This window comes from Girardinichthys multiradiatus, chromosome 4, assembly GCF_021462225.1.
Source record: "Girardinichthys multiradiatus isolate DD_20200921_A chromosome 4, DD_fGirMul_XY1, whole genome shotgun sequence".
In the NCBI taxonomy this organism is placed as follows: domain Eukaryota; kingdom Metazoa; phylum Chordata; class Actinopteri; order Cyprinodontiformes; family Goodeidae; genus Girardinichthys; species Girardinichthys multiradiatus.
The window spans coordinates 7,879,378-8,023,556 of record NC_061797.1 but is presented as its reverse complement, the minus strand read 5'-3'; the positions used below and the strand labels follow the sequence as shown (position 1 = coordinate 8,023,556).

The 144,179-nt window shown below is 40.7% G+C and overlaps 6 protein-coding genes and 1 long non-coding RNA gene across 9 annotated transcripts; 4 read left to right on the top strand and 3 right to left on the bottom strand.

Annotated features, from left to right (window-relative positions):
* Positions 1 to 16,782: 16,782 nt before the first annotated feature.
* phospho2 (phosphatase, orphan 2) lies at positions 16,783 to 21,805 on the bottom strand. Its single transcript, XM_047362215.1, has 4 exons — positions 21,734 to 21,805; positions 21,222 to 21,316; positions 21,020 to 21,114; positions 16,783 to 19,978 (listed from the first exon to the last, which is right to left on the bottom strand). The coding sequence occupies exons 2-4, from the start codon at positions 21,290 to 21,292 to the stop codon at positions 19,413 to 19,415; spliced, it is 732 nt and encodes a 243-aa protein (XP_047218171.1). The 5' UTR covers positions 21,293 to 21,316; positions 21,734 to 21,805; the 3' UTR covers positions 16,783 to 19,412.
* A 347-nt stretch (positions 21,806 to 22,152) lies between these two features.
* On the top strand, positions 22,153 to 32,528 carry syap1 (synapse associated protein 1). Its single transcript, XM_047362266.1, has 9 exons — positions 22,153 to 22,488; positions 24,651 to 24,769; positions 24,970 to 25,036; positions 29,114 to 29,187; positions 29,296 to 29,435; positions 30,244 to 30,401; positions 31,325 to 31,371; positions 31,472 to 31,628; positions 31,748 to 32,528. Exons 1-9 carry the CDS (start codon positions 22,299 to 22,301, stop codon positions 31,876 to 31,878), a joined length of 1,083 nt encoding a protein of 360 aa, XP_047218222.1. The 5' UTR covers positions 22,153 to 22,298; the 3' UTR covers positions 31,879 to 32,528.
* Positions 32,529 to 48,676: 16,148 nt separating this feature from the next.
* Positions 48,677 to 85,388, top strand: LOC124867421 (adhesion G-protein coupled receptor G5-like). The gene is made up of 15 exons (XM_047363854.1): positions 48,677 to 48,989; positions 70,145 to 70,217; positions 73,327 to 73,592; positions 73,781 to 73,967; positions 74,122 to 74,161; positions 74,384 to 74,468; positions 76,145 to 76,243; positions 76,429 to 76,545; positions 77,672 to 77,714; positions 77,808 to 77,914; positions 78,054 to 78,169; positions 80,590 to 80,852; positions 80,943 to 81,042; positions 81,232 to 81,509; positions 82,402 to 85,388. The coding sequence occupies exons 2-15, from the start codon at positions 70,154 to 70,156 to the stop codon at positions 82,527 to 82,529; spliced, it is 1,893 nt and encodes a 630-aa protein (XP_047219810.1). The 5' UTR covers positions 48,677 to 48,989; positions 70,145 to 70,153; the 3' UTR covers positions 82,530 to 85,388.
* A 3,263-nt stretch (positions 85,389 to 88,651) lies between these two features.
* slc7a6 (solute carrier family 7 member 6) lies at positions 88,652 to 97,110 on the top strand. Its single transcript, XM_047362258.1, has 10 exons — positions 88,652 to 88,774; positions 90,781 to 91,323; positions 91,410 to 91,535; positions 92,713 to 92,857; positions 92,944 to 93,067; positions 93,157 to 93,260; positions 93,364 to 93,460; positions 94,513 to 94,662; positions 94,955 to 95,138; positions 96,642 to 97,110. Exons 2-10 carry the CDS (start codon positions 90,834 to 90,836, stop codon positions 96,707 to 96,709), a joined length of 1,488 nt encoding a protein of 495 aa, XP_047218214.1. The 5' UTR covers positions 88,652 to 88,774; positions 90,781 to 90,833; the 3' UTR covers positions 96,710 to 97,110.
* Positions 97,111 to 98,976: 1,866 nt separating this feature from the next.
* On the bottom strand, positions 98,977 to 105,800 carry slc7a6os (solute carrier family 7 member 6 opposite strand). Its single transcript, XM_047364152.1, has 5 exons — positions 105,555 to 105,800; positions 102,914 to 103,237; positions 102,089 to 102,295; positions 101,537 to 101,669; positions 98,977 to 99,776 (listed from the first exon to the last, which is right to left on the bottom strand). The coding sequence occupies exons 1-5, from the start codon at positions 105,741 to 105,743 to the stop codon at positions 99,655 to 99,657; spliced, it is 975 nt and encodes a 324-aa protein (XP_047220108.1). The 5' UTR covers positions 105,744 to 105,800; the 3' UTR covers positions 98,977 to 99,654.
* A 2,812-nt stretch (positions 105,801 to 108,612) lies between these two features.
* LOC124866576 lies at positions 108,613 to 122,468 on the top strand. Of its 2 annotated transcripts, none has more exons than XR_007037858.1 (3): positions 108,613 to 108,671; positions 111,590 to 111,900; positions 121,162 to 122,468. It is a non-coding gene; the product is annotated as an uncharacterized LOC124866576 (long non-coding RNA). The 2 variants fall into 2 exon arrangements; XR_007037859.1 differs by lacking the exon at positions 121,162 to 122,468 and adding an exon at positions 113,285 to 114,889.
* On the bottom strand, positions 116,444 to 129,475 carry LOC124866575 (adhesion G-protein coupled receptor G1-like). Of its 2 annotated transcripts, XM_047362421.1 has the most exons (12): positions 129,321 to 129,475; positions 129,059 to 129,116; positions 125,874 to 125,958; positions 124,613 to 124,741; positions 124,292 to 124,435; positions 124,163 to 124,217; positions 123,990 to 124,081; positions 123,293 to 123,417; positions 117,516 to 117,796; positions 117,313 to 117,415; positions 116,906 to 117,216; positions 116,444 to 116,824 (listed from the first exon to the last, which is right to left on the bottom strand). In XM_047362421.1, the coding sequence occupies exons 1-12, from the start codon at positions 129,403 to 129,405 to the stop codon at positions 116,709 to 116,711; spliced, it is 1,584 nt and encodes a 527-aa protein (XP_047218377.1). In that variant the 5' UTR covers positions 129,406 to 129,475; the 3' UTR covers positions 116,444 to 116,708. The 2 variants fall into 2 exon arrangements, with proteins under 2 accessions (XP_047218377.1, XP_047218378.1); XM_047362422.1 differs by lacking the exons at positions 125,874 to 125,958; positions 129,059 to 129,116; positions 129,321 to 129,475 and adding an exon at positions 125,812 to 125,835.
* Positions 129,476 to 144,179: the final 14,704 nt, after the last annotated feature.

The following is a 144,179-nucleotide window of genomic DNA, read 5'->3' as shown; positions in this document are numbered from 1 at the left end:
TCTCTATCGTATTACATCAGACCTTCTGTCGATCATCTTCAGACGAGCATTTCCCAACAGAAACCCAACAATCCATGAATTGTGAAATTGTTCCATTTCATTTTGAGTTGCTTCAGTGGGCGTCTCTTTTTATACAGCTTAGCCTCTGCTTGTGTCTGCTGCAAATAGGCATATAATAGACATTTAATGAAAAAGACAGACAAATATACTATCAAATATGATCAAATATTGACCCACTACCAGATTTTTTTAAGTTCTATAGGTTTTGCTTCATAAAAAAATATGTAACTGGCAAAAATAACTTGAGTATATAATGATGATTTCATTTATTAGGAGAAAATAGCTATCCAATCCAACTTGCCCCAAGGTGAAAAAGTTATTCCCCATATGTTTAATAATTTACTGTGGATGAATTGTGACCTACTGCTGTGCAGAATTGTTAACTGAACCATGCCAGAGGGTTCAGGGGCATGTTTAAGGTCCTGCCACAGCATCTAAATTAGGTTTATGTCCAGACTTAGACTGGGTCATTCCAAAACCTTCAGCTTTGTTTGTTTTATCCCAGTGGTGTCCAAAGTCAGTCCTCAGGGGCTGCTATTCAGAATGTTTTAAATGTTTCTCTGGTTTAGCACACCTGTATCATGTAAATGGGCCATTCGAATGTTCCTGTAGAACTTGATTATGTGCTAATAAGGTAATTTAGCCGTTTGAATCAGTTGTATTGGAGTAACAACAAATCTAAAACATGCACAGCACCTCTATTTTTATTGTTTGGGATTGGTCACCCCTGTTTTTGCTGTTCAGAGATTGGTTTGTTGGTGTGATTTAAATTATATTCCAGCAACAATATTTAGGTGTGCTTTAGCTTAAGGTGACAAGCTGATGGCAGGACGTTCTCCTTCAGGATTTTGTGGTGGAGAACACATATAATGGTTTCATTAATTACAGGAAATTGTCCTGGTCATGACACTGCAAAAGCAGCCTCTGACCATCACACGTTAGACCATTGGTATTATGGTCTGTTTCAGAAAAAGACCAGAATATTTTCTGCAAAGTCTTGGGGGTTGCCTAAATGTTTTGTTTTTTTCTGAAATGTGAGATAGAGGTTTGTGCTCTTCTTGATGAACAATGGTTTTCGCCTCAAAACTCTCCCATGGTTGCAACATTTTTTCATTGTCTTTCTTATTATTGAATCATGAACACTAGTCTTCACTGAGACAGGTAAGGCCTGCAGTAATTTAGATATTGCTCTGGGTTCTTCTGTGACCTCCTGCATTAGTCAGTTGCACCATTGGAGTCATTTGGGTAAGTCAGCCCTCCTCTGAGAAATATAAAACACTGTTCATGTTTTCTCACATTCTGGATGAAGGCTCTTACTGGGGTCTGCTGCACTACAGTGGATTGCTTTCTACATCTTTTAGCCTACTTCATGCTGTTAGAGATTTTGTTTTCACATTGGGTTAAGTGATTGTGGTTATCTTTTGACTAAGGCCAGTACCACCCTGCCGGTTCGGTACACACGTGTAATAATTATATACAGCGTTGTTTACTACCTGAACACATGCAGAATCTTTACGTGCAGAACCAAGTGCACAATGCAACGTTCTGTAGCATATCTTTAAATTGTGATGCCAAAACAAATATAGAGAAATCCCAGGTATTGTTTAACTCTGCTATTTGGGAGCATTAAGGTTTTTCATGCAGATATAGTGAAGAAAGAAAGGTGGACAGAACCAAAAGCCTATGGATCTTTCTACAATATTAAGGTATGTAATCTGCCCTCCACCAAACTGAATCACTCACCTGAAACAACTTCAAGCTGAATGTTAACATCACATATAGTGGAGATAAATCAGCTAAAGTCAAAATCTAGCTGCTTGCAGCATTTAGCCAGTACCAACGCTGCATAGCATGTGTGATGAGACAACGCACTGATACTGTCATGACAGTCCCTCTGACCAGGGGGGATTTTCAACAGCTGTGCTTTTCTGGTGCATTCAAGGACATCTTGTTCACTGTGTTGTATTCTCAAATATCACGTCTTATTAAAACATCCAACACAACAACATTGACTATTGTCAATAGTGTTTTTATTGTTGTATAATCCATCCAGTCAGTGGCTATACCCGCTTATCCTTTACTAATGAAGATTAACTGCAGCAAACTCAAAAAATACCAAACCGTAATTTAAAAACCAAAGTATGTGCCAAACCTTGAAACATTAAAATGTGACAAAAAAGCAAAAGCAGAAAAAAATCTAAAAAGTGAGCAAACCGTTTTTCACAGTACTGTAAGTACCCAATTGGAGGTCTTTATTGGGGAATAGCTAACACCCCATATACGGAGGGTGTTAGTCGCACATAGCTGTCTGGGGTCCGATTCCCGACCTTGGGACCTTTGCTGCATGTTTTTCACCCTTCTTTCTCTGCTCATTTCCTGCCTGATTGCTACAGATAAAGGTCACTAGTGCCACAAAAAACTAAATTAAAGCACTCAACCAGCAGGCAAAATTCTAAGAAGTGATACAAATTTATTTTGGTCTGTTGCTGTTTTCCTTACCGGAAAACATCATCAAATATATGCATAACAACGCAAGCATACTGCTGAACAACGCCACATCTAGTTAGCAAGTAATATTTTTTCATTATGCCTTTAGTCTCCTTTATAGCTGAGATGTTGACGTCCTACACTTTTCAAAGGGATAAATGTAATATGTCTGGGTCTAAGTGTTCAGACAGTCTGCTGGTCTCTTACCAGGTGTAGGTCACTTTTTAAAACACCAGACACATTCAGAGCTCTGCAATGACAATCACTTTATGTAACCTGAAATGTTTTCAAAGGAACTCTATGATAAATAAAATTTTCCAGAAGTTCATACAGTCAAGAGTAAGAGAGAGATCAGCCGAAGGAACAAAGTGAAGTGTGATATGGTAAATGATGGTGTTGTTGCTGTTCATGGATTGTGGAGTTAAGATACTCAGATGCACTGACTAATCCAACTGCGTTTGGGAAGGAACTGTTCGTGTGTCTGAGGTTTTGGTTCTGATGGACTGCAGGCTGCTCCCAGAGAAAAAAAGACTGAAAACTTTTATTTCCAGGTTTAAAGGCAGAAACCACAATCTTTCCTGGTTAGATATTAGATCCACAGCCCTACCTATATATCTTGGAGTTGGACTGCACTTCAGCCTTCCAAAATAGATAGACACTAATTGTAACACACACAACTAAACTAATCAGCCAAAAATATAGTTTTAGTTACTAAAACAAAATATTTTAAACAGAAACAGTAGTAGGTAGAGCAGATTGTAGCCAATCACCTTCTCCAGAGAGCAGTTGACATGCTGACATTTTTTTTTGTCTTGAACAGTGGTAGCAAAGTGATTCATAAAGGAGGGTTTATGGTTGCATATTTATTATAGAACTATGAATTGAAGTGGTATAAAGTCAAGCATATCTAATTTCCAGGGGTCCTGGGAGCTAAATACCCCTCTCTGAGCCTAACATTCCTCTCTTACCAACTTTTCCAACAATGCGGTTTGGAGCCTGCTCCAGTTCCCAAGCGTGTTTTCCAAACGGTGATGTGTGTTTCCACCAACATAAAGAGGTTCCAGAGAGCGAATTCTTGTTCAGCTTGGGCACCGCAGAATACCTGGTTCTTTTGCACAAACCATAACGTCACCTGTGGGTGGGCCGAAGCTACGAACAATAGAAGTAACAAGTACAGAGGTGAAGACGAAGAACGTACCGTTTCATGTTTGGTGTGTTTGTTAAAACACACCAAACATGCATTGTATAACTACTGGTCTCCCCTAAACTCAAGTATACTGAACATATATCCAAGATGGCGCCGCAGATGGTCGCCTCGGTGTGTTGGTGCGCATTGTTTTGTTTTGTTTTTTGCTTTAAAACGGTCTTCTGTGATGGTACCCGGAGCTCTCTCACCAGAGAAGAACTCATGAACATCAGGGCTACTACACCAGAGGAGTTATTTCCCACTTTTCTGCCTACTGCTCTGGAATTTTTGGACATTCTGGTCAAAGGTGCGCTCACCTTTGTTCACGCGGTGAAACGCCTGAAGAGAGGGAAACGGGCTGGGGTGCTGGTACGTCTTCGCCAGCGTGGACTACGAACACCGTTACCTGGAATATTTCTGTCTAACGTGCGCTCACTTCCCAACAAAATTGACAAACTACAACTGCTGTTGGGGAAAAACAGGGACTTTTATTCATCTGCAGTTTTGTGCTTCACGGAGACGTGGCTCTGTGGATTAATACCGGACTCTGCGCTGCAGCTGGCAGGATTCCAGCTCTACAGAGCGGACAGAGACACGGAACTCTCCGGCAAAGCGAAAGGTGGAGCAATCTGTTTTTACCTCAACAGTGGTTGGTGCAACGACGTGACAGTGATTCAGCAGCACTGTTCTCCGGACCTGGAAACCTTCATCATAAACTGTAAGCCTTTCTATTCCCCCCGTGAGTTCGCTTCGTTCATCCTGGTCGGTGTTTACATCCCGCCGCAAGCTAACGTGCAGGTCGCACAGCGCATGCTCGCCGACCAGATACTGAGTGTGGAGCGGACCAACCTGGACTCCTTAGTTATCGTCGCTGGTGACTTTAACAAAGGTAATCTGACCCACGAACTCCCCAAATATAGACAGTTTATAAAATGTCCGACCAGAGAGGACAACATTCTGGATCACTGTTACACCACCATCAGAGACGCTTATCACACCGTCCCACGTGCTGCTCTGGGCCAATCCGACCACATCATGGTCCACCTGATTCCTGCATACAGGCAGAAACTAAAGCTCTGCAAACCTGTTGTGAGGACGACAAGGAAGTGGAGCAGTGAGGCTGTGGAGAATCTCCAGGCGTGTTTAGGCTGTACAAACTGGGATGTGTTCAGGACTACTACCAACAGTCTGGACGAGTACACAGAGGCTGTGACTTCCTACATCAGCTTCTGTGAGGACAGCTGTGTACCATCATGCACCAGGGTGAGTTACAACAACGACAAACCCTGGTTCACAGCTAAACTCAGAAGGTTAAGACTGGATAAGGAAGAGGCCTTCAGGAGTGGGGACAAAGTCATATACAGAGAGGCTAAGTACAAGTTTGGCAAGGCAGTGAAAGAGGCCAAATGACTGTACTCTGAGAAGCTCCAAAACCAGTTCTCAGCCAACGACTCTGCGTCTGTCTGGAAAGGGCTCAAGCAAATCACCAACTACAAGCCGAAAGCCCCCCACTCCATCAACGACCGACTCCTCGCCAACGACCTGAACGAGTTCTACTGCCGCTTTGAAAGACAAAGGGACAGTCCTGCAACCATCCCCCACGACGCCCCCCAACAACTGCAGCCACAATCCACCACCTCCACCTCCCCAACCTCAAGAGGGGCCTTGGCACCTCCAACGCCCACCCTGAAGTTCCCCCCCACCAGCCCCCTACCCACGCCGAGGACGGCTCTTTCCATCCAGGGGAGGGACGTCAACAAACTCTTCAGGAGACAGAACCCCCGGAAAGCTGCTAGACCGGATTCTGTCTCACCAGCCAGCCTGAAGCACTGCGCTGATCAGCTGTCTCCAGTCTTCACAGACATTTTTAACACCTCACTGGAGACATGTCATGTGCCTGCCTGCTTCAAGTCCTCCACCATCGTCCCTGTTCCCAAGAAGCCAAGGACCACAGGGCTTAATGACTGCAGACCCGTCGCCCTGACCTCTGTGGTGATGAAGTCCTGTGAGCGCCTTGTGCTCTCACACCTAAAATACATCACCGACCCCCTCCTGGGCCCCCTGCAGTTTGCCTACAGAGCCAACAGGTCTGTAGACGATGCAGTCAACCTAGCCCTTCACTTCATCCTCCGGCACCTGGACTCCACAGGAACCTATGCCAGGATTCTGTTTGTGGATTTCAGCTCTGCCTTCAACACCATCGTCCCAGTTCTGCTACAGGAGAAGCTCTCCCAGCTGAGTGTGCCCGACTCCACCTGCAGGTGGATCACTGACTTCCTGTCTGACAGGAAGCAGCGCGTGAGGCTGGGGAAGCACGTCTCTGACTCCCTGACCATCAGCACCGGTTCCCCCCAAGGCTGTGTTCTCTCTCCTCTGCTCTTCTCCCTGTACACCAACAGCTGCACCTCCAGTCACCAGTCTGTCAAGCTTCTGAAGTTTGCGGACGACACCACCCTGATCGGACTCATCTCTGATGGTGACGAGTCCGCGTACAGATGGGAGGTGGACCATCTGTTGGACTGGAAACCACCCTGACACTCTCCCTTTCCCCCACACACCCCCCTTTTTTGCTGACAGGACACTTGTAACCTGTAACTCTATGCGTTACATTAACGCTCAGCATGGACTCCTGCCATACTTGCACAATGATCACCTGCACTGTTGTATTGCTCTTGCATCTTATACTGCTCTACATTTACTCTCACTCACTTAAAACTGTGCACATATATTTATATTATATTGTAGATATGTTTATACTGTTTAATTTGTACTGTATTGCACCGACTACGCCAAAACAAATTCCTTGTATGTCCAAAAACGTACTTGGCAATAAAGCTTTTCTGATTCTGATCTGATTCTGATATACAAATCAAAACACTGTAAATACCATTGTTCTTGCACGGAGTCGCCGTTTCCGTATTAACTGTAGTTTATGGATGTTCTCATTCTGCATTAGGAGGAACATTGCATGCAGCTCAGCAAGCTCTGCTGTCTCATTACCACGGAGTTCCCCCGAGTGTGCAACCCCCACTGTTGACCGTGTTTGGTTCCCAAAACTGGTGGAAACGCGCTTCGGGGCTCAACAAAACACATTGGAAGGCACGCAAACAGAACTGGTTCAAGAACGAGAGTCCCTTAGGTAGAAAGACGCTATCTCTGAAGGAGACGAGTGCTATGGTAAAGCCTGGAATGTGGTGGGCAGTTGTGTTCCAAGTCTCTGATGTGTTGTGGTCACTGAGGTGCAGAAGCCATTGAGAGTCCTGGCCAGTGGAAGGGAATGCAGCAGGACTGTTTCAATATTCACCTTCAGTATAAGGCAAAACCTGGTTACTCTACAGCTCCTAGCCAAAGTATTCATGTCCGTTGCAATATGAATTGTGAAGCCCATTCAGACTTGATTAAGAGTATCTGTGAACATCAGTTTTCAAGTCTTGCCTACATTCTTACCTAGATTTATTGGTTCCGGACTGGAATTTAGTTCTATAAATCTGTCTATCAACTTTGACAAGCTTCTCTGACTGTGCCATAATTCATTGTGCCACCACAATGTTGACAGATTCTCCCACCTGAGCTGTAGATTTCTGCAACTCCTGCAGCTTTACTATGGGAATCTTGATTTCTACACTGATTAATGTTCTTCTTGGCCATCCTGTCAGTTTAGTAACTGTAAAAAGAAAGAAAATGAGAACAGTGTAGCCACAGTTATATGCTAATTTCTGTTGCTCTATCACATAACAGCCCAATGAAATACATTGAAGTTAGCAAAGGGACAAAATGGGAAAGTGCTCAAGAGGAATAAATACTTTATGATGGCGCTGTAGCCCAGAAAAATCACAAAGAAAATTAGAACATGATTGTGCTGTGATAATGTTCTAGTAATGCCTACCAGTGCTCCTATTTATTCTTATCGTTTTGTCAAATAAATTAGGCAAAGTTGTTTGTGGGAGATGTGTTTCATTTCATCATAATTACATTTTATCTTTAGACCTTATTCAACAGTTTGTCTATGTTTATTCTAGGACAAAAATATTAGTTATAAAAGCCCTTAAACATTACAACACAATTTTTTTACTTGTGCTCCTTTACCTAGTGAAACTCAAATCAAACTGACAGCATCTACCTCACAACCTCTCTCCAAAAGCTGCGGCCCAAGCAGAGACTTGAATCAAAAGAGAAAAGAGCAATCATTTAGCAGGAAAGAAAGCAGTACTTTTAGAGGTGGAGGACTGTGTGTTACTCTGTGCAGTAAATGGTGGGATGACAAACCAAGTTGGACTTTAGCAGGCTCATATATCAGCCCGGTTTTTATTATTGTTTGGTTATAGAATACTTGGCTGGAAAAGCAGGACTAAATTATTTCTCACTTTGTACCACTGATATATTTCCTATTTGAAAATGAAGGTATACATGCACAAAAGGCAGTTATGGCTTTATATTATTTAGATGTTCTAACAGTATAAGTCCAGGAAAATTATTTAAGGTGGACATATTTTCTGTGGTTTTCACATCCTTTTCATCAACTACCTGCCACAAAATGTAAGGAGACCATAATAGTTAGATAGAGAATCAGTGAACAGTGAACTAAATATGCTGCAAACCTCAGTAGATCTGAGGTATTCAACAACTCACTGGTGTCAATTCTACATCCCCAGCACACCTAAATATCTCAGCCCACTGTAGCCACTACCGACAGAATGAAGTGGCATGGCTTCATTCAGCACTCGCTCCTGAGTCAACTGGCTCTGAGCCTTGGACAAAGGATGCCAGCAGTTATCGCCCTATCTCTCAGATCATGGAGCTGGAACTCATCCTGTTACACCTCATAAGGGAGTGTTTGCACATATGTGCTAAGGTGGGCACAGACAGCAGGCTGTCAAGGCCATTAACTGTAAGTAGCCACACAGTTTTAACAAGGTATGGCAGTGTTTTGTTGGTTGAGGCCCACTTTCAGAGAGCAGGAATGTTTCCTTCAGATGTGGGGATCATAACTCAGCCATCTGGGCACCACCATCACTGCCTGCTACCTCAGGCTGTAGGGATAGAGTTTTGGAAATTCTGAAGCTTTTATTGCTTTTCGGAACCTGCAGCAAAGTGATATTAAATTACTACAAGAGACTGACTGCGGGAGCTATTGCTTTAGAAGAAATACATAAAAATCCCAACTGTGGATCTTTAAAATTACTTACAGCAGTAGAAAGACTTACCCTGGCAAGCTAAGACTAAATTATTGAGCATTTAACTATCGCAGCATATAGTTTAGAAAAACACCTGCTGTGCTTTCACTGTTTTTTAGCTCTAAAAGTTACCATTTCACTGGCGCATAAAATATTCACTAGGCAAGGAGCTGACCAGAAAGCTAATGCTGCACTGAACTTCCAGCTGCACTGCTAGTAGCCTTCTAAACGTTGATGGACATGCACATATGGGTCCATATCTAGAAAAAGCCAGGAGGATGAATCTAGAAGACAGGGAAAAGGCCTTACAAGATCTTATATACTCGTATTACCTGCAAAAGGTTGGCAGCCTTTAGCAAGATTACCAGGTCTGAGCCGGTTACACTAAGGAGAAGATGTCTTTATCAGACATAATTTTTAAAATATGGCCAACCCCTTTACTAAGAATTTAAGAGCGTAGAACATGTAATGGATAAATTCCACACTGATTCACAAGAGGAGGCCAAAGAAAACTAACCTAATTAACTCTGAAATGGAGGAATCCATGAGATTGTACATCCATACTGCATTAAATGCAATAATGATTAGCTGTATATTAATATGAATTGTAGGATTGGGTATTATCCCACCCATTTTGCAGATGGTTGCGGTCCTACCGTTCCTTTATATAAAAAAAAGAGTAGCACTGTCAGTTTGTCTCCCGAGGCTCTGCAAGCTGGGAGAAATTCTATTCCCCGAAGTGCTGCTGAAATCAACTAAGCAGCCATTTTTTATCCACATATAATTTCACCATAGGGGACAAAGGAGAGGAAAGTACCTCCCTTGATGACTATTAAAAGCTGATTACACAGAGTGGAGTATCTTGCACCATGCTGAATTTGAAAGGATTTATGTTTCGGTTTCTTGATTTAGCAAAAAAAAAAAAATCCCTCCCACGTCCCACACATCTTGGTGCTTGTAGTTCCTCATTGTCTCTTTTAAGGCTCCATAACATGCACACCACAGATCATGACCCCAAGTTGTCCCCAAGTCTAAATCACAAGTATAACAATGTTTCACACCAAGGCATAAATCAATGAACCTCTTGCTATGTTGATTTTGCAGTGACCTGCAAAATTTATTTTTAAATGTACTCATACTTGCTAACTGTATATATATATATATATATATATATATATATATATATATATATGGGGTTGAACAATGAAACTGAAACACCTGTCATTTTAGTGTGGGAGGTTTCATGGCTAAATTGGACCAGCCTGGTAGCCAGTCTTCATTGATTGCACATTGCACCAGTAAGAGCAGAGTGTGAAGGTTCAATTAGCAGGGTAAGAGCACAGTTTTGCTCAAAATATTGAAATGCACACAACATTATGGGTGACATACCAGAGTTCAAAAGAGGACAAATTGTTGGTGCACATCTTGCTGGCGCATCTGTGACCAAGACAGCAAGTCTTTGTGATGTATCAAGAGCCACGGTATCCAGGGTAATGTCAGCATACCACCAAGAAGGACGAACCACATCCAACAGGATTAACTGTGGACGAAAGAGGAAGCTGTCTGAAAGGGATGTTCAGGTGCTAACCCGGATTGTATCCAAAAAACATGAAACCACGGCTGCCCAAGTCACGGCAGAATTAAATGTGCACCTCAACTCTCCTGTTTCCACCAGAACTGTCCGTCGGGAGCTCCACAGGGTCAATCAATATACACGGCCGGGCTGCTATAGCCAAACCTTTGGTCACTCATGCCAATGCCAAACGTCGGTTTCAATGGTGCAAGGAGTGCAAATCTTTCGCTGTGGACAATGTGAAACATGTATTGTTCTCTGATGAGTCCACCTTTACTGTTTTCCCCACATCCAGGAGAGTTACGGTGTGGAGAAGCCCCAAAGAAGCGTACCACCCAGACTGTTGCATGCCCAGAGTGAAGCATGGGGGTGGATCAGTGATGGTTTGGGCTGCCATATCATGGCATTCTCTTGACCCAATACCTGTGCTAGATGGACTGCCAAGGACTACCGAACCATTCTTGAGGACCATGTGCATCCAATGGTTCAAACATTGTATCCTGAAGGCGGTGCCGTGTATCAGGATGACAATGCACCAATACACACAGCAAGACTGGTGAAAGATTGGTTTGATGAACATGAAAGTGAAGTTGAACATCTCCCATGGCCTACACAGTCACCAGATCTAAATATTATTGAGCCACTTTGGGGTGTTTTGGAGGAGCGAGTCAGGAAACGTTTTCCTCCACCAGTATCACGTAATGACCTGGCCACTATCCTGCAAGAAGAATGGCTTAAAATCCCTCTGACCACTGTGCAGAACTTGTATATGTCATTCCCAAGACAAATTGACGCTGTATTGGGCGCTAAAGGAGGCCCTACACCATACTAATAAATCATTGTGGTCTAAAACCAGGTGTTTCAGTTTCATTGTCCAACCCCTGTATTAATATGAGTGATCAGAACTTTATGCTAATTTGCAGCAGTAATACCTAACATAAAGGATGTTGTTATCAGCTAGGCATTTAACCATTCTTTGATAGGATTGATGCAAATGCACGTCAGCCATCTCTTGTTGGCAATACATAGCTTGGGCCAAAAATGTATAACTTCAGGTCTGGTGTTTCAGCTGAATGGACAAAGAGCACTGCAGGGCCAGACTTGTTAACAGATCTACTCTGCAAAGGCTACACAGGAAATCCAGAACTTCCTTAGGTCACCATGCATCAGGCCAATATCACGTATTCAAAATTGAGGGATTGCAGGGACTTCATACTACATGCAATAAAAATATGTTTAATACACCATCTAAAGCAAGTATGAGAATATAACAGCCATGTGTTTGGGATTTCAATCATGAAATGTTTTCATTTATACACATGGAATGTAATGAGGGCGCTAGAGGTGAACTGAGGTTGTTTTTTACTATTTGCAGCAGATTAGTGTGGAAAACCGACAGTTGTCAAAATCAAGGACTGCTTCTTTAAATATTTATCTCTGTACAAAACCAACAGGTTTTACTGTGATTTAAGTCTTTGTTGGACCACTTGTTTGCTGAATATTGGACCATTTGCACGTTGCTGGACGCCACTATGCCTTTCCAACGTCATCGGCCATTTTGTAGCGCAGGATAGTCTGTCCTACAAAACCCAGTGGCCACTGTGACTGATATGATGGGGCCGTCCCAGGTCTGACATCACAGGAGGTAATATAGGAAGGCGAATGTTTGAAAGAAGCGCTTTCACGTTGGATACCGGACCAACATCTGAAGCATCTCTCTCTGGAGAAGAAGAGGTCCCATGTGGATCCTTCATTTATTCTCCTTCCTTGGCCAACGAAGAATTCATGAAAGAGGTTTCTGGAATAAGAAGGCCATAAATTTCACTTTGCCCATCGAAGACGTGAGTTTAACACGTAACCAAAACCACGGAGTTTCAAGGAGACGCAACTTTCCCTCCTTGTTTTGTACCAGTTGACTAGTGACGGTCCATCATAACTTTTCTACTTTTCTGCCACGGAGGCCACCAAGGAAGAAAACGGACTGCTTCGCTGAGTATCTGCGGACGCGTGGAACTCTTCAACCCCCCTCTCTCTCTCCCTCTGTTCAGAGGAGCCAACAACAAGTAAAATCCACCTTTGATTTTTATTTCTTTATTAGGAATAGCTTGGGCAGGATAGAGGAGATTTAGTGCGATGTAGAATCACCACTTAGAGTCTAGTGGGTTCTGAATTGTATGTGCATGCCATTGTTCTTTCGAAACGTGATTACTGTTGTTGTCTGAGGCCGCCGAGTCCCGCAAGATTGTACTTTTACTGTGCGAACACCTGAGAGCAGGTGCGCCGTGAAACTGGACTGCTATAATAACCTTATGGTGAAAATCAACCATTTTCTTTGTCTTAAACTTTATGTTTTACTGGTTTGCCACCAAAAGAGTTTATGATCCTTTGTGTGGGCTGAGGTTTACAACCTTGCTGGGGGAAGGTTTATGACTCCCCGTTTCCCGCTGAGCTACACTTTGGGAGGGGCGCACCCAAAGCTTCGTTCAACCATATTCCCCTTTTATTTTGCCATAACTGCCATAACTGCTGGTTTGATCTCATACACACCCACTGCTGTTTTGTTTTAATTTGTTTAGTTAGATATTTTGCCCTTTAGTGTAGAACTTTGCATGTTTGAGCAGGTGAAGATCATTGGATCGAAGAGCTGCTTGTATCAGGCTGATTGGTTCAATAAATTTTCACGTAGATAAAGAGAAGGCGTTTTGTGTTTATTTTGTGCAACTGTGATTTGTCAGTCAAAATAAGGTTAAAGTTCCACACGTTTTGGCAGAAACGGTTGATTAAACAGTGACATCTCTGGTAATAGTTATCAATTATTACTGGGTATTTAACGGTTGTAATTATCAAAGGCGTTGAGCCACAGTTACAACACCAGAAGACATCTCTGGTTTCGATTCATAAATGAGGATTTTTGGTTAAGAAATTAATTTTCTCAAATTATGATTTTTTATTAAAATTATTGATAAATATTAATTAATCAATAATCATAATCCTTACATCTTCTACTTCCAGTATTTCGGATGTTAAATTATAGAGCTGAAGTTTCCCCATAGTTCTGCTTTTTTCTTGCTGCAACACAAATTGTAGACATATTGGGGAATTATTAATATCACTTCAGGTGATGTCAGTAAGTCAAATCTGACCATGATTTAATAATATTTCAATGCTGCCTCCACTACGGTCAATTCTAGTATTGCACTTCATGGCCTTTCATCTTCATGATATGTTCTGGACTAAATGAGCAAGCCATAGTGTTTGGAAAGGACTGGAAGGCAGCCACAACTAATATGGTCAGGGTGTGATTTAATAGACTCAACTTTGTATCCCAGGAGTAAAGGCAGTAATTTGCTTCCTTTCACATCTACCATCTATTAAGCTTTGTTATTAATATTAATATTACTGAATTATTTGTAGTTGAAAAAACCAAACAGTAGGGGAAAGCAATTAAAAATCCATCAACTTGAGCAACTGGAGAAGCACTGCTTACAGGTTGACCAATAGATCAGTGGCCTTTCTAGCATGAATGGTACCCTGGTGTGTCCTGTACAGATCTGATTAGTCTAGATCACATATGTCAAAGTCAAGGCCCGCGGGCCGAATCCGGCGAATTAATTGTCTATGGCCCCCTGGATGATATTTAATTACTATTAGAACCGGCCCGCAGGCCACAGCCGCCCGCTGGCGTTTTGCACGCACCAACACTACATTCCCCACAATGCAACAATAGTCTGCGAAGTCACTGTAGCGCGCACAAGCGGCTTCATTGTTCATCAGCAATCACAGCATAGATCAACTTTCAGGTACCCCCCTCCTCAAACATGGCTAAACGTAAGGTGGACGCTGAGAACAGGGGGTTTCAAGCCAGGTGGGAGGCAGAGTACATGTTCACGGAGGCAAAAGGCAAACCTGTGTGTCTTCTGTGTGGAGAACGTTTGGCTGTAATGAAAGAATATAATGCAATATAAAGTTTATAATGCATGCACTTTTATTTATGTATTCATCTTGATATTAAGAAACATACTTTGTTTTTCAAACCAATTACATTTTTTGCTGTTTGCCTGTTGAAAATGTTTCCCCTTGAGGTTACTGACAGAGCCATAACAAAATATTGCTTTATTCATTTAATTATTAAATAATGTACTCTGTGTTAGGTCTTGGTTCAATAGGCTATGTGCAATCATTTCAATATGTTTTAATAAACATTAAACCAGTCTGGCCCTTGGCTTGTAGCAAATTTGGTTTTTTGGCCCTCGGTGTATTTGACTTTGACATCCCTGGTCTAGATAATTTAAATTTTGAACTAGAGATTGCCAAATACAGTCTAAAATATAAATATAAAAAAACATGTAAAATAGCTTTTTCATCAATGCCCAAACTGGTCCATGGCATCACAGATCAAAATCTGAGTCAAGTTTAGCAAGCTTTACGTGTTTGTGTTTGTGATGGTAGGACAGGCCTTCTTTCTGGCATACCTCCCAAAACATAGTTGGTACTTCTGGATTGCACCGATGACACATTCAGGAGGTCACAAAAGACCACAGAATAACATTTAACACTCTGCAGACCTCACTTGCCTTAGTTAAGGTCAGAGTTTATGATTCACCAATAGGACAGAAACTGTGCAAAATGGCAGCTATGGGAGAATGGCAAGGCCAAAAACAACACAATCGATGTTAAATTTTCCAAGTCCAAAGTCGCCCGGAAATGACGTCTAAGGGGAAGTCTCCGGTCATTCATTGTGTGAGGGTCAATGATAAACGGTTCAGATAGAAGCCAAGTTGGGTCAGATAGAAGCCGGTTTGTGAAGAATGTTAACAGACGTAAACAAAGCAGTGAGAATCTTCAGAAGCCTAGAAGCAATTTATGTTGTATCTTTAAGAGTGTATCCATAAGACTGGTGAGTTGTGTAAACTGTTCTATAAGGACAATTTGTTAATTAGGTTCATTTGTTGTTCTAGACATTTTCTGTTAGCTCCTTTTACATAAGTTTCTACCTTCAGCTGGTAATTTTAATTATATTTAGTTGCCTTTTTCTAACTTGATCGCCGCATTATAAGTGATTGAAACGCAGGACTGAAGAAATGATTAAACGATATATATCATTTGTTACCAAATATGGTTCAGGCTACAAATAAAGGCCTTTGGGCCAATTAGTTAGGCTTGCAATACAGCCTAACTAATTGGCTGTATGATTACAGCCAATTATGATTATTTTATGTAATCTACTCATATGGGAAGTTGTGATTACAATGAATTATACACAAAGAACCACAAACCCCTGTACCTGGTACCTGAATCTGCCTATTAAAGGAACCATAAAGCATCACCTGCCCTGATCATTGACTTGGAGGTCATACAGGCTTTTAACCAGTGTACACTCTATGGTCGCCACCATAGTAAACTGGTCATTGATCTTAGAAATCACCTTTACAGTTAATTCAGTTATGTTAAGAACCTTGTTTATCAAAGGTTGTATGATCATCCATTAATGTTTATTTTCACGGTGCTCGTGTTTTGGAGATGCATGGATTATCCTGGTTGATCTGGAAAGGAGAAATAAATATCTGAATATCAGAGACTCTCTTCTGGGATTTTTTGATTTCAAGGGCTTCTGCATGTAGGCTGTGAAACTTTAAATGTTCGTTTCTAGTCAGTCTGAAATAAAAACAAAACACAACTGGTCTATGATAGTTTTATTTTGCAGTTCTTATTAATATTACAGCATCACAGCATTGTTTTGATTTTGGTGTTCCACCCCATGTACCCCCCCACAAAAAAAAAAAAAAATCACACCAGCAAGTCCCCTTCTGAGTGGCTCAAAAAGACCAAAATAAAGGTTTTGGAGTGTGGACTTGACATGACCTTAAATGTGCCCTCTTCTTCTTCATATGTGGCTGAAATAAAATAATTCAATAAAGAGTTCCTCCAGTGTTTTAAGACTAATTGCCAGTTACTGCTAATGCTGATGGCTGTGCTTGCAACCAAAACTGAAACAAGTGGTTATTAGGTTTAGGGCAGTTCCTTTTACAGACAGGGGCAGGTTGCCTTACATAGTTTCATTCCCTTAATAAGAGAAATCATAATTCTAAAGCAATTTCAATTTACTCGGGTTATCTTTGTGTGATATTGAAATGTGTTTGATGATCAGAACCATTTAAGTGTGACAAAAAAACATCCCATTTTATGGCGCTATATATATTTTGTGTAACTTTTTTCCTCTCCCATGTTTTCCTCAGCATTAGCTTAACTTTTTGATTTCCAGTGACCAGAACACGGCCTATAGGATATAAATGACAACAAACTATTGGACATCTGATTTTAATGGCAGTGATACAAATACATTATGTTAATACACAAACAAGGCATGCTGACAACATTTCAAATGGCTCATGTTGGGTCCACGATTGGATGAACATTCCCAGAACAAATCATCTAATCAGATTTACACGTCTCACACATAAGCAATAATACATTTAAACATCCAGAACAAGACTTCATTTATTACAAACAGGTTATTAAGGTTTCTGATGGAGGTAATTCAGTCAAACCACAGTTATGTTGATGGTAAAACCAGACCGGAGAAGCAAAACACAAGGAAACAATAGGTTTACACAACCAGAAATCATACAATGGATCAGCTGAATGACATTAATGTCACATGATGTATACAACCCAACTTTTTTGTTACAATCATTTTGTCCTCATGTCATTTTAAGGTGCTGTACTTATACATTCCTGAACTACATATGGATCTCTAGGTACCTGCAGTAAATTATTCTTAATATAGTAAATTATCCTGATGTATGCAGGGTTGTCACCCAGGCAACCAACACAACTTTGAAGCTAAAACCTGGCAGAAGCATGATAAAAGATGATATTTAGCCCAAATCTTGACCTTATTAACCCAAACCAGATCCATTCCTAAAACAGGGAAGTGCAGAGTCAAAGCTGAAGCCGTTTGAGTAATTTGACAACACCAACAAGAGGCAAAGACAAATCACTTGCAATGTCAGCACCCCCTATGACCTTCCTTAGTAAGTTCAAGATATATTCATGACCATAAGGACGGCAATGACCCACAGGGTGTTAACAATAAGGATTCCATCAGGGAGAACTCTGTTATGGGTTCTCCAATATCGATAATTCACACAAGCCTTGAAAGGCACTATTTTTTCCAAACTTCTTCTCTTTATTCTGGATAGTTCAGAGGTCATCAAGAAAGCTGTGGACCTGCCAGTGGAAGATCCACAAAAGGACATCTTCCTCATGATGAAATATTTAATGAGACTGTCAAGAGATTTTTAACACACTGTTAATACACAAAATAAAAACAGCCTCCACCGAGAGCATTCAGGGTGCCTAAAAGGTTTATCACCCCGGATGCCTCAGTATCTGTGTTCAGCACAAGCCGATAGTTCCCAAAAGTGAGGTCAGGGCCACACTGTCAGCATTGAGCCACAAAGTTTGAAACATCTATTCATGTTCTGTACCTACCCCCAGTTCAGGAAAAGCTGATATTCATCCCCTGAGGTCAAAGTGGAAAGAGGCAGGACATGCCCTGGGTGTCTGCCAGCCAGTCCATCACAGAGCAAAGTTAACAATCATGTGTGCACTAGCATAGAAGGGCAGATTAGAGAGGCCAGTTAACCTGAACTACGTCCTTTGGGACAGTGAAAGTGTAATGTTCAAATACTTGTAATTTTGCAGCTAATTTAACATGGTGGCTGAAGATCTTCCGACATTTTGGAAAAGGAACAGATCAGATTAATGTAAAATAAAAAGAAAAGGCTGAATTTCTATGTCAAGAGCAAAATTGCTGCTTTTCCTTCAGCAAAACAATCTAAGAGCAAAGTAAAACGGAAATATTTAGCTTTTATCAAATTAAAAAGTGCTTTTATATTTCATAGTTTGACATATGTTTGTTGCCACACAGCCTCCATACAAAATGAATGTTTGGACTGTGCCTAATTCAAAACATTTTAATATTGTAAAAAAGTTCAAGATTTTTTGTCCCTCATTTCAGAAAATGAAATTTATATCATATAGGTATAATACACACAGAGTGAAATATTTCTAGCCATTACTTCTTGTTATTTTGATGATTATGGCATACTGATAATGAATACCCACAATTCAGTGTCTACCTGTATCAGAACAACTGATGTGATGAACAACACCAGAAGGGAACGTTTTGGAAAATGCCTTTTTTCCCTTCTAACAAGGCTAATTACCGCCCTCTGCTGGTTCATTGAGTGAAGTTTGCTCTGTATGCAGACTGAGCCCCGGCTCGAGCAGGAACACACAGCATGGAAGAACATTTCCCAGTCGGTTTCATCTGTCGTTTCAAGATGTTTGGCAAACTGTGATCTGAAGCAGGTTTAATATGAAGACTCGTTTCTGCACTTCCTTTTTGCTCGGTTATATAGATTTAACTCTGGATTGGGATGTTTTCCCTCTGAATTAATAAGCTAACAGCCCAAGTACTCTTTAAAATAATGTTTTTCTATATTTCACAAAAAGGATTTCTTTCAAATGAAAGGTTATAAAACGTCCTTCAGCATTTATTGAGATGACGGCTCTTTAGCTCATTTAAAGGGCGGAGATGAACCTGCCATAAATCTGATCAGTAACTTATCATCATTTAGATTTGAATGATTTTCTGCCATTAAATGAGAAAAATGATATGATCTCATCTGGCCAAGAAAAAAATAATTTTGTTTCACTCTATCTCAAATATTCATGAAGACATGAAATAACTAACATTTAAATAAATGTTAGTTTAGATGCCTAGTTTTTATTTGAATAAAATCTTTTTATTCCTACAAATGGTGCTTCTCATTTGAAGACGTTTGTCTGGGTTTGGGGTATCAGGTGAAGTGTGAAGGTTTGCAACATAAGCAGTTAGAAGTAACTGCTTATTATAAACTGATAATTATGACTGCAGACTTGCTTTCAGCTCCTGCAGGATCTCCGTGCCGCTGCTCCAAGCAATGACTTTAGCTCCAACAGAGCTGTTACCTTCCTGAACGTTCAGTCTGGCCAGCAGTTTCTCCAGGGTGAACCCCTTCCTGGGCATCACAGCATCATGCTCTCTCAGACAGAAAGTAGGGCAGAGATCGTTCCCGCCATCCCCCACGTAAAAGATCCGCCCGTACTCCACACCTCCGTCTGCCTTCTCGCTAAGGTACGCCTCCAGGACTTTCCTCTTGCACATGTTGACGGGACATTTATCACAGTCGTGAGAATGGTGCTGCTGCAACTCCATGTAGCCGGACTCGTTGATGCTGGCCGTGTTTGAAAAAACCTGGTCCACAGCTGCCCGGAGACCCGCTCCCTTGAGGATCCAGTCTATAAACATGGTGTTGGAGTCGGAGATGACAATGCAGTCAACTGAGCTTTTATTCTCGGATATGAATGTGAGCAGGTCCGTCATTCCAGGCGTGAAGGGAATAGTCTCCATCACACTGCGGACCCTATCAGGAATGACCCCCTGGTCTCCTGTTGGAATCGATGAAAGAAATGATCAGAACAGATTCCCGGGGGTGGGTGGGGGGAGGTCTATTCTACAAAGCAGATTACATGAAAACTGAGTTAGTTATCTTGCTAGAATTTAGGATTAACTAAGTCCAAGGCTGAATTCCATTTCCTAGAGTATCCTAACCTTGTCCTTATCCCTTGGCTCTTAATTCAAGTAATGGGTAAAATGTCCTACAGAGAAATGGGACACTTCTTTAAAATGCTGATCAGTTCTTGCTGATTCCTACTGTGTAAACATACATGACTTATGGGTGCTAATCATTTCGCCTCTACGTATTTTGCAGTATTGGTCATTTCCGGAGATTTCTAGGTAAAAAGAAAACCAAAACTGTCTGACATGGGACGTTTTGCACCAACCATGGAACATTTTGTTCCCCCCAGTTGTCTGCTGCAAGGAAATGTGGTTATGTGACTCCAGTAAATAATATCTACCAGCAGGAAGTGGTTTAAAGCCAGTTTGGTGTGATCAGGGGTCAACAAGTCCAAGTAAGGAACGGAATCAAAATCATTTGGAATAGGGTGTAATGAGAGTGATTTTTAGAAAATGCAATTACATAAAAATATATGTGAGATTTGATTAATTTTATGACTGTTTATCTCTGTATTTCATGATATGAAATGGCTAAAGTATATGGGTGTGGACTGGTTTGGTATGACTTCAAGTATATATGCCTTTAGACTATGAAGATGTTTATACAGAGTATGTTTATATTTTAATACATAGAAACTGCACATAACCTTTGTTTTCGTCACTTTGACAATATATTTTCAACAGAAGACTATTCTGTCCTTTGAAACTAAAATATTTTATATTTTGAAACATTATATCTTTGTTTTCTACTGATCACCAATAAATAACAGAGATGGCAAACATACATTATTATTATTATATAAAGTGTTGTCAAACCAAATACTCAGAGTTTCTCTGCTTGGGTTAAGTTCATTCTGAGAACAATGAAGCACAAAATGAACTATAAGAAAAACAATGTAATAAATTCCAACCTATGTAGGTCATCACTCTGCCCATGTACTCGGTCCAGTGACCCTTTCTGTATGACCCCCTCACTGAGTTTGGAAGAGTCTGACTTGGAAGGCACCTGAAAGCAGGAAACAATAAGGATCACCAGTTAATAAACATCATAAAACACCTAGTTTTTTGATACCTTGATTCCATCTGACATATAATAAAACTGTTATGACATACTTGATGACCCAGACGTCACTGTTGTCGTCCACCACAGTGTGGTCAAAATCAAAGACCACCAGAATCTTCATTTTTACAAGCACTTGTCAAATAACCTGCCGCCGAAAAACAGAATTCATTCATCATACATGTTCATTATTGTGCTACATTTATTTTGCCAAATCAAATAAACTGTAAGTGACTCGATCAAACACATTTACCCTCTATCAACCACTGAATCTTTGAGGCCGATAGGACGACTACGCCTAAATGAATCATTTTCATATGTTGAATTTTGTATTGGTGTGTAAACGCTCCGTTTGAATTTGGTATCTTTAATATTACCTATTATTTACCGGAAGTCTGGTTCAGCCTTGTTTTTTTGCAAATAAACCTGATAAACTCCTACGTCAGTACTTTAAATTGATCTGATTAGACACAGCAGGGATCACACAAACTTGTAGACTACGCTGTATTATGACCCAGTTTACACAAATGCCAATTAAAACAAGAGAAACGACAACGAAACTAACCCTTATCTTTCTGTCATCAGTCCGCCGGGTCTACATTCAACTTGCTCGCTCTGTACGGATGTTCACCTCTTTTCTGCTAGTTACCGCCCCCTGCTGGTTCATCACAACAGTCGTTTCAAAATACGGCCTTTTATTTTTTTTTTTACAGAAATTCTTTTCATTTAACCTCATTGATGTTTTTTGTCTGCTTGCTTGTTCTATGCTTTTGTAAAATATAAAGTGCGCACAAAATTGTTGTTATTAATGTTTATTTTTTCAAAACAAAATTTAAATGATCATCTTCATTAGCTTTATATAATTATAAAATGAACAATAATAATAATAACATTTAGCTGATTTACATTTTAGATTACAGTAGTATGAAAGCCAACAAAACTCACTACGGCCTTGTGGCCACTGAGCGGCAGTATCGAGCGACCACAGCAAAGTACGCAGGGAAGAAGAGCTCTCAAGACGCGTTAGTTCCTGGTTGCAATAAAAACATATTTTTTTTCACTGTTTGAATTCGCAGCCAATTTTCCTCAGTCGCATTCCCTTTATTAGTTTGTTTTTTCTTCGGACCAGTATGTTCAAAGGGTTCGGGACGTGGCTGGGTCTGGAGAAGACGTCAGAGGACAAGGAAAGCCACAGTGTGGAGCAGGAAGAGAAGGTGGTTGAAGCCCAAAATGAGGTAAACAAACAGCAAGCAGCTGAGCAAGATGATGGGACAGCAGAGACCAAGGAAGAAAACCTTGACCACAGCAAAGGACTCGGTGGTGAGGAACAAATAACCTCGTTATTGTTTTCTTTTGAAATAAACTTGTGATGAAAGTTAGCAGGCACAGCTGCGGTCAGAGGATTAGATCCACTCTTCATGGTTATAAAAGATGGATTACTCTGGGCTTTCAACGATTTTAAAACCAACAACTGTGTGTTCAGGTTTTAATCTGTTGTAGATTTTCTCAAATCAAAGCAGATCTCAGGAAAATTGTAGATTTACATAAATGGTCATTTTCTGAATCCAAGATAAAAAAAAATAATTAAAACAATCCTATTAAGCACAGGTTATTCTAATGTGACCCTAACTGTGACCCTGGGATCAAAGGAATTTGCTTAAGCTGTTAAGGAACAACCAAGGGACCACTGAGTGTACCATGAGCTGGACACCAGAGTTAGTGGTAACAGGTAAGCCAGTTTAACTCTCATGATGTGCTGTAGATAGCAAACTGGATAAAAAAACAATGCTTCGGGATACAAGATTTAAAGTTCGAGACAGCAAAGGTTGAACTATTTGGCCACAAAAGCAAGAACTATTTTTGAGCTATTGAAGATGTTTCAAACTAATAATAATTGTACCAACTGTTGAGCACGGTGGTGGAAGCATCATGCTGAGAGGCTGGCAGTGGTGCTTTGGATTAATGACGACAAATAACTACCACCACGTTCTTTCGGGCACGCCTCAAACCAGCCGTTAAAACTGCTAGTAGAACAGAACAAAGATTCCAAACTGGTTTCGGATTAAATTAGCAAATTAACAATAAGCATCTCGGACAGCTTTCCCAAAGACCTGACCTCAGCTACACTGAAAATTTGTAAACTTGGCCTAAATGCCAGGTCATACAAAGAAAAAGACAATTTTTTAATTCAACAAATTCTGCCAAGAAGAGTGGGTAAATATCCAGCCGGAATGATACCAGAAGCTTGTTGAAGTGATTGAGATGCAACTTTCCTAAGAAGATTGGTGGGGTTAAATTGGCCCAGGGCTGCATTATGGAACACATCTCAAGCGTTTAACATTTTTCATGCTTTACTATTCTAAACAATCAAAAGTATATTTTTAAACAATTAAGATGATGGTTGAAACACCATCGGTGGCTTTCGGCTGCAAAATACCTGAACCTAATAGGAGATGACCAAAGATTTGCTACTTTTCTTCTCTTTGGCTTTTTCCTCAGTGACCTACTTTCTTCTATTTGAGAAGACAAAAAAGGTTTTTGTTTTTTTTTTTGTATATAATGAAAGTTTGACAGAACGCAAATGATTATTTTTTGGAATAATTTCTCTTTTAAGAATAATTCCCTCAGGTTTTGACTAGTCCAAGTATTTTAAATTCCAAACTAATTCCAAAGCCTACATGACATCCATCCCATCAGCGCTGTGTGGCCTGAGGAGGACCTCCACCCTGGGCAGGTCATCGTTACTGTGTGTACGCAGATAGAAGGGTGGCAAAATATTCTGTTCAGCTTGTCAGACTGCTATCTTTAGCATTTCTTTTATAAGAAATAGATTATTGATTATCACTGGTGTATCTTTTAAGCCGGTTGACCTTAATAAACAAACTGACAAAAATATCATTCCTTTGAAGGTGGTAGACAATGGAGAGAGGGAAGAGCAAGGAGCCAAAAAATGTGAAGGCAAGTTTGGAGAAACCTTCAGAAAATCTACTGATCAAGACCCCCTAGGTGGTGGTTCAGAACCTTTGTAGAGTGCTGTAGTTGATGCGACATGAAGCCTACGAATCCACACAGAGTGTAGAAGCAGTGAAATGTTTAAGCCAATCAAACGTTTTTAAAGGAACAGCTGGTAACGTGTAGGAGAAAAGATATAGGCAGGGACGTACAGGAGCCTGTAGTTAAAAACAGAGTGGGATGATCATACAACACAAAGAAAAAGACCACAGCAACCCAAAAAGAATCGTTCAAATGAATCATTGAAAGTCCAAAACGAACGACCTTTTATACCCATAATGAATGGATGTAAAGGGTTTCTGAATTCTCTTCATTTATTTATTTAAAAAAACTCATTTCTTTGGTTCAGTCCCCACAAGACGAACCCTCACTGCAGGTGTTCTGTTCTGCTGAATGTGGATCTTTGTAGTCCCGGTCAGTCACATCACATGTAACCACTCTGTCTTCTCTTCTGCTTCCTCCAAATGAAGAGTTCATCTTCAGCTTTGCCTCCAGTGCCACCAAGAAGCTGTCGGAGTCTGTGGTGGGGACCGCTCAGACCATCAAGAAGACGGTGGAAGAAGGGAAGATCGACGGCATCATAGACAAGGCACTTTGTCCTTCTGGCTTATTAGATGGTTTTTAGCGTTTAGGAAACGTTTCTTTACAGATGATGGCAGTTTGTTTTTCTTCGAGGCTGGCGTCAACTTGTCGTTCGTTCTGTGAAGACCAGTAGGCCAGTTGACATGTTGCCTTTTAAATGATTAGTTTCCTCCTGACTTTATGGCGGCCTTGTATGTGTATTTGCAGACTATTTTGGGAGACTTCCAGAAGGAGCAGGAAAAGTTTGTCCAGGAGAAGAAGGCCAAAAAATCAGGTAAAAGGAACTCCTCTGGGTAATATTATTAATGTACTGAACCTACAGCTAAACCCTGCAGACACATACAAAGCATTGCAAACCTGTACATCTCCTTCTATATGCACTGCTCAAATATTAAAGGAACTCTTTGAAAACACACGAGATCTTAGTTGGAAAAACAAATCATGCCGAATATTTATACTGATAAGGAACGGATGCCACGTTATTTAAAGAAAATTTAAATTAGCCTCTCACAGGGGGCTTAATCTGAAGTCACCGAGAAATTTAAGCTGGAAAACTGATTTAGCAGTCGGACCTGTTGAAATGTCATCACAGTAACTCTAAATGGTGCTCAGTAGTTTGGCCTCCACGTGCTTGTATGCATGCCTGAAAACGTCGGCCATGAAGGATGACAGATGGTGTCCTTGGGTATTTCCTCCCAGATCCTGACCAGGGCATCACTGAGCTCCAGGACAGTCTGAGATACAACATGGTGGTATCAGATGGACCTAAACATAATGTCCCAGAGATGTTCTATTGGATTTAGGTCAGGGGAGCGTGGAGGCCAGTCAATGGGAACAATCGACATATGGCAGGAGGAAGCTGGAATCGAACCCACAACCTTCTGATTGCAAGACGACTACTCTTCCTACTGACGACAGTCGCCTATAAATCAGAGACGTCTGTCTCTAATTTGTTGGTCACAGACATTCATTCCAATGGGCCGCTGGAGGTAATTTTGAAGGCTCTGGCGCAACTCATTCTGTTCCTCTTTGCACAAAGAAGCAGATAATAGTTCTGCTGATGAGTTAAGGAGCTCCTATAGCCTCATCCAACTCTCCTAGAGTTACTGTCTCCTGGAATATCCTCCATGTTCTTGAGACTGTGCTGGGAGACACAGCAAACCTTTGGGCAACGACTACTCCTGGTGGAGTAGGACTGCCTGTGCAACTTCTGTGGGGTCCAGGTATCGCCTCATGCTACCAGTAGTGACACTGACCCTGGATGAATGAAAAACTACTGAAAATGCAGTCAAAAAATGTCTGTGGCCTCCGCCTGCAAAACCCTTCCTGTTTTTGGGGTCGTCTCATTGCTGCCCCTTCAGTGAGGCTGTTGTTAATTTCATTAACACCAAAACAGCTGAGACTGATTAACAAACCCTCTAAAAAAAAAAAGTATTGCGTGGGGACCACAGCTGCCTCATACCAGCGACCTCAAAGATTAATATTATCATTTTTCTTCTAGCACAGGATGAATTCCTTACCACAGAGGACTTAATGATCTAATTACCTCTATTAGAAAGATTGGATTAGAACCAGCTCTTACCAGTAAACTCCCAAGGATTATTAATGTCCTTTGATTTGTTTTTCTGTGTTTGATTTTCTGTATCATTGTAAATGTTTTTCCTCATGTACAGCATTTGAGTGCCTTGTTGCTGAAAACACTATATAAATAAACGTGACTTGACTCTACTACTGCACTGATATGATATTATACTGTGATTAAAAAGTGTTACTTTCAATATTTGAGCAGTGTATTTGACTTTGACTTTATTTGATTATTTGAAGTTATGCATTTTTGTAAAATGGAAGGATACGGAGCCCGCGAGGGGACATGGGGGAATTTTTTTCCTTTTGCGTCCCCACACAATACTTTTGCGTTCGCTCATAAAAGTTGTTAATCACCATGAGAAAGCTGTGCATTTTGGAACGGCATTGATATGGTTTATTTGTCATATGCAGGTTAACACACAATCAACAATGCGATTAAATGCTTAGGATAAGAAAACCGTTCAAATCACTATAAAAACAAAAGTGCCGTGCTAAAACAAAGTACACATAATGCAGCAGTAATAAGCAAATAAAGTGTCACAGATGTGTTTTCGTGCAGCATTATTGTCCAGAGTTCAGTAGTTTGACAGCTTGTAGATAATAACTGTCTTTAAGTCTGATTGAAGATCCTTTTATTTAAGACCGATTTCAAAATAAAACTCAATAAATCTCAAAAACGGGTCTCCCACAAAGTATTGTGAGATAACGCAAAGACTATTGCGACCGAACGCAAAAGTATTGCAAGGGAACGCAAAAGTATTGCGAACGAACGCAACAGTATTGCGAGCGAACGCAACAGTATTGCGAGCGAACGCAACAGTATTGCGAGCGAACGCAACAGTATTGCGTAGGAACGCAAAAGTATTGCGAACGCAACAGTATTGCGTAGGAACGCAAAAGTATTGTGTGGGAACGCAAAAGTATTGCGAGCGAACGCAACAGTATTGCGAGCGAACGCAAAAGTATTGCGAGCGAACGCAACAGTATTGCGAGCGAACGCAACAGTATTGCGAGCGAACGCAACAGTATTGCATGGGAACGCAAAAGTATTGCAAGGGAACGCAAAAGTATTGCGAACGAACGCAACAGTATTGCATGGGAACGCAAAAGTATTGCAAGGGAACGCAAAAGTATTGCGAACGAACGCAACAGTATTGCGAGCGAACGCAACAGTATTGCGAGTGAACGCAAAAGTATTGTGAACGAACACAGCAGTATTGCGTAGGAACGCAAAAGTATTGCGAACGCAACAGTATTGCGTAGGAACGCAACAGTATTGCGTGGGAACGCAAAAGTATTGCAAGGGAACGCAAACGTATTGCGTGGGAACGCAAAAGTATTGCGAGCCAACGCAACAGTATTGAGAGCGAAAGCAAAAGTATTGCAAGGGAACGCAAAAGTATTGCGTGGGAAAGCAAAGGAAAAAAATCCTCCCATGTCCCCTCGCGGGCTCCGTACCGTAGAGGGAAAATGACTGATGGGTTTTTTAATTTGTTTACTAATACAAATCTGAAAATGTGGTGTGCCCCTACCATCTTCCACGTCTCAAGACAGAAACGTTTGCCCTTTCTTCTTTTCAAAATAGCTCAGGCTTGGTCAGATAGCACAAAGAGCTTCTGTGAACATCGACTTTTATGTCTCGCCACAGATTAAATCAGTTGAACCGGGCCTGGGCTTTGACTGGGCCATTCCAACACATGAATATGCTTTGATCTAAACTAGAGCTGGGCACCATTTCAAATGGCAGTCATCACTTTATCAGTCTTTTCAGTATTGCGAATCACTAAGGACTGCTTGGATGCAATATTTGGTAAGCTGGTATATCTTAACAGATATGGGTTATTGCTCTGCATGAGAATGATTTATTTTCCCAGTTTGAGGCCCCCTCAATGACCATGATGGCCAAACCTCACATGGCTTTAGGTGGCTGAAATGCTTAAATACCACAGGGAATCATGGTGATGAGAAAACAAAGCGAATAGTGAGGAAAATGTAGGTTAATTGTAATGTTATGATTGCAATATTTAAAAAAATGATACCACAATATTTTCCTAATGTTCTGCAGCTCTGGACTGATGAATGTTTAGGGTTTTTCAGTGAACCTCTTCCCCAGCCTTCCAGGATTGACCTGTATTTAGATCCAATTATCCCATCTACTCAGAGTAGCTTCCTAGCCTACGCTGAAAAGAACATCCCAAAGCATGATGCTGTCACCACCGTGTTATACTGTGGGGATGATGAAATCAGGGCGATAAGGTGCAGTGTTAAGTTCTCATCCGCATGTAACATTTCCATGTGGGCCATAAAGTTCAGATTTGTTCTCATCCGACTTGTCTTGCTTTTAGGTAAGATGACTCAAGCCATAGTTCCTCCTAAATAGTCGGTAAATCCAACTCCGCGATCATTGTGGCTGATGCGGTTACAAATGGACAGCTGTTAATAGGGAGGTTCACATCTGGCCATAATAACCAATCTAAATTATCAGATCTCAGTCAAACACTCCACAAGTGAATGAAGTAATGGGCACGCTACACACTAGGCTGTGTGGCATGACATCAATAAGTATACTCAGATATCTCTTCAGTCATTTTCCATAATGCGCCAGAGTTGATTTGTGGGTAATATTTATTGTTTTAGCCTACATAACAGAGAGATGCGTTTAGATAGCAGAAATGTTGCATTGATGTCGACTCAGCAGTGTATTTCAGAGACAAGACTCCGGTGTTCTGACTGAGTATGTGTCTGTGTGCCAACGTTTGGGTAGAAGCAGCAGTGCCTCCCTGGGTGGGCTACAATGAGGAAGAGACCATCCAGCAGCAGATCCTGGCTCTGTCTGCTGTAAGCAACAGCACCATACACCACCTGTGAATGCAGCACCATCCTTGATCCGATGTCTTTATTGCTCCAGTATGCATTGAATCTGACCTCTGGATCCTCTGGTTCTAGGACAAGCGGAACTTCCTGCGGGACCCTCCGGCTGGTGTCCAGTTCCACTTCGACATGGAGCAGATGTACCCTCTGGCTGCCGTCATGCTGGAGGAAGACCAGCTTCTTAACCGCATGCGCTTTGACCTAGTTCCTAAACAGTAAGAGCTCCTTCAGCTTTATGTGTTGTTCTGTGCAAACTCAAACATACAAGGACCAATCAGGCGTGGGCTATTCTTTACCTTTAACCCTACAGAAAGGACAGAAGTCATGGACAGGTCAGGTTAACAATGTGCTTAAACCGGGTGGTCAAAACAGTTACGATTATGTAGTAGAAAGGTGATATTTTGTCTATGTCTCCTTAACTTAGTGTTATATTGTGGGCCTGGGTGCAGGCTGCCCTTGGATAGGCCTATAATCATATTTAAGCATTTTGCATATTCACAGTGTTCCCCGGGTCCAGGAGGAGAAAGAAGAGGCACACTTAGAAACAAAGGGTAATAAGTTAGAGTAATTAGTCCATTTAAATAGTTTAGTATTACTGTAGTCGTCTACTTTGAAGGGTTCCAATATATTACATTTGATTTGACTAACACTGACAATGATCTGATGGCCAAAACAATACCAGTTTGCTGATGTTTTATTATTGGAGTCTACGATAAATGACCCCAGCACTTTGCAGCGGACAGTAAGGAGGTCATAGAACATTAACTCACAGTAAAAGCTGCCAAAGAGGGCATGAAACATCCCTTTGTAACGGTTTCACAAATGGTCGATATGAAACATCCTGCGGCAGACGGATCAGAACAACCAAACCTACAAAGATACAAAATGGCAGCGGACCAGAATCTCCATAAACCCTGCAGACCTTTGTGTCATGCCTTGATTGTTTTGCAGCTACTTGAGTGTCACGAACTGCTTCGATATGTTTATATGTGCACATATGGTCATGTGGTTGTGTTTTGACAGGGTGAAGGAGGAGGTGTTTTGGAGAAATTATTTCTACAGGGTGTCTCTGATCAAACAGTCGGCTCAGCTCACAGCGCTGGCAGCCCACCAGCAGCAGCAGCAGAAGGAGGGTGGAGAGGGCGGGGCCAGTGTTTCACCCGATGACATCGTCTTAAAAGGTCAGAGTCTTTGGTTTCCATGCCACGGCTTTCTGTGGTTTTCGTTACTGGTAATGTTGTAATCTGGCTGGATTTGTAATGTCTTTGTTAGTGATGGAAGTGTGTATGAGCCTCAGGCTGTCTGGAAAACTCTGGAATGTGATTTAGGTATTTTCCAGGTCTGGATAAGTGTGAAAAATCTGGGGGAAAAAATTGCTTTTCCCAACTTTGTTCCCAAATCCGTCTGTCAATGCATCAATTCATGGATTTTTCTAGTTCATGGGTTTTGCAGGTTGCGTATTACAAGCCAGACCACTGCGAAAATAACTGCCATTAATCCATTATGAGATTTTGTGTTTATATTTCAGAAAAGAATGCACAAAATACTTATCAGCAGTCGTTGCAGAATCCATTTTTTGGTATCACAAACAGCTGTTTGGATGCAACATTTGGTAGGACACTATATTTCAAGTGCCATGCATTCAAACTGCATGAAAATCTGGACTAATCATCGCAATATCCAGAAGCACATGTTTTTCATCAAGCAACTCTAGAATATATTTTATTTTTTACTTAAAATATTGTGAAAAAAACCTGGACTGAGAGCTCTTGTTTAAATGATTTTGCACCATAGTAATGTTAACTGTAACATTTTAAAATACTGGTAAACTTGCCTATTAAATAGTCCACAGCAAGCCAACTGTCAAGCATGGCGGTGGCAGCATCATTCTGTGGGGCTGTCAGTGGTACTGTTGGACAAAATTAGATGGAGAGGTGCAGACGATTAGAAAGCCGTGCTAAGACGCTGAGAAGCAGCCGAACTAAAAACAAATTGAAAATCTGCTCCAAATAGGCTCTGATGCAACCCCCAGAAAGGCAGGTGACTGTGGTTATCTGGAGCTAGTTTATGATCTGAAAACTTAAAACATGGTTGTGCTTTGCAGAGGTCAGACCGAAAACTCCACCAGTTTCCATCAGCGACATGCAGAAGGTACGAATGCTGCACAACCCTGAAATGTTTAAAAAATGTCAATATGGAGATAAAAAAAGAAAACAGTTCATTTTTACTGGCCTGTCTGTGCAAACTTCAGGCCCCTCATGAGGAGGAGGAAGAGATTTCAACAAGTCCTGGAGTTTCAGAGTTTGTCAGCGACGCTTTTGACTCAACAGCGATCAACCATGAGGACCTGAGGAAAGAGATGGAGCAGCTGGTGCTGGACAAGAAGAACAGTGTCCCTTCTGCTGATGGTCAGCTTCATCATCAATTCTTTGTTGTTTTATGCTAAATGAAACGAATTTAGCAAGAAGTACAAACTGTTTGGATTATTTACCTGATGAATATGTATAAATGTTGACTTCCCATCTAGATGAGTCAGCAGATTGGGAAAAGGAGTTGCAGCAGGAACTTCAGGAATACGAGGTTGTGACTGAATCGGACAACAAGGACGACCAGTGGGACCAGGAGATCGAGAAGATGCTCCAGGCTGAAGACATCTAGGAAACAACTCTGCATACATTATGGCTCAGAAGGAATGACCAGTGATGCACGGGGGCCCTAAGTAGCAAAAGTGCATCTGTTGGAGGCAGGGCGGGCATATTAATGAAGTACTGCTTTCTTAATTAGTTTTATCTTCTCCTTTTTGTCTGGCCTGTCTTTTGATGGGTACATCCTCTAGAGGGAGCCATGGTACAACTTGCATCAGCTTTACAGAACAGGCCTTTTTCATGGCAGGCATTTTGACTGCGAGAGGGACATGTACTGTCTTCCACTTCCAGGAAGCTGTGCAGCTGTGCATGTTCTGCACTTTGTCCAGTAGTACGTAGTCCTCATTGCTAGACATGTTCTCGTCTTTCTCTCAGTCAGTCTCTGCTGTGAAATCGCTCTGTTAAGGTGGTGTCTTTGGTTCAGCCGGTGCTCCCTGCTTGGTTGTACAGTTGTGTTGCTTAGTAAGGAAGGTCAAATGTAAAATTAAGAGTATGTAAATAAAGACAGCTGTAACACTATAGTGGAAGTTAGATTGTCTTCATTTATAAAATAATATTTTGTCAGATTTTGTGGACCAAGTTTCTCTGTAGCTGGAAAACTACTTTTATTGTGATTTTCTTACTTTCTTCACATTCTTTAATAAATGATAATGTTATATCAGACCATACTGCATCATTATTATGGTGGAGAAAATATGCATTGGTACTTTTGTACTCTCAGGTCCATCAATATTTGGACAACTTGGTTCTAATGTTGGTTCCTTACATTACCCCAGTGAGTTTTAAATGAAACGGCTCGGATGCAGAAGAAGTGCAGACTTTCAGAGTGCATACAAATGGGAGGAACTAAAGCATTTTTAGCACAATCCCTACTTTTTTCTTGCTGTCATTCTTGTAAAGGTTGATCTTGATTTCATCTGTCCAAAGAACATTCTTCTAAAACAGAGCTGGCTTTTTAGGTGTTCTAGAGCAAAGTCCAATCTAGACTTTCTATTCTTGAGGCTTATGAGTGGTTTGCACCTTGCAGTGAACCTCTGTATTTGGACCCGCTGACTTCGATATGCCTACCTCCTGGACGGTATTGTTCACTTGGTACTGTGGACGTCCAGGTCTTTTTGTGTTGCTTTGTTCTCCGTTGCTTTCTTTCCTTATCAGAATGTACCAAACTAGATATTTCTGTTTTTTTTTTTTTTCTGATTTCACAGTTTAATGATGGCTTGGTTCACCTGTATGGGGAGCTCCTTCGGTCTGTTCTCAGCAAAATCCTCCAAATGCAAGCACCACACCTCAAATCAACTCCACTCAGCCACAGTCTTCATTTGTTTTATTGGGGTTTTATCCGTTTGAAGTGGAAGTTATACATACATTCAAACAATACTTGTACGACTCAACACTTTCTAGAATCAAGTGTTTTGGTGTATGTCTCTACTAGCTTTCCACATCGCCAAAGTATACCCCTATTTTGTTGCATGCCACGCTGTAATTTAAAAGTTTTTTAAGCTTCTTTTCTTTTGGTGAAGTGAAATCAGATATTTACCGTATTTACATGTCTCTCTGTCTCCATGTCTCCAAAAAACTCAAAATTAGCATGTGTATACATATCTACCCTTTTCGCTATAAAGACCCTAAACAGTTCTGGTTCAACCTATTACCTTTAGAAGTCACATAATTAGGGAAATTAAGTCCACCTGTTTGCAATCTAAGTGTCACATGATCTGTCAGTATAAACTCACCTTTTCTGAGAGTTGACAAGTTGCTGCAACACCACTAAGCAAGAGACCAAGGAGCTCTCTAAACAAGTTAGGGACAAAGTTGTTGAGAAGTACAAGTCAGGGTGGAGTTATAAAAAATATACAGATCTTTGATGTTCCCTTTGAGAACCATCAAATCCATCGGCTTCAAATGGAAAGCACATCAAACTTCCCAAGAGTGGGCCGCCCACCACCTCAAGGTAAAGATAGATGGTGCTAAAAACAGGGATCTTCTTGAGCAGAACCAGTGTCAGTTTGCTTGTGATTTGAGACTGTGACGGAGGTTCCCCATTCCAGCAGAAGAATGACCCGAAGCATACTTCTAAAGTAACGCTTGCGTGGTTTAAGGGGAAATTCAAATGTGTTGGAATTGCCTAGTCAAAGTCGAGATCTCGATCTAATTGAGAGTCTGTGGTTAGTCACGAAGATCACTGTTCTCAAACAAAAAAACATCCAACCTGAAGAAACTGGAGCTGTTGTGCCTTGAAGAATGGACAGAAATCCCAGGAGCAAGCTGTGGCATGCTCATAGATACTTATCTAAAGCACCTTACCGCTCTAACTCACATGAAAGATGACTCTACAAACTACTGACTTTGCTGGGGGGTGAATAGTTATGCTTGCTGAGCTTTCTGTTATTTTGTCCTATTTGTTGTTTGGTTCAAAATGAAACAAAAAGCTTCTCAAACAATCCATTTTAATTTCAGGTAGTGAGGCCGCAAAACATGAAAAATGCCAAGGGGGCTGAATACTTTTGCAAGGCATTGTAGAGACTGAAATGTTTGGCCATTCTTGCTTGCAGAGTAGCTCAAGCTTAGATTACAGGTCCTTCTCAAAATATTAGCATATTGTGATAAAGTTCATTATTTTCCATAATGTCATGATGAAAATTTAACATTCATTTATTTTAGATTCATTGCACACTAACTGAAATATTTCAGGTCTTTTATTGTCTTAATACGGATGATTTTGGCATACAGCTCATGAAAACCCAAAATTCCTATCTCACAAAATTAGCATATCATTAAAAGGGTCTCTAAACGAGCTATGAACCTAATCATCTGAATCAACGAGTTAACTCTAAACACCTGCAAAAGATTCCTGAGGCCTTTAAAACTCCCAGCCTGGTTCATCACTCAAAACCCCAATCATGGGTAAGACTGCCGACCTGACTGCTGTCCAGAAGGCCACTATTGACACCCTCAAGCAAGAGGGTAAGACACAGAAAGACATTTCTGAATGAATAGGCTGTTCCCAGAGTGCTGTATGGGTTAGGGTTAGGGTTACCCTAACCACCTCAGTGGGAAGTCCGTGGGAAGGAAAAAGTGTGGCAGAAAACGCTGCACAACGAGAAGAGGTGACCGGACCCTGAGGAAGATTGTGGAGAAGGGCCGATTCCAGACCTTGGGGGACCTGCGGAAGCAGTGGACTGGGTCTGGAGTAGAAACATCCAGAGCCACCGTGCACAGGCGTGTGCAGGAAATGGGCTACAGGTGCCGCATTCCCCAGGTCAAGCCACTTTTGAACCAGAAACAGCGGCAGAAGCGCCTGACCTGGGCTACAGAGAAGCAGCACTGGACTGTTGCTCAGTGGTCCAAAGTACTTTTTTCAGATGAAAGCAAATTCTGCATTTCATTCGGAAATCAAGGTGCCAGAGTCTGGAGGAAGACCGGGGAGAAGGAAATGCCAAAATGCCAGAAGTCCAGTGTCAAGTACCTACAGTCAGTGATGGTCTGGGGTGCCGTGTCAGCTGCTGGTGTTGGTCCACTGTGTTTTATCAAGGGCAGGGTCAATGCAGCTAGCTATCAGGAGATTTTGGAGTACTTCATGCTTCCATCTGCTGAAAAGCTTTATGGAGATGAAGATTTCATTTTTCAGCATGACCTGGCACCTGCTCACAGTGCCAAAACCACTGGTAAATGGTTTACTGACCATGGTATCACTGTGCTCAATTGGCCTGCCAACTCTCCTGACCTGAACCCCATAGAGAATCTGTGGGATATTGTGAAGAGAACGTTGAGAGACTCAAGACCCAACACTCTGGATGAGCTAAAGGCCGCTATCGAAGCATCCTGGGCCTCCATAAGACCTCAGCAGTGCCACAGGCTGATTGCCTCCATGCCACACCGCATTGAAGCAGTCATTTCTGCCAAAGGATTCCCGACCAAGTATTGAGTGCATAACTGTACATGATTATTTGAAGGTTGACGTTTTTTGTATTAAAAACACTTTTCTTTTATTGGTCGGATAAAATATGCTAATTTTGTGAGATAGGAATTTTGGGTTTTCATGAGCTGTATGCCAAAATCATCCGTATTAAGACAATAAAAGACCTGAAATATTTCAGTTAGTGTGCAATTAATCTAAAATATATGAATGTTAAATTTTCATCATGACATTATGGAAAATAATGAACTTTATCACAATATGCTAATATTTTGAGAAGGACCTGTATATGAGGAGTATCTGGGGTCATCAATTTAAAAATTTTGCCACAGGTTTCTTTGGAATTCGGTCAGTAGACCTTCACACCAGTCTCAATTATTTGGACTCTAACAGGTTTTCTTAAGGGTTGCCCTCAAACTTTGCACCTGACTAGCTGAGGAAAATCATTTCCACAGCATGATGCTGCAAGCATGTTGTAGAACAAACAGTTTTCGGTTTAGATAGTTGACCACTTTGATTTGCAGATGTTCCATGCTGTTTCCAATATCAGATAATGGATTTAACACTTCTCTGTGAGATGTTCAAAGCTTGCTGCTTTAAACTTTTCCCCACCATCTGACCTGTCTGCTGTGTTCCTTGGTCTTTTGTGATGCTGTTTGTTCACCAGTGTGTTCTAAGAAAACTTTGAGGACTTAACATAATTTTATTTATTCTGAGATCAGGAGGTGGCATATAAATGCATTCTACTGGATTTTTGCGTGGTGGAGGTAAGCATTATTACTATAGCGTCAGACGTTGCATAAACCAACAAATTAATGACAGGGAACACAGATATGTACTATCTTATTCATCAAGCAGCAGTTATACCACAAACACCCACAAGAGGATCCAGTCATATTATAAGACTGGATATATTATCCATATATTATCCAGTCATCATAGCCCTGTTTTAACCCTATAATGACAAATGTATAATTTTTGACATCAGTCAATGTATTTATGTGACCTCCAACTGTTTAAGAAAAATAGGTCTTTAAAACTATATATTGCTAAACATATTTTACATATCCTTTATAAAAATTGAAATCGCATAGAAAATAGTTAGATGTGTACATGACAGCAAATGGAAGAAAATTTGTGAAAACCAATGTTTGATTTATTTATTAAATTAATCCACCAACAATTATTTTGCTAATCTTAATTTGATTTTCTTGTACCAGAGTTGCAAAGAGCGTTTTCCCCCGGCATTCCTTTTTACCACAAGTCTGTGCATGTCCAACTCTGAATGGAACCCTTCCACTGATGGAAGAAATCAGAGATGGAAGAAAAGAAAGTATTTTTGTGTGTGGGAGTGAGCCAGCCAGTGTGGAATGATAAACCCCTTGTTTAGGTTGTAGAAAGTCTGTAATTGTGTTAGATGAGGCCAACACACACCCTTGCTTGTTTCTTCCAAGCAGGCAGCCGGACCTGCCTCAGCATGTTCCCTGCATTCTATATGCAAGGGCTGGAAACAGATGCCATAATGTCTGCAGGGTCTAAATCTCTCTTTTCTGCACAAAAATGACACTAGAAGAAATGGAATGGGATGAAATCTCATTTACAAGAAACAATCAATATAAAGATCAATACATCCCAACACAGTATATGTGAGCCTTGAGCCATGCTTGCTCCTTCCCTCCTGGGTTTGACAAGGATCAGATGCAGGTAGCTTAATGAATAGATATTTGAATGGGGGGTGGGGGATTTCCTCTTTGTTTTGTCCCTCATTCTTATCCTGGCACAATCTCCTGCTTCGGCATCACAGCCAGAGCCTACCAGCTGCTCTCATGGAGAACAAGCAATGGTCACCATGGTGACAAAGCCCAGCAGATGAGGGCCCATGTGTGTGCTTTTATTGCCTCTGTGTGATGTTGTTTTAACAGGGTTTTAATAATGCATAGGAGTAGACGTGTGTGTGTGTGTGTGTGTGTGTCTCGACTTATTCCTGTGTCTGCATTCCAGACAAAGAAACAGAATAAACGATTGATGTGCAGCTTTTGCAGAAGAAATAGGTGTTAAACACATAAATGTTTTTCTCAGTAGACATATTTGCTATGAGGCTACTGACATGAAATTTACAGCCTACATTGCTAATAACCCAAGTCATCCACACAAATAAATCTAAATTCTGTCCTTCAATTATGTGTAATAAGGTGTAATGACAAAGGGAATACGTAACACATGAAGAAAAAAGCTAAAAAAAAAAAAAAAACAGTTGAAATTTGTCAGTACTTAGAAAGCAGTCCTGCTCTCAACCAGTGCTAATTAATATCTGCTGTTTTTAGTCCTAGTTAAAGGGCTATAAAAAGGTTTGTCATCATTGAGGTGACAAACCAGGGTTAATTGTGGAGTACCACAGGGTTCAGTACTTGGGCCAATTCTCTTTACTATATATATGCTTCCAATAGGTAAAATTATCAGGCAGCATGGAATAGATTTTCACTGTTACGCTGAAGATACTCAGCTTTACTTATCCATAAATCCTGAAGAACCCAACCAGTTAGACAGACTACAAGCATGTCTTGAAGACATAAAAACTTGGATGACTTTAAATTTTCTGCTTCTAAATTCAGACAAGACAGAAGTTGTCGTCTTTGGACCGGAGTCTTTTAAAAAGGAACTGCTTAGTCAATCACTTAAACTGGATGGCATTAAATTGACCTCCAGCCATATAAAGCCCTTAATGATCTAGCTCCATCATACATCAGAGATCTGATTGTTCCATATGTTCCTAACAGAGAACTTCGTTCTCAGACTGCAGGTTTACTGGTGGTTCCTAGAGTCTCTAGAAGTAGAATGGGAGGCAGATCCTTTAGTTATCAGGCTCTTCTCCATGGAACCAGCTCCCAGTTTTAGTCTGTGAGGCAGACACCCTGTCTACTTTTAAGGCTAGGCTTAAAACTTTCCGTTTTGATAAACCTTATAGAGTGGCTTAGGTTATCCTGAGTTATTTCTGTAGTTATGCTGCTATAGGCTTAGGCTGCTGGAGGACATGATGACCACTTTCACGCTCTTTGCTACATTCTCACACTACTCTCCAATTTTGCATTATTTGCTGTTATTTCAGTTTTTAACTTTATGTTGTCTCTCTTTTCTCTTCCTAGAAGCTACACCTGGCCTGACTCTGTGTCTACCTGTGACACCTTTCTGGAGAGGGGCATCGTCCAAGCTTCTGCTGGCAACAACTTAATGCTCACCCTCTACCGATGTTCCACATGGCCCTGTCTTTCAGTGTTTAACCCTTTCTCTCTCCTAGACATGGCGATTGACTGAGCTTTTACTGTGACTAACTCTATGTGCTCTCTTTCAGACTCTAACCTTGAAAACTGGCTCAGAGTTTATCTGTTCTTTCTTTCTAGGTGAAACGACTAAAGGAGATACATCCATTAACATTTACTTTTCCTTCCCATAGAAAGTACTCCTGGATCAGTGCTTCTTTGTTCTCTTTGTGTCTCTGCTCTGTTTTCTCGAACCCCCAGTCGGTTGTGGCAGATGGCCGCTCACACTGAGCCTGGTTCTGCTGGAGGTTTCTTCCTGTTAAAAGGGAGTTTTTCCTCTCCGCTGTCGCTACATGCATGCTCAGTATGAGGGATTGCTGCAAAGTCAACGCCAGTGACTGTCCACTGTCTCTACATGCTCATCCGGGAGGAGGGAATGCTGCAAGTCACTGACTGGATGCAATCTGCTGAGTTTCCTTAGACAAAAAAGCTTTTTATCCAATTTGAATAAATAACTGAATCTGACTGCACTGTTCAATGGTTAGGATTAATTGGAATGTATGTACCTGACTGTTGTGAAGTGGCTTGAGACAACATGTGTTGTGAATTGGTGCTATATAAATAAACTGAATTGAATTGAATTGAAACCTTGAATCACACAAGAAGCATCTCACAATGGGTAAAAGCAAAGAATGCTTAATAAAGTGAACGTATGTAGTGCTTTTTCTATCCACCACTTATAGTCCTTTTTACTAGAGACACATTCACATTCATACACCAACAGGTGACTGGGGTTAGGTACCTTGCCCAAAAACACATTGACATGAGGTGGCTGACAAACCTGGAAACAAACCCATAACTTTTTTAAATACAAAAATTACTCTTTTAACTGTTCTCTCAAGACCTTTCCATTCTTAGTGGGTCAAAACAAGCTGATGACCTTGGTGAAGGTTTTAAAATGTCTAAGTGAGCATCATTTGTGCCAGAATCCACAAAGTGGAAAGAACATTATTTTACCATAAACCAGCCATCACAGATGTATCTCATAAAACCTCTGACAGAGGAATCAACAAACACATACGAATGGTTAAAGAACCAAAGACCACTTGCAGTAAGCTTCAGAAATTTCTGGAGTTAGAAGAAACTGTTTTTCCATGAAAACAACAGGTAATGAACTCACAGCAGAGGCTGTTGTGGTTGAGTTCCCTGCTAACTGCATAAAGCTCCACTGCTGAAGAAAAATCATGTAAATAATTGCTGCAGAACATTCAGTCAAGTCAGTTAATTTCTGGGAGTAGAAAGTCTGGTCAAATGATTCAATTCAATTCAGTTTATTTATATAGCACCAATTCACAACACATGTTGTCTCAAGGCACTTCACAAAAGTCAGGAACATACATTCCTATTAATCCTAACAATTGAACAGTGCAGTCGGAGTTAGCTTTTTATTCAAATTGGATAAAAAGTTTTCTATCTAAGGAAAAATGATGTGTGTGCAATGATGGATATCCATCATTGCACACACAATCTTTTACACTCAAAAACCACATCCCCTCAGTGAAGTTTAGAGGAAGGATCTTCTTGTGCAACTGTTCTTTAGTGTATGGTCATACTTTATCGAACTGAAGGAAGGTTGAAAGGAAAAATGTACCAGGACATTCTTGATAAGACTCTCAAAATAAAACAAGGGTGGATTTGTAAACAAGATACTGATTATTTTAGTAATTAAATATTCTATCGATTATTCTGCTAAATAATCGAGTAATCGGATTAAATAATTGGCACATCCTACTTAACTACTTAAGCTTATTTAATGACTAATAGAAATACATAATAGAGAAAATGCACATAAACAAATAATTTGATTCCTATATAAAAAGTAATCAACATTGCCTAAAATGCAATTTTATTGCATGTGTCTAGTGTAAACTTGAACATTTGTAGCAAAGGATGTATCTGAAGCTAAAACAAAATGTTCTAACATCAACATGACCCATATAGTGCTAGCTGCCTCTGTAGTAAAAATGGTCACAAACTAAAAAGTGCATAAAGTGATCAGAAAGCATAATGTTAGCCAGATAAAATAGAACCCTACTTAAAAGCCAGCTTATACTCTTCTTGATTTTTTTGTGCAAAAAGAGTGAAGAAATGACCAAAAAGATGCTTAATAAGATAATTATTTTTAGAATTTGAACCTGGAAAGGCTACTATTTTGCCAGTTGAGGAGTCCTGGATAGAGCAATTTTCCAGACAAAGAAGGTTTTTCATCTTAAATGCAAAATGTATATATTTTTTATACAGTTTCAGCTTAATTGCTGTTCTGAGTGGGTTGTTCTTTCAGCAATGTTTTAGAGTCTGCGTACTCCAGTTAACGATTATTTGATTACTAAATTAGTTGATGATTATTTCAATAATCGATTAATCATAAATAATGTATTTTATGTCCTACTCTTTAATTTCAGACGCAGACAAAAAAATTCCTAGAACCTAAATCCAGTTGGAAAAACATTTGAAAGATCCTTCAAGATCCTTCACAATTATTCCATGGAGGCCTATGGCTACTTATGAGGAGCTGCAGAGATCCACAGCTCAGATCGGCAAATCTCTGGAAAGAACAACTACTAGGCCTGCAAAAACAAAAGCAGAAAGAGAGCCATGAGAAGTTCCACTTTCTGTTTGTCATAAGCCACACAATGAAGGTAGAAGCTGCTCCGGTCTTGTGAAAACAAAATTGCACTTTTTGTCCCTCATACATGCAATGTGTGAGTGTAAAGTAACACTACACATGACCTTGAACGTAAAATAGTGGAACATGACTGCGACAGCATCAAGCTGAGGGGATGCTGGTTAGAGTTTAGATGGACGTAAAGATGTACGGAGATAAATACAGGGCAAATATGGAGATATATGTGCAAAGCTTGTAGAGATGCACAGATCTAATTGAGCGCTAAATACAAATTCATGCCAAGAAGGAATCATCTTAAACTCAAGTGTCATTTTCGTTCCTCTTAATGCAGTGCTTCATGTTTATGTATTACTAAAAGAAATCCCAATAAATCCCCAAAATCCCAGTAAAAACATTGATGTTTGTGGTTGTAATGTGACAAAATGTGAAGAGGTTCCAGCAGTAGAAATACAGTTCCTTTCATTCAGTCTCCAGGGATCTTAGGTTCAACCCTCATGACTTTTACCTGAAATTAAGCAAAAACGTAAAAGATTTTCTGTATACATTCGGACCAGTTTTATTTTGGGAAACGCATCAAACTTATATGACTCAATTACTTTTAGATGACTTTCATTCGTAGTTTCTTGATTCTTGTGTTGCAGCTTGATGTGTGGTGTTTAAATCTATTTCCTGTTACCAGCTGATCTAACTGAGTCATTTTTGCATGACACCTTTGCCACCTATTTTCTACATGATCAACACTTTGTGATGGCTACACATTCCCTTTATTGTTCTTAAACATTTTATACCTAATTTGACGGTATTCTTGTGGTCGTTGTCCATTTGAACACATGTATTAGCTTCTTGGCAGTTGTCTTAAGATGCTGCTTCAGTATTTCTTCATTACTATTAGTTCATTAGTTGAAGTGCACCAGTCTCTCCTGCAGCAAACACTCACCCGACAGGATTCTGTTTTCTCTCTGAATTTAATCATGGTCATTAAAGCCAAACACTTTCATTATAGACCACAGGACATGTCTCCTAAAATAGGCTTGTCTTTGCCTCTGAGTGTTGTGATATGACTTTTTATGTTGCTTTTTCAGTAATGGCTTCTTCGTCTCTGAGTGCCCTTTCAGTCTATCTCATATCTGGAAATGGTAACGGAGAACAGGCAAAATCTTAATAGATTGCCTGATTCCTTGTGATGACATCACATGGAGTGTTTCAAGACATAGTAATCTGAATGTGAACTTTTAAATTTGAAAAGAGATAACAAATAAAATAATTTGTTCTCTCTTACTGTACAGTATATTTAGCAAATATAAATAATTGTGGTATTCCTAACTGACCTAAAACAGGAAAGATTTCATCTGATTTAAGCTCAAATGTTTTGCTAAATGCCTTAAAAATAGCTGAAAATATTTAAACGGCAGGTACAATCAGAACTGAGCACACATTCTAAAATACTTTTAAAAAAATGTGTTTCGGTGCTTATTTAAGAATTCTCTTTAATTAGAGAAACATCGGACTACAATTCATAAAATTAATTGCCTGAGTGATACTCTAAATTCCACCGTGGACACATCTTTTACTGTGACATTCATGCAGGTCTTCTTAGAGCGACTGATGATTGGGATTAATAATAGAAAAATGAAATCAGGGTTGGAAATGTAAGCAGCATAAATCAGCCTGATATGAAAACAATTATTTTCCTTTAAATAGTATTAATTTCCAACCTTTGTAATAAAGGTCCAGGGTACCAGTGCAAGGACGTTTCCTTATCTTTTTCTAAGGCCATTCAAATACCTTACCATCCTTCATGCTTCATACATTTTCTGACATCCATATTATCATGTGAGTGCTTGACAAGCCTACAGTCAAGATTTGTCTCTGCTTGAAAACTTGGAGTAGGACTGACATGGAAATGGAACAACAAATCGTTATTTGAATTATTACTCGTATCACTCTCTAGATTCTTTAATTGTTCCTTTTAATCATGTTTAAAGTAAACTAATGTTTATAAAACGAATGCCTCAAATGGCATTTAAGAACATTTCTAAATCTTTCTTGAAATAGTTTGTATTGATCAAAGGGTATTTTGTTATCCATTATAGTTTATGAATAGTTTAATAGGTTTTTGTAATTTTCAAGACTAAATATTTACATTTAGCCGGTATAAACGATGTGCAAAATGTAGGTTTGATTAAAATTTAACAAGTAGTTTTCAAATACCACATTTTTACTGCCTTTTCAACCTGGGTGCTGCTTGTAGATTTGAAATTGAATTAGATGCTCTAACCTCATGTACAATAAACTGGTTAAACTGTAGTTCAACATGAATGTCCTTATTCTTAGTTAGAGGGCATGAGGGTGGAATCTAGTAAACTGTACTTCCTCTTTTGTAGATGTAAGGGCTTCCCCCTTCTTTGACACTACACCCTCTTCAAAAAAACAGGTGCTTCCCTGTTGGTTAAACTATTCAGTTTTCAGATGGTGTATTTAGCTACAAATGAAACTTCTCATCGCTGTTTCTTTTTTTTTTTTCCTATGGGAATAAACTTATCGCACGTCTGTTGGTTCAAAAACATTGCAAAAATCTAGAATGTACTGCAAACCCTAACCCTCAGCTATGTATGAATGCAATGCATCCAAAGGTTAGGTATCAGTATATGACAAAATATGAGAAGTTAAAAGCAAAGTTATGCGATAACAGTGTGCAGTCGCAATAAAATAGTGTGACACCTACTTGAATTGAACCATGTGACAGATGTAGGGCTGTTTTAAAACCAGCCTTTTGCTTTTATGACATTGTTGTAGAGTGATTTGAACCACTGCATCCTGCTTAGAGAACCCAAAAGGTCCAAATACTATTGCTGCTAATTTTAAGAAGAAACTGCCTCCTGTGAGACAACAGCCAGTGGGAAAACATCATAGCACTGTAAACCGGAGGTATATGGGATGGTGCAGTTAGTATCAGATACATACTGTCATATTTTGGGTTTGAAGAGGACTAAAGTGGCAACAGGACATCAGCAGGCATATGGTGGATGATTATATTTTACTATAAAAGGATTATAAACTTACAAACACGGAGGAAACACAGGAATCTGGGACAAAACAACAGCCGGACAGCAGATGACCCGGCTATGAAGAGACAGAAAACAGGAGCTTAAATAGAACTAGAGTGAAAAGAACTACATGAAAACCAGGTGAGTGCAACCAGCAGAAACACAAATAGGTGTGAATCATGACACATACATATATTTAGGATATAGCAGTGTTAGAATTCTTTGTTACATTAACTAGTGACATATAGGGTATACCATATTTTACTAAAAACAGATGGGATCTTATAATGTGCATCTATTACATATAAGATATTGACTGAATTTTAGTGTTTTGTTCAGAGTTCAGACTTCCAGGACTCTTTTGACCATATTTGGAGATTTTGACCGGAGAATGGGATATTATTTGCTGCTGACAAACATGAGCAAACATTCTCTGCCCTGGGCCTTTCCCTGTCAATAGCAAGCCTCAAATAGCTCATCCATTAAGAAGAAATTATAAAGCGTTTTCAGGTCTCTCATTGAGCTTGATGATAAGATAACAAACATGTTGAAACTGATTGCTTAAGAGTCCTTTAGCTGACACCTATAGGTTCTGTTTCTCATATTAACTTTTCTCTGCAAGGGGTATTCATACTCCCTGGACGTTGTCACATTATAATTGCAAACTTCAGTGTTTTGTATTTGAATTTACGTGACAGAACAACACAATGTGGGACATACTTTTATAGTCAAGTGAAAGGAAAATGATACGTGGTTTAAATTCTCTTTTTAATTTTGTAAATGAAAAATGTTATATTCATATGTAAAAGTCAATAATATGTTGAAGAACCATGTTTTACTGCAGTTCAACCTGAAAGTTTCCCAACCAGCTTTAAACATATAGAGGAGAGAATCAAATTAAATATAAGCTGTCTGTTAACATCAAGTTTCAAGTCTTGTCAAAGATTTTCAATTTTATCTAGGTTTGTACTTTGACTGGGCCAATCTAACACATAAATATATTTTTATCTAAAACATCCCATTGCAGCTCTGGCTGTATTTTTAGAGTAGCCCCAGTCTCAAAAGCTTAGTAAATGTCTTCCCAGCTACGCTGATCACCTAACCTCTGCCTGCTGAAAAAAAGAACCACCCACAGCACATTACTGCCACCACTATCTTTCCTTTACCATGTTATGGCAGGGATAGCGTGTTTAGGGTATTGTGCAATGTTGACTTTCATTCATATAAAGAATTTTGCATATAGGCCAAAGAGACCTGACCACCTTCTCCCCCTTGTTTGCTGTGTCCCTTTATGGCTTGTGGACAAACATCGTATGGCTGTCTTTCAATGATGGCTTTCTTTTTGCTATTCTTCCATTAGGGCAAGACTAATACTTTTACTGCCAGTGGATTTTTACAATCTGAGCTGCACTCCTCCAGAGTTACCAATGGCCTTGTTCTCTATAAAACCCCCAAGACCTGAACTCTGTTTACTAATTAGAGGACAATCTGAAACTGGTTTTTTCATGTAATATGCTAAATGGCCATTTCGTGTTTGTGTGTTTTTGTGAGTGTGACTCCGCACACCTGTCATCACACCGGCAGTTGGATCTTTATTACCCTTTGCAATTGAACCAACACGGCCTGCGCTGCAGACAACCCCCCACCCACAAACACACAGAGCCACACATTTCCTTGCAGACAATAAACCACTCATGTTGACTGTTGAACAGCATAACAGAAGAGCAGCCAGGTGCTGAAGAGAGATACTTCCTTCTTTCTCTCCTCTCCTCTCCTTTCCTCTCACTCTTTTCCCTCTTATTTTTTGTTCCCTTTGGTTAGTAGTTAATTCCAATGAAACAAATTAGCAATCTAAGAAGAAATTTGCATTAAGGGTTTTATTTTAGGATTATGTAGTTTCACATGTGTTTTGGGATTTAGGGTAACAAAGATGCCATCGGACAGTATTGCTGCTGGTTTAGCCATTAAGGTGCAGGCAGATCAAAAGCACTGTTTTTGAATGCAAATCCAGCTTGGAATAAAAGTTGCTAAAGAAGTATTTTCTTGTCTTTTTCTTTTTTTTTTTTTTTTTTTTGGTAATAATATCATGTAATCTATAGAACACATAGCATATTGAAATAAGAGAAAATAAAATCTTCTTTCAGCTACTCACCTGCATCCACTACTGTTACATCAACTATCCCCATGTCCTCCTTCACTATATCTTTGGAGTCCTCCTCCCTTTCTTCTTTTATTTAAACATACAATAGTAGTCTTTAACATATGTCAAAATTGTTTCATTATGATGTTACATGCAGCATTATATAAATTTGCACACACACACAATTTTGCACAGATTGATATCATGCAGCTTCACCACTTTTGTGCCTTTATATCCCCTGCTATCTGTAAGCATAACATGTATTCATTTTCCCACAGAGAGCTGGCGTATCTCTTAGGAGACCCCCAAAGGACTATTTGAACACCACTTGGCAATTCCTATTAGCAGTATCCCTATTTGACCTCCAACTTGTGCTGGAGAGGAGAAGATGCCATTTGACAAAGAGTGATTTAAAATCTATAGAAATCCACTTAGACAGATTAGAAGGTGTGATAACACAACCTAATGTAATAAAGGGCCTTAGACATGATGGGATAATTTCAAAATGAAATGGGAAGTAAAAGCCCAGGTGCGTTTTCTGCTGCATGTATTAGTCGCCTGAGAAAGGTATCTGACTCATTGCACTCTAGCCTGTTAACAACCAGCCCCACTCTTCTGCCCACACATCCAGTCATGACTCTGTATGGATTTCACCTGACAGGCAAGCTGTAACCGGAAATAAGTGATGTCCTTACCAAAATAAGTCAAGGAGAAATAATACAGAAACAAAATTGAAACCAGGCTAATTGAATGAAAAAGCAAAAAGCAAGGATAAAAACAAGGGAAAAAAGTCAAATGTGGCATCATTTATTCTATGCAGAAATAAAGAACCCAATAAATCCGCCCCCTCCCCCCCCCTCACCAAAAAAATGGCAGTTGTCCTTTTGTCTTCAACATGATAACACAAAAACAAAACAAAAGAGAAGAGAAGCTATAAAACCATGAATGTGAAAGGTTGATAAATAGATGCATTTTAAAACTATTTATGGGATAACAACATAGACAATGGGGGCTGTTTCCTTATTTTTAGTTATGGACATAATAGACATTTAAAGCACATTATGGAAAATTTTCACATCACCTGATTTTATTTGAATTAATTGCATGTTATAGATGTAATATCAGTCCCTTAAAAGTACACTGTACTGTGTACAATGAGTTTATCAATTTATTTTAAGTTTACTAGACAGGTTCCAGGCAAACAACTTTGAAAGGCAAAGCAAACTCATTTAGAGCCATAAATGCTACTTGACCCTTCGAGAAAAGACCACTTATAATTTATTGGTAAGTATCTACAACGGGAATTTTGTTGTTATTTTTAAAGAACCGTCATTTCATTTCAATTTTTAGGTTTTAAAATAAAAAAAATAAACTTTTGCAAACAGTATGGATACATTTTCTTCTATTATGAGATGTTAATACTTGTGGGAAATGATGTTAAAAAAGCACAGAGTTTCCAACCTAATGGCAAGAAAAACAGATGTATTACTGGTGATTTTAGTGTCTTTCTGTTAGAAATTTTATGTAATTATTCCATGAAATAAACTGCTAAAACCTGCATTTAAAAACATTTATTGTTTCTTCATCATTTTTTAACCAAAGTTATTAAAAGCGATCGCGGAAGGACCAAAGCGCCAGGTTCCAGAACCCTGACACGGAATCCTGTGACGCGGAACTTTTATTTTGAAGGTCCTGAGGACAGTAGATCATCCTCATAGAACGTGCCTTGACTCCTCCTTTTCTGCCGCTTTGGCCGTCTCTGTTCTCAGACGCAGTGGTCCTCGCGACGTCGTCAATAAAACGCTTTACACACGCGCTCTTTTCCCGAGATTTTTTTTAACTTTTTAATTCTTTTGAATTTTTTAGAAACTCCATAATTTTTACTACTGGTGTAATGAGCAGGTGACAACAAAATTACGCTCCCCCCCCCCCCCCGTTTGAATGAGTGAATTTGGGTCCTGATCAGAAGAAGTTGTCGCTGCTCCGTGTGTGTTCCGGAACAGCGGCTGGAAGTTTTACCTGGAGGCTCTGACCTTCCGACGTTCAGGCGAAGCACAAAGAAACAAGGTCTCTTAAAGGTGAGCCTGCACACTATTCAAACATAGCCTTCTAGCTGGAAAACCGTATTCGTAACGGCGTCATAGTTACAACTTTAGTTGTTATAATATCCTTATTAAATTTGAGTTTAAATGTATTGTTTCTCATTTATTACTTAAAGATAAGGAGAGCGACTTTCTTTGGGAAAACGCATTTTAATTATACTGCCTAAAAAGTTAATCTACGTCAGCTTTTATTTAAAATAAAATAAAAACCAATTATTTCCTCATGCTGTTGAAATACTATAACTTGATCATCTATAACATTTAAGAATAAAACAACGCTGTAATGGTTTGTAGGCACTTATTGTACAGGATGTTATTGTTACAATCTCATTTTGGTGTTCTGTTCTTTTTAGAGTACCAGTAGTATAACAAGCAGGTATTAGCTGAGTAATTAGTGGGGCTATTTGTCGACGTTGCTGGTCTTCAGTCAGCCACTTCATAACATTAATACCTCAATAAGGGACATGCCTTGTGTTTTTTTTTTTGTTTGTTTGTTTCTATACCATTTCTGTCCAAAACTGTAGTCGCCTTTCAGTCAGCTGGCCAGCTGTGTGCAGCAGCAGGTGGGGCAGGGGCAGTGATGTGATGAAAAACGTTTGCATATATTTTTAAAAAACACAGAGTATACCTTGATAACATTAGGCAAGTGCCGTAAGCCATAATTATGAAAAGGTGCATCCTGAATATAACGGTGCACTTCCAGATATTTGCTGTAATTAACTGCTCATTTTTTTTTCCTTTTTACAGTTCTTACTTTTAAAAGTCCTTTAAATAGGCTGACAGAAAAAGTGCCGGGGTGAGGGAGCACAGACGTAGCTCTGTACTTCCCTCACCCCTTGCTGAACATTGACGTCAGCTAACTGGCTGAAGGCTATTGCACTTCTGGACAGTCATGGTGTGGAAAACAGACGAGCACCATCCAGGACTCCCATAAGGGTCACGCTGCTCTAGAACAGCATGAATGTTAATCAGCAGGCTGGCTACCTTAGCCGATAGCCCAACTAATCAACCAGCTACTATTATACTTATAGAGAAGAACCGGGAAAAAATCAGCTGTTATATTCTGCACAATAAGAATTGAAAACTTCTATATGTAGGTGGTATTTCTTGTGTACTTTTGAGTCTAAAGTTTTAGCGGCAGTAAGAATACCTGCTGCATTTGTTTTTATTTGGTCGTCCCGATCCTTGTCTGACTGATTCAATTCAATTCAGTTTATTTATATAGCACCAATTCACAACACATGTTGTCTCAAGGCACTTCACAAAAGTCAGGTACATACATTCCAATTAATCGTAACCATTGAACAGTGCAGTCAGATTCAGTTATTTATTCAAATTGGATCAAAAAAGTTTTCTATCCAAGGAAACTCAGCAGATTGCATCCAGTCAGTGACTTGCAGCATTCCCTCCTCCCGGATGAGCATGTAGAGACAGTGGACAGTCACTGGCGTTGACTTTGCAGCAATCCCTCATACTGAGCATGCATGTAGCGACAGCGGAGAGGAAAAACTCCCTTTTAACAGGAAGAAACCTCCAGCAGAACCAGGCTCAGTGTGAGCGGCCATCTGCCACGACCGACTGGGGGTTTGAGAGAACAGAGCAGAGACACAAAGAGAACAAAGAAGCACTGATCCAGGAGTACTTTCTATGGGAAGGAAAAGTAAATGTTAATGGATGTAGCTCTTTTAGTCGTTTCATCTAGAAAGAAAGAACAGATAAACTCTGAGCCAGTTTTCAAGGTTAGAGTCTGAAAGAGAGCACATATAATTAGTTACAGTAAAAGCTCAGTCAATTGCCATGTCTAGGAGAGAGAAAGGGTTAAACACTGAAAGACAGAGCTATGTGGATCATCGGTAGAGGGTGAGCATTAAGTTGTTGCCAGCAGAAGCTCGGACGATTCCCCTCTCCAGAAAGGTGTCACAGGTAGACACAGAGTCAGGCCAGGTGTAGCTTCTAGGAAGAGAAAAGAGAGAGAACATAAAGTTAAAAACTGAAATAACAGCAAATAATGCAAAATTGGAGAGTAGTGTGAGAATGTAGCGAAGAGGGTGAAAGTGGTCATTATGTCCTCCAGCAGCCTAAGCCTATAGCAGCATAACTACAGAGATAGTTTCAGGATAATCTAAGCCACTCTAACTATAAGCTTTATTAAAAAGGAAAGTTTTAAGCCTAGCCTTAAAAGTAGACAGGGTGTCTGCCTCACGGACTAAAACTGGGAGCTGGTTCCACAGGAGATGAGCCTGATAACTAAAGGATCTGCCTCCCATTCTACTTCTAGAGACTCTAGGAACCACCAGTAAACCTGCAGTCTGAGAACGAAGTGCTCTGTTAGGAACATATGGAACAATCAGATCTCTGATGTATGATGGAGCTAGATCATTATGTGAGGAGGAGAATTTTAAATTATATTCTGGATTTAACAGGGAGCCAAATAAGAAAAGCTAAAATAGGAGAAATATGATCTCTCTTTTTAATTTTCATCAGAACTCTTGCTGCAGCATTTTGAATCAGCTGAATGTTTTTAACTGCATTTTGTGGACATCCTGATTGTAAAGAATTACAATAGTCCAGCCTTGAAGTAACAAATGCATGGACTAGTTTTTCAGATTGGAGCATCTCTTGTCAAAAAAGAAAAGCTTGTGGAGAAACACAAGTACAAGTACACCTCAAAACATTTGTGCACAGAAAATGTGTGAAATAGGCTTTTAAAGGCAGGGAGCTAGGCTTTTACCGTACTAACCTTCTCTTTACATCCAGCTGGAGGATGTGGTTGCTGCCTGTGCCATGATGTAGAATCAAAGTACTTCACTCACAGGAACAACAAAAGAGGTGTGAAATTGAAGAGCGTAAAACTAGAGCAATACCCCCGTTTAAAGGCTCCTTAAACTGGCACATGCAGATCAGAGATTTTGCTTGAAACTGAAAGTCAACAAATGTTTGAAATGCAAATATTGCAGCTTATGAGTGACTCATAGAAGAAAAGCCCTTCTCCTTTCTGCTGACTTAATTTTTTATAATAAGGAAATGAATGTCCTTGATAGCAAATTACAAACCCTGCAATCCACACCGACTGGGAGTGATTGGGGCATAGTAATCCGCTGGCTGCTGTCTGTCAGCGATGTAGGTATTGATTTATATTTGGCTATAAAAGGACTTATCTGCAGCATTCCACCTGCTCCTACAATTTCCTCTGCAAAGAAACAGATAGGAGTGCAGGAACACGTATAAGGCATGCACAGTGCATCACTATGGTGCTTTCACAAAGAATGCAACACAAATCTAGTCTTGGGAACATTCCACATTGGCAACATCAGCAACATTGGCTTCAGCACTCTAAAACAGAGTTGTTGTGCTGTGCAGGGGAAGAGATTGTGGGAAAACAGTTGTTTAAATTTCCACTTTTATCTGTAAAATTCTGGCTTTCAAAAAATTTCTGTACAAACTAAATGACTTTTATTTTTGTTTTTACACACTACAGTCTACCAGCCACAGCAAGCAGCAACCGAGAAGAAACTTGAACTTATCTGATAACCGTGCACGCACAAGTCAACAGCACTCCTCTCTTAGTGGTGCCTCTAGCTAAATGAGCGAATGTGAGGAGAGAATATTTTCTGGCAAATATCCTCCCCTGTAACTTTTTGCTGCTCCACTCTACAAAATACTCTAGAATTTGATTGGGCCTTTACTCTAAGCATGGTTTCAACAAGAGAAAAACACTACAATAAAGATGAATGTTTAAATGTAACAAATTCAACAAAATGTCTCCACCTTTCTTTATGGATGCCTAGTGCAGTGTTTGAGGATTCTGCATGCATTTGATTGTGGTATGTGTGTGTGTGTGTGTGTGTGTGTGTGTGTGTGCGTGTGTGTGTGTGTGTGTGTCTTTTAAACAAGCTCTGAATAAGCCAGTGATCTTTGACCCTTATTCACGCTCGCTTGTCACTTCAGCTCTAATGCCTGACAACAAAGAGCAGCTTTTGTTCCTCAGATTCTTCTTCCCCGCACATTCTTCCCTGCTCCACCATGCTGCTCGTGGAGGAAAAGGGGGAAACGTAAACTGGAAAACTGCTGCAGGACAGTAATGCAGACAGACTTTATCTACTGGAAGTCAGGGCCGGGCAATATGAGAATCTTGGGTTGTGAAGGATTAGAGAATAGTGATGAGGTGTCAAAGCAGAGAGATGCATCAGTTTGATTTTTCTCCTTTTCTTTCAACTTGATAAACTTATGTAGCTTGGATTTAATGATTACCCTGATAATAGTATAGCAACTGTAGTTATTTGCAAAAAAAATTCCATTTTAACTATGTTCAATCACACAGTTATTTTTTGATTGTCCATCAAACGTATCGTCTCATATGTTCACAGCAGACGTGATCAGAAGGCAGTGAAAGTACGGCAGAGATATTTCGACATCCATAAAGCACCAAGTGTTATATGTAGTTGTACTTTGGCTTTTTACAGTGATACAGTGCTCATAAAACACATTGTTCAGGATGTAGGCTGAGATATATCATTTAATACAAATTGTACAAATACATTCTGAATGTGTTGGTGGGAGGGTCATACAATTATGAGAAATACTAAACTACTCTTGCTACCAATAATGATGAGTAATGTAACATTGATTCTGAAGTTAACAAACAATAATCACACAACAATTTTTCTACTGTTACTTTATTATTTGGTAGCAAGTGTGAACCTTACCTCAGTGATGTTATGGAGTTTAAACGAAAATTCAACATGGAAGACTCATCAACCCGCCACGTCCAATCACTCCTCACTGGCTGCTCCAATCACTCCTCCTCAGCCAATCATCTCCCAGGGCATTACTTTTAAAAACCCTCTGCATGGAAAACACCGCTCTTCTGCTGAGCTTCGACCCTCCTCCACCCCTTCTCCACCATAAGCTCCCAACTCCTTCCATACCAAGGCCCACGCCACCACCAGGATTGGATCCCAGGGGGGAAGACGTACCTAATCATAATCCTAAGATGTTTATTCAAACCTACTTCATCCTCAGTGTTTACGTCTTCCTCAGGGCTCTGAGCGCCAAAGAAATAATCTTTCATTAATAAATTATTTAACCGTCTTCTTGTTGTTTCTCCGTTATGTGAGTCTGTCCAGGTTGAATTAAAATGAAAATAGGCTGTTTAGAGTTTGACCAAACAGTTTGCAACCCAGTTTACTTCATTCATGGCTAGAAGTGCTCCTGTTTAAGTCTTGTTAAGAGTTTATATTTTATATAAGGAAATAAAGGTCATGATCTTACTATAAAAACTTTGTTGAGTGATCATTTTCATTTTGTCGACCTCTACTGTACATTATGTTTCTGTTTTTTTTTTTGTTCTGCTTTATCATCGCCATCAGCTGAACCCAAAATCTGATGTGTGAGATAGGCTGATGGAAACTTTTCAGAATGTTCTTTAGGTAAGGAGTCTGCAAGGCTGTCACAGACTGCTGAGACTGACAGGAAGTGGTATTTTCGAGACACTGCTAAAAACAGGGCCTAGTTTTATGGGAGGTTGGGGTTGCATAGCTATATGTATTGACTTTGGTATTTTTTATCATAGGCAACACATGACTGGTGCATACTTCCTGGTAACTTGGCTTTTTGCAAGCATGATCACTTCTGCTTAATGGCTATTGTGGTTGTGTTTTTGTCAAGTTTGGAACATTTCTTAAGAGTTGAGTTTGAATAAATTCAAGCTTCGACAGTAAAAATGTTACAGCGTGACTGCGTGTCATGCTTCTAAAAATAATTTTGAATAAGTTGATCACGATTCCACAGGAACGTCATGGGATTTGGGGAGTATCGTGCCAGATACCCAGTGAAGCCATTTATTTTCCTGACTTTTACTGATTGGGGTCCTCATCCGAGACTTTAGTCAGTTTAATATTCGTAGCAGCTGTTTTAATACAACATAATTAACACATGGCAACACAAAAACATCTATACTGTAGGGCTAGAATCACAGGGAACTTCAGAACATGACCTAGTACCTGGTTAAAAATGTGCATGTTAATTTCGGGCAGAGTAGGGGATGGTTAGGATGATTATCTCACAGCAAGAACATCCAGGTTTCAAATCTAAGCATACGGCTTTTCAGTGTTGGGTTCATATGTTCTCATTGTGGAAGAATGGGTTTCCTTCAGGTACTTTCATTTCCTCCCATAGTGCAAAAACATACATGCCGGATTCATTGGAGATTGAGATGACATGCAGTGGTTTGGCTGTGAAACATTCATCATGATGTTGTGGGGCATAGCTCAGCTAAAACCTGAAGAAATAATGGAAACAGTGAGGACTTTCACTACCCACCGGTCAGTACATTAGGTGGTCACTAGAGAGACTGAACACGGGATTGTGGAGAGGCATTGCTGACCAAGGATTCACAATGTTTTCTTATGCAAGTCCATCCTGTTGAATTGATATCACAATCCTGGATCAGTTTAAGCTCCCCGCAACATTACCTGCCGGTGGTTGGTGTCTCTGCCCGCAGGTGTAGTTGTGGTTCTCGGTGTCCAAGGCTGGGTGCTTTGGTATGTGGTTCCCCCAGGACTCTCCCCTGCTCTTCTCTTGGGGGTTGCGGTAGTCCCGGCCATGGTTCTCCTGGGGTTCCAGTGCTCTGGGGGGCCTTTGGATGTTTATGGCTCGGATCTCCTTCGTACCAGGGGGGCAGGTCTGTGGCTCCTCATACTCACTATTGCATATTTTCATGGAGAAACCTTGTATACACACTCAGACCCAGAGGTGTTTAGATTCAGGTGTTAACCGATACACAACTGTTCTATATTGAGCTGCATTTTTCTTGTAATCCCTTCATCCTTCTTTCTCACATCCATTCTTTTCTCCTTCTCTCCCTTTTTTGTTTTTGCCCCACCTCTCTCTCTTTTGTGCTTCTTATTTTTTCCTTTTCATTTTGGCTCCTAATTGAAACAATCCCAAAGCAGTTTCTAATAAAGTTTATTTTATATATATCAAGCAGAACTTTAAAGCATTAGCTGTAATGTTCCACTTGTGAAAGTAAATCTGTTGGGCTTCTTCTTGGCACTCAGACAACAATTCTGAGCACTACTCTGCTGGACAGGACACGGTTTAAAGAAAAAAGAATGGGTGTCACAAGATGCGATAGGTGGTTTGATCTCCGAGCCTCTAAAAGAGGATATAACATCATCCAAATAATTAAGACAAGAGTGAGGCAATTTTGTTTAACATTCTAATTCTAAATCACTTTTATCTTTTTTGCTTTGTCCTTGATAGACTGGAAACCTGACTTCCTGTTCCCAGTCGACCATTGGAGGTGGTACTCTTAGGATCTGATAGAATAGTTAGACGTTTGTTTTACTACAGTGTTGATGATAAAACAATAAAATCTAAAAACTGTACTAACAACAAATCTTTTGTTAGTTGCTAGGCAAAGCTATTGAGGTATACAGCACGAAGCTGGTAAAGCATCCAACAGTTCTTGAAGACCTTGGTCCTCTGCTCACTGTTCCCTCAAACTGCTGAGATCTCTCTTGATGTCAGCGACTGTAAATGAGAAAAGACATAAAGCCATAAATTATTAATTTTTTTCTATGAAGCTAACCTTTCAATTCATCGAATAATCTAAACTATACATTTTCCTCTAAGAAAGCATAAATATTAAATTTAATTTCTTACAATAAACTTTGTATTTATTATGTACCAAAAATAAAATGTAAACAACAGCTTGGTCTTTACAGTTTATGTACCACCTTCAGCATGATGAAAATTAATCAAATGAAGACCTTTTTATTCATTTATTTATTTACAAGAAAAAAATATGACTGAATATTTAGAATGTCAACTATTGTGAAATGGTACTGGGAAAAAAACAGATATAATCAGTTCAATCAAGTCCAAAAGAAGAAGTGTTTGTGTCCATCTATTTAAAATGTAATGATGGAAACGGTAACATTTCCATGAATCTCACAAATGACTTGTATTAATTTATTTACGGTACTTGTGTTCGTTAGTTTATCTGGTTTAAATCGGATCTATACAGATATTGACATTATCTAGAGAAATAAATGTGAATAGAACAGGATGAAGGAAACATTCAGTTGGCCTGCTGCACAGTTTGCAGGGCAACACGCACGGGTACCGCGGTAAGCAGACGTTATCAGCACTCATTTAGAGGATAAAGCAGACAGATATGCCTTACTTCATAGAGTGCATTCACCACCTTAAAACATGGTGGCTTTGTGTTTTTTGTCGTCTCAGAAGGAGCCCCTGGGTGTTGTGTCTTCACAGACTCAACATACATCATGATTATGCTGCTGTGAAACGCCACAAACTCCTCATTTATTGTTCCCTAACTTCAACTACCTTCAGACTTAAGACCACTTTAGTCTTTGAAACTTTAAAAGCTTTTATAACCATGATCATATGACATGTTTGCTTTGTTTTAAAATGCAGACTGAATACAATTCAATTCGAAAATACTTTATTAATCCCAAAGGGAAATTAAATGTTGTTGTAGCTCATTATGTAGGTTTCTTCAAAGAGCTGTTGTAGATGCTGATGGCTGTGGGCAGGAAGGATCTCTTGTAGTGATATGTCTTAGAGCAGATCTGAAGAAGCCTCTGACTGAAGACACCCTGGTATTGTACAACAGTTTCATGAAGAGGATACTTCTCTTAAAATCTACAATCATCTCCTTTGTTTTAGTCACGTTCAAAATGAGATGATTGTTTCCACACCATGCCACAAAGCGGTCCACCACCTTCCTGTACTCAGCTTCTTGTCCATCTCTGATCCACCCCACGACTGCAGAATCATCCGAGTATTTCTGCAGATGACAAGAGTCTGTCTGATACAGGAAGTCTGGGGTGTACAGAATTAAAAGGAATGGTGAGAGTACCGTCCCCCATGGTGCTCCTGTGCTGCTGACTACCTGGTTAGACTCACAACCCTTCAGTCTCACAAACTGTGGTCTGTTTGTCAGGTAGTCTTTGATCCAGGAGATTGTTGAGGCCTCCACCTGAGTCTTCTGGAGTTTCTGACAAAGCAAATCAGGTTGAACTGTGTTAAATGCACTGGATAAATCAAAGAACATGATCCTCACAGTGCTGCTGGCTTTGTCCAGATGACAGTGGGTTTGTTGAAGCAGGTCTACGATGGCATCTTGAACTCCAACTCCACAGCAATAGGCAAACTGAAGGGGGTCCTGATAGTTTATTGTTTGCTTACTCAGGTGGGCCATCAGGAGGTCTTCCACAACACTGGAACCTTTTTTCTGGGCCAGGCTAAGGTTGAAGAGGTGCTGCAGAATCCCAAAGAGCTGCTCTGCACAGGCCTTCAGGACTCTAGGGGAGACACCATCTGGACCTGCAGCCTTACTCTGGATCAGTCTCTCCAGTTGCATCTTCACTTGACTTCTTGAGACACACAGGTGGAAGAGGGAGGCAAAGGGAGCATCAGCATCTTCTTATTTGGTTGAAGGCAAACACATAGAAGCAGAAGGGTCCATGGCTGAGGTGGAAGATAAAACATTTGAGGTGTGACAGGAAAGCTGTGGGTCAAAGGAGGGTGGAATGTCTGTTTGGATGTGAGCAGGAGAGCAGGATGCGAAGCTTGCTTCTGAACTGAACCTATTGAAGAATGTGTTCAGTTCATTGGCTCTGTCAAGACATACATGGGTCCGATTGTCCTTCTGCTTGAAGCCTGTGATCTTCTTCATCCCTGACCACACATCTCTGATATTGTTTTGCTGGAGCTTGCTCTCCAGCTTCTTCTTGTACACCTCCTTGCGGTCTCTCATCTTGACTTTAAGTTGCTTCTGTATAATCCTCAATAATTCTCTGTCTCCCTCTCTGAAGGCTCTTTTTTTCTTGTTAAGCAGGTCCTTCAGGTCACTGGTGATCCAGGGTTTGTTATTGGGGAAGCATCTCACGGTTGTGGTGGGGATGATGTTATCCACACAGAAGTTTATATAGTCGGTCACACACTCAGTCATGGCATTGATGTACTCTCCATGTGGCTGGCACAGTGCATCCCAGTCTGTAGCCTCAAAGCAACCTTGCAGAGCTTCTTCAGCTTCCTGTGACCATTTTCTCACAGTCCTCTTTATTACAGGTTGCCTCTGAACAAGGGGCTTATATTTTGATCTGAGAAAAACAAGATTGTGGTCTGATATGCCTAAAGGAGGTTTTGCTCTTGCATTAGTCCTTGACATTTGCATAAAACAAATCCAACATTTAGTTTTCTCTAGTAGAGCAGCTGACAAACTGTTGAAACGTTGGAAGTGTAGCAGAGAGTGAAGCATGGTTAAAATCACCATAAATTACCACAAATGCATTAGGGTGTTGTGTCTGTAGCTTAGCAATAACTGAGCTGATGGATTCTACTGAAATAAGATCATCCAGCAGGCTCAAAATAATCATTTCATGCAAGTCATAAACACAAGACCCTTGGGATATAATAGCCAACAAAAAATGTATTCCGTACAATCCTTTGTGATATTAATATTGGACACATTACAGCAATGATAAATATGCAATATATTGTGCATCCCAAGATGCAACAGTTTTGACATATATTTTACTTTTTTATTGACAATACCATCAGTATACCTATAAACAACTATGAGCTAGTTTAATTTATTTTGACATATCGATATTCGAATTCCACGCAAACATCCGCTTGAGTGAAATTCACTCATCACCTCGGCTGTTTGTCACCACCATCTGCCGCTTGTATTCAGTGTTGCTATGGCTGGTCTTCCACAGGGTGACATTCGGTAACACTTCTGATAATGGTAGCGATGTGTGAGTCAGATCCCCATATGATGACAAATCAGGGGGGAATTTACTGGAAAGCCCACAGCATCACATAGAGATCTGGGGGTTGGGGTGCCTGTGTGTTTTGCCTGTGGGTAGTAAGAGGATCCATACAGACTTTGATCTACTATTCTGTTGTGTGCAGTGGAGTACGTGAACTGTTAAAGTTTCACATTGAGTGTGCATGTCAGAGTTCAGACTGAGAAATTCTGTGTCTATGCTTCGTGAGACGTCTGCCGATAGCACAAAGTTTCACATATGCACATCCACTCCGGTGCCTCTCGTTCTCACAAGCGAGGGCAGGGAAGTGAAAGAAAAGGGGAAATTCTTGCACTGAATACATGCCCGGCTGCCCTTGAGGAACAATAGAGTGGGTGTGGGAGTAGACAAAGAGATTACAAATGATGCAATTTAAAATGTGAGATGAACTGAAAATACTTTCTATGGGTAAGATCATAGAGAGTAAGTGCTCCTGGTTTTCGGTTAGTATATGAACGTAGTGACGCCTTTATTTATTGTACTCATATGGACTGTCTGTGGTGCAGAATAACAGTAGGGGTACTGCATACTTGATCATTCTTTTGCATGAGTCGGACGATGTGCATAAGAACAGTTCTGTGAAACCAAGTATGGACCAACTCTGTGGGTTCACACTTGTAAGAGGCTGTCTATGGGTGGAGTTGGATGCCTTGAAATTCCTTGCTTCTGTGCAAGCTCAGTATGACTTTGCATACATAGTGGGGCTCAGAGAAATACAGAAAATGGTATCTGACAACTGTTGTTGAAGTAAGTTGCTCACTGACAAAAGTCTGTAAGTTTTCTTATTTTTAATTAAATGTAGAGAGAGAATATGGACCAGTATATTCAGAAAAAAAGAGAAAAGTGGATTTGCATGTTATTAAGTCAAATAAGTCTTTCATCTGCTACAAAAAAGCCAAACGTGTTTTGTTATTGATCTGTGTGCCCATTTGACACACAGATCAATAAATGAATCGATCAAATACAGTTAGACCTGATCTCAACTCATGTGTGTAAAGCATAACTGTCCACTGAATCGGTTTCTCTAATTTGAACCGATCCACCATCATGAGCCAGATCTAAGAGCACCATGAGTCAGAGACAAGATAATACTGTACATCTGCACAAGCCTAGAATGTGCTACAAGATTATGAGCAAGAAAGTGAATGGTAACAAATTGTGGTGCGATTATTCAGATATTAAAGAAATTCTCCTGAAGGAGGCAGATATGCAGATCCATCTTAAGTTTGCCAGTGAAAATCGAAAAGTGTGTTTCATCTGTAAGATCCAGAAGGCTTCTGTTACCCTGGCCCTTATTGTGAGTGTTTCCAGTATGGAGTCCAAAACAGCGCTTAGCAGGTAACTCTTCCATCTGGTTAAGTACCAAATGATCTCTTGCCCAGAGTGTGAAAAAACAGACTATCGTTCTGAAAATAAAAGCTGTGACTTTGAACTATAAAACTATAAGCAATCATTTTAATTCAGCGGTTATACTTCATAACTTGTATAGAGTTACTCCAGAGTCTATATACAAGTGTGACTGTAACAAAGAGATTTTGGGGGACACAAACGTCTGTGTTTTGCAGTGACTGCTGCGCTTGGGGGTTAATAGCTGGTATTTTAGCCACAAGCGTGTTGATTTCACAGCGTTTACAATGTGAACCTGTATTATAATCACTTCACTTCAAAGTCAGGAAAAGTTTGGAACTTTCACAGATAAATACCAAGGATATTTACCATTCAAAAATTCCTTGCACAATTTCAGAATAGTGTAATGAAAGATGATGTTTCTACAATAGTACTTTTCACTGTAAAAGTGAAATGAATTAGGATTACCCTTGTTTCTGCGGTGTGAAAAATAAGTAAATAAATAAAACAAAGGACAGTGAAAAACTAAGTTTTACTCTCTTAAGTTACCTAGGTGAGGTGACTGAGGAAAAATCAAGCATCTTATTCTCCTTTTCTTTGAAACATATGAAAAAATTAAAAGCATAAGGATAGTCAAATTTGTCAGTTTTATATCTGGTTTCTTTGTATATTTCGCAGTTGAAATTATATGTCAGTTTTACTAACTATTCTAGGTTTTTTAGAAGTGAAATAAAAACATTTATTTTAGCTTCATTCTTATTAGCGGCTTGATTCTCAGGAGGCTCGTGTGAAAACCATCTTGCAAAGTTTGAAAGTTTTTCCCCGCTGTTAAACGGTGTTTCCTTATTGACAGTTCACCCACAAAACATGACCTGAAAACTTCACTTGTTTACAGAGATGATTTCACCGTTCCCATTGCCTTCTGGTATAGATTTGCTTTTACTGGCCCCTTTCAGTTAATCTGTCTGTTTCCTGCCAGCGTTTATCACAACAGCGATGGATAAAAAGATATCATTTTGAAACCATTGCTGTCGTATCATTGTATTTAAATGTGGAAGACTGCTGTCAGCGTAGCGTGGATCAAAAACATCATTTGTAAGATTTGCTGCTAGATGGTGTTCAGCCACCTGAAATGTAAACTTGCAGTGATCAATTTATAAGGACTCTATTTAGATGTGGATAGTGTGAGCTGTTGTTATTTAGCCCTTGATTAGAGATATTGAAATACTACTTTAGAAAGTCCCTAGATAGGTCCACTGCCGCTGCACCATGTGAAACCACTGTGCAACACTCTCAGGAGGTTTTGTCTACATGTGTGGGTTTATAACGCAATCATCTCTCAATCATTAAGCACCTAAACTGCTGTTATTGTGTGTCACTTTTTCAAAAAGGGAAATAACTAACCAGAAAGGTATACTATGCAAGATGGTACAGATAGTACGGTTTTATACACAAGTGGAGACGCATGGTTTTCAGTGTAAAGCGGCTAACAGTTTATGAAGAATGATAATTAAACACGACTCACATAAAAAGCTGTTTAGTTAGACAACAAATCTGTAAGTTGTTGAGGATGTTATGATTCATCGTGAGTATTTTAAATGCTTTATACATGTTATGGTTAAACAGCAAGCACTGTACCTATGCATAATATGCTGTGTGATTCCAGTATGGAGGAGCTATGAAAATGAACCATAGCCTGAAAGCTATGATGCTTCTGTCTGTAATCTTTAATCGTCTGTGTGTGTTGCTGAGTATTTGACCTGGCCTTAGGTTCTTCCCAGTTATCAGGTGTGTGTCCGAGTTTGTTTGTCTATATATAGATGTCTGGCCCCTCCACCATGTATTCTTTCTTGTATACATGCTTTTGATCTTTTTCTTTCTGTTGTTTGCCTTTCTGCAGCGTCTGTGGTTGAAGTAGTTCCTGTCTTTACTCTGGTGGTTTGGAGATCTGTAACTGTTCCATTTCCCCTCCAAAATCATCGGCGTCTGCATCTCTTTCCAACTGGTACACAGTGTACAGAAACCCCATACACCTACAGAAACAGCTTTTTGCATGTTTCAGAGTACAACCTGCTGCTGTTCAAGGAAGATACAGCTAGCTTGTGCATTATTGCATTGGCAATAAGTCTTTAGAGCGTGGCCTTTGGAAGTTAGGCTGGGCTGAGATGGCATATTTGGTTGAAAGTGAGAATGATCCAAGTGTCTGTCTGTATATGAGATGTCAATTTGCAAGTCTGTCTGGGAAGAACCACATGATTTTCAGATAGGATGACGCAAACCCGTGTATTTTTTTCAGAAGCCTTCTTTGTAGTTCTTGAAGGAGATGTGGTGGCAGCCTATTTTCCCATGCTCATCAATTTCTTGTAATGACGTTATTGTCATATGTTTGGGCAAAACACAACAGCAATGTTTCAAAGCCCTGTTTTATAGCTTTCATTTTGAGATCAATGGGATGCAGTAAGACACCTCCGCTTTTCTTTTGGGCAAGTTTTTCAAGACAGTTTCTTTACACACCAGGGCTGCAATTTGTCTGTTTTGTCAACAGTTATTTTATTCCAGCTCTGCTTTGTAATGGGGCACTGTCTATTCTCAGTGTCTGTACATGTTTTACCATACCTTCTTTAGTCAAATCAGTTCTAATTCTATATATCTAAAATACTGATACTATATATCTAAAAATCCGTCCGTCCATCCATCAGCTTTGAGTTTAGATTATGAGCCAGGGCTGATCATATGCAGAAGCTCCAAATTGTATAGCAACTTCAGCAACAGATTATTGACTTACTTAAAACTGCTTCTTACTTCCATTCATTCTGGTCTTGTTTAAATTTCCATTTTAAAAAAAATCCAGCACTAAGAATACTACAAGGTTATAAAGATTATTATTAATAATATCTCAGGGTGGTTTATAGTCTGTCACACATGTACCACCCAACTAGGGATGGGTACCGAATTTTGTACTTTTATAGGTACCGACTGAATTCCGTCGGTACTACTGAGTACCAATTCATGTAAAATCAAACGGTGCCATGTTTCGGTACCTAAACGCGTAAGGGAATGGAAGAGTGGCTGATTTTCAATGCCGGACATGAACACAGCATTGCACGCACAAGAGCATAATGACGTCAGTAGCCGCTGGTACCGTCCACAAAGCATGATAGAAAGCACTCGAAAGTATGGCTCCACTGTCCAAAATGCGATGCAGATTACGCTCCCTGCAATATTTGTGATGTGAAGTGCAAGGCCAGCGGCGGGAATACTTCTAATCCGAGGAGGCACCTGGTGAAGCACCAGATTTGAAGAGAGTACGATTTTCATCAGCCTCAGATCTACGGCTACAACTCCTGCATTCAGCACTGTTAGCACGCCTGCATCCATTAGTGACTCGTCATCTGCAGCCAGCAACATAGGAGAAGAAATGTTTGAAAGAACTGAGATGTTACAATACAAACAGCTGGTTGTTGTTTTGATATATTCAAGTTTATATATTGAGAAATAAAAATGTTAAAATGACAGAGTCCAAAACAAAAATAACTCCCAATAAACAAAACAACAAAACCAAAGTCCATAATCTCCAGGGGAGCCTAACAAAATCCAGGAGGCCGATGATGAGGGGGCCCGCGATGACGTAGCCAGCGAAGTGGTTGATGATCCGGAGGCCGCCTGCGACGAAGCAGCCAGCGAAGTGGTTGATGATCCGAAGGTCTGCGGCGAGGATGCAGGCGCCTCGGAGGTCTGCGGCGAGGATGCAGGCGCCTCGGAGGTCTGCGGCGAGGATGCAGGCGCCTCGGAGGTCTGCGGCGAGGATGCAGTCTGCCTGGAGTCTGACAGCGGAGATGCCAGGCAAACCCACGAAGCGAGGAGTCAGGCAGAAACCAAGAAGACTTGGCCCTGGCGTCCAACTTGGACCCAGGCTGCAAAGAGTCAGGCAAAGAGTCAGTCCGTATCTCCAGTAACACCCCCCAGAGGAAACTGAGCAGGTGCTCAGGACCAGGTCTTGGAGACAGCTCCACCGAAGCATGGTGTGGGAATGGAGGCAGCCCGCCCACGGGCTCCTCCGTGTCATGACGAGGCTCTGTAGACCCGGCGGCGGCCGGCTGAGGCTCTGTAGACCCGGCGGCGGCCGGCTGAGGCTCTGTAGACCCGGCGGCGGCCGGCTGAGGCTCTGTAGACCCGGCGGCGGCCGGCTGAGGCTCTGTAGGCTTAGCTGCATGCTGTGAGTCCAGAGGCATGGCTGCCTTAACGGCCACGAGAAGAGGATCGAAGGGACCTCCAGCGGAGAGTGGAGCTGGAGCGTCTAGCCATCCCTCTGCAAGAAGCTCATCTAGTAAGATAGTGTGCACGTCAACCAGATCCTGAGGATTGATAGTCACGTGAGGAACACACTCTAGGCAACGTGACTTCATAAGTTCCTTTTTGATCTCCTGCAACCCGGCCTGAACCCATGGCGGAGCAGGAGGTCGTACTGACGACCGGAGACCAGCAGAGGGCATGACGAGCTCAGGTGCTGCTGCTACTGAAGCTGTGGACGTGATGAGCTCAGGCGTTGCTGTTGCTGCAGTTGTGGACGTGACGAGCTCAGGCGTTGCTGTTGCTGCAGCTGTGGACGTGACGAGCTCAGGCGCGGCTGCTGCTGCTGCTGCTGCGGACTGCTTGCGGCGCCGGCGACATCTCCGACGAGGTGTGGCAGGCTCCGAACTGGGAGAGTGCGCTGCAGGCAACTCTGGCTCCGAAAACGAGGAGGAGACGCAGACTGGAGCCAGTGACTTACTCCGGGGATGAGGAGAGGGTCTGTGGCGCAGCGGACCGGTACCCGGAAGAGGCCTAGCCAGTCTTGTGCCCCAAAACGGTGACCGTTGCTCTCTCTCCTCTGCAGCCCGACGTGCGCTCTTCTCCGCGGCACGTCGAAAGTACTCAAACAAAGTAATCCTCTTATTGTCTGCTTGGTCCATCTGTTGGCTGGTTCGTAATGTCGGGGGAGGACTGTGGGTCGGACCAAAGCGCAGACAAGAGCTCGGTAGCCGCATCTTAGTACTTCCTTGTTTATTCAAAAAATATCCAAAACGTAACAAAAACACTGCAGGGATGAATCATAAGTACAGTCCAAAACTTACATGAACTCTGCAGGTCACTTAAGGCAAAAACGTAGCATAGTCTCCAAACGAAGCATAGACAAAGCATAGACATGGTAGGGAACGGGGTAGTAACAGAACGAACCAGCGAGGAACTAAGCAAACAGAACAACTAATATACACAGAGCACAGAGGGGAACAAAAGGCAGGTAATCAAAGAAACAGGGAACAGGTGTGACATGGACGCAGGGAGACAGAGGGAGCAGGTGAACCTAATAAGACTAAGACATGAGGAAAGGGACTGATTAACAAAACAGGGAAACAGACCTAAACGAAAACTACAGACCAAGATAAAACAGAATCAAGAATAAACATGAACTAAAGGAAACCGAGAACTGGAGGTAGCACAACAACCTCAGATCTAAGGACTAGCAAAAGAAACCATAAAGTCCAACAATGTCACTCCATGACAGGCACAAAGGTTGGCAGTTTTGTCCATTGATTTTTGCATCACCATAAAACTTGTATTTCATCCTTGACAAGCAAGCTAGAGTTCTGGGTGTGCCCACTTGATACAAAGGTTGATCATTAGCTATTCTGATGATTTTGGAGGGGAAATGCCACACCTCAACTAGTTGCTTGTATAAAACACGCAACCTGTCAACTCAGTCATTTGATCTTCTTCAAAACCATAGGGACATCAGAGAGCTGATCAGCTTATGAGGAACAATATACAGGTCCTTCTCAAAAAATTAGCATATTGTGATAAAGTTCATTATTTTCCATAATGTCATGATGAAAATTTAACATTCATATATTTTCGATTCATTGCACACTAATTGAAATATTTCAGGTCTTTTATTGTCTTAATATGGATGATTTTGTCATACAGCTCATGAAAACCCAAAATTCCTATCTCACAAAATTAGCATATCATTAAAAGGGTCTCTAAACGAGCTATGAACCTAATCATCTGAATCAACGAGTTAACTCTAAACACCTGCAAAAGATTCCTGAGGCCTTTAAAACTCCCAGCCTGGTTCATCACTCAAAACCCCAATCATGGGTAAGACTGCCGACCTGACTGCTGTCCAGAAGGCCACTATTGACACCCTCAAGCAAGAGGGTAAGACACAGAAAGAAATTTCTGAACGAATAGGCTGTTACCAGAGTGCTGTATCAAGGCACCTCAGTGGGAAGTCTGTGGGAAGGAAAAAGTGTGGCAGAAAACGCTGCACAACGAGAAGAGGTGACCGGACCCCGAGGAAGATTGTGGAGAAGGGCCGATTCCAGACCTTGGGGGACCTGCGGAAGCAGTGTACTGAGTCTGGAGTAGAAACATCCAGAGCCACCGTGCACAGGCGTGTGCAGGAAATTGGCTACAGGTGCCGCATTCCCCAGACCTGGGCTACAGAGAAGCAGCACTGGACTGTTGCTCAGTGGTCCAAAGTACTTTTTTCAGATGAAAGCAAATTCTGCATGTCATTCAGAAATCAAGGTGCCAGAGTCTGGAGGAAGACTGGGGAGAAGGAAATGCCAAAATGCCAGAAGTCCAGTGTCAAGTACTCACAGTCAGTGATGGTCTGGGGTGCCGTGTCAGCTGCTGGTGTTGGTCCACTGTGTTTTATCAAGGGTAGGGTCAATGCAGCTAGCTATCAGGAGATTTTGGAGCACTTCATGCTTCCATCTGCTGAAAAGCTTTATGGAGATTAAGATTTCATTTTTCAGCACGACCTGGCACCTGCTCACAGTGCCAAAACCACTGGTAAATGGTTTACTGACCATGGTATCACTGTGCTCAATTGGTCTGCCAACTCTCCTGACCTGAACCCCATAGAGAATCTGTGGGATATTGTGAAGAGAACGTTGAGAGACTCAAGACCCAACACTCTGGATGAACTAAAGGCCGCTATCGAAGCATCCTGGGCCTCCATAAGACCTCAACAGTGCCACAGGCTGATTGCCTCCATGCCACGCTGCATTGAAGCAGTCATTTCTGCCAAAGGATTCCTGACCAAGTATTGAGTGCATAACTGTACATGATTATTTGAAGGTTGACGTTTTTTGTATTAAAAACACTTTTCTTTTATTGGTCGGATGAAATATGCTAATTTTGTGAGATAGGAATTTTGGGTTTTCATGAGCTGTATGCCACAATCATCCATATTAAGACAATAAATGACCTGAAATATTTCAGTCAGTGTGCAATGAATCTAAAATATATGAATGTTAAATTTTCATCATGACATTATGGAAAATAATGAACTTTATCACAATATGCTAATATTTTGAGAAGGACCTGTAGAAGATCTGCGCAAGGTAGTGTATCAGCAGAAGTTTGGTGAGAAGAAGACAACTGTTAATATGATTATTCAATAATGGAACAAATATAACTATCTGCTTGCTAAAGATAGAGGTGGCCTCTGTTTAGAACTCCATATGATATCTTGCCTTGTGTGGTAACTTCATTCATGAGAAGGGTGAGGGGTCAGCCCACAACAAAGGGAGCTGTAGTGAAGGCAGTTGTGTTTTAGCCACCAAGAACATCATGGGTAATGCACTTTGCCAAAAAGGATTGAAATCTTGTCACATGTACTTGGTCCTCCTCAAGAAGGCGCAGGTGCAGGCTTGTCTCATGTTTTTTTTTTCTGTGAACAGCATGATTCAGTGGAAACTTTGGTAAAGGTGCTCTAGTCAGATAAAAACAAAAACTAGCTTTTGTTTTTGGAAATCAAACCACTGACCTTGTGTAACATTCTAAAATGTACCATTTAAAAATTGTTGCAGCCCTAATACACACAAGCTAATGTCATTGTTAAAGAACTGAAGGCATCAAGCTTTTTACCTCATAGCACACAGTAAAGCTTTATTAGCCATAAATATTTGGTAATGTCCTCTCTTTGGGGGATGATCTCCTTGCATGTCATGCATTAGAAGCAGGTCTAACCTAATAAAACACTGCACACCCTAACCCAAATATGTACTATTACATACTGAGGCTTCATGACTCTGTGTTTAAGATGGGTTAAATTATCTTCACATTCAAACTTGTTGCCTACTTAGAAGACTTTAGAAATATATTTTTGTCTGCTTCTGGTATGAGTGTATCCAGTGATTATCAGAAAATCTGAATTCTCTGTGTCAGGCTAGAAAGTCTGATTTTCTTGAACTAAAACTAACAGCAAAGCAAAAATATGAAAAAAAAAAATAAAACTTTGCATCTCTAGCAAGACAAACTAATACCCCGTGAGGACAAGCAAAGGGTGAAATACCTAAAGCTGGAACCTGTGTTGGGTTTGTATTTCTGTAGTATGCGATTATTAGCACTGCTGCTTTTGCAGTAATTGGTATTTACTCAACTCTATCAAGCAACGTTACCATCCTCCTTTAAGTAAGTCAAATCTGTTTGCTAAAGGGTGGGGGAGAGAAAGAACGGCTGATGCGTGTGTGCACATGGCCGTTAAAAGGAAAGCCTGTTTCCACTGATAAGAGCTTATAAAGGTCCTTTTGTGTATTTTGAGCCAGAGCTCATTTGTATTCAGTGATATAGGAGGACAGATAGCAGACCAGGCAGCTAGATAAGAGTTGTATCATTAAAAAAATGTTGTATTATGTCAAATCTGAGCAGCCTCAGGACACTGTTGGGTTTTATTCAGGAAGTGTGTCTGCACATAAAGGCAGTTGAGGGTTTTTTTTTAGATTAGCTTTTTTATAGTCAGGAACTTTTATTATTTAACAGTATGGTTAATAGCAGCCACTTTCATTTTATTCGCTGAGTACCTCTTCTACTTTATCACGTAGAAATGAAGGACAGTTAGTTCCTCTTTTCTCACAGTATTTCCCTTTTTTTTTTGTATCCCCATCATAGTAATCAGCAATGAAGGCCCGAGTGACAGATCATCTGAAGACTGCGTTTTTTATCATCACCCTCCTGTCAGCTGGTAAGATAACCACTCTGAAACCACCCTTGTCTTTGTGTGTATGTGTCCATGCCCAGCTCTTGCCATAGTGTAGCTTCAGCTTCCTGTGGTCCAATGTCATGAGTCAAACATTGTTACTTTTAGGCATTAGTGATTTTATTGCACTCAGAAAATAAAGCCTGAAGAAAATGACAGCTTATCATTTTCACTGTATCCAGGATAACGAATGATCACACATTAACAGGGTCCTCCCATAGCTTATTACATGCAGAATGGTCACCAAATGTCATTGATAAAGAAGCTTGCTGTTCACTGAGCGCGTATTTCAAGCCTATTAATAAAAAGTTAAGTGGAGGTAAACATGTACGCAATCAAGAATCATAACAGCCACATTGAGAGCATTATGAAGTAAAGTGCATTCTAGATTTAGTCCTTCAAGAGCCACAACACACAACTGTTGCATTTCTTATTTTACACATCTCCTGAACCACAGACATTATCAGAAGTGTCTTACCTGGGCTAAGGAGAAAAGGGACAGGACTGTTGCTGAGTAAACTTTGTATTTCATTTGAAAATCAGGCTCTCAGAGTCTGGAGCAAGAGTGGAGAGGCACAAAAGCCATGTGGCTTGATGATGTGGAGAGCATTGTCATCTGCTAGTGTTGGTCCACTGTGTTTTCCAAAGCCAGAGCATACATCTACCATGAAATGTTAGAGTACTTCTTCATTCATCCCTCTGATGGATGGAAATGCAAATTTCATTTTCCATAGTATCACTTTGCTTGATTTGCCAGCAAACTGGCCTGACCTTAAACCCCATAGAGAATCAGTGCCATGAGGACACAGGTCGAAAGCTGCTATTAAAGCAACCTGGGCTTCCTGAACACCTCAGCAGAGTCCCAGACTGATCTACTTCATGCCATGCTGCACTGAGGAAGGAATTCTTGCAAAAGGAGCCCCTACCATGTTCTGAGTTACAAATTAAACTGTTAAATAGTGTGAGTTGTCTTTGCTGACACATGAGGATTCTACTCGAACTCAGTTCTCTTTCACATGCATATTGAGTTTCGCACGATATTGACAAGTCACATCATCTGCAAAATAAACTCTTTATTCTGTGTGAAAATGACATAGAACTGTAGAAACAGTGTAACACTCACTATTTCACTTGTGTCAGGTAGCTTTTCTAATCTTAAGTCGTCTGATCAGTAAACTTTCTGGCTGAAGTTTGTGCAGTTAATATTTTAATATTTCTATTTTTAGTATAAGGTTTATAAATTTTAGATATAATGTAAATTTTAATATTGTGACAAGCCTACTCTGAAGAAATGATCCCAGATAACTCCAGTTACAGGATTTATCTGTTGATGCTGACAAGATTATCCAGTTTTACTAAATTGTTTTATTAGAACCCATTAGAAAATAAATACAGTTTATGTAAACTGAAAATGACAGGATAAAATTAAAGTACATTTGTACCCATTAAATGTACTGGTCCTTCTCAAAATATTAGCATATTGTGATAAAGTTCATTATTTTCCATAATGTCATGATGAAAATTTAACATTCATATATTTTAGATTCATTGCACACTAACTGAAATATTTCAGGTCTTTTATTGTCTTAATACGGATGATTTTGGCATACAGCTCATGAAAACCCAAAATTCCTATCTCACAAAATTAGCATATTATTAAAAGGGTCTCTAAACGAGCTATGAACCTAATCATCTGAATCAACGAGTTAACTCTAAACACCTGCAAAAGATTCCTGAGGCCTTTAAAACTCCCAGCCTGGTTCATCACTCAAAACCCCAATCATGGGTAAGACTGCCGACCTGACTGCTGTCCAGAAGGACACTATTGACACCCTCAAGCAAGAGGGTAAGACACAGAAAGAAATTTCTGAACGAATAGGCTGTTCCCAGAGTGCTGTATCAAGGCACCTCAGTGGGAAGTCTGTGGGAAGGAAAAAGTGTGGCAGTAAACGCTGCACAACGAGAAGAGGTGACCGGACCCTGAGGAAGATTGTGGAGAAGGGCCGATTCCAGACCTTGGGGGACCTGCGGAAGCAGTGGACTGAGTCTGGAGTAGAAACATCCAGAGCCACCGTGCACAGGCGTGTGCAGGAAATGGGCTACAGGTGCCGCATTCCCCAGACCTGGGCTACAGAGAAGCAGCACTGGACTGTTGCTCAGTGGTCCAAAGTACTTTTTTCGGATGAAAGCAAATTCTGCATGTCATTCAGAAATCAAGGTGCCAGAGTCTGGAGGAAGACTGGGGAGAAGGAAATGCCAAAATGCCAGAAGTCCAGTGTCAAGTACCCACAGTCAGTGATGGTCTGGGTTGCCATGTCAGCTGCTGGTGTTGGTCCACTGTGTTTTATCAACGGCAGGGTCAATGCAGCTAGCTATCAGGAGATTTTGGAGCACTTCATGCTTCCATCTGCTGAAAAGCTTTATGGAGATGAAGATTTCATTTTTCAGCACGACCTGGCACCTGCTCACAGTGCCAAAACCACTGGTAAATGTTTTACTGACCATGGTATCACTGTGCTCAATTGGCCTGCCAACTCTCCTGACCTGAACCCCATAGAGAATCTGTGGGATATTGTGAAGAGAACGTTGAGAGACTCAAGACCCAACACTCCGGATGAGCTAAAGGCCGCTATCGAAGCATCCTGGGCCTCCATAAGACCTCAGCAGTGCCACAGGCTGATTGCCTCCATGCCACGCCGCATTGAAGCAGTCATTTCTGCAAAAGGATTCCCGACCAAGTATTGAGTGCATAACTGTACATGATTATTTGAAGGTTGACGTTTTTTGTATTAAAAACATTTTTCTTTTATTGGTTGGATGAAATATGCTAATTTTGTGAGATAGGAATTTTGGGTTTTCATGAGCTGTATGCCAAAATCATCCATATTAAGACAATAAAAGACCTGAAATATTTCAGTTAGTGTGCAATGAATCTAAAATATATGAATGTTAAATTTTCATCATGACATTATGGAAAATAATGAACTTTATCACAATATGCTAATATTTTGAGAAGGACCTGTATGTGTCAGAAAGCTTAGTATTACTGAGTTCACAGTTTCATGTATAATAAATATATACTTTATTTTAACAGGTTCAAGTGAACATGACCTTTTCCTGAGGTTCTGTGGCACATGGCGCCATGGCAGGAACCCCTTGAGCCTGAACATTAATGTCTCTAAAGGCTGCACTGGGATCTCTGTTTCAGCCAATGAGAGCTCTCTGTCTGTTAATGGGAGCATCACTGCTGGGTGTCATAGGTTTAATGAGATTCCTCTCGACAAATATGGATTTCATTCAGAGGAGGATACGGACTTCTGCTTGCAATGGGAGCCTCTGCTGGACCAGCTGATGCTTGAGGTAAATCAGAAAAAGAAGAAAATGTTTGTTGTGCTTTGCATTAGTTGAAGAGAATGAAGCTTAATCCTACAGCCTGTTGGGTATTTTGCTTTAGAGCATCAAAGTATGGAGAGGTTTCTTTGTCCTTCATTTTCAAAGCTGGTTGTTTGGTTTTGTTTTTATTGTTTTTTTTGTTTTTTTTTGCTAAGGTTGGGGAAACGAACCTCATTCTTTGCCCTCCTTCAAGTCCTGCACAAAGGTGTTGCACCGACCTGAGTCTTGGCCCCAATACACCTGAAGCACAACATGGCATCGTCAGTGGAAAAATCCAAACTGATCTCATTAGTAGCCAAACTGTGACGAGCTACATGTTTAAGGGGATATTCACCAACTGCAGTGAGCATGGATGGATTTTATCAAATAAAACATGTAGAAATGGGCTAATGTCAGCCAGATGAAAGTTCTAATGATAAAATATTTAGTATTTCTTTCTTTAAACAGGTTTTTGTGAACAAAGTAACCCACCCTTATAACTTCTCTTTCTCTACAGAGGTGTTGTGTGACCAAGCAAACCAGACCTATGTCAAAGGGTACGTTTGTTTCTCACTTGTACACATTTCATGACAGAACACCCATCCTCATCTGTGTTTATCTTGATCACTAATTTCACTGTTGAGAATGTTAATGTAATCAAGTACACATCTACAAACAGGAAGCTGAACTCTAAACCTGTTTGTGCATGTGAGAACACGTCGCTTCTTTTGAGCTTTAAGATGTGGTGTTCTGTGTTTCTGTTTCTGTTCCTGGAACAGGTCTCACAACACTCAACATCCCTGTGCTCAGAGATCTGAAAAAGAGATGAAGAAAGGTTTCAGCGGTGAAAAGTTCTCATCAAATGTAAGAAGGGACAAACAAAAGAGTTCATATGACAGATATATTTATACCTGTGAAGAATATCTAAAGTAAAAGTTATTCATTTTTTTTAAAGAAAAAGCCTTACATTGTGTTAAAAAAAAGCCTTTCTCACAAGTTTGGTTTTGTAACTTACCGTATTTTCCGCACTATAAGGCGCACTTAAAAACCCTTAATTTTCTCAAAAAATGACAGTGCGCCTTGTAATCCGGAGCGCCTTATATATGGATCAATTGGTTAATTGGTTGATCCATACTGGTTGTACACGGCGTTGTCAAAATGTTTCAGTACGACTGGTAAACTACAAAGCCGCACCGCTTGCAGCATTACGGCTACCGTAGTCAGGGGCGTCGCCGAAGTAATAGCGGTAAACACCTGTACTGTGCTTACTACAGCTACGCAGTGGAACATGGGAATAGAGCAGCAGCGAGATAATTCAACAGTTAACGCTACTATATTGTGAATGTACTAACGTTTGATTTAGTGCATCAAACTGTTTCTTTTACGTGTTTACTGAATCAGGGAAAAGTTCCCTTTCAAGTTTTAACTAACGTTTGATTTCAACTTCAACTTCATAGACTCCAATGCATTCCTAACGTGCGGTTGGCTCTATTCAATAGAATTCTATGTAGAGGAGACCTTACCATGAGAGTGAATGGAGTTATCAGAACGCTGGTTTGTAGTGTATTAATAAAGTTTGACTGACTGACTTATCTGTTTTGTTGACATTCTCTTTAGCACAGCTCCATCTAGTGGATGCATAACGCAACCCCAGTCAAACGTTTGACTGCAGTAGCTTCTATTCTATGCGCCTAATAATCCGGTGCGCCCTATATATGAAAAATGTTCTAAAATAGGCCATTCATTGAAGGTGCGCCTTATAGTGCGGAAAATACGGTAATTAAAAATGCAACACCTTGCAAAAGTATTTAATCTCTAGAACGTTTTTACTACCACGTTACAACCACCAACCTGGATGTCATAGTAGTTATTATTTAGGTTCTTGCACTAAATAACTCAACACAATAATAGGATGTGTTCATTTGTAATGCCACATTTATCCACCTCTTCCTGAAACAAACATCACCTACTTCACCCTTTAGAACATCATTTCTTATTCTTTGGTGCTTTTCCATGAAACTACTGCTGGAGTGATTCATTTCCTTTCAGTTTTTCAAATAGTTCTGTCTGGGGTCTGTCATTGTGGAGTGCATCCATTTTTATTCCAACTCTAAACAAGCGAGGAAGAACTCATTCAAATGGAGGACAGTAGTGATGAAGAAGAGGAAAATAGGTGAGGTGTTAGCCACATGAAAGTGAAGAGCAGCTGCTCTTTGCTGACAAGTAAAGGATGCTTATAGAAACCCGCCATTTTCCAGCAAAGTCTTAAAAGTCTTAAAATAAAGTTGTTTAAAGAGGCACCCAGCAATCACCAGACAGATCTACTCATTACAGCTGTATACAGCTGCAGGGAGGTTGAGATGCACTCTCACAAACACAGCTGCAGGGTGGTACATGTTGGGCCTTACTGACTTTGAAAAAAATCTTTCATTGCACTTGTGACAAAGTAATACTCCATATATTTGGCAGGTTTTGACTCTAGAATGAGTTGGAGGTACATGTGTTACATTTTGTGTTCTGTGAATATTTTCTGTTTCTAGTCAACTCCCACTGTCTACATTCCTCCTGTTGTGAAACCAGCCATGAAAATACAAAGCAAAGTGTCCGTAACCTTCTATAAGAACAACTCCCTGTTTGAGGTAAGCTGTCATATTTTCTTCTATCAGTACATGAATCTCTAGGGAGATATTTGATCTTCTCACGAGCTCCTAGTTGCTGTTTCTTGTCCTATTAAGTCCAGTTTTTCTGCTGCTTGACAAACTCCTGGTTCTCTATGTAAAGATGTTGTTATCGGAAGGTAAATGTGTGTCTGTGTAAATTCCAGGTAGGCTACAGGGAGGTCAAGCTTCTCAAAGATGTGGTGGAAATCACAGTAGAGAACGAGGTCATCACTAATCTGCCTGAGCCAATAAGGATTGTCTTTGACCATGATGTCATACCTGTAAGTTTTTTTTTCTATATATGTTTTATCAATATCAAACATAGACTGAAATGGATCCTTTTTTTCCAAGCATGCATTCAAATGTTCGGAAACACTGTAGGGAATTCGGTTATGCTTCATCGGTTCATTTATTTGGCTACTCGTTTCCTGTTCATTCATCTTCAGTGACCAATGAAATACCAACTCTGAGCGTGTAGATCATTAAAGCTGCAGATGTGGTGAATGTATTCAAGCTTCTTAATAACAAGTGAACTGATTAGAGGGTGTTCAAACAGAGGGGTACAAATCTAGTTTGAGATTTCTAAAAGACATACAGTGCCTTGCACCTCCGCCCCAGTCTCAAGTCTTTGCAACCGCCATCATGTCTTCCCACCGGAATTGATTTGTTCAATCATCCACTCTGAACGTCTATGCTGTCTGTGCTCCAGAAAAGCATCTCCTGAACAGATAACCTTCTGACACATCTGGGGCATTTCCCCTAGATTCTGAAATATTTTAAATGGGATATCTTATGTCTTGCTAATTTTCCAAAAAGAACAGATTTGTGGAATGCATTTCTATCGAGAATTTTAGCAATAAACCTTCCACTTGACTCATAATTGTCAAGTGGATAGAAAATGATAAATGGATTTCAATTTTGCATACAAACTAAAACATGAAGTGTGACATGCAAAGTTGTGTAGTTTAATCCCAGCATAAACGCAGCTGTTCTGTGGAGGTGTTTAAAGCAGGGTTAGGTTAGAAACACAACCACACACTTGAAACATTTCACGAACCACCATTAATCGTGTAGGTTTGTGGCTGCAAAATGTAGCTTTATTGTAAACGCTTCTTTTTAAATTCGATTGTGTGTTCTTGTTTATCAGTCAAAGCAATTTAGAGAACACACAAAAAACACCTTCAGGTTTCTCACCTGCTCTCACATATTGCAAAACTAAGATTGTGGCTGTAACATGACAACCTGTTTCCTGCTCTTTGCAGTGCACTCAGCAGCTCATTAGGATGCCTTATTCATTTAAGTGACAAAAAACATGCACTTTATTCTTAGTTATGTTTGCAGCAGTAGATGGTTAAGTCTAAGGTCTAAAAATGACTCCATGTGAATAAATTTTCCTTTTTGTTTTAGCGGAACCATAAAAGAAAATGTGTTTCGTGGGACACTCGGAAAGGTTGGAACTCTTTGAATCAATATTTTAAACTCATAAAGTAACACATTTTAATTCAGCACAATGATTATGTATTGTTGCATTTTCTTGGTGCAGATCCTTTGAAGGTGAACTGGTTGGTGGATGGATGTAGGACAAATGAGATAGGAGCACAACACACAGAGTGCCAGTGTGACCATCTGACTTACTTCTCAGTGCTGGTGGTGAGACATGCTGCTCTTACAGATCTTAAAACAACTAAACTGTGACATGTTTTAGTTTTCTAATATATTAGAATGGATTTATTTCCTTTTTGCTGCACAAACAACCCGTTGCTCTACTCATTGCACGGTTTTCTTCCAGCAACTGGAGAATGGACCTGTGCGCCATCTGCTGCCCCTGACAGTCATTACATCTGTAGGCTGTGCAGCATCATTCTTCAGCTGTATCGCTGTCATCGTCTTTTTCTGCAGGAACAGGTGAACCAACTCTTTGAGCATACTGACATAAACCATGGTTCCTGGAAGTTTCAGTAAGTTAGATTCAGGGTGTTTTACATAAAACACTTACTAAAATTAAGGACCTATATGAATTGCAAAAAACTTCAAGAAGTTCACTTTTTAGCTATAAACATTATATTTAAGTTGCTGTTTTTCAACTATAACACTTGAGTTCATTGTTTTTAGACCTAATTTCAGTGCCTTCTTATTTATAATGTACCAAAAGCTTCATAAAGGTAACTGAAATGCCTGAATGCAGAGAGAATAATCAGGGCTGACCTTCCCTCCATCCAGGACTTATACAGGTCAAGGGTCAGAAAAAGAGCTGCCAAAATCTCTGCAGACCCCACACACCCTGCACATAAACTGTTTAGAGTTTTACCTTCAGGCCGCCGCTACAGAGCACTGTTCAATAAAACCAGCCGCCACAGAGACCGTTTCTTCCCCTGGGCTGTTTCTCTAATGAACATTTAATAAAGTACAAAACAACAGCATACAGATGTTGCAAATGCACCTTTTTATTATATATGTGTATATTGTACATTGTAAATATGTATATTCTGTAATACAAAAACAGAACAAAAGAGCAAAGTGTAGCGGAGTCAAATTCCTTGTTTGTATGTACGAACTTGGCAATAAAGCTGATTCTGATTCTGATCTGATTCTGAAAACAAGATTTAGCCAACGTTTGAAATCTCTTTTTCAAGCCAAACATCATGAAATATACCCTTATGAGCTCGTAGTTGGTAATATAACAACAATTTTGTCATTATAATTGCCTAAATATGACATGAACCAGTTGCAGCAAAAGCACATGTTTCTCCTTACAAAAACAAAAATAGGAACTTTGTTTAAAGAATTATTAAATGAATGAACTTAAACAAATAAAAAAATTTAAGATGTCACTAAATATAATTTAGGACCTGGTATGGAAAATCTGGACGTGATTAAGACTTTTTAAGACTCTGCAGAAACCTTGACAAAGACAGTACAGTAGGAAAGCAATTATTGAATACGTCATCATTTTTCTCAGTAAATGGATTTCTAATGACCCTGCTGTCCTGGAATTCACACCAGTTGTCCGTAATAACCCAAATAATCCACAGATACAGATAAAACATTGCAAATTAGCTAATAAATGAAGTAATGTGAAATATTGTCCTATTACTCAGACAGTAAATATTGAATCGTGTTACTGATATTTATTAAATACTGAGGAGCAAATACTTGTTGGTAATGACAACTTCATGACATCTCCTGTCTGTAGAAATTAGTCCCATATGTGTATGATTTTTACCCATTCTTCCTCACAAATTCTTCAAATCAGGAAGGTTCTGGGTGCCTCCTCTGTGGACTGTCAATTAGAGTCCTGTCAAGTGATTGGGCCATTCTAAGTTTTATTTTCTCTGTGTCCTGTATTTTTTTGGCTGTGTTTTTGGGATCATTGTCTTGCTTAAAAATCCACCCTCCTTTCATCTTCAGAAATCCTAGTAGATGGGAGCAAATTCTTATTAAGAATGTGCTGGAACATTTTGACATTAATCCTTCCTTTAATTTTTTGAAGCCTGCCAGTAGTATATGCTACAAAATCATCACGAAGTTCTCACCTACAAACATCACAATTAGTAGGGTAGTTTAGTGATGATATGCATCGTCATTCCTTAAAGTCTGAATGAGCATGCTTTTCCTTCAGCAGTGGAGTCTTGTGGGGTGAGAGGCTACCACGGTTAAGTGCATTATCAATGATTTTAAAGGGAAAAACAGTACCTGCTACTTTCAGGTTGTTCTAAAGGTCTGTGCCAATGCTCCTCAGCTCTTGTATAGTATTGCAAGGAGCACTGGGTTCTGACTAGTTTATGGTGAAATGATGCTCTTTTCACTCTCAAATTATGGCACCAACGGTGCCACATTCAGATGTTTATGAATATTTCTGTAACTAAGGCCATTGGTATGTTTTGCACTATTAAGGGTGTGAAGGTGTTGAGAGATCTCATTGCTCTTATACTTTTGATAATGAAAACTCTTTTTATTTGTCATCTTGAGGCTATACAGTAATCAGCTGATATTGATTGATGATATGGAGCACAGTGGTTTCGTAAATACTGACAGATTTCAGTTGGTTGCTTGGTTTTCTTTTGTCTTTTTCACTTCATTTAATCTGCATGTGTTTACTGCCTTGTCCCTGCACCATTTCTCTTTATTAAACAGAACTGAACGTACGGTATTTGGGGAATTCAATACTTCTGGTGTACATTTTATGTCAGTAGCCCCATTAGAAACATTAAACTGAGCAAACATTGGCATCTTTAATACTTGTTTTCCCTTCTTTACCTGTTTTTAATTGTCAACCGTGTTTTTTCGTTGGTAACCTGCTCATTCCCCTTCCTGTGTCCCCTCAGGAGGCGATCAAAGGAGCAGTCTATAACCATCCACATGGGCCTAGCATTATCCCTGGCCTTCCTCAGTCTGCTCTTCTTCTTGACTGGGGTGTTGGCCAACGTGGAAGTGGAGAACATGTGCACCTGGGTGGGAGCCATGCTCCACTATGCCCTACTCAGCTCCCTTACCTGGATGGGGATAGAAGTGTTTAACACCTTCTGGTTGGTCTACATGGTGTTCCGATCCTCCCCAAGCCCTTTTGTGTGGTTCCTGATCGGTTTTGGTGAGTGTGTAAAGTATTATCTCTGAAAATGCATCTAGTCCTGAAGGTTATGCTAAAGTGCATGTTTGACCTTTAAAAAATGTCTTCCAGTTCTGCCTGCTGTTCCTGTTGTTACCCTGGCTGCTCTGGGAGATATTTATGGAACGGTAGAGATTGTACCAGCTGAGAACATCTCTAATCCTTATCGGATGTAAGCTTTCTCACATCTGATCTAACATTATCTGAGCAGATCCTTTCTATGGCTGAACAAGCAGTGATTTCAGGGTGGTGAATAAAAGAATCAAGAACTTTAACCTGTACATGTCTGCTAGAGGAAGTACATTTGAATTTGGGATCATTCCCTTTAACTTCTAGTTGAATTTTTTTTACTTTTTTGCAGGTGCTGGATGAAAGTAACTGACCAAAGGGCCTTACTGGCTCATTATTTCACCACCATGACAATCCTTGCCATTCTGGTGTCTTCCGGGGTCATTATGCTCTTTCTTGTCTACCGGAAAATCCGCACCAGGGATGAATGGAAGCAGAACCGAGTGGCTTTTCTCAGCATCTGGGGTCTAAGCTGCCTCTTTGGAACAACTTGGGGTCTGACCTTCCTGAACTATGACCCACTATCAGACTTTATTCTCTTCCTCTCCTGCTTCCTAAACTCTTTTCAAGGTTAGTGTTGGTGGTGAACATCCTGTACTGATTGTCCTTTTTATGCTTAGTTTTGCTAAAGCGTGAGTTTATCATTTGGGATTAACTTTATATTCTTTGCTCATTTCTAAAACAGAAATGCAGAGAAAGTGAAGCCTTCAGGAGTTTCACTGTTTTAATCTGTTGATGTGGACAGGGACATTTTCATTGTCGTCTCAGTGATAAGTGGTCAAGTATTTGTTGGTAAAGGTCCATTGTATCAGTGTGGGAATGATAGGCAGCCGAAAGTTAAAATAATGGTAAATGGCCTGCACTTGTATAGCGCTTTATCAAGTCCCCAGAGACCCCAAAGCACTTCACACTACAATCAGTCATCCACCTATTCACTCTGACATTGGTAAGCTTCATTGTAGTCACAGCTGCCCTGGGGCAGACTGACAGAGGTGTGGCTGCCATGCACAGGCGCCACCGAGCCCTCTGACCACCATCAACAGGCAAGGCGGGTGAAGTGTCTTGCCCAAGGACTCAGCACTCCACCGGTTACAGGACAAACCCCTACCTCCCACTGTCACCTAATAATGTGAATTAACTTTACTGTGTTTAGCATGGATTCATACAAATGTATATCTCAGAACTGTTGGTCTCTGTCATTCATTAACTGTAGTGGGTTTTGGATTGGTTTGGGTCAATTTAGTCTTTGGCCATCATTACGTACTCATGTACTTAGTTTATTTGCCCTTAGAGGGCCAGTTAAATCTGAGTGGCCTCTTGCTGGTAGATTTTATTTATGTATGAAATGTGGTCGATATGAAACATCTAATGGTAGATGGTTTGTTTTCGTATCCAAAATAAATCAACCAAAGCTTTGGAGATGTGAACTAGCAAACTAATCTTGTTTTGGTCTGTTTCCCAGGTTTCTTTCTGATGCTGAGGTTCGTTATTCTGGACTGGATACGGAAACAGGCCCACAGGTCGGTTCTAGGAAGTACCAGCTCCGGATCTGCCAAGCAACACATGCTGCAGACCACAGAGAAGAGTTAAGCACTCCAAGTAAAAGGTGTGGAGTACAGTGACCAAATCCAACCCGTATATAATTAAAATCCAGTCTACTGTGAGACTGTATCATTGTAAATGACAAGATTCTCTCCAGAGCCAGTGCTGTCAGGTCAGGTGAAGGAATGTATGAGTTTGTTATGCTGTGATGTTTAAACAGGAAACGTTGAAGACCAGCCTGATTGGTTAGCACAATCACACTGAATGAACTTATAAAGACTAACACAATCACTTTAAAACAGAGTTCAGTGGTTTAACCACACCTTTAGTGTCAAAGTTGGGATGATATGACACCCCTAACAAACTACTGATTGTGTCTCATCAGACTTGAAGGGATTTGTTGTATATATAACCACAATATGTTAATCCAACCCTTCTATGTCAACTCTTCTTCAAGATCTTTGTAATCAATATACCTGATTATAATTTATCAGTCATAACAATATGACCACCCTCTCATTAAGTAGATCACCTTTCTGCCTTCAGAACAGCTCTGGCCTGTCTGGTCACTGGCAAAGAACAACTCAATATGTCCTGTGAGTGTCTGGTGCTGATATGTTAGCAGTAGGTCGTTTATAATCTATGGGTTGTGGGGCAGGATTGCTTTTAAACTGGCTTTCTTCCTGCCGATCCCATCATATTTATATCTTAGAGACTTTCAGAACACATCAAAGTCTTAGTTTTTAAATCCACGGCACATTTTTAGCAGGTTCGTATGGTGAGACCAGTGGCATCTCTAGGGGAGTTCATCTAACTTCTGGCATATGGGCCAAAAATTGGTATGAAAATGATCAATTTGTTTTATAAATAGAGATGTTGCAAAAAAAAAAAACAGCTGTTGATCAGTATCTGACGAATTTCAGCTTGGTGGACCTCGACCAGTGACTGACCGATTTATTTATTGGTATTTATTTCCCAAGGTATTTATTTTCAGTATCAGTGAGGTGTTTCCAAAAAAAATCTCAAATTGGAGCACCAATGGTGTAAGAAGCTTTAAAGGCCATTTTAAAGGAAGATTTCTTTTCTACGACATGTTGATACATATCTGTGGTTAAATCAGCCTGTGAGAGAGAGCAAGACTTACCTCAGGTAACAGGAAGGCTTAAAGTATTACAGCAAAGTTCATCCTTTTCAACTTCCAGACTGTCTGTTATAGAACATGCTGGAGTTGAAAACGTTGGCAGCCTTTTGGATCTCTCAGTTATATTCTCAGGGGAATCTAAAAAGAGACTGCTAGCAATGCTAAAGATAAGATGCTAAAAACAATTTACAATATCCCATCCACAATGATTCTGTGTTGGTTTTAAAATAGTCAAAACTTGTCTTACTATAACTGCTCTCTCACACACAGTGGGACCTTGCCTCTGATCAGAATATAAATAACTAATGAGCGTTCCTGGCAGGAAGACTATAAAGAATACTTTGAGTAATACTATTATATTGTCTTATATTACAGTTTTTAAAAATCAATTAGCTAAAATCTGTCTCGGCTAAGTAAATCTTTACAAACAGTGAAAATAACACGTTAGCCACAAAATTAGGATCCAATCATCTTTAATAAGAAGTGTTAAAAAGTAATATCTAGGTAATAGATATGATGCAGGTTTCCATAGAAGCATTGCAAGATGATAAGTTTAGTAAGTTACTATATATGTGAATCTTAAATGTTAAATACTTTGGCACTGTTGGAAAATCACGTTAATGGGATTTTTCAGAAGAGAAACAATAGTTAACAGATTCTTTTTGTGCTGTTATGGGGAACTGGATCTCTTGTAGACCTCATAATGCTTGACCGTGTATCACTGCATCATCCATTGCTGTAAACCTCCAAGCTAAGGCCTCTCTGTTCTCTTTTGTAGTATTGGTTCTGCTTGGGATTCAAGAACTGAGACTACAATATTAGCAGATGCTCTTTAATTTTCGGCTTCATTAGTAAGTGTCAGTTTCAGATTGAGTATAATCACATCTCAGTATCTGATCTCTTCAGAGGAGATAAGTGTGAAAGTTATTTCAAATCGAATGACAAAAGACGAAAGAATATAAAGGCATTTACTTGATAAACTAATGCTTGTGTCCTGTACTTGTATGAAAGAGCCCCGCTCCCACCTCCCAGTTACTCAGGAAGTTCAATCTCAGGCCCGGAGCCTGCATCTACAGTATCTCTAGACTGGTTCTAGTTAAAGAACAAACAGCTTATTAGTGGCGATTCAGAATTCTTTGGGAATGACGTTAAGCTTTATTACCAGACAGAGAAACGTAAAACTTAATATTTGTATCCTACTGTGCTGTGATTTTATTGTATATCAGGAACAATGTGTGATTACTGAAAAGTTCCCTTAGATAAGCTTTTATATTTGAACTGTTTGTTGGTTTTGACCTGTGCTTTTTTGATATTTAGTTGAGAAGCCATTTGAAATAGCACTTTAGACTGCTGTTGTGTTGTTTAGCCTCACTTAGCTGCTGTGTGCTCTACCTAGAATACCTGTCATGTACACTTGGTGGTAGTAATTAAAAACTAAATGTTTTGCTGAAAAAAACATGTTTTTAGTGAATTCAGGAAAAATAATAACTCTTGAAATAAACCCAAAATGTGTTAGAATAAAGCATTTGACTGCTAAATCTCCACGTTTATTCAATTCAAATTCAAAAATACTTTATTCATCAAATTTAATTTTTATCATTTTGATGAATTTATTATTTCCTTCCCAGAAGAACATACAAGTTCTAGATGCTGTGATGTTTGCACTTTTTTTATTTTGAAAAATATTCAGTAAAATCCTTGTGTATATCTGAGCTTTTGCATATGTCTGTATGGACTCTTAATAAAATATGTTTTGGTGAAACAGACACTTCTTGTGTGGATCACACCCTCCTCTTTTTTTCATTTCTTTGTGCTTTTTCATAAATAGGCATCACTTCAGATACAGAAGAAGCTGACTGGTTAAATTTCTTATTAAATGTTTTTTATCAGCTGTTTCACAGCCAAAAACCAAAAAGGTAAATTCTGCTAAACAATAAAAATAAATGTTATTTCAATCTAAAAAGAAGTGACCTTTCTTTAATTAATTAGAAGTTTCTCTTTTGATTGTATTAAGTTTATTCCGGCTGTTATTTATGGTTTGCCACAATTTTCTGTCAGGTATTTACAATGTTTGGACCTCCTGATGGTAAAGCCAAAAAAGCTCACTGTCTACACGTAGTTGGATTGTTGAGCTGCATAAGCAAGGCCTCTCACAATGTATCATCGCAGTAAGACAATGATTTTAAATTTCCTGTCCAACCCCCGTATTACCTACCTGTGTAACACTTTATTAATTCAGTTCTGTGCTGTAGATTAGTGTGTTTCACTGTTATGCTCACACAGTGATGACACATACCGGTCAGGTTCCCCTTCTCTGCCACATGCTTCTAGCATAGTCCTTCTAATTACATTTCTTCTCTTCACATTCTCTCTGGGTCAGGTTGAGAAGGACGGAAACATGGTGGCAGACTAGCTTCAGCATGGTGATAAAACTGTGAAAGAGGAGAGGACTAAAATAGAAATGTTTTCTCATTCTTGCAGTCAGTCAGTCTCTTTCTTTGTCCAGTATTTATGTTTTCCTTATAATGTCTCAGATGTTTTGAGCAGTGGGCCGGTCCAAACTGTGGGAATGGCGGTGTAGCATCCAGATTCTGCTACTACCGAGCCAGGTGGGTAATTATGCACAGAATGTTTGACCAGCATCTGGTGCTGAAACCTTGTTTATATTAGTGACAGATTCTCACCTGGAGTTGGGTCCGGACTTTGACTAGACCATTCTGACACATGAATACGGTTTGATTTAGTGGCTCTGAAGGTTTTTAAACCAAATACTACATCAGTAAACACATTTTTTCCCCAAGTACCCAAATCAGATGTTTTAAAACAGTAGTACAGAAGGACTTGGACTTTTTCAGTTTCTTGTATTATTTTAAAAATGAAAACAAACAAAAAACGTATCTGTTGCCAACCACACAATTGGTTGAAAGATGTAATTACCTTATGCTTAAATATTAACGTATAGATGAAAACAATTGATTTAGAGGAGTTACAGTTCTTTGTGGAAAAATTAGAGGTTTCTCACCAGACTTGATCTCAAAATCCAATATGGCTGCCTAGCAAATAAAAACCTAGCAATAGCTTCAGTAAAAACACTTTATTCACACTTCTGCCAGTTTGTATCCTCACATCAGCCAAAGACAAAGTAGCACATGCTGTATGTTTTAGTGAACATGTTGCTACAGTGTTTGAAAGTACAATATGCAGAATACTGCACTGTTATTTGTTAGGGTTTATAATAAGATAAGATAGATTTTATTGATCTCACAATGGAGAGGGTGCAGATAGTTGTGAAAAAATGTGCAATCAAATAATGGCAGTTAGCCTGGTTTTTAAGCTCCTTAATTAACAAATCCCGCAGTTTTTTCAGTTAATTTCACCTCACCTACATACCATCTCACAACAGAAAAAAATCCATTTCAACCCAAACATACAGACAGACTCAAATTAAAACATACCAATTTGGTCCTACTTAGTTCAAATGAAGCCTGGTTAAGCTGGGCTCAAAGTCATTTCCATGTTAAAGTTCTGACAGAGATGACTGAAACCCAACATAGGTAGCAGCTTGTTTCTGGATCACTGTAATCCACTACATCACAGTTCATTTGGAAATAACTGATGACAACATTCCTTCAGAAGATCACTAAAGGCAGCCTGTGCTGTAAAGTAGTGGTACTAGTGCCACAGTTCGAGAACCATAGATCTAAATCACTCCTTTGCAACTCTGGCTGTATGTTTATGGTTGTTGTTCTGCTGGAAGGTGAGCATCTGTGCCAGGTTCAAGGATTTTGCAGCCTTGTTTTTTTTTTGCAGGTGTTTAACTCCAACTCTGTCTAGTTTCCCTATCTCCACTAAAGTTACCATCCCACAGCATGACACTGCCCCCACCATATTTAACATGAAGGTTGTTGTGCTCAGTGTGATTTGCTGTGCCAAACCTTATATGCATGCCTCATCTGAACAGAGCACCTTGTTTCACATTTGCTGTGTCTCCCACATGGCTTTCTTTTAGGATTGGCTTCCATTATACTGGAAGAGGTGTCCAGGACTCGTAGCTCTCTCATCTGAGCTGTGGATCTATGTAGCTCCTCCAGAGCAACCATGGACATCTTGGCTGCTTCTCTGTTTAATCATACCCTTGCCAGACCTGACAGTTTAGGTGGATGGCCATGTCTTGGTAGGTTTGCCATTGTGTCACACACTTTCTGTGTTCCTCTGTGAGATGTTCAAACATTAGGATAACCTTTCTTTATTCTCCGCACCATTATCCCTATCCTGTCTGTGTTGCTTAATCTTCATGTTGGTCACGTTTGTTCACTAATAAAGGTCTGAACCCATCAAGGAACAGCTTTATTCATACTCAGACTCTATTTACTAATTATGTGACTTCTGACATCTCACTGGATTTTATTGGTAAAACGAGATGGCCAATAGGCAACATTAATTTTCAGATTTGTATTAGTAAAAAAAACAATTCTTTGAAACCTCTGTATAATTTCCTCCTACTTCACAAATGCTCTTCTTTCTGTTGTCTATCACATGATATTCAGATAAAATATATTGAAGTTTGTGGTTGATGGCAAAACACAAGAAGGTTCAAGGTTTTTAAGGCATTGCAATGCTTTTGTATTTGTACTCACTGCATAGTTTTTACACTTTTTATTCTTTTACTGTCTAATTTCACAAACGTAGAGCTTTCCTCTTGTATATAACCTCTGAAACAAACGATGTAAATCCCTGCACAGGAATACATCTTATTTGGGTGGCAAGGTTTGGCTTTGTTTTCGTCTCTTTTTTTTAATTTGTGTTTTTCACCACATAAAAGGTTCTCTTCTTGTGAATAAATGTGTCGAAATCTAAGGGCTTCGTGGCATTTTTCAGTTGTGTTATTGTTAAATTCATTATTTTCTTGACTGTTTCTATATGTCCTGAGATGTCCAGAAGTAATGGCACAGGCTGTGTCAGTGTCAGAGGTCATGTACAGGTTGTGTTAGAGGATAGGATGCTTCCAGCCAGCCTATGTCCCGTTACATGATGCCTCCTCCAGCAGCAGCAGCAGCAGCAGCAGCGTGTTGTTTGCGGGGCTGCAGATGGGTCTGTGGCGCAGTGCTGCAGGTCATAAACATCAAGGGAGAAATTTAAAGAGACAGCAAAGGTAAGACCTGACAGTTACAGTCCGACTCCTGCCGCCGAGAACATAAAGTCTCTACTTGATGCTCTATGGAGTGTTTTTATTTTGTTAGCTCGGGAAACAGGACAAAAGAGACATGTCTGTGGCAAGTTAGCGAAACAGAGGCGAGACAGGAAGTAGCTGCGTCCAGCTAAATGTTCAATGAAGAACAACTAGTTAGTCACTGTCTTAAATAGAGAATTCACGTTCATATTTCAGGTTGAAATAACACAGCCGGCTGTTAAGCGAGCTCCTTCCGTTTTTAACAGTGAATGGCGGTAACTTAAATAAAGCTGGATAACTTATTATATTTATTATATTCAATAAACGGAAGGTCGAAGGTGCTCTAAATTTACGCGCTGTTTGGTTTTATTTTGATATTCTTGAGCGGAAACTAAATGTGAAGTGTGGCAGCCTGACGCAGAACCGTCCGATGCGGCTTGTTTTCTTTTTAGGTCGCTTGTCGCTCTGGCAGATGTTCAAAATCTGTCCATTTATCCATAATAGGGGAAACAAGTTATGGTTGCAAATAACTTCCGCTCTGCCTTTTAGTTATAGCGATGATTTATCTACATTTGTAGTACAGTCAGATGTCCGTTTAAAAACGGGTTCCTCATGTTGGACTGAGTGTCGGTGGAACGTAAGCAGGTTTTCAAGCCCGCTGTCTATTCATCCTGGCTGCTATTATTTTCCAAGTAGCTCTGAGATGTGCAAGAATTTGTTGAAGAGGTTTTCCTCATCCCAGGTTTTGTCATGTTTGGCTCCTCCTACACTCAGCTCCTCTGTTGTTGATTCGCACTGGGTTGAAAAACACATGGTGCAAAGCCATGGATGAAAAAAAAAAAAAAAGTCAGATCCTGAAAGGTAAAGAAAAATAACTAAAATCTGACTTTAGTATTCTTCCAAACCTGAATAAGTATGAAAAAAATAAAAGGTGGAAAATGTTGGATTTCAGGACTCTCTATTTTTGTTTTAAGGATAAAAGTCTAACTGTAAAAATGATTTGCTATTTTATGCTGAGATGGAGATGCTCAGTTATGTAACAGTTAGCCATCAGTATTCTGTTTATCTCACAGTCATACATGTGGCATGGACGTCTGGGGGCCTGGTCATATATGTCCACTGCTGATAAGGTTTACACTTCAGCAAACAGTTTTTCTCCATGCGTTGAGGCATAAAGGACATTAAAACCAAAGAATATTTATGTGTTAAAAGGCCTAGTCAAAGTCCAAGCACAATTGAGAATCTGTGGCCAGACTTGGAAAACTGATGTTCACAGATGCTGTCCAACAGGTCTGACTGAGCTTGAACTCAGCTGCAAAGAAGAAACTAGCAGAGACCATCACCCAGACCATAAAGCCATATTTGTAGCTAAGAGTGGGCTTTCAAATTATTGACCAGTCATACTTTTCAGGTTTTGTCAAATATATAGAAAACCATGCATCATTTTCATTTGTAATTGTGCACCAGTTGTGTTTCAATGTCATGTTAAATCCCGTGATCACGTGAACAATATCCAGAAGTTTCTTAGCTATAGTAAAGAGCTGGACCACCCTTCAGAGGTATACGGGCCTGCTCCCCACAAACCCAAAGAAACATTTAAACATATTGTAAAAGCTGAATGAGCTGATTTTCAAATAAAACGGGTCTCCCTATGATTATCTGTAGAGGAGGCAACTTTGGAGCAAACACTGGCTCAGTAGAGCCGTCTCCCTAGAGTTGACTTTTTTCACAGGAAGAAACAATGTTATCAGCTTCCTGTTTGTATTCAGGAGTTATTTTTGGTTCCGTGTGCCTTTCTGAGGGGGCCATGTCTACAGTAACGTGATCCAAATTCTAAACTTACTGAAGACTATCAGGCACAAACAATGTCTTGTCTGGCTGATGATGATGATGATGATGCAGCAAGTCTGCTGTTGCTTCCTGAGCTGCTACTGAACATTTGAGCTCGGTTCTAATAACAAAGACTGTACTTGGAATCTGTTGGACAGGTTGTCGCCAGCTGTTGGGTAGGTCCCGCTGGTTCAGCCCGGAGACCAACATCATGGCCAATGGTGAAGGATCCCACAGAGCAAACGGCAGCGCCGTTCAGTCTTCCACTTATCAGAACTATTCCAAAGAAAGCATGAAGCTTAAGAAGGAGATCACGCTGCTCAACGGGGTCAGTTTGATTGTGGGAAACATGATTGGCTCTGGCATCTTTGTCTCTCCCAAGGGCGTGCTCATCTACAGCGCCTCCTACGGCCTGTCACTAGTCATCTGGGCCATTGGGGGCCTGTTTTCAGTTGTTGGGGCCCTCTGCTATGCTGAGCTGGGCACCACAATCACTAAATCAGGGGCTTCATATGCATACATCCTGGAGTCATTTGGTGGCTTCATTGCATTCATTCGTCTGTGGACATCCCTGTTGATCATTGAACCCACCAGCCAGGCAGTCATAGCCATTACGTTTGCAAACTACCTGGTACAGCCGCTGTTTGCAACTTGTGAACCACCATACGCAGCAGCGCGCCTCATCGCTGCTGCATGCATATGTGAGTACCTTTCAACCATGCAACGTCCCACTGCTGTTTGCTCGTGTCCCTGTTGCTCCATGTGTGAAGGTTTGCTCTCTCCACAGGTCTACTGACATTCATAAACTCGGCTTATGTAAAGTGGGGCACCCGTGTGCAGGACGTTTTTACCTATGCGAAGGTGGCGGCACTCATCGTCATCATAGTTACTGGTATTGTCAAGCTGTGTCAGGGTGAGTGGAGTCCCCGCGGCAGTGAAAAGAAGAAAAGGAAACGCACACATGGCATCCAGTTCTACAATACCAGAAATCAGACCTATGTGGAAAAAACGTCCCTTTCTTAGCGGTCTGGTTTCAAATATTATTAGAGTATCCCAATGTCTTAAAAGATAATAAACACAATGTTTGACATATTACACTGTTATTTAGTTTTTATTAAGGCAGGGTAAAAAAGTAAGCAGAGGTTTTCCCTACTGCTGCCATAGGAATCAGGAGAGAAGTAGCAATAAGATGTTGTGACCACTGTTCAAATGCATTGATTAATCCCTTACTGCCTTTTTATTTATTTATATTTGTTATTCATAATTTATTTACACTTATATAACAAATGGTACCAGTGTGTTTAATGTCAAACTGTTTCTAAATTAAATAGATATTGTCCAGCTGAAAATAGCAACATGGCTACAATAGGTATAAATGGTGGTATTTTATTTATTATTGCAAATTAGTGAAATTAGGCAGCTTTCAGCATAGATCTGCACAGTTTAAAGTTGTATTGTTCAGTGTCAGAGCAGTTAATGAAAGGGGTTTCACCTTGGCAATCTGTCTTAAAGAGCCAAGCCAGTTTGTTTTCTTTTTCTCCTGTAGGCACATGCTCCTCAACGTTAACATTTAGGACAAGTCTATAAGCTGGGATGCAGTTTTGCTGTGAGACCGGAGACTCAGCTTGCTGAGACAACCAACGTTGTGAAGACAATGACTCGGCTTTCTTCTTGTGAAAAATCCCTCACTGTAGGACAATAGACTTTTTGTGGGAAATGCATTGACCTCCTAATTACGTACATCTTTCTTATACTTCTTTGAATTAATCTGGAATGATCAATCATAAAACAAATATACCTGATGGTTTATTTTAAGATCATTCTATGACAAAGTGGATACGAGACGATCTTTTATGTCTTGATATGTAAAGCCCACACTGTTTTATCAGGGCTGTATACAGGACGTTTTCCACTACTGCTTAATTCCAGCCTCTTTTATCTACTTGAACTATTTGTATTGCTTGTGTTATGCATTAAATTCACTTCTAGTGCGAACCATAATCAGATATTGATGGTGGATCAACAGCCTAACAACAGGAGTCATGACCTGCCTTATGTCCACAATATAAAAGTTTCTTTTAAATTTTCAGGCTACACAGACAACTTTAAGTCATCCTTCGAGGGCTCGTCTACAGATCCTGGGGATATCGCTCTGGCAATGTACTCTGCACTCTTCTCATATTCTGGCTGGGACACCCTTAACTTTGTAACGGAGGAGATCAAAAACCCAGAAAGGTGACTTTTATTTGCTCCGTACGTCTCGTGCAGAAAGCAGCAGTAAGTCTGAATGCTTCTAATGATCAGATGTGCTGCTGATACAGGAACCTACCTCTAGCCATTGCCATTTCCATGCCAATTGTCACCATCATCTACATTCTCACCAATGTGGCCTACTATGCTGTTCTGGATGTTAGTGCTGTGCTGGCCAGTGATGCCGTGGCTGTGGTGAGTAAACAGTCTGCTTCTGAATAAGGTGGAGATTAGATCAAGATGCATGTGTAGATGCAGCTGCTACCCTTCTGTGTTCTCCTTAGACTTTTGCAGATCACACGCTGGGTGTCATGAACTGGATCATCCCCATTGCTGTAGCTCTGTCCTGTTATGGAGGCCTAAATGCTTCCATTATAGCTGCATCCAGGTAGAAACCTCCAGATGAGATGAACCATTTGTGAACATCACGTGAAAATATGCAGTCTTGTAGACATTTTAACATTACAACTATTCATATTTGTGGTGTCCAGGTTGTTCTTTGTAGGGTCCCGGGAGGGTCACCTTCCAGATGCTCTTTCTATGATCCATATACAAAGATTCACTCCAATCCCTGCGCTGATCTTCAATGTAAGAGAAAAAAATAAACTGCCCTAAACAGATTTTAATGCTAGAAATTAAAACTGTTACAAGTTCCCTGGTTGGGACTTGAGTTGCCTTAAGTGATACTTAGAAGAAACAATTATTTACAAGATGAATAGAAAGACAAATGATGCTAATGAGCACAAACTTCCAAAAAGGTGAGTTGTTCAAGCACAGAGATTTCTGTTTCAAACAGAAACAGCTGAACTTCCCGTGTAAACTGAAACAGAGAAACTGAACCCAGAACAAGTGTGGGTTCTTCTGGGTTCCTGACATCAAACCCAACGTATGCTAATTGATGTGTTCAGTGAGCACAAGCTAACTAGTACTAGCAATGCATGCTAATAAGAGTGCATTTCATTGCATGTCTCTGTATTGAAACAATAATTTAACACTAAGGATATTTTCAGTAACAGACTGTACATTACTATGCATGTGTGAAAATTTAGATTCCATTTAAAGACTAACCAACCTACAGAAGTGCAAATAAATAATCAATTTCAGCAGCTATCATCACGGTTTAAACACATGGCAGCCATGTTAAACTTTGAAGTTGCTGTTTTGTGCTGTAAAATCAGAATAACATTTTAACTACAATTCACTTGAATCCCGTGTATTTATTTAGCGGTGGTCCATCTCATGGCGTGTTATAAAACACATAAAACTAAATATACCAAACCTACTGCGCTAATGGAAGAAACCCGTTTTTTGTCGCTATGAAAAAACTAAATAAACTCAAAAAGTCTGTTTTCTATTATTTTACTTTATTATGGTTTTCAAATGTCTGCTGGTATGGTGGTACATGGGAACCTTGGTATTTACTGAGGAGGTATTGGTATCACAGTGTGAGAACTGTGGTGAGGGCATGGAGTGGAAACGTATACGTATTGTTTTACGCTGTTAAAAAAATAGTTGAGAATATTAAGGATTATTTCAGAGAGTAATTTGTGATTAAATGTCTCACACTGACTCATTTAATGATGAGATTTTGGTGAAAACTGTTACTGAATTCTGTATCTGTTGTCCTATCCACTGCCCAGTGCATCATGTCACTGATCTACCTCACAGTGGAAGATGTCTTCCAACTTATCAACTACTACAGCTTCAGTTACTGGTTCTTCATGGGTCTGTCTGTCGCCGGCCAGATCTACCTTCGCTGGAAGCACCCCGACAGACCCCGACCTCTCAAGGTAGTGTATTATTGTCATTTATCTGAACTGGGTTGATTAGAAGAAGGCTACATTTGATTAAAGCACAACCTGGTTGAACTAATCAATAGAAAACAAACATGAAATAAATCCTCAGCACAGAACCAGCACAAGCAACGCCAATTCAGTTTTACTTTCAGCAAATATTGTTTTTTTTCCAGATGATTAGAGGAAGGATTTTTCAGTATAGTTAAAATAAATGCAGAGCAGAAGGTCCAATGTGTTTAACTCTGGCCGAGTGTTTCATCTTCTCCCTCCTGATATGACTCTGCAGCTCACACTGTTCTACCCAGTGGTGTTCTGCCTGTGTGCCGTCTTCCTCGTGGCGGTTCCTCTCTACAGCGACACAGTCAACTCCCTGATCGGGATTGCAATCGCCCTGTCAGGTGTTCCTGTGTACTTCCTGGGCGTCTATCTGCCAGAGTCCAAAAGACCACCCATCATCATCAAGTTGCTGCGTGAGTACCCAGCTCCATGAGGCAACAACACATTAACATACAGTGGGAACAACAAGTATTTGATACACTGCCGATTCTGCAGGTTTCCCCACTTCCAAAGCATGTAGAAGTTTTACATTTTTATCAGGTACTCTTCAACTGTGAGTGAGAGAATCTAAAACAAAAATCCAGAAAATCCCATTGTGTGATTTTTAAGACTCTCACAGGCCTGTTAGTTCTTTAAGAAGCCCTCCTGTTCTCCACTCATTTCCTGTATTAACTGCACCTGATTGAACTTATCTGTATAAAACACACCTGTCCACACAATCAATCAAACAAACTCCAACCTCCACAACAGCCAAGACCAGAGAGCTGTAAGGACATCAGGGATAAAATAGAACTGCTCAAGGCTGGGATGGACTGCTGGAAAATAGCCAAGCAGCTTGGTGAGAAGACAACAACTGTTGGCGCAATTATAAGAAAATGGAAGAAGTTCAAGATGACGGTCAATCTCCCTCAGTCTGGGGCTCCATGCAAGATCTCACCTCGTGGGGCATCAATGATCATGAGGAAGGTGAGGGATCAGCCCAGAACTACATGGCAGGACCTAGTCAATGACCTGAAGAGAGCTGGGACCACAGTCTCAAAGAAGACCAGTAGTAACTCACTACGCCTCCATGGATTATATCCTGCAGCACCCCCAAGGTGCCCCTGCTCAAGCCAGTGCCGGTCTGAAGTTTGCCAGTGACCATCTGGATGATCCACAGGAGGAATGGGAGAAGTCATGTGGTCTGATGAGACAAAAAAAGCTTTTTGATCTAAACTCCACCTGCTGTATTTGGAGGAAGAAGAATGAGGAGTACAACCCCAAGAACAACATCCCTACCATGAAGCACGGAGGTGGAAACATCATTCTTTGGGGATGCTTTTCTGCAAAGGGGACAGGACGACTGCACCGTATTGAGCAGAGGATGGATGGGGCCATGTATCAGGAGATCTTAGCCAACAACCTCCTTCCCTCAGTAAGGGCGTAGAAGATGGGTCATGGCTGGGTCTTCCAGCATGACAACGACCCGAAGCACACAGCCAGGACAACTAAGGAGTGGCTCCATAAGAAGCATCTCAAGGTCCTGGAGTGGTCTAGCCAGTCTCCAGATCTGAACCCAATTGAAAATCTTTGGAGGGAGGTCAAAGTCCGTATTGCTCAGCGACAGCCTGAAACCTGAGGGATCTGGAGAAGATCTTTACGGAGGAGTGGTCCAAAATCCCTGCTGCTGTGATAGTGTAAACCTCGTAAAGAAATACAGGAAACGTCTATCTGGAATTGCAAACAAGTTTTTGGCACCAAATATTACATTCTTCTACAGTTGAAGAGAATCTATAATAGAAATGATAGACTTCTACATGCTATTCAAGTGGGAAAACCAGCAAAATCAACAGTGTATCAAATAGTTTTTTTCCCCACTGAGGTGATTAGAACCACCTTTTTAAAAGGTTTTCCTAACATGTTGAGTTTTACTGCAGGTTCTCTCACATTCTTCACCCAGTACACCTGCTTCTGCGTACTGACAGAGGTGGACAAAAGCCAGTAGCTTCAACTACATAAAGACTTTACCCATCAGTGCCAGATATTCACCACACAGGAGAATCTGCTGGGAAAGAAGCCTACAGCTCTTAATTGTACTGTTCACCATGTTGCTGCCAGATAAAAACATGTTACAATGACCTAGTAGCTGAACATACATCAACTAATATATCATGTATCACAGCCGGATCAGCATGCAACCTTTTGAACAGCCATGTTGTGTGTGACAGTGTGTTGTATTAAGTCCAAAGACATGCTGAAATCTGTCAGCCAGGTTCTCACAGTGCCTTGTAAAAGTATTCCAATGGAAGGAGCACAGCATAGCCGTTGACCTACAGGTCCTTCTCAAAATATTAGCATATTGTGATAAAGTTCATTATTTTCCATAATGTCATGATGAAAATTTAACATTCATATATTTTAGATTCATTGCACACTAACTGAAATATTTCAGGTCTTTTATTGTCTTAATACGGATGATTTTGGCATACAGCTCATGAAAACCCAAAATTCCTATCTCACAAAATTAGCATATTTCATCCGACCAATAAAAGAAAAGTGTTTTTAATACAAAAAACGTCAACCTTCAAATAATCATGTACAGTTATGCACTCAATACTTGGTCGGGAATCCTTTTGCAGAAATGACTGCTTCAATGCGGCGTGGCATGGAGGCAATCAGCCTGTGGCACTGCTGAGGTCTTATGGAGGCCCAGGATGCTTCGATAGCGGCCTTTAGCTCATCCAGAGTGTTGGGTCTTGAGTCTCTCAACGTTCTCTTCACAATATCCCACAGATTCTCTATGGGGTTCAGGTCAGGAGAGTTGGCAGGCCAATTGAGCACAGTGATACCATGGTCAGTAAACCATTTACCAGTGGTTTTGGCACTGTGAGCAGGTGCCAGGTCGTGCTGAAAAATGAAATTTTCATTTCCATAAAGCTTTTCAGCAGATGGAAGCATGAAGTGCTCCAAAATCTCCTGATAGCTAGCTGCATTGACCCTGCCCTTGATAAAACACAGTGGACCAACACCAGCAGCGGACACGGCACCCCAGACCATCACTGACTGTGGGTACTTGACACTGGACTTCTGGCATTTCCTTCTCCCTAGTCTTCCTCCAGACTCTGGCGCCTTGATTTCCGAATGACATGCAGAATTTGCTTTCATCCGAAAAAAGTACTTTGGACCACTGAGCAACAGTCCAATGCTGCTTCTCTGTAGCCCAGGTCAGGCGCTTCTGCCGCTGTATCTGGTTCAAAAGTGGCTTGACCTGGGGAATGTGGCACCTGTAGCCCATTTCCTGCACACACCTGTGCACGGTGGCTCTAGATGTTTCTACTCCAGACTCAGTCCACTGCTTCCGCAGGTCCCCCAAGGTCTGGAATCGGCCCTTCTCCACAATCTTCCTCAGGGTCCGGTCACCTCTTCTCGTTGTGCAGCGTTTTCTGCCACACTTTTTCCTTCCCACAGACTTCCCACTGAGGTGCCTTGATACAGCACTCTGGGAACAGCCTATTCATTCAGAAATGTCTTTCTGTGTCTTACTCTCTTGCTTGAGGGTGTCAATAGTGGCCTTCTGGACAGCAGTCAGGTCGGCAGTCTTACCCATGATTGGGGTTTTGAGTGATGAACCAGGCTGGGAGTTTTAAAGGCCTCAGGAATCTTTTGCAGGTGTTTAGAGTTAACTTGTTGATTCAGATGATTAGGTTCATAGCTCGTTTAGAGACCCTTTTAATCATATGCTAATTTTGTGAGATAGGAATTTTGGGTTTTCATGAGCTGTATGCCAAAATCATCCGTATTAAGACAATAAAAGACCTGAAATATTTCAGTTAGTGTGCAATGAATCTAAAATATATGAATGTTAAATTTTCATCATGACATTATGGAAAATAATGAACTTTATCACAATATGCTAATATTTTGAGAAGGACCTGTAAACGGACCGGCCGGACAAGAGGAGGAAGACTCGGGAAGCAAAGTTAGTGATTTGTAAAACATTTAAGGGCTATAACTACTTTGACAAGGCACTGGATGTTGGTAATAGATGCTAATAAAATTAGGGATAATTGTACTTCGTCTACATGGCTCATCATACAGGTTCTTTATATGGTTTTGGGTGTTGCTGCTTTACATTAATAGTTTATTTGTATTGAAGACTGGTTTTGCTGTTATTACTCCTTTTATTTGCACTTTATTGTAAAATAAACTGGAAAACTCTTGGATGAAAGCAGTTTGTTCTTCATGCAGGGAAACACAAAACAAACTCTGGTGTTTATTTTGAAAGCTTTCTTTGTTTACACATCTACATATTTACAGAAACTTTAATTCAACAAGCATTCAAGAAACGATCCAAACCACGAACTGGATTTTTCTGAACCCAACTCGCACATCCGCAACAGAAAATACCTCACCAGCCTTTCACGTTATGCAGAAAGTAAGACAGCTAGGTTTACGTACGCACTACCATGCACGAAATGCAAACACTCTAAACTGCAACCACACACACACACACACAACGACTCACCAACAGAAGTATTGAACAGCACGAAGCGTACGAGGCATACCACACTAATGTGCAACGATTCTACATCCACTTGGAACAAACACCCACATATAAGTTCACTCTAACAGCTTCAAAATAAAGACAGGCTCTCTCGTTCCTTCTGGAGATAACACCTACTCTCTGTGAGCCTCTGTGTAGCAGAGAGATGGAGCGACTGGCTGAACTCTGAACAGTTAGCTTTCTGGAAGCTTCATGACTAACATCGCAATACTTTGGCACGCCACATGAGTCCAAAATCAGGGGAGTGCTGAACAGGCAGTGGTCCTGTTAGGGTTATGTTTTTCTTCTCTGGTCTCGGCTACACAGAAGCTCGTGGAGTGAGATGTCCTTGAGGAAAGGGGATTGAAGAGTTTCGCTGAGCGAGGGGGGGAGCAGCAAGAAGCTGATCAGTCAGAATCATATTTCTCTGCATCATCGTCTTCACCGCTGCAGCCCAGCTCATGCAACGCATCCTTCTGGTATTGTTGCCAGCTCCTCCTGCAGTAGGAGTGTTCTTCCTCCCAGTAAACTGGACAGAGGGAAAAACATGAGATGCATGACCACAAGCATAACTAGAAGACAAGCGTTTTAGACGTTTAAAAAGTTCCACTTTTGTACATTCAGCTCACAGAACAAGTCGTGAGGATCCTAAAAATGTTTCCCAATGTCCCTGCTTCTGGCAGTAATCATCCTCGAGATGTGAAATTGTTAATATCTCAAAGGATGTAGTTACTTTTACACTAAGATCCAAGTTGGTTTGGACTGATGTTTTCTATTAATAAATGAAATCATGTTTTGAAAATGGATTTTTGTATTTATAAAGATTATCTGACAGGAAAAGCTTCTTTAATTATCTGAAACATTTAAGTGTGACTAATTCTGGGGCGGCTGGGTCCAAATGGGGGGTTTGATTCCACCAGCATCCTATTGCTACATTTAGCTCTTTAGCAAGGCACCTAAAGCCAAGTTGCTTTGATTAGATCAATGTTTTAATGTGCAAACATCGCAAACAATGCTGGTAGAAGTTCTATACAAGTTGAATCCATTTTCAAAAAGAACCAAATCAGAAGTCTGTTGTATCTGAACAACTAGATCCACACTGCAAGGTCAGTCTGAGCTTAACTAAAACTTCATTCATTAGCTACCCACCTTTACTAACGTTTTCAATAAAAGGTTTCATTGTTGCACATTTTAAAGTACAGTAAAGTACATAAAACTCTAGCAGGATCAATCCTTCAAACAATCAATTTGCAACTGACCTCGAAGTTCTAAGCCAGCCTAAATTTAAGACTCCCTCCCACTACTATGGCTTACCGCTCGAGAGCGCCGACTCTTCCATCATGAAAAGCTGCAGGTCCTTCTTGCAGATGTTGCAGGAAGCTACCTGAGGATCTAGTCCTCATTTCAACCATGTTGGGTGTTTAGCCTTTTTGCTCCAGTGGTCATTAAAAATAGCAACTGCCTAGCATGCTGTTTTCTCTCGCTCACCGGAGACGTGTTCGACTAGCGAGACACAGTTACGTGCTCAAAGTAGGTCTGCTTCATAGCTATGCTAGAGGATGCTGGTCTTTTAGCCAGGTGATGTCTGCCGCTCACAGGTCAATATTCTGAAAAGTAGCAAACCAACTGAGTGGCAGCGAGGCTTTCTGAGACTTCATTAAAAACAAAATGATCTCAAACTGATGTTTTTAAATCAAGACGGCTCTTTATTACAGAACTACGCAGCTAGAATACCAAGCACTTTCCAGACCTTGAAAACACCTTGTTAAAATTCAATTTTCAAGGATTTCAAGCACCTGTATGAACCCTGATTGCAATATTTACCAAGAAAACCTGCTTTGAATGATTTCCTAACATCCTGCAGCTTTCAGGAGTTACACCTCCGACAATAATGGTGAAAAAAAGGCTTTTCTGGACTTCCATCAGTTGATGCCCCTCATCTCTCTGCTTTAATGACACAATCAGTTTTATTCTGCAGTGGTTTCTGTTTATGTTCATGTGAACAGAGATTTTCTTTTTAAACAGAATTGAAAGAGCCTCATTAGCATTTTTACCCTGAAAGAAAAACCGAAGCTTTTAAACGGGGAGGTTTTATTCAACCAGCAGCGACTAAATGAAGAAACATTCCTGCAACGCAGCACAGCCTAAAACATCGTGTTTCATCATGTTGTCCCTCTATCAGCAGTAATACAGCTGGACTAAAACTAAAAATATCTGTCAGGTTTCCAGCCGTGGTCTTGGTGGCTCCCAGGTTTTGTAGCTGACACCGTGAAGAACAGAGAGGCCTACCTCCGTAGCGCTCCTCTTTGTCACCGTCTGAATCACTGTCCTCATCAGGGTAGTCATTCCTCCAGTTGCTTTCTTCATTTTCATCATCTTCGTCATCATAGACTTCCTCTTCATGGACCACCAGATCCGGAACCTGAGGAAAATGACCAGAATATTTATGTTCATCGTTGTGTTTAGTTTTAGAGTAAAAAAAAAAAAAAAACTGGATATAAAAACAGAAAAGAGCTTCAAGCTCTAAACCAAAATGTGAACCTGTGACAAAACTTTGGAGAATAAATAAAGTTTTAACGGTGTTTTAAGTAGTACTATCATCAAACTGTATTTGAGCAAAATAAATGTCATGTTTCCCAACAGAATTAGAAAAGTACTGGGTAGTAATACTTCTTACATCAGACTCTACTCTGATTTGTACTCAGGTACAACCAAAGCCAGCAGCTGCGTAAACCCCATCTTCTTAATGCTACTCTGTAGTAATTCACCCCATTTCTTCATTCACTCACTCCGATTTCAGCACTCATTCATCTGTCCGTCCATCCATCTATCCACACACACCAGTTCTGCCTCGTCAGCATAGGCCCTGACAGACAGGATGTCCTGGATCCAGCCTGGTGTGACCGTTTCCTGGTAGTAAAGGTCGTAGACGTAGTCGTCATCCTGCTCCCGGTGCGCCGTCCCCAGCTTCTCTCCAGATATGTCCAGCCGCTCACGCAGCATCTTGGTGTTGTTACACAGAATCATTTCAGGGTCTGAAGGTACCATCTTTAGAAACAAACAAAGAAAGACAGGTGAGCAACAGCAGGGGCACTTATAAAATGACAGGGAAATGACACATAGTATTCAAGATCAATGAAACACTAAATAGTGTGAAATTCATTTGCATTCATCCCCTTTACAGTAATCTGATAGTTCCCAATAAGATCTACAGCAGCCATTTGCCTTCAGAACTCGTGTGATGGGAGTCCAGCTTGGGGCAATTTATACTGCACACCCCCCTGAACGACAGTGGCAGCATCATGCTGTGGGGAAGCAGTTATGCTCATTCATCTCACGTATGGTGAGCCACATTATTAGGTTCCACTTGCAAACACCCCTTAGCTCCTTTCTCTTAGTTCTGGGCATATAAAGGATTTAATTCAGTATCTTGATTCTATAAAAGAGGCATTTTATCATTGTATATTCGTCAGTACCGCACATCATCTGCTTTTAGCTGACTGGTCAGAAACACAGCAAAGATGTGACAAAAACAGAAGGTTTCACAACACAGAAGAAAACTAACATTCTGTAAGAAAGGGCTACTGGTTATCTGAAGTGTTTTCATTCAATTATACTTCCACTAAAAACAGCTAGAACATTTAACAATGCAGATACCGATCCCACCTTCCTTAGTGGCTTCTGTGGGACCTCCACGTCCTCATGGACAAGATCTACCACCTGGATTTCACTAAGACCCCAACATTTATCCGTCCTGCCATCATCTACAGCCTCTGAAGAATCTGTTGGGGGGGTCTCCCGCTCAGTCGGCCTCGACAGCCCCGTACGGTGACTCGACAGTATTCTGTAGCGTTCCTCCCTCCGTGCGCTCCACTTGGTGCTCCGCAAGTCCCCGATTATCCGCTGTGAGCTAGCAGCAGAAGGGCGTAGAGCGTGGGCGGTGCGGGGCCGAGCAAGAGCCTGCCGGACCTGTGTCTGGACTGGAGCATCCTGATGGGGAGGAGACAGACGAGTCAAAAGAGGCTCAGACATGTGTGACATGGTCATTTATATTGTTCGTACTACCTAAGCTTACAGTCATAATGGCTCCTTCAATGCAGAAGTCAAGTAAAACAAAATAAAATGGTACCTTTAGTCTTTCTGAGAGGAAAACATACTGGCATATAAGCGACTGCAATCAGAGACTGACATTCAGTTCTCATGAGCATAAACATCATAGATTTTGGGCTTATAAAGATCTGAACTATTCTTGTCCCAAAGTGGAATGGTCATAGAACCAGATGAATTAATTTTCCTTCCACTTAACTTTCTATGAATATAATTGGATAGAACAGTAAGCTTCTATAGCAAGCACCCTTTGTGGCTTACCCTCCTTGTGGAGGGTGTCAATGACTCTTCTGGACATCTGTCCAGTCAGCAGTCTTCCTCATAACCGTGTAGCCCAGTGATTCCCAACCGGGGGTACTTGTACCCCTAGTGGTACGTTAGCACACTGAAGGGGGTACGTGGAAACATTCAATATTTTATTCCCAAGATGACGGGTAAATATCATCAGTTGGTAGAAATAATTCTTGGATGTGTAACGCTTTATTAGGACCAAAGTGCAAAATATACCAAGCTTTAACAAAAAGAGCAAAAAAGGCACAATAAAACAGCTACAGGTGAGAAAGACTAGAGCAGGGGTGTCATTACTGCTCACCTGGATGACGCTACGCCACAGGGAGAGAGAGAAAAGTAACAGCTGTTTCCACTTTGCCTCTAGATCTATCAAAGCTAATTAAAGACAAGCGATCTCAGGTGTCTCATTAAAGCTGTCAAATCAGAATCAGCTTTATTGCCAAGTTCGTACAAACAAACAAGGAATTTGACGTCGGTACACTTTGCTCTCTGGGTTTTTTCAATTTTATTTATTTTTTTATAATGATGAAAAGAAACTGATATAGTGAGCCTGAATATTATTTTTGTTAAGTGTTCCCTTTCTGATTTTTGAAGTTTAAATGCTTGTTTTTAAGAGGACTTATACAAAAGAGCTCCAGTTTTTGTTATAACTAAGACAGGTTCATTATTTATGTTGATTTGTATTTATTTAGATTGCATATTTACGTTCACAGCAACAGAGTTATCTTTTCGTTCAATTTGAGCTAAAAAAATTAAAATGCCTAAATTAACATTTTCAAGGTAAGGAGTTTAGATAAAATGATCTTTTAATAATCGGTTTTTGTACATTCTATTTTTGCTAACATGTTTGACTGAGGGGGAACTCGTGGTATAACAAAATGGCTCAGGGGTCAAAAAAGACTGAGACCCAGACTGGGAGACCATTTAGTGACTCAGGAAACCTTTGCAGGTGTTTTGAGTTAATTAGCTGATTAAAGTGTGACAGCATGAGTTTCCAATATTCTCATCGGTCAGCCATAATCATCAAAATCACAAGAAATAAATGTTTAAAATATTTCACTGTAAGTGCAAAAATCTATACAATATGTGAGTTCACTTACTGAAATGAGTAACAAAAAGCAATGAATTACTTCACAATATTCTAATTTTTTTAACTGTACTAGAGTTGAATGTCATGTTTGGTAGTGACATGCATGCATAATCTGCATGCCAATAACACGAGGGAACATGAAGAAAAAAAGGCAGGACGACGTGGGTTATTAACTGTTCCTACAGTTATCAATATTTAGAAATATCACAATATTTTCTGTTGTGGAGGCCTGCAATTAACGCTGGAATAAGAAATAAGTGAACAGACTACAGCCTTTTCAAATTAAAACTTATTCAATTATTTGTGTCAGTATAAAGGATATTCTGTGTTTAATTTCCTTTTTAAATCAGCAAAGTTATTTGTTGTAATATCCATCCACCCTGAAAAAACGGTTAAAATAAATAATTAAAATCCAAATAATGTAACATTTGTGGCCACAGCGAGTGTAATTAAACATGTGTTACATCAGAGATATCTGTTATCAAAGTAGAAAAAGTAAATAATGTATTTGGATAATAGTAAATACAGGATAGGTTCCCGCAGCATCCATGTTCAACGTCAACAAAACAAGCTAACAACTCCCTCGGCTAGCATAGCACACAGGCTAACGGCCAAGCTAGGGCTTTGTTTCCAAACACCCACCGCTACTGCACGTTATAATGCTACGCCTGCTAACAGCCACTCAACTACACAATAACTCTGCTATTGTACTGCGCCCAAATGGCGACTCCATATTCACCGAGCGATCCATGCCATCTCCACCACCAGCTGCGTGCTAAGCCGGGGCTAACTGTGTGGTCACCGCGGCGGGCCTCTGACCTGTGTCGCTACGGTCGCCACGAGTTTGAACACAGAGTTCTCCACCTCGGCTTCGCTGGGCTCTGGCGCCGTTTCCCCAGAGTTCTGGGTCGATTCGGGCCGGATACGCTTACACGCCAGCAACAAAGCATCTGCGGGGTCTGTCCCCCTTTTTCTTTTCACTCGCAGAATGGTCGTGTTCGGGTCCATGATAGTTCTCCGTCGTCTGCTTCTAGGTTGGCTTTGCTTCTTCTTCTATAGTTGAGTCTTCTTCTTCTGGGGTTTATTTGGCGGTTGGCAAAGAAAACTAAAGCTGTGCCACCAACTGGTAAGGAGTGTGGTTCATCATGGATTAATATATATCTATTATATAATCAAATTCCATTAAATAATTTAGTTATTTTTAAATATTGTATATTTGTATGTTTGCTCCCAAGGTTCTTTTGCAATGTGTCTATTATGCTAAACTTTTTTTTTAATCCTGTCAAATTCCCTCCTCATAAATCTTCTTTCTGCACATATTTCTGACATTCTAAAATAGCATGTTCTATTGTTTCATCCATCCCTCAGTAGTCACATTTCGCTGTATTGAGCTTATGTATTTTAAAAAGTGTATAATTAAGTCTTGTATGTCCTAATCGTAGGATTGGTAGGATAGGATGGCAAAGAAGTTGCCTTCTTAGCTTCAAGATGTCTCATGTTGGGTGATCTGGGTTATTGCCAAGTGAATTTAACCAATACATTATTGTTGATTTTGTTCTACTTAAATCTAATAGCATTTCTCCCATTTCTAACTCCAGTGCTGTTGTTGGAGTTGTTTTAGATGCTCCTGTACAAAGTCTTAATGCTTGATGTTGAATAACTTCAAATTTTTCCAGATGAGTCTTTGACGATGAACCATAAATAATACTTCCATAACCTATATTTGATCTGATCAGTCCCGTGTAAATTCGTTTTAAAGATTCCCTATCTTCTCCCCAGTCACTGCCAGCCAAATAGCTCATATTTAAGACTTTCTTACATATCTTCTATAATATTTTCTCATCAAACTATATTCCTAAAAACTTTATACTTTTTACTGGTTCTAAGTCTTGATTATATAACTTATTTTCTATTTTATATAACTTTTATTTTCTGCCATGTAAATACCATAACTTTTGTTTTCACAACTGAGAACTTGAATTCCCATTGAGATGTCAGTTTCTCTATTCTAACTATCTCAGCTTGCATTGGTTTTCCTGTTAGCTCTATATTTCGCCCTCTTTTCCATATGGCTCCATCATCAACAAAAGTGAACAACCTATTTCTTTTCCAATGTCTGTGAATACAACATTTTTCATTAAAGAAAACAATATGGGACTTATAATACTACCTTAAGGAATTCCATTTTCTACAAAATATTTTCTGGACAGTTTTTGACCAGTTCTAACTTGTAGAGTTCCATTTGTTCAGAAGTTTTGAATCCAGTTAAACATTTACCCCATTAATTCTCATTTTATTTAATTTAATCAGTGGGGTAATAAGATAAGGTTTAGTTTTATTTTCATATTATTAATGTTTTGAAATAGTTTATGTCTCTTATCCAGCTAATTCTGTCAATGCAAAAGAACATGTTCCCTACAGCGACATTTCCCTCTGGTGTTTTCCTGTTATGAATAAGGTGCTGTTTAGTCCAGTCACGTCTGAGTCGTGAAATAATTGTCTCCTCCCTCCTGTTCCTTCTTCTTCTTATCTCTCCTCTCATTATTCAACAGCCGCAAAAAAATTTATCTTATTAATTGGTCCAATTTCACCATTTACATTTTCGGGAAGAAACCATTTTTGGAGGTGGTCTTGGTCCACTTCCAAACGGACTCTGGTGTGGTTCGCTTACGGCCCCGATCTAAACCAACTACAGAAAACGTACGTCTCTTTGGACTTAACAAGCCACCATAGCCGTAGCAAAAGTGTACGTCGTACTGAAGTCATACCTGATAAGCTGTATGTTGCTTAGCAACGCTACAGGCATGTTGTGGGACAGGGCGCATGCATTCTCCGATGGCGTTCCAAAATTATAAATAATATTGCAGCTGTAATAATGGCAGAATATGCAAAACAGGGTTGCTGCACGCAGCACCTCTAGTTGTTTTCCTAAATTTCTGGGTCTGTGTTCTGTCCCGCCCCCGTCATTTCTGTCCAATGGGAACAATGATCGTGACCTGCGTGGTTTTGTTTACAAGTAATAGTTCACTTACAAAAAGTACAATGAAAAAGCAAACTGCACCAAACAAAACAAAAAATAATAAAGTGCGCTTTTGGTCTGGACTAAACAAGTGAACTGAAGGACTTTCCTTACTTACCATGTTGGTGCTGCACAACCTCAGCCTATCATGACACATCTAGAGGGATATTCTCAACATCTTCAGTAGGTATCAGTAATACGATCATTTTTAGTAATAAAAAATGTAAAGTTTGTGTAATCATGAGTTAAAAAAATTGTGACAATGTTTTTCTTGTGATGACAAAGTAGTACAATGAAATATACTTTGACAGTAAAGTTACCAAAAGTTAGCTAGCTAGCTTGGAAGAATTCTCTAAAATGCCTCAGTGTGGGTTTTACTTACGTCATTGTATTACGCACAATTTACACCCTCCCACAGTCCTAGAGGGGTTGCACACATCACATTTCTGACTACTAGATTTTTGGTCCTGCGGGGATCAGAGCCACCCCGCGTGACATCTGCCTCGCTCTGTACTAGAGGCTGACATTTTTTCGGGAGTCCCACGGGAATCCCGCGGGACGGGAGACAGCATCAGCAAAGATCACGTGATTGGGACGGTACAGGATAAAAAATGAACGGGAGCAGACGGGAGCGGGAGCTAACTAATAGGAGGGAAATAAACTAGGATCAATTGTCCTTGGAAATGTAAAACTGAGACTTTGTTATAAACTTTAAGAAAAAAAAACTTGGATCGACGCCGCCATTGTGTAGTTTTTTTCCAACAAGCCTATACTATAATGCGAGTCAAACAAACTACACGACCCACAAGCCAACAGTGCTTCTGCTCGATGTTTTCCACCTGCGTTCAGAATGGGGGGAGCAAACACAAGTGGAGAACTGGACCTGGTAAAATTGGATTTGCAACGTAAAGTCAGAAGTAAGGACTTATTTATTAAACTCATAGAGCTGACAGGAAAGTCGCACATATTACCGAACTTCAGGAGAGTTGAATGTAGCGGTGTTAACATGCAGTCTGCTGCTTGTAAAACGTGTTTAGTTGTAATCAAGTTCACCAGTGATTAAGGGACACTTGTAAGACAGATTCTGGATTAAATCAGCCCTGCATCTCTTCATTCATCAAACCAAAAGTACCAACACATGTTAGGTCTCATCTGACCAACAAAACTGCTGCATGTGCACTAAAGATTTAAGAGCTTTTGCCACAGTAGAGGAGAAAGGTACGGAGCCCTCGAGGGGACATGGGGGATTTTATTTTTGTTTTGCGTCTCCACGCAATACTTTTGCGTTCGGCATTTTGGAGCAACAGCACAGATGATAAACTGCTCATAAAACAAACACTTATATGTGATTGATATGGTTTATTTGTCATATGCAGGTTAACACTCAGTAAACAATGCGGTGAAATGTTTAGGATAAGAAGAACCGTTCAAATCATGATAAAAACAAAAACACTAATGGCGTACAAAACAAAGTACACATCATGCAGCAGTAATAAGGAAACAAAGTGTCACAGATGTGGTTTCGTGCAGCATTATTGTTCAGTAGTTTGTTTGACAGCTTGTGGATACAAACTGTCTTTTAGTCTGATTGAAGATAATTTTATTTAAGGCTGATTTCAAAATAAAACTCAATAAATCTCAAAACGGGTGTAGTGTTTGTTTCAATTTTTGCAGTTATCTGGTTTGGAAACTATCCCACAAAGTATTGCGAAATAACGCAAAGACTATTGCGTGAGAACGCAAAAAGAGAAAAAATTCCCCCATGTCTCCTCGCGGACCTCGTTGAAAGGCTTAATCAAGGGAAGATATTAAATAAATATGTTGTGAAATAGAACAAAATTGAATGTACCATTAAATGTACAATTTATTTAATACATCATTAAATATTAAGTGTACCACTAATTACGTCATGTCGTCTTTAAAATTATACTTAATTATTCAGTGGCATATTTAATTGCATAATAGTCCATTTCATGATATAATAGTACATTTATTGTTTCTAATAATGTATTAAATAAATAAATGGTACCTTTAATTTAATGGCACATTTAATGTTACATTTCTTTCATGTTACATTTACTTCACTTATGGGACATTCACAACATTTATTTATTTAATGATGATTTTATTGTATTAATTTAGTTTAACCCTCCATTCTTGATGCCTGTATAAGAGGTCATGTCAGAATTTAAATCAGGTGTTCTGGAGGAAACACACATCTAAAACTTGCAGGGAAGATGTCCCTGAGGACCAGGGCTGTGAACCATTGAGGTACAGTTTCTAAATTGTGAAAGTAATGCCTTTTTGACCTTTTGTTCAACAAGTACAGTTCTCTTACTAGGTGCATTTTTTTTTCGTTTCAGCAATTTGAAACATAAAAGTGATGTCATTGTTCAAAGGAAACAATCACTTAATAAATGAGTAAAATACAACTATGTACATTTTGTTTATTCAGCTAAGATAGGCATGGTCTGTTTCCTTGTTTGATATTTTATTATTTCTTCATTATTTTTCTTTTTACTTTAACTGGCCTTTACTACAGCTAAAAACAGGGACCTAACTGGTCCTTCAAAGAAAGAAATTGCCAAAAGACTAAATGAAGAAAACAAAAATGGGAGTGGCACAGGAGTGGGAGTCGTTCTGAATGGGAGCGGGATGGGAGTGGGAGTCAATTTACCAGGAGTGGGACATGACAGGATTTTTTTCGTTATGCTGGCCTGGGATTGGGATGGGACAAGACATTTTTCTGTGGGAGCGGGATGGGACAGGAGAGAAAATCCACTCCCGTGTCACCCTCTACTCTGTACTAGCGCTTAGCCAGGACGGCGGGAGGGTTAAATATTGTTTCGCTTCACAGATTTTTATGTATGCCACACCCTCTTATTTGTATATTGTTTAAATTTCCTGCTCATTTCAAGATATTTTGTCTTTTCAAAAATCCGACTAAATAATTAAAAAACAAATTAAGGTGAAGACTTGAAATCAAAGACCGGATAGTTCAGTAATCCAAATATGCTGTGCTTTTCTAGACTGTTAACATTCTTTTTAAAATTATGAATGGGACATTGTCCCAAATCTGCCTTCAAATGGCTGTAACAACTGTCAACCATTTGAAGGCAGCATTTATTGTTACATATTGATGAGGAAAATATTCTAGCAATAACATTTTTGCACTGCATGCATAAATATTTCCAGTTTTAGTCAAGTTTTTGTGTATTCGTTTCAACTTCCACATGTCTGCATAGGTCCTTGTAATAACTTTTCAAATGGAAATGATTATGAAAAATCCAACATTATTGCAGAAATGTTAAGTGCATAACCATGGATTTTGGAGTTTGGTCAAGTTTGGTAGGTTTGTTGTGTCCCTAAGTTTATTTACTTATTTTGCAAGATGTTTTCTGTCTTTAAGTTGGACTCAGAGTTTGAAAAGTTTCCAGAGAGAAAGGAAGGCTTCTTTCTCCATAGACAAGTCATACCAAAACTGAAATCAGACGCGGTTGTGGAACAAAGAATGTGGTCTATTTAAAAAGGGATTTAAGACAGGACAGACGGTATTTTTTGCAACCAGAAACTCCTAAAAATCATGAAGTATGTACCTAATATTCTGAAAGTATTAAATTCCAAATGCTAAAACAAGAAACAAGTTGCAGAAAATCCCTATAGCAAATGTTTGCCCTTTTTTTCTTATATGTCTTTGAGAATGTTAAATAGGGCAACCTGGAGTCTGTTTAATGTCAGTCATTGAAAAACGGAACAAAAATAAGTATGTCAAATGTTAAAGATGTGTCTAACCTACAACAGATATAAAGTTTTGCTTTGTGTTTTCATTTTTCAGATGAGGCTTGTTATTCAACATTTGGGTTGTTAACACATCTACTGCCTCCTGTTGGAGCAAGTCATCCCAGCGAGAAGCCTTGAATCTCCTGTTTACCTTTCAGTGGCCTTTTCTTCACAATCCTCTCAAGGCTGGGGTTAATCCTTTTGTACCACACTTCTTCCTTCCCCTCAACTTTTCATGAATATGGTTGGATACAGCCCTCTGTGAACTGCCACCTTCAACATTTCAGAAATACACACTTTCTGCCTCTCATAAATTGTTGTGGTTTGTTTGGACCAATGTGCAGACTGATGCTCATGAGTCGCATGGTGAGTATTAAGGTTTCTTCTTTTAAATACATTTTTTCAGCACTAGAGGCCTTTATCTTTCATTTTTCGACAGTAGGCAGACAGGAAAGAGAGAGGGTGAGACATTCGGCAAAGGTTTCTTCTTTTAATAATAATAACAGCTTACACGGGTAAGCCAGAACAGGGACACAGAGCCAGGTAACAACAGGGAAGCATGCAGTGTAGCAATCAGGGGTGTAAACAAGGGGAACCAGCAAGGAACAATAAAAACCAGGAAGCTAATATACTGAGGGAAGTGGAGTATGAACCAATGAACTGGGAGAGGAGCTAATCAGGAGAATGTGAGACAGCTGGAGACCAGGGATGCAGGAGAACTGAGGGAGAGTGACTAATCAACACAGAAGAGCAGGGAGTACAAGGAGGTAACCAAAACACATCTAAATGAACTGAAGCAAATAAACAATGAAACTAACCAAAGGACATAAACAGGAGGGAAACCAGATCTAAAAGGAAATGTAACTTGACACCTCTAACACCAGAACCCAGGAAGCAACAAAAATAAACACAAGTAACAAAAACTAAACAGAAGGAATCTAATAAACACAAATGAACAAAAAAACAAAAAAAAACACGTGGCACTGGCTAAGAAGAAGGAAATAAACAAAATACAAACTCAAAAACTTACCACTGGCAGATCTTGACAGAGTTGTGCTTGTAGACTGCTTGTCAGATGAATAGAATATAATTTAATTCATAATATGTCTTGTAGCCAAGACATGGTATGAATTAAATTTATTAAAGTGTCAGTTTAATGAATTTAATTGCTGTTTTTGATACATTGCTCCACGAATGTAAAATAAAACCTCACTTATTATACACAGATGATGGGTTAGAAATTTGTTAAATATTTGTGACCAGAGTCTATAAAGAAAAAAATATGTTAAATTGATTGCAGGTTGTTAGAATGTTGTTATAAATATAATAAAATGTGTTTACTTTTTCCTAAAAAGGGCATTTCAAAGTTAATAAAATCCATTTTATAAAAACCCATTTTTCCTACTTATGTGTCAAAAACCACAAATCATAACACATATTTGTTTTGCATTGTGACACAGTAGTGTTAAAGGACTAATTATATTTGTGTCAGATAATACACAAATAATGATTATTTATACATTTATTAATAAAATTTAAACACATTGTGTGGTGTTTCTAACACAGTTTTAGGAGTGTATTCAAGGATTTTTATTGTTATATAAGCTCACATTTACATGTTAACGTACGAAACTCGGACTCAAGTCCCAGTTAAGATGCCTAACACTTAAGTAGAAAGAAAACTAAGTATAAACAAAGCTAAATCTAACATTCATTCATTCATTCATCTTCTGTACTGCTTTTTCCATAGTGGTTCATGTGGGAGCTGGTGCCTATCTCCAGCAGTCCACGGGCGAGAGGCAGGGTACACCCTGGACAGGTCGCCAGTCCATCGCAGCTAAATCTAACAACAAATAGCAGTCAGTAAAAATATATGCAGTGAAGAGCAAAAAGGGTAAAGTGTTTAGTGCAGGTGAGCATGTAGTGAGAGAGTCTACAGAGTGTGGTTTGAGTTCAGCAGTTTGACATCTTCAGGGAAGATGCTGTTTCTGGGCCTGGTGGTCTTGCTCTGAATGCTCCTCACCTGTCTGCCTGAGGGGAGGGGCTGAAACAGTCTGTGTGACAGATGGGTGGAGTCCTTTGGAGGGTCTCCCCCTGCATCGTAATGTGTAGAGGTCCACGGTGGTGGGAAGACTGCTCCCCACAAGAGTGACATGTGTATTGCTTCATATTCTCAACTATAATTATGTATAAATTGTTTGAGCAAATACGGATATATTTTTAAACTTTTTCATTGCTTCAGTGGAAAGTCAGTCAGTGTGTAAAGCTGCTCTTTCACACTTGCTCTCACTGTGTGTGTGTATATTTGACCCACCTGTCAGTACAAATCAAACTGAATCTAATAAAATGTCTGAGCTGCTTGTTGCTAGTGTTGCTACATTTATGACCTGTACCTTCCTTCAGTACAAAGATCAGACAGAAATGTTTCACATGTTCTTTTTTTATAACACAATAGGAGAAAACCTAACCTTGACATGTGGTGTGGTAACACTACCAAAACAACCCAATCACTTTTGTCATCTTTTTTGGTGCCCCACATTGAAACCATGGCCCTCATTTTGAAAGATGATCTGCAATCACAGACAAGCAGAAATTATGTCTAGTGTGGAGATATATTATGTGTGTGCATTATTATTATTATGTTCATAACCAGTGTGGGAAATAAAATGTATAACCTGTGTTAGTGGCCTGCAGAAATGTATTGCACAAACTTGGCCTTGAGTGTGGTGAAGCAGAAAAATAGTGAAGAACTGTAAGGGTGGGAGAAGGATGTGAAAAGATTAACGGGCCAAGCACTCCCTTCTTATATCAGTAGATACGAGTGGAGGTGCTGGGAGACAGGAACATGTCCTAATATGGTAGGCAGGAAAAGTTTGTAAGTGACTATATGTGAGAAAAAAACTGTAAACAGGGCGCTGCCCATTTTCATGTGTTTTAATAAAAGCCATGTGCCCAGTGAGAAGCTCCGAAGTCGTCTCGGTGTGTGGTCAGATCACAGAGAGCTTCCCTGATCCAGGTATTTTTAATACAGCTGTCTCCATGTGATTTATTCCAAATGTGTGTAATTCTACCAGGTTATGGGGAATAAACGAACACGCAGAAGGCCTCTTTAAAGAGAATCTTCAACACTAGGTATAGAAGTAAAGCGAGGTGTTAACACAAACCCATAATATCATAAATATCAGTTACAGTCTTTCACAAACCACATAGAACCAAACTGCAACCATGCGTAAAAGCAACTCTGATCATAAGGAACCAAGGAAATGCTTTTGCCCTACATGCGAAACAATTGGTAGCAGAAAACTAATACTGCAATGTATTCTAAACACACCATCCCCACAGTGAAACATGGTACTGGCAGCGTCACTGACCAACTTCCCTCCGAAAGCAGGAAAGCTGGTCAGAGATGATGGGACGATAGATATGAGCTTAATGCGGAAGGATTCTGGAAGCAAGTTTTTATTCAAGCTGAAAAATTACCCTAATTATGCAGTCAGAGCTTCATTGGAATGATTTAGATAAAATTAATGTGTTAGAAAGTCAAAGCCCAGACCTAAATTCAGTTAAAAAGCTGTGGAAAGACTTGAAAACAGCAGCTCACAAATACTCTTCACCCAATCTGACTCATCCTGAGATGCAAAGAAGAATACGAATGATAGATAGATAGATGATAGATAGATAGATGATAGATAGATAGATGATAGATAGATAGATGATAGATAGATAGATAGATGATAGATAGATAGATGATAGATAGATAGATGATAGATAGATGATAGATAGATAGATAGATGATAGATAGATAGATGATAGATAGATAGATGATAGATAGATGATAGATAGATAGATAGATGATAGATAGATGATAGATAGATAGATGATAGATGATAGATAGATAGATGATAGATAGATGATAGATAGATGATAGATAGATAGATGATAGATAGATGATAGATAGATAGATAGATAGATAGATAGATAGATAGATAGATAGATAGATAGATAGATAGATGATAGATAGATAGATGATAGATAGATGATAGATAGATAGATAGATGATAGATAGATAGATGATAGATAGATAGATGATAGATAGATAGATGATAGATAGATGATAGATAGATAGATAGATGATAGATAGATAGATGATAGATAGATAGATAGATGATAGATAGATAGATGATAGATAGATAGATGATAGATAGATGATAGATAGATAGATAGATGATAGATAGATAGATGATAGATAGATAGATGATAGATGATAGATAGATGATAGATAGATGATAGATAGATAGATGATAGATAGATGATAGATAGATAGATAGATGATAGATAGATAGATGATAGATAGATAGATGATAGATAGATGATAGATAGATAGATAGATGATAGATAGATAGATGATAGATAGATAGATGATAGATAGATGATAGATAGATAGATGATAGATAGATAGATAGATAGATGATAGATAGATGATAGATAGATAGATGATAGATAGATAGATGATAGATAGATAGATGATAGATAGATGATAGATGATAGATAGATGATAGATAGATAGATAGATAGATAGATAGATAGATAGATAGATAGATAGATAGATAGATAGATAGATAGATATAGATAGATAGATAGATAGATAGATAGATAGATAGATAGATAGATAGAGATAGATAGATAGATAGATAGATAGATAGATAGATAGATAGATAGATAGATAGATAGATAGATAGATATAGATAGATAGATAGATAGATAGATAGATAGATAGATAGATAGATAGATAGATAGATAGATAGATAGATAGATAGATAGATAGATAGATAGATAGATAGATAGATAGATAGATAGATAGATAGATCGCCCACAGCGTTTAACAGGAAAAACTCCAAAAAGACATAGATTTTTTTGAATTTTTATTTATTTACTGGTATATTCATTAAAAACAAAAATATGACTTTGCTTGGTAATTTATAAGAAATAAAACTGCACAATAAATACATGTCAAGGACATATTTTTTCTGGAGCACTATATATTTGAGGAAATCTCAGAAAAGATAAAAATGAGCAAAAAGAATTATTGTTTGTAATACATTAAAGCATATAAAAGTAGTCCAATGGTCAGCCAACGCCTAATGTAGGCACTGTGTTTGTTTTTGCTGCAAATATCAGTTGTTGAAGCTGGTTGTCATCATTTTCTGAGAGGAAGGATCTGGGACTGATGAGTTATTTTCCGATCTAGACTTGCACGTCAAAGCCACAGACCATAGAAACATAAATACACCTGAACAAACAAAACCAAAAAAATCTTTTAGGTAAATCAACATATAAAAATGCATACCAACATTTAATCCCATTTACTGACCTTGCAGAGAGTTTAAGATGGTGAACAAGTAGATTCCAGGCAAGGTAGCATAAGTGAGGCTGGCTAAACCCCACGGTAAGCCCAGTACACAGCTGAGGCCCAGAACTGTGGCACAGTCCTTCCATAACCTGGTGCCTCTTTCCTTGTTCGTCTTCTCCCAGTCATAGTCTTTTCTGCCAGTTCTTAACCCCCAGATTTTAAACACCACCAGCAACAGGATGCAGAAGTTATACAGCACCACCAGGCAGAGAAAAGCCAGAGTGATGTACATGACTAAACGTCTCTGTTGGAACTCGCTGCTCATCCAGCATCTGCTCATCAAGGAGAAGCAAAACATAGAGACTGGGGGTCATTTGACAGTTTCATTGAATTTCGTTTGTACATGTAATCTCATTGTAGTGTCTTACATTTGTGATGTTGATGTGTGGTTGTTGGAATCCCTTATTTCCATAGTATATTTGCCATAAACACCTAAAATCCCACAAATCACTACAAAAAAGGTAGGAAGGCCTGAGGGGACAGCAAAGGAAAGATAAAAACAAAGCTAAATTATTATAGTCAAGGTCAACATTGAATTAACTCGACAGCCCAACCAGACTCTTACACTCACCCCATCCCACTATGCAGAGTTTGAGCAGATATCTTCTGACATAGATGTTAAAGACTCGGATGAGGAGCAGATAAAGGTGGAATCCTTCGAGGGCCACCCAGGTCAACGTGGCCAGCAGAGACCAGTGCAGAAAGAGACCCAAACCTCGACAAACCCAGCTGTCCTCCTTCTCATTTAGCAGAAATATCCAGAAGTTGCAGCTCAGGAAGCTGAGGTGGAGGCACAACAATGCCCCCGATAGCTGCATGTGGATGCCGAGGGCCTTCTCAGGACGCCGGCGACTAAAGGAGACACAGCAGTAATGCATTATTAGTTTTATAATATATAGTTATATACATTATTTATAGTAATATATAATAGTTATATGTTTTATAACTGTTATACTGTTATAAAACAGTTTTAGCATATTCATGGCTGGAAGTAAACTGTATTTCATTGCTTTTTTCTTGTGACATCTGCAATGACAATAAAGTTAAATTCTATTCTATTCTAGTCTATTCTATAATGCGGATTCAGTAAATTCTGCGGACTTGCTGACCACATAAAGGCTTGATGTCTTGCTGGGCAATAAAACAAAGCATAAGGTTAGAGATGATAAATAACACAATTTAGGGAGTAAACCTTTAAAGCTGTATCTGTCACACCTGCTCTTAAATCCTAAGAAAGAGTCTCTGAAAAATACACCACAGTATCCTGTAACCGTGGATTGGGTCAGGATTGTGTTTAAGGAGCTGTGGATGAGTGTAGTCATTACTCATCTTCCACGCATTTCACTGTTTTGTGACCAAAGGATGTTGTGACTCAACACATTCTTTTAAGCCTATTGGGCTCCCACAATTTATCTGAGCTCTTGCCTTGTTGCTGTTGCTACCCAAATTTAACACCCAACATGTTTAAGCGGGGCCTTGGCCAATTTAGAAGTTTTAGTTTTTTCTGGCTCTGGGTGCTTCTCCAGTAATTTAAATGAATAGTTCAAATATTCAAAGATTATTAGCAGTTAACATACTATCGACATTAAATTGCTCTTTAGTTAGTATAAAGCTGACAATTTCAAGATGTCAGGTTTGTGTGATTGGGTAATTTATGAGCCTTTAAGCTGTGTTTTGCTTAGTTACAAAGAAGGAAATCATTATTTACACAGAAAATGTCAATAGGAGACAGCTACCTATAAATTTTCTTTCTGTGCTTACAAGCATTTCCATAGAGTAAGACTAGCTCTCTCTGAAATCAAAGGTATAAAAAACGAATACAGAAGTTGAAGTGAAGCATATTATCTACATTTTTACACTACCTTTCTCTTCTCTCAGATAGATACTCTGAAACGTTTTACATGTTCTGTTCTCAGCATGTGCTTCCCACATTTTCTGTTTAAATAGTCAAATTCTGGCTAAATGAACCCTCAATGCAAATCTGAAAACAGTTTTAAAATGAATAAATTAGCGTTTATATAAACTTTTGCTTAAAGAAATCTGAATATCCCCTGTTAACTCCCCTCCAAATTTTGATTCTTTGTCCTTATTATTTCTGATATGCTTTTTGTAAGTCTAAACACTTTAGTCAGCATAAACCTCTGTAAAATTGTGGATGTGACTGCAAAGAAAAGCTCCAGTTAGTGACATTTTGATCACACAAGAGCATTGTGGTGAAGGTCCATCTGGAAAATGTAAACAAGCCATTAGAGAACAAGTTAAGTAAACCCAGAAAACACAAATAGGGAACCAGAATGTACTAAAATCCTGCATCAACCCAAAAACCAACACAAAGTAGCTCATAATTTGAACAATGAAGAATGACAATAACTGGTTTTATACATCTTTTAGCAATAAAAATATGAAAAGTGTAGCGTGCATTTGCTTTCAATCCCCGTTACTCTGATACCACTGAATAAAACCCACTACAACTAATTGGTTTGAAAAGTGACCTAATTAGTTGACAGAATCCATCTTCGAAGGCCACAGAGGTTTGTCGCAGAACATTGAACAAAGAGCATCATGAAGACCAAAAAATACCTGTGGCAGCAATATTTGAAAATCTCACAGAGCAGCCTTCAATCCATCATCTAAAATTGGCACAACTGCAGACCAACATGGGTGTTTACTGACAGGCCGGGCGAAGACAACATCGATCAGAGATGGAGCCAAGAGACCAATAGTAACTCTGGAGGAGCTGAATTGATCCAGAGGTCCAGTGGAACAATCTGTTGGTAGGACAATTATTATGGGATGGATGGATGGATGGATGGATGGAGCCTGTAAAAGAATTGTGACTGGGGTCCACCTTCCAACAGGACAGCAACCCTAGAGCCACATGGAATGACCCAGTCAAAGTCCAAACCTAAATCTAATTGAAAAATGGTTGCAAGACACTAAAGTTGGGGTTCACAAACTCTCCTCATCCACTCTAACTGAGATTGAGTGGCTTTGTAAAGAAGAATGGACAATAAATTCACTTGCATGTGTAATATCAGCAAAACAGTGAAAGTTGGTCTGACAAAGTACTAAATCAGTGGGGCTGAATACAAATACGTTTTCTGGTTTGTATTTGAGAAAAAAACAGAAATATTATTTTATTTCCAGCTCAATATTTTTTACTGCTTTGAGTTGGTCTAACTCAAATAAATCCCACTAAAATACAGTAACGCTTATGGCGGCAATGTGAATACTGTATGTGCATATTTTTCCAAGACACTATTGCTGTGACACTTTAGGTTTAGTGTGTCTTGCTTTTTCAAGAGCGGCACCCCCTTATGGTTCAAAAGACTTCTTCATAAATGAATCAGTAAAACCTGATCACAACCTGATCACTGTCAAGTTAATGAAGCTTCTCATATGGTATGAGAATGTCTACATGTTTGGGACTAATAGACACGTAGAATAACAAGATCTGGCCATGTGGTTCTGTGGTTAGTGTTCATGTTCTCATCAAACGTTGCCAATCTCTTACTGACCTTGATCACAATCATATAGACTTAACATATCTGATCAAATGTTCGTGCTCACACAGAGCTCAGACACATTATCTCCTAGAGTGGAAGATGTAGATTTGATTCTTTAATACCCTTCTTTATTAACCTTCATGGGAAAGAACAATGAGTTTTCTGTATTTGTCTCCTTTTCTTTCCTTCCTTCTTGCTTTTGAGGTTAACATCGTGACAGGTTTAATTTGTGCTCATGACTAAAAGCTCGTTTACTAGCATGATCAGTATTGGGGCTGACAAAGGTCTACAGATTTAACTTGTTAATTGTCATCAACCACAGAAAAAATTAAATTATTCATTTTAGGATTTTCAGTGATAGGTCAATGCAAAGTAGTGCGTTTTGAGACTTATGTGTCAATACTTTCGGAATCACCTTTCATTAGAGTGAAATTTCTGTCAATTTTCCTTTACAAAACAGCTCAGTTTGGACAGAGCATCTGTTAATAGCGGTATTCGACTTTTGTCACAGTTTTTATGTTGGATTTAGGTCTGGCCTTTGACATGGCTATTCCAACACGCGGATATGCTCTGATCTACACCATTCCATTGGCCTCTGGTTGGATGTTTAGCGTGGTTCTCCTGCTTGAACGTGAACCTCCCCTCCAACCTCAAATCTTTTGCAGCCTTAAACATGATTTCCACTAGGATTACTCTGTGTTTCGATTCCAGCTTCCCATTATCTCTGACCAACCTTCCTGTTCCTGCTGAGGAGAAGCATACCCACAGCATGATGCTTCCACCACTGAGTTTCATGATGAAGATGGTGCGTTCAGGAGAATATTCTCTTGTTTTTCAGCCACACATAGCGTTCTGCAGGTAAGCCAAAAAGTTCGTTTTTGGTTGCATCTGACCAGACTACCTTCCTCCATGTGTTCACTTATGGCAAATTGCAAACAGGCCATTTCACAGGTTTCTTTTAACCATGGCTTTCTTCTCACTAGTCCCTCATAAAGGACAGCTTTGTAAAGCACATGACTAATAGTTGAGCTGCACATGGATTCATCCACCTGAGCTGTGCATCTCTGTAGCTCCTGCATTTTATTTAGGAGTATCAGAATAAACAAAAGGGTCTGGATACTAATGTGAACCACGCTAAAAACAATTTAGAAAACGATGTATCGTTTGTCTAATACTTTACAGTAATCATGATGCATTTATGTTTGTGGTTGTAATGTGATAGTTTTGAAAGGTATTGTATAATTCACAGGTAAAGATGTGATGAAAGGCCTAAAGTTCTTCACAAGATTAACCACGTTTGATCTGTGAAAAACTGCATGTTCTAGAAAACATGAAATTTTACATCAACTTATTCTTCCAACCAAAGATGAAACCTATTTTAACTCAATACTGAAGATATTTTAACATGTTTACAGTTGAAACTAGATATTTCCATACATTGTATAAAACAGCGCAAAACATTTTTTTCTCAACGTCTGACATTAAATACGATTGTTTCCTGTTTTAGGTCATTTTTTTAAAAGTATCTTTAAATAATAAGTTTACATACATTTCCTTAGTATTTGATGGAATTGCCTTTCAAACCATGTGATTTGGGCCAAATGTTCTGGGTATTCTTCCAGAAGCAGAACAGTTTGTAGGAATTTTGGCCCATACCTCCTGACAGAACTGTCACAGTGTGACATTTTGGACTTTGGTTTTGGTGTCTTGTGAGGGTCTAGATGTTTCTATTTTGGTTTTTGCATCATGTTTATTAGTTTCTTTTCCTCCTTCTACCATCTCCTAGTGTGTATTGTGTTCCTCTAACTCTTAGTTCCTTTTGTTGTTGCTTTCTTATTATTTTTTGTATTATTATTATTATTATTATTCACCCTCGGATTCTTATTTAGTATCTCTATGTTTAGTTATGGTTAGGTATTTGTTCTTATTCCAGCTTTAGTTATTGTTTATGTTTGGTTTGTTTTGTAATTTAGATTTTTATGGGCTCTTGTTTATTTCTTAGGTTATTGTTTCTATGTTCTCCTCTAGTTTCTCTGTTTACTTTAGTTCATAGTTATTCTAGTTCTTTATTTCCTCCTCTGCTTTATGCTCTTGCTTAGTTTGTGTTTTCTGTTTGTTTATTCCTTTCACTCTTCCTCAGTCTTTGTATTTGTATCACCTGTTCCTTCTGCTTCCCTGTCTTCTTGTCGCACCTGTTCTCAGTTCCCTTGATTCCCTGCCTTTGTCTTTCCCCAGTATATTAGTTGGTTTGGTGTCTCTGTTCATCGCTGGTTCCTTGTGTTTGTCATACCCCGTTCTCAACCCATGTATTTGTGCTGAGTTTCTCCATGTTCCTGCAGAACCGATCTTGTAAGTTTTTTGGATCTGGACTTTTGTTTGTATCTGCAGTGCCTTGTTTGGTTTCTTTGAATATCTCTGGAAATAAAACTGAAAACCTTTTACAACATGTTGCCGCCCAGCTCTTGTCTGCACTTTGGTCCGCCCGCAAACAACATTATGACAAGAACTGGTATAACCCAGTCTGGTAGGTCTGAAATGTTGCTTCAGTCTTTCGAGTGTATTTGCAAACCATAATCAGGTTATCTATGTTCCTTTTGAAGTAATGGCATCATTCCTGTAGTTTAGTATCTTCACAACATTTTTGCTTGTCCCGGGGGGCTAATACACACATTTCACACCAGATCACGTTCATGGAAATGTAAATAAATTTGATAATCCTAACCAAGCAAGAAACATTTAGTCTGATTTAATCCATACACTGAGGAGAATATAAAAGTGTCTTTTTAATTGGTGTATGTCAGTCACACTATAAAAAGAGGTGCAAGTTAAAGAAACAACTTACTGCAGAGCAACGTAGATGATCAGACTGCCGAATGCAAAGAGGGCAGAGAGCGCTGATCCAATGTAGGTGATGTAGGTGAGGGTCGCAGCATTACGTTCATCCACCTTTGAATTCAATTCTGGATTCTGGACAGGACAAAATGGGACTTAGCTGAAATGCATTTTACACCAGTCCTCAGGACACTTTTATTTCATGCATCTTTTTCTGCCGGTCAACTCCTGGATGCTAAGCTATTCACATGTTATTCATAGCTAAATTTGATCAGTGTATATCATTAATGAAACATGGATTCATCAAATGATTTGTTTCTAGGGACTGGTGACAGGATCTTTTGCATTAGTGTGTGTGATAAGTCTGGATAAAAGCCTGACAGTCACATGTTATTGGTTGGAGTCTTGTGTTATGAAACAGGTTTTTAACATTGTGAAGCTAGGACAGAAAAATGTTGAGCTCACAGTTTAATGTGAAAGAGGAGCTGTTTCAATGATCAATTTAAAAATCTAGAGCGTGTGAATCCAGATCTATTCTATAATTCACCACATTAAAACCACAAACATCAAAATATGATTATTTTTAGAAGACACTGTTTGTACAAGTAAAACTGTTGGTTAGTACAGTCCTTTTTTAGCATAGCCATCACATCCTTTAGTTGGCTTGTTTGGATAATGGTTTTGTGTGACAGAAAAACATAATTTACCACAAGCACAGCAAAAAAGCTCAGGTGATTGCAGCTGCAAATGTATTCCTCTCTAGTTGTAATGGTGTCACAGCCTTCAGTGCTCCACTGGCCTGAAAGCAAACAAACAAACATGTAAACCCTGAGCTGACGCGTTCATTTAAGAGTAGAACTTGTTTGCATACATAATGCACCTATTTCATTCATGAGATGTGGCTCCCTCCAAAACACACACCTTCCATTTTTCACCTGAAACAAAGAAAAGGAATGAAAAACAAGGAAAACCTTTTTTTTCCAAAGCATTTTTGTATCTATTTAGTTACCATTTTTTCATTGTTGAAGTTTAACTGGACACGCTCAGTAAGATTGCTGACTGGCTGGCTTCCAACCTTCACAAATAGGACCTGGTCTCCTAGAACGAGCTGCTGGTTTATTAACACTTTACGTCTCTTCTGATAAGGTGTTGGCTGCAAAAGGCGAACAAATTTACCTATTTCAAAATTTCACATAAATCTAGCAAGAAAGCTAGCAGTAGAAAAGCCTCTGTTGTGTACTATGAAAGATTTCACTATGGAACTCTATGCAAATGAATGTTCATTTAAACGTGTAAAGGGTAATATGCTTGCTTGTTCAAGGGATCACACCTGAAAAAAACTACTGTTGATCAACGTGGCCACAATCATGACAGTGTGGTCTGACTGTACTCCTCTGCTTCTCTGAAGAGCTGAGGATGGGACTTGGACCCTGTAAGCTAATCCAAGCTTCACTTCAGCCTTGAAAACCAGAAACACACACAAGAACATAAACTAGCATTCTACACAGAATGAAAATCTGTTTAATCTGTGTATAAAAACATGTCCTGTAAAAATAATCTATTGATTTTGTACTAATAACGTTTATGAACATTTCATCAATCTGTTAGAAATTTCAAGTTTGAGATACAATAATATTGTATGCTCTTTTTAAAAATAATTTTATTCTGTTATCATCTACATGTAATGTGTGACTTAATTTGGACAGTCCAGTATATTTGTACAGGTACATCTCAATAGATTTTTACATCAAAAGGTTCATTCAACAAAGAAAAGTCTTACAGAATCATTACACAAAGTGATATATTTCATATACTTATTTCTGTTCATTATGATGATTACATTTAATGAAACCCCAACATTCAGTTTCTCAGAAATAAGAACATTGCAGAACTGTTATGGTAGCTTTTGCAATCATGAGGAAGACTACTAATGAGACAGTTTCAGTAGACAGTCACTAAAACTCGCCATTACGGGAAGAAGCCATTAAAAGCCACTTCTGAAGAAGCTATCTATTCAGAGCGATGTTTCCTAGCATATTAATGGATGGTTGTGATCAATGAGAAACATACGCAACACCATAGCCTTAGGGGATGGTTAAAAAAAACCCATGCAAGAATCTGGCAGAGACATAGCCATGGATATTAGCTTGGACTGAGGCTGAAGTCAGAACTTTGGTGCACATTCTGCATGTTAAGCTCCTGAGCCAGAGTCTGCATCAGAAGCACAATACCTGGGAGAAGGAGAGCAAAGGAGAACAAAGAACTGGACTGTTCCTCAGTGGTCTTCTGTTCTACCACAAGTTGACCACCCTTATGCTACATCGCAAAGGAGCTCCAACCTACTAAGTGCACATACTTTTTGACATACTGTTAGGCTGGCCACCGTTTCTGCATTAAAGCTACTTTTTATTGGTTTTAATTTTTCTGAGAAACATAATTTTGGGTATTTTATTAGCTGTAAGCAATGCATATGAAAAACTGAAATAAATGCTTAAAATATCTCACATTGAGAAAAAAAAAACACCCAACTTTTCTCATGTGTGTGCATTCCAGGTAAAGTTTCTACCTCTGATCACCAGTTATGATCTGACCTGCTGTGATAGGTTCACCTCGTTGCGAAAGAAGAGACTGGAACGGCCCCGTAGTAAGCATGTCGTAATTTGATCCTCATAACACCTACCGGGAGATGTTTTACAAATTTTATCCAAAGAATCATGCAACACAAGAGCTGCTGTAACCATAACAGGTTTAGCACAATTTTAGCAGTATACACAAGAGCCAAAATATAATTAAGAAACAATGTACACCTCTCTGGCCAATAAAACAGTTGCTAAATGCTGGTATTACTGCAAAACAAGCCTAAAGAAAAAACTTATGAATATGATAAAAATATAAAAATAGTAAAGTTGTGGCAGTAGGGTTGGGCGGTAATAAGGTATACCTGCAGTATCTTTCAAAAGCAACGGTATAAGTTTCAATACCGTCATTACATCATTAAAAAATATAGGAGATAAGGATTAAATATAAGATAATTAAATCAATGTCTAAAAATTAATCTATGTCAAACAGCACTTATATGTGGTTGAATTTTCAGTTTTACTTCCACAGTAGTGAGACTTTTGATGTTTATGAACGTGATGTCACCACGTGACAGCGAGGAGGAGGAGAGAGAGAAAGATGGCAAGTCGCGCACCGTATGAACTCGTCACTAAGAAGAACACGACATCTGCAGTCTGGCAATACTTCGGGTTCCTAGCAAATGAGAAGGGGGACCAGTAAATACTGATGAGGCAATATGTAAATTATGTGATAAAAAGGTGACTGCAAGGGACGGAAACACGTCGAACCTAAGGACGCATCTCAGAGTTAACCATCCACTCACTGCTGCGAGGATGCATTTGGCCCCGAGTTCAATAGGCGCAACAGTTTCAACACCTCCTGCTGATACTGATGCAGGACCAAAACCAACCACAACTAAGTCCACCGCCACTTATACACAGTCGGCAATAATAGGGGCCTTCGGGAAAACAACGAAATACAAAAGGGACTGTGTCCGTTGGAAAACCTGCACGGATGCAGTGACAAAATACTTGGCAAAGGAAATGGTCTCTTTCCGGTGGAAAAAAAGTCCTTTAAGGACATGGTAAAGGTCCTAGATGCCCAGTACGAGCTACCAGGACGGAAACATTTCTCACAAACAACCGTCCCACATTTATATATTAAAGTTAGAGATGAGGTTCAAGTACTGCTGTCAGAGGCCGAGAGTTATTCTTTAACAAGTGACATGTGGTCATCAGTTAACATGACTCCATATATGTCCCTGACTGTCCACACCATTACACCTGAGTGGAAACTTGAATCCAAATGCCTCCAAACAACGTATTTTCCTGAGAGTCATACGGCGGACAACCTTGCTGCAGCGCTCAGAGTTGCACTTCAGGACTGGCAACTTGATGAGAAAAAACTTTCAGCCATAACCACTGACAACGCTGCCAACATTTCTGCCGCAATCAGGTCCCTGGAGTGGCCGTGGCTTAACTGCTTCGGTCACAATCTAAACCTGGCTGTCACAAATGCAATTTATGACAATAGGCAAAAAACCGAGCTCGCCCTCGGAGTGTGCCGTTGTCGGGGCCTTTTCACACAGCTGGCAACGTAATAGTGAACTCCACAAGAAGCAAGTGGAGTTGGGACTCCCAGAACATAGCCTCATAACGGTAAGCAGAAATTTGTATCTAAAAATCTGAATCTGTTATAACATAGGCAAACTAAAAATATAATCATATACATTAAGTGGCTTATTTATTATTTATTTATCAATTCATTTGTTTATTCATCTATTAATTCATTTGTTTATTAATTCATTTATTCATCCATCGGCAGGACTGCGCAACTCGCTGGGGCTCCAAACTGGCAATGGTGGAGCGCATCCTGGAGCAGGCCCCGGGGATCAGACACGTCTTGTCTGACGACAGAAGGAGCAGCCTGTCCCTGACCTGGCAGGACACAGACATCTTGAAAGCTGTTCACGACGCACTGAAACCAGTCGGTGACTTCACTGATATTTTGTCAGGAGAACATTATGTGACCAGTTCCTCTATCCTCCCCATACTCCAGCTATGCAGGGACAATGTGTTGGCTGTGTCAGAATACGACCTCCAGCTAACAAAGTCAATCAAAACTGGAATTCTAAAAAAGCTAGAGGCCAAATATGAATCTGATTCAGTGCGCAAATTAATGCGAAAATGCACTTTCCTCGACCCTCGTTACCGTGGAGGATATGAGACTGATGCCAGCGCATTGGCTGAGACCAAGGCAGAATTACAGGCTGAGGTTGTGAGCTTAGAGGACCAAGCACCAGCAGGTCCAGTGGTCATCATCAGAGTGGAAGAGGGAGAGGCGCAACCCGAACCCCCACGAAAAAGGGTGACTCTGGGAAGTCTTCTGCAAAAACAAGCCGATGCAGTGGCAGGTCCCATCGGCAGCGTAGAAGACCGAGTCGGAGCTGAATTAACAGCCTACTGTTTGGAGCAGGTTATCCAAGCAAAGACCCACTTCTGTGGTGGAAATGTGCTGCCCGGCATTTTCCCCTGATGTCACAAGTGGCCAGAAAGTACCTGTGCGTCTGTGCCACAAGCTCGCCATCGGAACAGGTTTTCAGCACCGCGGGAAAAGTTGTAAGTCCCCAACGTTCCTTGTTAAATCCAGAAAAAGTTAACATCTTGACTAAACCTGTTGACACTTGCCACCCAGCTCACTGCTATTATTTGTTTCTTTTACTTTTACCACTTTTTTAAAGGTCGCTCTTTTTGTTATTTAAAGTTGTTCAGGCTGTGATTTAATTTAATTGATTTGTCTGCGCATTCTGCGCCAAAACTATTTTGGGTGGTCAGGGTAATTTAATTTTTTTGACTGTTATATTTGTACTTTTTAAGCAGTTTCTAATAAACGTTAATATTGTGCACATTATGTTGTTATTGTTTCATTATTAGTGTTTGGTATTTAATTTCTGAACAAGTAGGCACAAGTCAACAGTTTGGTGATGCCGTCTCAGCCTTAAGTCATAATTTTTAATTAGTCACGGTAATGCCGTTTACCGAGGTAAAATGTGGAGACGGTATGAAGGTATCAGAATTTGGATACCGCCCAACCCTATGTAGCAGCTTTGATCACATACAGAACATTCAACTAAATTAATTTATTAATGCAAAAGGGAAGAAGTCATTAGGGGGTAAAGTATCTATCCCATCAGCATGGCATTGGCAGCATTATTTACCTGGTCCAAACTGTAGGATCTTGATTCCAACAGTCTGAGATAACATCTTTACATGACTCTGTAAAATGCACACATAATGTAAAGAAGTCAGAAGTGTTAATGTATGAACTCTGGCAGCCAGATCTAGAAAATAAAACTGACGGTAACTATTTGAATATCACTCATTCAAACAAAATAGGTTTTCCCATTAGGAAATGCGAAACCTAGAGGGATATATTAAAAGTTAAACTGGTGCTCAAGCTAAAAACGTCAGAATACTCACGAGCTCTGGTTGTAGAGAAGCGCGTGAAGAGTGTTAGGAGATAAAGAGTATTCCACTTCATGTCTGACTTTCTCAAACACACCATGATTACAGGTGGAAGCACAGCGTTGCCTTGTGTGACTGAGAGATGCTTGTTGCAGAGAGCAGGGAGTTTCACATCCGGTATGATCACATGAGAGAAGTGGCAAATGGCTAAGAGCAGGAAGTATTTAAGAATAGATGTCAGCGGTGGAAGTTTCTTGTAATACAAAATATTATGGTTTGACCAAGAGCTTTGACCTCGATCAGCTTGTTTCTAAGCAATTATGAGATAAAAAGTGCTTTTAATTGTGACTAAATCGCCAAGCTTAGTCTATCTCAAACAAAAAGCAGAAGTTGCCAGTTGCAAGTTTTCCTCTAACAAGACTCAAATCATTTTGGTTAAGTAACACTGATGCTTGCAAAATATGTCATGGGCCAGATGAAGTTATTTAAACTTGGAAATTTTGCTGTATTTATAGTAAAATGACAACTAAATGTTATCAAGGTTAACAGTCGGTAGTTGAGGTGCCAAATTTGTGGGAGATAACAAAATGATAAATGATGGTAAATCATTTAAAATGTCTGCCTTTGACATTTGTCCACTTAAATTTGACTGAAAAATAAACAAATCTGTTAGAGGGGAAAAAAATAAAACATATCATTATTATTATTGGTTTGGAAAGGTTTTGTATCATAATGAATGAAATTATCATTTAAATATCCCTTTATGTATTTACTTACGTTAACTAATCTCATTTTCCAATTATTTTGATGATCTGAAAGTGTGAGAAAATGTGACAAAAAACAAAAAGAGCAATAATATGTTAGGGGGCAAATGCTTTTTCACCCCTTTGTATGTCACATTGCAGGCGAACTGAATATACTTTTACCATATGCTTTACAAGTTAGATCTAAGCTCTTTAAGTACATAATGTCCCAAAAGGATTTCATAACCATTGTAGACATTGGCTGTAATTTAGGAGAACCGTTCCTTTAAGCAACCTTTGGTTTCTAAAAATTCTGTCACAAAAAACATATATTGTGAGAAGAGAAGGGAAAACTCAAAAATGAGCAATAGATAGAGTTCCTGTGCAGTGTGAGAAAAGCATTTGAAAGTGTCAGTCTATACCACCACAGACGATTCAGATTCATGGTTCCCCCAAACCTCTCAGAATTGTGTGACAGACCGCAGTGACGCGTCATCTCATCTTAAAAATGATTCATAGTTATTCCTCAGTCTGCGGGGGTGTTTGTCTCAGACTGCAGAACGCAGCTCTACTGCATCTTCTTTTTTTCCTTTTATTCCTCAAACAAATTGTACAGAAGAAATATCAATAAATTAAAAGTGGAAAAAGTTTTTAATTTATGTTTTTGTCTTCATTTTGATACATTACAAAAGCTGCCATTTTAACAGGGGTTTGTACACTTTTTACACTCTTTTTACACTCTTTGCAGACATGCTAACCAGACATTAAACTAAAGTTAAGTACATGTACATGTACAGGTCCTTCTCAAAAAATTAGCATATTGTGATAAAGTTCATTATTTTCCATAATGTCATGATGAAAATTTAACATTCATATATTTTAGATTCATTGCACACTAACTGAAATATTTCAGGTCTTTTATTGTCTTAATACAGATGATTTTGGCATACAGCTCATGAAAACCCAAAATTCCTATCTCACAAAATTAGCATATCATTAAAAGGGTCTCTAAACGAGCTATGAACCTAATCATCTGAATCAACGAGTTAACTCTAAACACCTGCAAAAGATTCCTGAGGCCTTTAAAACTCCCAGCCTGGTTCATCACTCAAAACCCCAATCATGGGTAAGACTGCCGACCTCACTGCTGTCCAGAAGGCCACTATTGACACCCTCAAGCAAGAGGGTAAGACACAGAAAGACATTTCTGAACGAATAGGCTGTTCCCAGAGTGCTGTATCAAGGCACCTCAGTGGGAAGTCTGTGGGAAGGAAAAAGTGTGGCAGAAAACGCTGCACAACGAGAAGAGGTGACCGGACCCTGAGGAAGATTGTGGAGAAGGGCCGATTCCCTACCTTGGGGGACCTGCGGAAGCAGTGGACTGAGTCTGGAGTAGAAACATCCAGAGCCACCGTGCTACAGGTGCCGCATTCCCCAGACCTGGGCTACAGAGAAGCAGCACTGGACTGTTGCTCAGTCCAGTGTCAAGTACCCACAGTCAGTGATGGTCTGGGGTGCCGTGTCAGCTGCTGGTGTTGGTCCACTGTGTTTTATCAAGGGCAGGGTCAATGCAGCTAGCTATCAGGAGATTTTGGAGCACTTCATGCTTCCATCTGCTGAAAAGCTTTATGGAGATGAAGATTTCATTTTTCAGCACGACCTGGCACCTGCTCACAGTGCCAAAACCACTGGTAAATGGTTTACTGACCATGGTATCACTGTGCTCAATTGACCTGCCAACTCTCCTGACCTGAACCCCATAGAGAATCTGTGGGATATTGTGAAGAGAACGTTGAGAGACTCAAGACCCAACACTCTGGATGAGCTAAAGGCCGCTATTGAAGCATCCTGGGCCTCCATAAGACCTCAGCAGTGCCACAGGCTGATTGCCTCTATGCCACGTCGCATTGAAGCAGTCATTTTTGCAAAAGGATTCCCGACCAAGTATTGAGTGTATAACTGTACATGATTATTTGAAGGTTGACGTTTTTTGTATTAAAAACACTTTTCTTTTATTGGTCGGATGAAATATGCTAATTTTGTGAGAAGGACCTGTACATGTTGCAGATGGTCACTAAGCTCCTGCCTTTGTGAGGATCAGAAATGCTTTGACTAAAAAAATATACCAATCCTTGTTTAAAGGTCAGCTAAGTTTATGTGAAACACATCCGTTAAAATAATTAGGCTAAAACCCTTTGCCACCTTTAATGTGACACATATGCTGTGATGTACAATTCAACTGAAAAACCTTTAGGTGAAAGAATTAAACATTCTATTCTAGAATTGCGCCGCTCAAGGTGGCAGCAGGTTGGAGTAGCTGTTGCTTTTGATTCTGATTGATTCTTTTTTGGGAACTATTCTTCTTGTGGTGGATACAGTTGATTTTGTTTGGACTACTGTCCTCTCCGGTGTCAGATGCTGTGCAGCTTGGAGGATTTTTCTTAATACTTTTCTATTTTTGGACATTTGTTATGATGCATTGCCATGGCAACGGGGTTGTTTCTTACAACCGGGAGCAGCTGATTAATATCTCAAAAGCTCAAATAATACTTAAACTACAACCCCAAATCCCTGATGAGTTGAAAAGGAGACGCCGTGGATGCAGAGCAGGAGCTCAGAGAAGAGAGAGAAGGAGGAAGTTCAAACCATCTCTTCCGTCGATTATGATGGGCAATGTGAGATCGTTGGGAAACAAGTTGGATGAACTCCAAGCCCTACAAAGGACCCAGCCAGAGTACCGGGCATGCAGTATTATGTGTTTTACTGAGACATGGCTGCAGGATCATATCTCCGACTCCAGCGTCTCTCCGCCGGGCTTTTTAACCATACGAGCAGACAGAGATTTAAAGAGGAGCGGCAAATGTAAAGGAGGTCGACTGGCAGTACTTGTGAACAACAGATGGTGTAATCCAGGACATGTTAATGTGAAGTGTCGTCTCTGCAGTCCAGATATTGAACTGTTGGCAGTAAGTTTTCGTCCATATTATTTACCCAGAGAGTTCACCAGTGCTATTTTGGCCATCACGCTGCCTGCTCGTCTGCATTCTGAGGTCCAATTCCAAGTAAACCGTGACAGAACCGTGACACTATGTTTCCGCCAAACATGGACCTCGCGGAGGAGCATCTGGCTGGCTCCATTGACCTCCTTACTTTCCTGTCTCGGGAGGCGGAGAAGTCGTTGCGCCGTTCTGCGGGGCTGTCAGTGCCGCAGTCGGCTTATGATGGAACCAGGTTGGCGATTCCAGTTCCGGGGACAGGTCCCCTTCGTCGCCGTTCTCCGCCTCCTCACCTGGTTGTGTACTCTGGTCCGGCAGTGAGGCCCACGTCCTCCTCCCGCAAGAACCGCCGACGTGCAGCGGTTCCTAGCTGGTCGGCTGGTGAGGAGGTGGTTTCCCTGCCAGCTGGCGTGAGGGCTGCAGTAAGTGAGCCCGCATCTTCGTCTGCCACAGCACTGTCTGCCACAGCACTGTCTGCCAGGCTCGCTGCACCTCCGCCCATGCCGTCTGCGCTCGCTCCAGCCCGGAGTTCTGGGGCAACACCTGCCGAGCTGGAGCAGCGCTTGAGGTTCACAGCAAGCCAAATAAAGATCCTCAGGACGACTGCTCTCCTGTATTCCTCTCCTGAGCTGATGGAGAGGATAAGGCAGATAGAGATGGAGTATGAAGCGGCAGTAACGCTGTTTTACTGCCATCCTCCATCGCCCACGTCAAGCCTCCAGGGAGCTGCTACAGAGCAGCCCACGTCAGGACCACAGCCTGACTCCAGTCCAGACGCGCCACAGCCTGACTCCAGGCCAGACGCGCCACAGCCTGACTCCAGTCCAGACGCGCCACAGCCTGACTCCAGTCCAGACGCGCCACAGCCTGACTCCAGGCCAGACGCGCCTCAGCCTGACTCCAGGCCAGACGCGCCTCAGCCTGACTCCAGGCCAGACGCGCCACAGCCTGACTCCAGGCCAGACGCGCCACAGCCTGACTCCAGTCCAGACGCGCCTCAGCCTGACTCCAGTCCAGACGCGCCACAGCCTGACTCCAGGCCAGACGCGCCACAGCCTGACTCCAGGCCAGACGCGCCTCAGCCTGACTCCAGGCCAGACGCGCCTCAGCCTGACTCCAGGCAAGCTCAAATAATACTTAAACTACAACCCCAAATCCCTGATGAGTTGAAAAGGAGACGCCGTGGATGCAGAGCAGGAGCTCAGAGAAGAGAGAGAAGGAGGAAGTTCAAACCATCTCTTCCGTCGATTATGATGGGCAATGTGAGATCGTTGGGAAACAAGTTGGATGAACTCCAAGCCCTACAAAGGACCCAGCCAGAGTACCGGGCATGCAGTATTATGTGTTGTACTGAGACATGGCTGCAGGATCATATCTCCGACTCCAGCGTCTCTCCGCCGGGCTTTTTAACCATACGAGCAGACAGAGATTTAAAGAGGAGCGGCAAATGTAAAGGAGGTCGACTGGCAGTACTTGTGAACAACAGATGGTGTAATCCAGGACATGTTAATGTGAAGTGTCGTCTCTGCAGTCCAGATATTGAACTGTTGGCAGTAAGTTTTCGTCCATATTATTTACCCAGAGAGTTCACCAGTGCTATTTTGGCAACAGTTTATATTCCACCGTCCGCTGTTGCTGACACTGCATGTGATGCCATCAGCTCAGTTGTTGCTAAGCTACAGACACAAAACCCCAATGCTTTTGTGGCAATTTCTGGTGATTTTAACCATGCTTCACTCTCTGCTACACTTCCAACGTTTCAACAGTTTGTCAGCTGCTCTACCAGAGAAAACTCTGGGCAAATCAGATCACAATCTTGTTTTTCTCTGATCAAAATATAAGCCCCTTGTTCAGAAACAACCTGTAATAAAGAGGACTGTGAGAAAATGGTCACACGAAGCTGAAGAAGCTCTGCAAGGTTGCTTTGAGGCTACAGACTGGGACGCACTGTGCCAGCCACATGGAGAGTACATCAATGCCATGACTGAGTGTGTAACCGACTATATAAACTTCTGTGTGGATAACATCATCCCCACCAGAACCGTGAGATGCTTCCCCAATAACAAACCTTGGATCACCAGTGACCTGAAGGACCTGCTTAACAAGAAAAAAAAAAGCCTTCAAAGAGGGAGACAGACAATTAATGAGGAGTATACAGAAGCAACTTAAAGTCAAGATAAGAGACAGCAAGGAGGTGTACAAGAAGAAGCTGGAGAGCAAGCTCCAGCAAAACAATATCAGAGATGTGTGGACAGGGATGAAGATCACAGGCTTCAAGCAGAAGGATGATCAGACCGATGGAGGTCTGGACAGAGCCAATGAACTGATCACATTCTTCAATAGGTTCAGTTCAGAAACAGGCTTCACATCCTCCTCTCCTGCTCACAGCCGAACAGACATTCCACCCTCCTTTGAGGCAGAGCTGTCCAGTAACACCTCACATTTTTTATCTTCCACCTCAGACCTAGACCCTTCTGCTTCTACATGTTTGCCTTCAACCACATCAGAGGATGCTGATGCTTCCTTTGCTTCCCCCTTCCAGCTGTGTGTCTCAAGAAGTCAAGTGAAGAGACAACTGGAGAGACTGAATCGGAATAAGGCTGCAGGTCCAGATCATGTCAGCCCTAGAGTCCTGAAGGCCTGTGCAGAGCAGCTCTGTGGGATTCTGCAGCACCTCTACAACCTTAGTCTGACCCAGAAGAAGGTTCCGGTGTTGTGGAAGACCTCCTGTCTTGTTCCGGTACCAAAGAAAACTCACCCATCAGTCCTCAATGACTATAGACCCGTTGCCCTGACATCTCACATCATGAAGGTCCTAGAGAGACTCCTGTTGGCCCACCTGAGTAAGCAAACAGTAAAATATCAGGACCCCCTTCAGTTTGCTTATCGCTGTGGAGTTGGAGTTGAAGATGCCATCATACACCTGCTTCAACAAACCCACTGTCATCTGGACAAAGCCAGTAGCACTGTGAGGATCATGTTCTTTGATTTCTCCAGTGCATTTAATACAATCCAACCTGATTTGCTTTGTCAGAAACTCCAGAAGACTCAAGTGGAGACCTCAACAATCTCCTGGATCAAAGACTACCTGACAAACAGACCACAGTTTGTGAGACTGAAGGGTTGTGAATCTAACCAGGTAGTCGGCAGCACAGGAGCACCACAGGGGACTGTACTCTCACCATTCCTTTTCACTCTGTACACCCCAGACTTCCAGTACAAGACAGACTCCTGTCATCTACAGAAATACTCGGATGATTCTGCAGTCGTGGGGTGGATCAGAGATGGACAAGAAGCTGAGTACAGGAAGGTGGTGGACCGCTTTGTGGCATGGTGTGGAAACAATCATCTCATTTTGAACGTGACTAAAATAAAGGAGATGATTGTAGATTTTAAGAGAAACAGGAATAAGTCAAAAACTATTTCTATCATGGGAGAAGAAGTGGAGGTGGTGGAGGAGTATAAATACCTCGGTGTTCACCTGGACAACAGACTAGAGTGGAGATGCAACTGTGAAGTCATCTACAAGAAGGGACAGAGCAGACTGTACTTCCTGAGGAAGCTTAGGTCCTTTGGTGTTTGCAGCAAGATGCTGCATATCTTCTGTAAGTCTATTGTGGAGAGTGTGATCTCTTCTGCTATCATCTGCTGGGGAAGTAGCATCAGAACCAGGGACTTAAAAAAGCTCAACAAGCTGATAAAAAAAGGCTGGTTCTGTTCTGGGGACTCCTCTGGAACCTCTGGAGATCATTGTGCAAAGAAGGATTCTTCATATAAAGAAGAACATTATGGAGAACCGTGAGCATCCTCTTCATGAGAATGTTGAACAACAACAGAGTGTCTTCAGTCAGAGGCTTCTTCAGATCTGCTGAAAAGTATTTTTGAATTTAATTGAATTTGAATAAAAAAATAAGTACAACATCCTGGTGGCTTGTTGTTAACCCTTAAAGCATCAGAGATTGGAGAAAATGTGGGTCAACAGGAATGTTACAAAGATGAAATGTTTCTTCAAAAGTGATGAAAAGGCAAGACAAAAACTGTCAAGAGGCAGAAAGCCGAACTGAACAGGCTTCGGTATTTTCTAGAAAGTATTGGCTGTGTTCTACAAGTGACAACAATCCCTTCTATACGCCATATGTCTGGACTATGACCTGGGATTGCAAGACAGATGTCTTTAATTCCAAATAAACATTCACGACTGGCTAAAGTCTCCCAAAACCTGAGAAATGAGGAAACAAATGTTGAAGTTTAAAAAGGTAAACAACACTAAAGGAACATTTACAATGAAACATGGTTGCTTTTCTTCAGCTGGATCTGGTAAATGGTAGTTTTCAAAATGCCAGTGAGATTTGACTCCCAAACTTTGATGGTTTATTTTTCAGTTAAAATGCACAAATGACTTGCCTAAATAATTTAAATTGGTGTTTAATACTGTATCCATCATTCAAGAACCTAAGATGCATATTTTAGTACGTTTTTGTGCCTGTCAGAAATATGGCTTGTAAACAATACATATTATAAGATTTATTGAGTTTTTCAGCCTTTATTATCAGAGTGACTCTGGTACAAAAATACAGTCGGAAACAGCTGTTTAAAATATCCCAGACTAGATATAGTGTCATGATGTAGGGTTGTTTGGTTTTTGGTTTCGGGTTTCTTCTTATGTTTTTCACAGTTAAGGTTTTGACTCGTTACTTTGTTATTATTCTTCTTAGATTTTGAATCATGCTTCTGTTATTTTCCTGGTCATGCTTTAGTTTTGTCGTCTTGTTTATGTTTTGTCGAGTTTGGTTTTCGGATCTGGTTATGCTTTAGCGTCATGTTTTTCTAGTTTGTTTATTAGAGTCTCTGTTTTTGCCGCGTTTTGTTCTGTCAATTAAGTTTATTCGGCTCACGTGTTCAAGTTAATCTGTTTCCTTGTTTCACCCGGTTTTCACGCCATATATTCTCACCTGTTCGGTTAGTCTTCGCGGAAACATCTTTCACTCTCATGCTCATGTCAAGTTTGATGCTCAAGTCTTATTTTTTGATCATGCCTATCTTGCCTGCACGTTTGTTTTGTTCCTGCCTCCTGCTGTGAGTGAGTTTTTGTTTTTTTTCGTCATTAAAACCTTTTTCACTTACCATCACGCTGCCTGCTCGTCTGCATTCTGAGGTCCAATTCCAAGTAAACCGTGACAGAACCGTGACACTATGTTTCCGCCAAACATGGACCTCGCGGAGGAGCATCTGGCTGGCTCCATTGACCTCCTTACTTTCCTGTCTCGGGAGGCGGAGAAGTCGTTGCGCCGTTCTGCGGGGCTGTCAGTGCCGCAGTCGGCTTATGATGGAACCAGGTTGGCGATTCCAGTTCCGGGGACAGGTCCCCTTCGTCGCCGTTCTCCGCCTCCTCACCTGGTTGTGTACTCTGGTCCGGCAGTGAGGCCCACGTCCTCCTCCCGCAAGAACCGCCGACGTGCAGCGGTTCCTAGCTGGTCGGCTGGTGAGGAGGTGGTTTCCCTGCCAGCTGGCGTGAGGGCTGCAGTAAGTGAGCCCGCATCTTCGTCTGCCACAGCACTGTCTGCCAGGCTCGCTGCACCTCCGTCCATGCCGTCTGCGCTCGCTCCAGCCCGGAGTTCTGGGGCAACACCTGCCGAGCTGGAGCAGCGCTTGAGGTTCACAGCAAGCCAAATAAAGATCCTCAGGACGACTGCTCTCCTGTATTCCTCTCCTGAGCTGATGGAGAGGATAAGGCAGATAGAGATGGAGTATGAAGCGGCAGTAACGCTGTTTTACTGCCATCCTCCATCGCCCACGTCAAGCCTCCAGGGAGCTGCTACAGAGCAGCCCACGTCAGGACCACAGCCTGACTCCAGTCCAGACGCGCCACAGCCTGACTCCAGGCCAGACGCGCCACAGCCTGACTCCAGGCCAGACGCGCCTCAGCCTGACTCCAGGCCAGACGCGCCTCAGCCTGACTCCAGGCCAGACGCGCCTCAGCCTGACTCCAGGCCAGACGCGCCTCAGCCTGACTCCAGGCCAGACGCGCCTCAGCCTGACTCCAGGCCAGACGCGCCTCAGCCTGACTCCAGGCCAGACGCGCCTCAGCCTGACTCCAGGCCAGACGCGCCTCAGCCTGACTCCAGGCCAGACGCGCCTCAGCATGACTCCGGGCCAGACGCGCCTCAGCCTGACTCCAGGCCAGACGCGCCTCAGCCTGACTCCAGGCCAGACGCGCCTCAGCCTGACTCCAGGCCAGACGCGCCTCAGCCTGACTCCAGGCCAGACGCGCCTCAGCTTGACTCCAGGCCAGACGCGCCTCAGCCTGACTCCAGGCCAGACGCGCCTCAGCCGGACTCCAGGCCAGACGCGCCTCAGCCCGACTCCAGGCCAGACGCGCCTCAGCCCGACTCCAGGCCAGACGCGCCTCAGCCCGACTCCAGGCCAGACGCGCCTCAGCCCGACTCCAGGCCAGACGCGCCTCAGCCCGACTCCAGGCCAGACGCGCCTCAGCCCGACTCCAGGCCAGACGCGCCTCAGCCCGACTCCAGGCCAGACGCGCCTCAGCCCGACTCCAGGCCAGACACACCCCCCTCCCCACGGCGCAGAAGACGTCGTAAGAGGGACGCCCCGGCTCAAGTCATCGGGGGCCCCGGCGACGCCTCTGCACACGTCACGGAGGGTCCGGCCGACGCCTCTGCACACGTCACGGAGGGTCCGGCCGACGCCTCAGCTCCTGCTCACGTCACGGAGGATCCTGTCGACGTCTTTGGTGCAGGCCTGGTCACTCGCCTGAACTCGAATTCGGATCTGGTTATGCTTTAGCGTCATGTTTTTCTAGTTTGTTTATTAGAGTCTCTGTTTTTGCCGCGTTTTGTTCTGTCAATTAAGTTTATTCAGCTCACGTGTTCAAGTTAATCTGTCTCCTTGTTTCACCCGGTTTTCACGCCATATATTCTCACCTGTTCGGTTAGTCTTCGCGGAAACATCTTTCACTCTCATGCTCATGTCAAGTTTGATGCTCAAGTCTTATTTTTTGATCATGCCTATCTTGCCTGCACGTTTGTTTTGTTCCTGCCTCCTGCTGTGAGTGAGTTTTTGTTTTTTTTCGTCATTAAAACCTTTTTCACTTACCATCACGCTGCCTGCTCGTCTGCATTCTGAGGTCCAATTCCAAGTAAACCGTGACAGAACCGTGACACTATGTTTCCGCCAAACATGGACCTCGCGGAGGAGCATCTGGCTGGCTCCATTGACCTCCTTACTTTCCTGTCTCGGGAGGCGGAGAAGTCGTTGCGCCGTTCTGCGGGGCTGTCAGTGCCGCAGTCGGCTTATGATGGAACCAGGTTGGCGATTCCAGTTCCGGGGACAGGTCCCCTTCGTCGCCGTTCTCCGCCTCCTCACCTGGTTGTGTACTCTGGTCCGGCAGTGAGGCCCACGTCCTCCTCCCGCAAGAACCGCCGACGTGCAGCGGTTCCTAGCTGGTCGGCTGGTGAGGAGGTGGTTTCCCTGCCAGCTGGCGTGAGGGCTGCAGTAAGTGAGCCCGCATCTTCGTCTGCCACAGCACTGTCTGCCACAGCACTGTCTGCCAGGCTCGCTGCACCTCCGCCCATGCCGTCTGCGCTCGCTCCAGCCCGGAGTTCTGGGGCAACACCTGCCGAGCTGGAGCAGCGCTTGAGGTTCACAGCAAGCCAAATAAAGATCCTCAGGACGACTGCTCTCCTGTATTCCTCTCCTGAGCTGATGGAGAGGATAAGGCAGATAGAGATGGAGTATGAAGCGGCAGTAACGCTGTTTTACTGCCATCCTCCATCGCCCACGTCAAGCCTCCAGGGAGCTGCTACAGAGCAGCCCACGTCAGGACCACAGCCTGACTCCAGTCCAGACGCGCCACAGCCTGACTCCAGGCCAGACGCGCCACAGCCTGACTCCAGTCCAGACGCGCCACAGCCTGACTCCAGTCCAGACGCGCCACAGCCTGACTCCAGGCCAGACGCGCCTCAGCCTGACTCCAGGCCAGACGCGCCTCAGCCTGACTCCAGGCCAGACGCGCCACAGCCTGACTCCAGGCCAGACGCGCCACAGCCTGACTCCAGTCCAGACGCGCCTCAGCCTGACTCCAGTCCAGACGCGCCACAGCCTGACTCCAGGCCAGACGCGCCACAGCCTGACTCCAGGCCAGACGCGCCTCAGCCTGACTCCAGGCCAGACGCGCCTCAGCCTGACTCCAGGCAAGCTCAAATAATACTTAAACTACAACCCCAAATCCCTGATGAGTTGAAAAGGAGACGCCGTGGATGCAGAGCAGGAGCTCAGAGAAGAGAGAGAAGGAGGAAGTTCAAACCATCTCTTCCGTCGATTATGATGGGCAATGTGAGATCGTTGGGAAACAAGTTGGATGAACTCCAAGCCCTACAAAGGACCCAGCCAGAGTACCGGGCATGCAGTATTATGTGTTGTACTGAGACATGGCTGCAGGATCATATCTCCGACTCCAGCGTCTCTCCGCCGGGCTTTTTAACCATACGAGCAGACAGAGATTTAAAGAGGAGCGGCAAATGTAAAGGAGGTCGACTGGCAGTACTTGTGAACAACAGATGGTGTAATCCAGGACATGTTAATGTGAAGTGTCGTCTCTGCAGTCCAGATATTGAACTGTTGGCAGTAAGTTTTCGTCCATATTATTTACCCAGAGAGTTCACCAGTGCTATTTTGGCAACAGTTTATATTCCACCGTCCGCTGTTGCTGACACTGCATGTGATGCCATCAGCTCAGTTGTTGCTAAGCTACAGACACAAAACCCCAATGCTTTTGTGGCAATTTCTGGTGATTTTAACCATGCTTCACTCTCTGCTACACTTCCAACGTTTCAACAGTTTGTCAGCTGCTCTACCAGAGAAAACTCTGGGCAAATCAGATCACAATCTTGTTTTTCTCTGATCAAAATATAAGCCCCTTGTTCAGAAACAACCTGTAATAAAGAGGACTGTGAGAAAATGGTCACACGAAGCTGAAGAAGCTCTGCAAGGTTGCTTTGAGGCTACAGACTGGGACGCACTGTGCCAGCCACATGGAGAGTACATCAATGCCATGACTGAGTGTGTAACCGACTATATAAACTTCTGTGTGGATAACATCATCCCCACCAGAACCGTGAGATGCTTCCCCAATAACAAACCTTGGATCACCAGTGACCTGAAGGACCTGCTTAACAAGAAAAAAAAAAGCCTTCAAAGAGGGAGACAGACAATTAATGAGGAGTATACAGAAGCAACTTAAAGTCAAGATAAGAGACAGCAAGGAGGTGTACAAGAAGAAGCTGGAGAGCAAGCTCCAGCAAAACAATATCAGAGATGTGTGGACAGGGATGAAGATCACAGGCTTCAAGCAGAAGGATGATCAGACCGATGGAGGTCTGGACAGAGCCAATGAACTGATCACATTCTTCAATAGGTTCAGTTCAGAAACAGGCTTCACATCCTCCTCTCCTGCTCACAGCCGAACAGACATTCCACCCTCCTTTGAGGCAGAGCTGTCCAGTAACACCTCACATTTTTTATCTTCCACCTCAGACCTAGACCCTTCTGCTTCTACATGTTTGCCTTCAACCACATCAGAGGATGCTGATGCTTCCTTTGCTTCCCCCTTCCAGCTGTGTGTCTCAAGAAGTCAAGTGAAGAGACAACTGGAGAGACTGAATCGGAATAAGGCTGCAGGTCCAGATCATGTCAGCCCTAGAGTCCTGAAGGCCTGTGCAGAGCAGCTCTGTGGGATTCTGCAGCACCTCTACAACCTTAGTCTGACCCAGAAGAAGGTTCCGGTGTTGTGGAAGACCTCCTGTCTTGTTCCGGTACCAAAGAAAACTCACCCATCAGTCCTCAATGACTATAGACCCGTTGCCCTGACATCTCACATCATGAAGGTCCTAGAGAGACTCCTGTTGGCCCACCTGAGTAAGCAAACAGTAAAATATCAGGACCCCCTTCAGTTTGCTTATCGCTGTGGAGTTGGAGTTGAAGATGCCATCATACACCTGCTTCAACAAACCCACTGTCATCTGGACAAAGCCAGTAGCACTGTGAGGATCATGTTCTTTGATTTCTCCAGTGCATTTAATACAATCCAACCTGATTTGCTTTGTCAGAAACTCCAGAAGACTCAAGTGGAGACCTCAACAATCTCCTGGATCAAAGACTACCTGACAAACAGACCACAGTTTGTGAGACTGAAGGGTTGTGAATCTAACCAGGTAGTCGGCAGCACAGGAGCACCACAGGGGACTGTACTCTCACCATTCCTTTTCACTCTGTACACCCCAGACTTCCAGTACAAGACAGACTCCTGTCATCTACAGAAATACTCGGATGATTCTGCAGTCGTGGGGTGGATCAGAGATGGACAAGAAGCTGAGTACAGGAAGGTGGTGGACCGCTTTGTGGCATGGTGTGGAAACAATCATCTCATTTTGAACGTGACTAAAATAAAGGAGATGATTGTAGATTTTAAGAGAAACAGGAATAAGTCAAAAACTATTTCTATCATGGGAGAAGAAGTGGAGGTGGTGGAGGAGTATAAATACCTCGGTGTTCACCTGGACAACAGACTAGAGTGGAGATGCAACTGTGAAGTCATCTACAAGAAGGGACAGAGCAGACTGTACTTCCTGAGGAAGCTTAGGTCCTTTGGTGTTTGCAGCAAGATGCTGCATATCTTCTGTAAGTCTATTGTGGAGAGTGTGATCTCTTCTGCTATCATCTGCTGGGGAAGTAGCATCAGAACCAGGGACTTAAAAAAGCTCAACAAGCTGATAAAAAAAGGCTGGTTCTGTTCTGGGGACTCCTCTGGAACCTCTGGAGATCATTGTGCAAAGAAGGATTCTTCATATAAAGAAGAACATTATGGAGAACCGTGAGCATCCTCTTCATGAGAATGTTGAACAACAACAGAGTGTCTTCAGTCAGAGGCTTCTTCAGATCTGCTGAAAAGTATTTTTGAATTTAATTGAATTTGAATAAAAAAATAAGTACAACATCCTGGTGGCTTGTTGTTAACCCTTAAAGCATCAGAGATTGGAGAAAATGTGGGTCAACAGGAATGTTACAAAGATGAAATGTTTCTTCAAAAGTGATGAAAAGGCAAGACAAAAACTGTCAAG

Coding starts and splice junctions, on each gene's coding strand:
- slc7a6 (XM_047362258.1), top strand. CDS start 90,834: ATGGCCAATGGTGAAGGATCCCACAGAGCAAACGGCAGCGCCGTTCAG. Junction 91,536..92,712: donor TATTGTCAAGCTGTGTCAGG/GTGAGTGGAGTC, acceptor TTAAATTTTCAG/GCTACACAGACAACTTTAAG. Junction 93,461..94,512: donor TCCCTGCGCTGATCTTCAAT/GTAAGAGAAAAA, acceptor TCCACTGCCCAG/TGCATCATGTCACTGATCTA.
- syap1 (XM_047362266.1), top strand. CDS start 22,299: ATGTTCAAAGGGTTCGGGACGTGGCTGGGTCTGGAGAAGACGTCAGAG. Junction 29,188..29,295: donor AGATCCTGGCTCTGTCTGCT/GTAAGCAACAGC, acceptor CTCTGGTTCTAG/GACAAGCGGAACTTCCTGCG. Junction 31,629..31,747: donor CAGTGTCCCTTCTGCTGATG/GTCAGCTTCATC, acceptor CTTCCCATCTAG/ATGAGTCAGCAGATTGGGAA.
- phospho2 (XM_047362215.1), bottom strand. CDS start 21,292: ATGAAGATTCTGGTGGTCTTTGATTTTGACCACACTGTGGTGGACGAC. Junction 21,115..21,221: donor AGTGACGTCTGGGTCATCAA/GTATGTCATAAC, acceptor TCCTGCTTTCAG/GTGCCTTCCAAGTCAGACTC. Junction 19,979..21,019: donor CAGAGTGATGACCTACATAG/GTTGGAATTTAT, acceptor CGATTCCAACAG/GAGACCAGGGGGTCATTCCT.
- LOC124867421 (XM_047363854.1), top strand. CDS start 70,154: ATGAAGGCCCGAGTGACAGATCATCTGAAGACTGCGTTTTTTATCATC. Junction 73,593..73,780: donor TGGACCAGCTGATGCTTGAG/GTAAATCAGAAA, acceptor TTTTTTGCTAAG/GTTGGGGAAACGAACCTCAT. Junction 76,244..76,428: donor AGAACAACTCCCTGTTTGAG/GTAAGCTGTCAT, acceptor TGTAAATTCCAG/GTAGGCTACAGGGAGGTCAA.
- LOC124866575 (XM_047362421.1), bottom strand. CDS start 129,405: ATGGTGTGTTTGAGAAAGTCAGACATGAAGTGGAATACTCTTTATCTC. Junction 129,117..129,320: donor CTTCTCTACAACCAGAGCTC/GTGAGTATTCTG, acceptor TGCATTTTACAG/AGTCATGTAAAGATGTTATC. Junction 117,217..117,312: donor CACACATCAACATCACAAAT/GTAAGACACTAC, acceptor CTTGATGAGCAG/ATGCTGGATGAGCAGCGAGT.
- slc7a6os (XM_047364152.1), bottom strand. CDS start 105,743: ATGGACCCGAACACGACCATTCTGCGAGTGAAAAGAAAAAGGGGGACA. Junction 102,296..102,913: donor CACAGAAGCCACTAAGGAAG/GTGGGATCGGTA, acceptor TTGTTTCTAAAG/ATGGTACCTTCAGACCCTGA. Junction 101,670..102,088: donor ATGCTGACGAGGCAGAACTG/GTGTGTGTGGAT, acceptor CATTTTCCTCAG/GTTCCGGATCTGGTGGTCCA.